This window comes from Colossoma macropomum, unplaced genomic scaffold, assembly GCF_904425465.1.
Source record: "Colossoma macropomum unplaced genomic scaffold, Colossoma_macropomum, whole genome shotgun sequence".
Classification (NCBI taxonomy): Eukaryota; Metazoa; Chordata; class Actinopteri; order Characiformes; family Serrasalmidae; genus Colossoma; species Colossoma macropomum.
The window spans coordinates 23,542,204-23,686,382 of NW_023494794.1; the positions used below are offsets into that span (position 1 = coordinate 23,542,204).

At 38.4% G+C, this 144,179-nt stretch overlaps 1 protein-coding gene across 2 annotated transcripts; it reads left to right on the forward strand.

Annotated features, from left to right (window-relative positions):
* The first annotated feature begins 7,021 nt into the window (after positions 1-7,021).
* eng (endoglin) lies at positions 7,022-84,215 on the forward strand. 2 transcript variants are annotated; one of them, XR_005007764.1, is made up of 15 exons: positions 7,022-7,116; positions 9,490-9,711; positions 36,231-36,376; positions 57,251-57,373; positions 66,339-66,501; positions 66,906-67,065; positions 67,379-67,478; positions 68,340-68,526; positions 69,386-69,519; positions 70,860-71,096; positions 74,033-74,099; positions 80,801-80,908; positions 81,029-81,112; positions 82,345-82,392; positions 83,696-83,779. XR_005007764.1 is itself a non-coding variant. In XM_036580660.1 (14 exons), exons 2-14 carry the CDS (start codon positions 9,654-9,656, stop codon positions 83,815-83,817), a joined length of 1,653 nt encoding a protein of 550 aa, XP_036436553.1. In that variant the 5' UTR covers positions 7,022-7,116; positions 9,490-9,653; the 3' UTR covers positions 83,818-84,215. The 2 variants fall into 2 exon arrangements, 1 of the variants encoding a protein (XP_036436553.1); XM_036580660.1 differs by lacking the exon at positions 81,029-81,112 and having other exon boundaries at positions 83,696-84,215.
* Positions 84,216-144,179: the final 59,964 nt, after the last annotated feature.

The window sequence follows — 144,179 nt, forward strand, 5'->3', positions numbered from 1 at the left end:
TCCATACACTCTTAGAAAAAAGGTACTAAACTGTCACTGGGGTGGTTCCCTCAAGGGTACATCTCAGTACCTTTAGTCAGGGAACATAATTGTACCATATTTTATTGCGATTATAGATTTGTAAGTTGTGTTGACTCCACACTCCCCGTCGTGTCTTTAAGCTTTTTATTTTATTGTTCTGTTTTTAAACATTAGGTCATGAAAAGGTACAAATACAAAAAAAGAAACCATTGTTGTGCCTTTGTGGGAGACGCGCTTCTGTGTGAAAAAAAAAAAAAGCATAAAATATGGCCTGTGCGAAAGTTTACGTTTTGTGATTTATTTCTCTGTGTCAATAGAACCAGACATCAAACATTTTTTCCAGTTAATTTTTGGCTGTTTCTTTTGGTCCATTCATCATCAAATATATATATATATATATATATATGCATATACGCACACATGCTACACATACACCTACGCCTTTTTCCACTTGCAGTAAACATTTTTATGTACTATGTTAATTAATATATTTATGCTTGAAAAATAATTATTACCACATTTTTGTCTCTTATATGCAGTATCAAGTGTTGTGGAGCCACTCTTTTCATGACTCATCTCAACAGTTAATAGGTTGGACAAGCTTTACATAACGCTGGATGCTGGTAAAAAATCCCAGTCAACCTAATGAGAAACTGTAGCGCACTCTGTTTTGTCAAAATGCATACTTTTAAAATCTGTTATTAATTTCCCATCATATTTAGTAAAAAGTTCACCCTGTTCCATAATGACTGCGCTGTAGTTGTCTAATGCGAATAAAGTAATGATTAGATAGACAGTTGTGTGCTATCATATAGGTCAAATGGGGATTTACCACATTCCGCAAAGCTTGTCCAAACGGCCAATAGTTGCTATGTTAGAACGGATCTGCAGATGAACCACAGACAGGTGACTTGTGGAAATTTCAAAAAGGAGCTCAACCTGAATGGACAGTCTTTTCCATGTTCCCATGAGATACAAGGTACGTGTTTCTGATAAAATGGCCATGTACAGGAAGTACAAGGTAGGTGTTTCTAATAAAGTGGCCAGTAAGTGGAAGTACAAGGTAGGTGTTTCTAATTAATTGGACTGTGAGTGGAGGTGCAAAGTAGGTGTTTCTAATAAAGTGGCCAGTGTGTAGAAGTAGAAGGTAGATGTTTCTAATAAAGTGGCCAGTGAGTGGAAGTGCATAGTAGACGTTTCTAATAAAGTGGCCAGTGAGTGGAAACACAGGGTATGATGTATGTACCATAAAATTCTGGAGTTTTCCTGCAGAAGTATTAAAATGACATTTTCAGAGCATCACAACTGCAGATGTATAAAGGCTCATAATGTCGTATTGCAGTGTGCAAATCTTTTGAATGTGCTTCAATGAAATCATATTATACAGTATATCATCTGAATGGGATAGATTACGCTTTGCTTGTTGCGCTTTATTGTGGTTTTGTGTCAAGAAGCCATCCTTATAGCTGCGAAAGTGATATTGCTCACATTTTGCATTCTCTATAGACCTCTGTTTCCCCTGCAGCGTCGTCTCTCTCCAAGATGATTTAAAATCACATTGATTTTTATCCCACCACCACTACCTGCCCCACTGACAATACACTTTCATTTCTCTCAGTACAAGTGACAAGAAATGAAGAACAAGAAGAACCACTTTTGGTTCCATTAAGGACCTAACAGTGGACGTTTATTTGAAAAATTATTTTTCTAATTAAGATGTATGAGCATGAAGAGCCTCCACATAATGTAAAGGTTCTGCTAATTAAAGGTTTTACAAGATAAAAGAGCCCAAGACAAGAACCACTTAGAAACCTTTATTTTTAAAAGTTTTCCGTAAGAAGGGAGATTCTGTTCCATTCAACATTAGGGCTGTTATGATTGGTTATTTTCATTCTTGAATAATCTACACAGACAGGAAAAAAGGCACTGTGCACATACATTTTTTGTTAATCAAGATCTAAACGATGTAAATGTAGTTAATTTGTGTTAATTTGTTTCCACTCAGAAAATCAACACAAATGTGGAATTTGGGTGGGGTGCCCAAACTTTTGCACACAACTGCAGAAATTCAATATATAATATTACTAAATTAAAGTTAACATCAAACAGTTGCCATGCTCAAATGCATATGTTTCCACATTTACACAAAATACAACCCCTTTTCCAAAAAAGTTGGGACGCTGTGCAAATGTAAATAAAAATAGGATGCAATGATATGCAAATCATATAAACCATATGTTTTAAAGAAAAAAAATGCAAAGACAACGTATCAAATGTTGCAACTGAGAATTTTTTTTTTTTATTATATGTCCATTTTGAATTTGATGCCAACAACATGTTCCAAAAAAAGTTGGGACGGGGGCTTGTTTACCGCTGTGTTTCATCACCTCTTCCTTTAACAACACCCTGTAAGAGTTTAGGGAACTGAGGATACCAATTGCTGTAGTTACCGCAGAACACTTTTCCACCTCCCCTCAGTCCATTTTAAATGAGCTCAGGCCCAGAGAAGATGGCAGTGTTTCTGGATCCTGGTTATATATGGTTTCTTCTTTGCATTTTAGAGTTTTAATTAGCATTTGTGGATACAGCGATGAACTGTTTTCAAAGACAGTGGTTTTCAGAAGTGCCAGCAAATACTGGTTTTTGGCCTTGTCCCTTACATACAGAGATTTCTTCAGATTCACTGAATCTTTTGATGTGATTATGTACTGTAGATGATGAAAAGCAAAAGTTCTTTGCTATTTTATGTTGAGAAATGTTATTCTTGATTTGCACTATTTGCACGTGCAGCCTTTCGCAGAGTGGTGAACCCCTCCTCATCTTTACTTCTGGAGGACTCAGCCTCTCTGGGATGCTTACCCAATACCCAATTCATACCCAGTCATGTTACTGACCCATTGCCAATTAAACACCAGGTGGTTTTTTAGCATTACACAACTTTACCAGCCTTTTGTTGCTCCCGTCCCAACTTGTTTGGAACGTGTTGTTGTCATCAAATTCAAAATGGGCAAATATTTTTTCAAAAAACAATAAAGTTTCTCAGTTTCAACATTTGATATGTTGTCTTTATACTATTTTCAATGAAATATAGGGTTTAAATGATTTGCACATTGCATTTTGTTTTTATTTACATTTTGCACAGCGTCCCGACTAATTGAATATATGTCATTAATTGGCAGTTTTTTTAATTCAACACTGACGTTTTGTTGTTTTGTCCGTTATTGACTGGGTTCATGAGTCAAGTCAATTCATTCATCATGAACCACACATGATATAGTCTGCATAGAGTGAATTCCTCTGTCCATAAAATCCTTCAATCCTGTCCAAAGCCTGTGCAGAAACAAATATCATAGCTGAATGTATGAGTCATCGCTCTGAGCAGAACAGTTGCAGGAAAAAAGCCAAACCGTCCAGCACAGTAGCAGCACGTGGCTCAAAGCGCCGACCAAACATACCAACCCAAACCTCCTTCACCTGTGTTTCAATGTGTTGAAGGCAGCGATCCATGGACACCCGCACAGAGGATCGCTTCCTGTTATTGACCCCTGCTGGGGTCCTGGGGGTGTAGTTGGGGGGCCACAATCCCCACTGCAGTGCAGGCTACGTGCACACTTCCTCACACGCTCCGGCCTGCGTGATGTTTGTCCATCTGCAACATGAACCTCTTGAAGAAATGCCAAACATATATATTTTTGTCCTTTTAAAGCGCAAGCTGACCCTCCTTACTTCTCTTTTATGATTCATATAGTGAATAGCGAATGCACTCCCTGCACTACTGCCCACTTGTCTTTGGCCTCTTAACATAAAGAGGAAAAAAGACCCCACTAAAAATAGCGCTCTTAGTGGGACTTAAAAGCAGTTTGTTAGATGTTCAGTGTGAAAGAACCACCACAAACACCATCACCTCATGAAATTATAACAATTAGCCTACATTATTCTCCCTTGACTAAGTTTCCCAGCCGCCAGACAACAATGAAACGAGCTAAGAGCTAAAACTTATTTTTAGTCCACAGCAAAGAGCAAGGAAATGAATTTCACTCTTGTGGAGCCGCTGTTTTTTTCCTCCTCTGTTTTCTAACGGACGTTTGTCTGTGCCGCCCTTTCAACACCATGTTATTTTTTTTCCCAACAAAATTAAGGCAAAACCCGCCCCTCCTCTGCTAGGATTAGCCAGTAGCCCATAGTTCTGGAATATGATTGGTTGGTAGTTCATTGTTCTAGAATGCAGTTGGCTGGTAGGTAATTGTTCTAGAATGCAGTTGGTTGATAGTTTATTATTCTAGAATGTGGTTGGCTGGTAGTTTACTACAATGTGGTTGTCTGGGAGTTAAATGATCTAGAATGCGATTGGTCAATAATTAATTGTTCTAGAATGCAGTTGGTTGATAGTTTATTATTCTGGAATGCGGTTGGCTGGTAGTTCACTGGAATGTGGTTGTCTGATAGTTAATTGATCTTGATTGTGGTTGGTTAATAACTAATTGTTCTAGAATGCAGGTGGTTGATAGTTTATTCTAATGTGGTTGTCTGGTAGTTAATTGTTCTAGAATGTGGTTGTCTGGTAGTTAATTGTTCTAGAATGTGGTTGGTTAGTAGTTCTTTTTTCTAGAGTGTGGTTGGCTAGCAGTTAGTTGTTCTAGAATATGGTTGGTTAGGAATTAATTGTTCTACAGTGTGATTGGCTGGTATGTAATCTATCTAGAATGCAGTTGGCTTGTAGTTAATTGTTCTAGAATGTGGTTGTCTGGTAGTTAATTGTTCTAGAATATGATTGGTTAATAGTTCATTTTTCTAGAATGTGGCTATCTAGCAGATAATTGTTCTAGAATATGATTTGTTAGTAGTTAATTGTTCTATTATGTGGTTGGGTGGTATGTAATCGAACTAGAATGCAGTTGGCTGGCGGTTAATTGTTCTTAAATGCTAGTAGTTTATAATTTTAGAAGGCATTTCTAGAACTATGAAGTACTAGCCAAATTGCTTCTACAAACACTATCTATTAAGTTAGCATGCCATCTAAAAGCATTTTGGTCAGCATGCTTGTTCAAAGTTACAGTCTGTGACCAGCTAGTTCATTGTTCACAAGGCACCTCGCTAGTGGTGCAGAATACTAGAAGGCAGTTCATAGAAGTATTTTGGTAAATACTTTATAATTCTAGAAGGTGAGTGGCTAGTAGTTCATAGAAGCATGTTGGGTAGTACTTTATAGTTCTGGAAGGTGAATGGTTAGTGTTTGTAGAAGAAGGGTGAATGGCTGGGAGTTCACAGAAGCATTTTGGCTAGTACTTCATAGTTCTAGAAGGCAAATGGTCAGTGTTTATAAAAGCACTTTGGCTAGTATTTCATAGTTCTAGAAGGCAAATGGTCAGTGTTTATAAAAGCACTTTGGCTAGTACTTCATAGTTCTAGAAGGCAAATGGTCAGTGTTTATAAAAGCATTTTGGCTAGTATTTCATAGTTCTAGAAGGCAAATGGTCAGTGTTTATAAAAGCACTTTGGCTAGTACTTCATAGTTCTAGAAGGCAAATGGTCAGTGTTTATAAAAGCATTTTGGCTAGTACTTCATAGTTCTAGAAGGCAAATGGTCAGTGTTTATAAAAGCATTTTGGCTAATATTTCATGGTTCTAGAAGACAAATGGTCAGTGTTTATAAAAGCATTTTGGCTAATATTTCATGGTTCTAGAAGGCAAATGGTCAGTGTTTATAAAAGCACTTTGGCTAGTATTTCATGGTTCTAGAAGGCGAATGGTTAGTGTTTATAAAAGCACTTTGGCTAGTATTTCATGGTTCTAGAAGGCGAATGGTCAGTGTTTATAAAAGCATTTTGGCTAGTGTTTCATGGTTCTAGAAGGCAAATGGTCAGTGTTTATAAAAGCATTTTGGCTAATATTTCATGGTTCTAGAAGGCAAATGGTCAGTGTTTATAAAAGCACTTTGGCTAGTATTTCATGGTTCTAGAAGGCGAATGGTTAGTGTTTATAAAAGCACTTTGGCTAGTATTTCATGGTTCTAGAAGGCAAATGGTCAGTGTTTATAAAAGCATTTTGGCTAGTACTTCATAGTTCTAGAAGGCAAATGGTCAGTGTTTATAAAAGCATTTTGGCTAATATTTCATGGTTCTAGAAGGCAAATGGTCAGTGTTTATAAAAGCACTTTGGCTAGTATTTCATGGTTCTAGAAGGCGAATGGTTAGTGTTTATAAAAGCACTTTGGCTAGTATTTCATGGTTCTAGAAGGCAAATGGTCAGTGTTTATAAAAGCACTTTGGCTAGTACTTCATAGTTCTAGAAGGCAAATGGTCAGTGTTTATAAAAGCATTTTGGCTAGTACTTCATAGTTCTAGAAGGCAAATGGTCAGTGTTTATAAAAGCATTTTGGCTAATATTTCATGGTTCTAGAAGACAAATGGTCAGTGTTTATAAAAGCATTTTGGCTAATATTTCATGGTTCTAGAAGGCAAATGGTCAGTGTTTATAAAAGCACTTTGGCTAGTATTTCATGGTTCTAGAAGGCGAATGGTTAGTGTTTATAAAAGCACTTTGGCTAGTATTTCATGGTTCTAGAAGGCGAATGGTCAGTGTTTATAAAAGCATTTTGGCTAGTGTTTCATGGTTCTAGAAGGCGAATGGTCAGTGTTTATAAAAGCATTTTGGCTAGTGTTTCATGGTTCTAGAAGGCAAATGGTCAGTGTTTATAAAAGCATTTTGAGTACTACTTCATAGTTCCAGAAGGAGAATTGTGGCCAGTACTTTATAGCTCTAGATGGCGAATAGCTCAAAATACAGAATTTCATCAGGAAACGTCATTTTAAAATATAGATAATCACATCACTGTGAAAATGACTGGTGTTTTACAAGATTACATGTATTTAATTATTTCAAAAATAAAACTGTGAATATAATTATTTATCGATCTATATCGTGTATATATTTGTTTATTGCGCTACATTGCTTCTGATGATGAACTTCTAGCCAATCGCAGCGCAGGAGGGCGGGGCCTGTCGTAATACGGGTGGGAAAAGAGTAGCGCGAGCAGACGGCGCGGCTCGTGGTGGGAAACTAAAGTAGAGGGAAAGAGCTTCACAGCGTAAAAAGGTGAGTTTATACTTCTTTAATAAAACGAGCGGAGTTACAGTGAAGAGCCGCTCACTGCGCTAACAGCAGGGTCTTTGGTCGAGATCTGCTTTCACTTTGTTCTCATATGAGCGCCTCTCTGACCCGGCTGGACAGCTGGACTTCAGTTCTCAGAGTGGACACTGTGATATCGTTGTGTTACGGGCAGTTTTCAGACCTTTTATGGATGTTTTTATAACTGTACGCGTTTATCATGTAATCTGTAAGCGAAGCAGAGAGAAGTGAGCAACGTTTGCTTGCAGCTTTACTGAACTGACCACACTAATCAATGTCATGTGTTGAGCTCGTTGTTTCTGATGAATTAGAAAGTTTGGGCATTTTTCAACTGCCGCTTAAAGGGGAATTCCACCAATTTTTCAAAATTTCTCAGTAATATGTAGTGTTTCAGATGTAAACAGAGTCATTCAGAGCGGTTTGGTGTGAAATGGTTCAGATGTCTTTACAGTGGTGGTGATAGGAACCAAGGGTCGCCATGACTACAACATAAAAATAGACATTTTATTTACCATCCAAAACCACCAGTGAACCTACACGAGTCTTCTGGGTTTTATATGGAATGTTGATGATGGTAAAATAGTGGAAAATCTGGAATAAAAAGTTTTCTTTGGGCACTATTTTGCCCCACAACACTCTGCATGGATTCCTCCACCATGAGTGGATTTGAAAAATACATGTTCAATTTAAAGCTTCTCAAAATTGTAGTAAACAGTGTCTCAGTCATCAGGCAGTGTATAAGTAAGCATTTCATGTAAAAACATTCTGAGAAGGAGCTTTTAGAGGTCTGGTTCCTATCACCACCACTGTGAACAGTTCTGACTCGGTAAGGTTCTCTAGAACAGAGTATTTCACACCAAACCACTCTGAAAGACTCTGTTTACATCTTAACCATTTAATTATGTACAATTTTTGAAAAATCGATTGAGGTTCCCTTTAAATCTGTCCGTCTGTGAGGGACGAGTGTAGAGAAACCCCAGCAGTCAGTATGAAAGGACAGCTTCTTATCTGGTCGTTATGTTTGGGATGTGTCCCTTCCAGATAAAGACAGTCAGGAGTTTTCACTTTCTGAATAAGCCAAATAACATGTTTGTCATATTAATATTTAAGCCCAGCTACTGCATGAATAGAAAGTAAAAGCTGATGGATAAAGGTTTAACTCCATGTCCACTCCATGACCACTGGATTAATAGCTGACCATACAAAGAAAAAAAGAAGAAGAATTAAAATCAGGTTAAAAAAGGAGAAATATATGAAAGCCCGTTCCTGTCGGAGATAACAAAATAATTTCACTTAATTTCTTAAAATAATAGCTTATTGTGTTTAATATTTGACTTATTAACTCAAATCAATGACTTACTATGTCAAAATGATGTAGTGCTTCTAAATAATGACTATGTTAAAATAATGACATACTATGTTTAAATCATGACTAAATAACTCAAAACAATGACTTATTTTGTGTACATAATGACAGTATTTTGAAAAAGGGACTTAGTATGTCGAAATAATGATGTACTATGTCTAAATAATGACTTAAAAACTTAAAATAATGACTTACTATGTGTAGATAATGATGGTATTTTAAAGAAAGGGACTTGCCATGTCAAAATAATGACATGCTATGTCTAAATAATCACTTAGTAACTCAAAATAATGACTTACTATGTGTAGATAATGACAGTATTTACATAGTAAGTGGACTTACTATGTCAAAATTATGACTTGTTTTTTTTAGATTTTGACTTAATACTTTAAAATAATATCTTGAAATTGTGACATAGTATCCCCAAATATCTTACGACTTAAAATGATGACTTCTTTAATTACATAGTTTTGACTTCGTATCTGGAAATACTAGTTACTATGTTGAAATAACTTGAAATAACTCAATAAACCATTATTTCAACCTAATAATCAACAATAATCAACATCAACAAGTCGTTATTCTTAGTTACTAATTCAAAAATTTGATATACTGAGCAAAAAAAGCATATCTTTATATCAGTTTATATAACAACCATGTATCAGAGTGAATCCATTAGTACAACATCATCACTCTCAAAGCAGAACATTATTGTTATAGCATAAAACAAGCCATAAAGCTATTCTTGTTTATCAGTAAACACTTGAACTCTGTAATGAAAGAATAGCCAAAGTCATGAACTGGGGTCCCCTCAGCCTTTCTCTAGCCAGCAGCAGTCAGCAGGAATGTCCACCAATCAGTCATTCCAAAGAGTTTTTTCAGAAGCGTAATGGTCCAAAAAGAGGCAACTTCCATGGTCTTTAGTCGAAACGAGCCCCACGAGAGTTTACTGCTAACGCCCGCCTCCTTTTCAGCACCGCCAGGAAGTGTCAAGGCTGGACTGGAGCGCTCAGCCCAGCTGAAATACAAGCACACACACACGCACTGCCCCATCCTGCCACTGCACCAGAGCCCACGCTGTCCACAAGTGCCGGCTACCGAGGAGAGACCTTCACCGCAGAGGGATACGCTGCAGAAAATGGAGAGCATCACTGCGTTTCTGGCTTTACTGATGTGCCTCAGCGCCGCAGCCTCAGGTAACAACATCACCTTTAGCGTTTGAGTTTCAGACACAATCTAAAGGAGTTTTTCTTGATGTTCTGGGTAGTACAGTAAAGGTGCCAGACAGGCTTCTTTGTATCTTCCGTAACTTCAAACAGCTCAGTTCCTTAGGGAACCAAAAAGAAAAAGAAATAATAAGAGGTTATTTTACTGCCTCTTTCTAAAGAACATAAGACACTGATTCAAAAGTGGACACACGATTTAAATAATCGACAGAGTTATCAACTTTCAGTTTGACTCCGTTTTGGTGCCAGTATAATATTACTGTATTTGCTCATTCATGTAAATTCAGTTCAGCACTACTTTCTACTTGTCTTTTTTAGTGCCAACACACTTTATAGCTATATTCTTTGTAAAGAACATAAAGTGCTGATTCAAATGTGGACACATGAATCAAATAATCGATATAGTTCTCGTCTTTCAGTTTGACTCACGTTTAGTGCTATTTGTGCCAAAATGATACCACTTTATTCGCTCATTCATGTAAATTCAGTGCATGATTCCTTCCTTCTTGTTTTAAGTGCTAACACACTTTTTTGCTGATGTGGGATGAAAATTTGCAGTAAGACATTTTAGAACTGCAATATCAGAGCTCAGCACTAACTTATTTTAGATGACATATGAACTGACCTGATGTGCTGCGCTCTGTTTTCTCTTCCTTTATACTGAGCGTGCATGTCAGTGTAATAACGTGAGAGCTGTCACACAGTGCCAGACTGGACATTTGTCCAGCACAAAGAAAGACAAAAAAGAATGACATAGATGCAGTGGTATGCAGAGGTTTGAACAATCAGACGATGTTTTGTTGATTGTCTAAGTGAAAACAAGTGAACACGTCCTCTACTTGAATATGCCGAATTTAGCGCACAATTTCTATTTGTTTGTTTAATGTAATTAATGCATTGGTTGGGGATGCCAAAACTTTTGCACACCACCGTATGTAAGGTTGGTGCGTGAGGATAAACTGTCCATGCTGTCAAAACGTGCGCTAACACATTTCCATGTGTTAGACGAGGACTTAAGAAGGCTGCCGGTGTGTTTATAGCCGTGTGCAAAAGTTTTGGCGCCCCGGTAAAATGACGTTTTGCTGAATTTTCGGAGTGAAAACAAGTGAACACGTTGCAAATGTTCATGCACGGTTTCTGTTTCTGTGCTGAATTTAGTATATTGGGAAAAAATAAAACTTACAATAGAGAATTGCTCGAACTTTTGCAAGTGTGTTCTCTGCAGAGGAGACTTTTGAATTTGCATAAAACAACAAAACTTGTACATACATTAGAGATAATACAGATATATGTAATTAGATTTTTTATATTTTCATTAACTTTTGATGAATGCTAAAGCTAGATTAAACAAACAAATCAATACAGAATATCTGTTAACTTAGTCTTATAGTTTTACACTCAAAAATCTGCTGAATAGAGATTCTTTGCAAAAGTGCTGGAAGCTTCTTCTTTTTGTGTGTGCTGTGCTCTCTGATGGGTCATTATAGGCTTATATAGAGGCTTACTGTAAAAGCATGCCTATACACATTAACACAGCCTTGAAAAACAGTATGAGTTGCACTGTCTGGAATTTTGCAAACATTATATGGTGCAAATACATGTTTGTGATTAAAACGTGAGTCTCTCTCTGTTCACATATGTTAATCATTTGGCATTTTGAATGCGCTGCACATTGTTGTCCTATAGACTGTTATCCTGCCAAGGTATTGGGACACATGTAGATCAGCGCAAACGTGCTCTTATTGGAGGAGGTAACAGATCCACCTTTGGCCCAAATACATGCTAAAATGCTTTATGGAAGGCCGATGATGTAAGAGTGGAATAGCTATCCACTGCAGTTAAACGTAATGATTTGTGTATTAATGCAGATTAATGCAGATTTTCCTTTTCTTTGACACATTTGCTGCACATATACTGATATCCATATTACATAGCACCCTACAATTGCCCTCTTTACAAAAAGACTTGTACCATGTTACCCTATAGAAACGTTTAAAACTAAAAAATGAACTCACCAAAGGCTTTAAAAGCAAAACTGATTAATGGGGTGGCAATATAGCAGAAATATGATATTACGATACACAGTTTGTATCAGGATATTTCACTTTTTCTGAGGTTTAATATGTTGGAACTGCACAACTAATAGAAGTGTCACATTTACAAACTACTGTAAAAACTACATTGGACTAAAAAGGACTAATGATGGTCCGTTTGTAATGAAGCGTGCTGTTGTTTAGTGTCCTTAACAGAGAATTCCACTGATTTTCAACATTCCTGTTTAATTCAGTGGTTGAGGTGTAAACAGAGTCAATCAGAGTGGTTTGGTGTGAATTGGTTCAGATTTTTTTATAGTGATGGTGATAGGAACCAGGGGTCGTCATGACTACAACACAAATATAGACATTTTATTTACCATCCAAAACCACCAGTGAACCTACACGAGTCTTCTGAGTTTATATATGGAATGTTGATGATGGGAAAATAGTGGAAAATCTGAAAAAGTAAGCTTTCTTTGGGACTACTTCGCCTCACAACACTCTGCATTTACCCCTCCTCCATTAATAGAGTAAAATAAATGGACTAAAATACATTTTAAGCCAAAAATGTATCACAAACTATCATAAAGTAATGTTTTAAGACATCAGGCAGTGTATTAATAACCATTTCATGTAATAACTTTTTATGAGGGAGCTTTTAGAGGTGGATGTCTGGTTCCTATCACCACCACTGTGAACAGTTCTGACTTCTGTAGAACAGAGCATTTCACACCAAACCACTCTGAATGACTCTGTTTACATCTTAACCATTTAATCAAGCATGAATTTTGATGAATCAGTGGAATTTCCTACTACATTTAACGACTGACAATGTCCATGATATGTTCGGAAAACAGTTCTGTGAGCTTGATAACAAAAATATATCAGCATGTATATCACTGCTACTCATTGATACGCTTTTCAGGAAAGGCAAAAAAAAGTTGATCGACTCACTTTCTGGAAGTTTTAATAGGTTGGTACAGTTACAGTTATAGTTCTTAGTCATGAACCAATTTTGCACTCTAAAAAGATGAAAAATCCAGTTCTCTTATAAGCCGTTGGGCAAACATTTGACCAGTTGTGACCAGTCTTGTTTGTTAAATGCAAATGCATTTATTTAATGGACGTACATCAAATGACTCAAATGGGTCATTCTACAGAGACGCCCATTTTTGTGTCCCTAGCGTTTACACTATATTACACTTGAAAACCATGTTAGGGTTACAGTTTATTTATATTTATTATATATATAATAAAACAGTATGTTATTTTAACCATTACACCTCCTTGATCCATCAATTTATCAATATTGGTTTTAAATCAATTATCTAGAATTCCAGGCACCACAGAAGAGCTCGTCCCCACAGTCATGTGTGAAGGCTGAGGCCATATTTTGTCACTGGTGTTACCTTTCTTATGTGTAACACCAGTGACAATCAGTAACACCAGTGACTCCTATGGACAGATAAAGTGATAACGTTTCAGATAAGTGAACGTTTCTGTAGAATGACCCAAACAGGAACTAATTTTATAGACAATATTACAGACATTGAAGAAAATCTGTCTGTTTTCTTCTTTTTATTACTTATTATCATCACTAGCATCATACATTTTGACAGACACGCCTTTGATGCATGCTTAATGATATTTGCGTGTGAGTTTTGTCCTCGCGAGAAGGAATATAACATAAGGAAATTGTGCTCAATATGAGGAAACCGATGTTGTTATTAATACCTCTCCTGGCTGAAAGAACAGTCCATTCTTTCAACAGTGGGTGTGCATCATGCTGTATTTATGTGGAATTCTTGACCGCGGGCCAAATTGGAACATTGTATGTTGCGACTCTTTTTTTTTGCGTAGGTGAAACAGCCACTTGGGAACCAGCCACTTATTGAGATGTATGATTTTCATGTTTGTAGCTGCAGTGCTAGTTGGTGACTGGTATGATTGCTCTGATTAAAGTGGAGCTGTTCAGGTGCTGCAGGTGTTTGATTCGGGTTGGAGTGGCAGTTGGTGTGAATCAGTCTCTGAGGCTGATAGTAAAATTAGGCATCTGGGGCTGAATTCAAGAAAAATCTTCTCAATTCTATGTTTTTTTCTTAACTACATTCAAATTGTTATTCTTGAAATAAGTTATTAAGAATGATCTCATTTTCTTTTCTTAACTATTTTCTTAAGAATGATTTTAAGAACAAGTGTTATTCTTTAGGATATTTTGTTCTTAAATGTTTTCTCAACCTTATGACAGCCTCACACTCATCTTAGGCTGTAACTTGACGAGGTGAGCATCTAAATTGATCACATATGCTGCCTCTGCTGCTCCTCATCCTCATCCATCACCCCACAGTTATCATATTTTCCAAAGAGGATGTTTTCCTCCATTTTTCTACTCTGAGTGGATTCAACTAAGAACCAGAAATGACGGTTCATACAAATTTAAAATGTATCTCGCATCATTTATGGTACATGGTAAAATGAAACTCTTAAGAAAATAGTTAAGATTATTTTAAGAGAATTTTTGAGAACTTATGTTTTTTTCGAGAATTGCAGTCAAGAACATTCTTATGAACTTCTTAAGAACCTTCGCAAGGTTTCTGAGTCCAGCCCCGGCTCTTTACCACTGCGGGGTATATGTAGCGCTAATGCAGCAGAATGGTGGGTTTAATGGTCAGGGAATGCAATTCTTCTGTTGGGCAGCAAGTAGTTATGATGATATGTCATCATTATTGTTACAAAATACTCTTTTATGAGTATATGATGAGTATGATCAGTACATCTTGGGTGGGAACTCGGTGTCACATCAACTTAATATATTAATTTACATTTTTGGCAATTATTTTTTTCTCTTGTTCTTTATTTATTATTATCACATTGAGAATTAAAAATATATAACGTTTTTGTAGCCGTACTAAAATGTGGTGCTACTGTTTTGCTGGTGCATTTTCTCCATTTCATTGTGTTCGCAAACCTAAAAAATAAGTAAATGTAACTATTCATATTGCATATGATGACATTTTTTTTAAGTATCTTTATATTGTTGCTGTATTGTGCTGCATGGACTTTTTTAGCCTCTTGAAACCCAATATTATTCTTCACTTATAATCTTATGAAGATTTTATATAGTAATTACTATGAAATGCTCAGTAACCCATATGAATTATTGAGGTAATCTGATTTAAAATACTCAGTGCTATGAATTATTCAGTATTTGCTAATAATTACTGACTAACTAACATGAATTACCAGTAGGTACTATAATTTATCCTGTAATCACTATAAAATATTCAATAACTACTAGTTTACTACTAAATTATTCATGGTCTACTATGAAATATTGAATAACTAATATCAATTACTCTGTTTCTAATGTGAAATATTTAGTATCTACTATGTATTATTAAGTATTATGAAGTATTATGTAACAAATATGTCAGTTCTGTGTTTTTGAGAGTGAAGAACCAAAGTGTGGATCCAGAGTTTAGAGTTTACAGGGTTAAAATAGTGATGCGCTCTTCAGTGTGAACATTATTGAGCTTCTGTGTTTAAGCCGCAGAGTAGGGGAGAATGCTGGCGGAGCCGCCTGACCGCAATTTGAACCCGCAGCCCTCCAGATCCTGGAGTGAAGGCCATATCCAGTAAGCCTCTAACACTCCATGAGGCTCTGCCACATAGCTGTCTGCAGTAGCTTTTATTTACCTAATCATTTTAATGAAAAATAAGAGAGAGAATGTAAGTTACTGCTGAAAAGTTACTGTACAGTATGTGTAAGTCAGTTTGATAGACAGTAAGAGTATATATACAGTATTCTATATATACAGTATAATAAGATGCAGTACTGTGCAAAAGTCCGAGACCACCCTTCATTTATTAAATCCTGTCAAAACCCTCGTTAAGTACAAGTTATTCATTCAGCATTTTTTGCATCAGGAAAAAAAAATATATTTAACATAAAATTACACAGAAGCATCAACCGCTAAATCTAATATCAGCTGTTTGAGTGTTCAGTGTGTCACTCTTTACCTTTATTACAGCCTCCATTCTTATCAGGGGACTCACTTTCAGTTTCTCACAGACATCTACAGACACACCAAAAGTTCAGTCTTAGAAGCTGGTTGATCATTTTCTGAAGTAATCAAACACATTCAGTGGTGTTGAGGTCTGGACTCTGGGGTGGTCAGTCCATTGTTCAGCTTCTTTGTTTGATGTGTCCGTCTCCTTTTCTCAGTGAGGTTCTTCTTGACAGCTACACATCCTTTCAGACCCACAGCGCTGAGTCGTCTTCTCACAGTGGAAGGATGGACAGAAACACCTGTGGATGTTTTCAGATCTGAAGCAGCTTGATTTTCTCCTCTCTCTCAAAGATGAAAGCTTTAAGTGCTGTTTATCTGATGGGGGGCAGTTTTGGTGTCAAGAAGTGTGGTTGTTAGGAGTCCATATTCTCTGTTTTTAAACTCCAGTTTTGGAAACTCACTTATTTTCCTTTGACTTCCTCGTCCTCACACAAGAGGATTATTTTATATCGAATCTTCTCAGAAATATCTCCTGAAAAATTATTTACTGGAAATTAAATAAATATAGGGTCTCTGACTTTTGCACAGTACTGTAGATGATACTTTTAATTTTTCTAAGGTGTGTGAACAAGTTGGAAGAGACAAAATGCACCGGCAACAGAGCAGCGCCACATTTAAAAGGGGCTGATGAGTATAAATACAATGATTTAAATGATTTAGGACAGAACAGGAGGAAAAAAAAGTCAAAAATCTGGTAAAAATGAATGAATAAAATAAGATGATCTCATAACGAGCTGCCGTCCAATCAGTTACACTGGCTGTTGTTGTTTACAGACTCTCTGTAATTGGTCTAAATCTGTATTTTTATGACCCATGCAGTTGCTTAGTGTTCTGATCGCCCCCATCATATACTCGGAAAAGAATACCGTGCCATAATTTATCACAATAATAACAATGTATCATCACATCGGCCACCCTGAGCGAGAAAGGCAGCCAGAGAGATGCAGAGAGTGAGTCTATGTGAGTGAGTGAGATAGATAGAGAGAGACGGAGGTAAAGCTAGCAGTCGGGGGCCTGTAGCTGAGCCTGGAGGGAAACCACAGGGACTGATATCCTGAGGAAAAGGCCGAGAGGGGGGCTATTACATAACGACTGAAACCCACCAGCCCGGCTATGGCACCAGCTTACCGCTCTGAAGGAGCCCTGCCAAGAGAGAAGGAGCGATAGAGTGGAAATAGAGAGGGAAATAAAGACCCTGAGGGAAATAAAGAGCCTGAGGGATGACGGACATTTCTTCAGATAGGGAAAAAAAGAGGGAAAAAAAAGAGAAAAAACAAAAAGCAGCGGCTGGAAGAGGGAAAAAAATCCCCCCTGTGTTAAATATGGCGTGTAGAGGACAAATAAGGCACTTCCCCGCAATGAAATGAGCCAGACAGGGTGGCAGGGAGACCCAGTGACGCGACTGGAGACCGATTTCTATCTCAAAATCGCAATTAACAATCCCTCTCCCCCCCCAGCCCGCCGCCTCCTCCACCGCCATTCTCTTTTTTCCTCCTCCTTTCTGCTTTCTGAGCCGTTCAGCTGACTCTGTTTATGCATTATTTCCTCCTGGTCCTCAGTGCCACTTTGCAGTGTTTTTCTCGCTAGCAGGCTGAGAAGTTTCTGTGCAGGTTGACGGAATATTTTCTGCTGTAGGTGCAGATGTGATTAACCCTTTAAAGGACCCAAATCATGGAAAGCTGAATTTGCCTCACTGAGAGAGGGATTAGAGTTTGAAATGGGATGTCAACATTGTTGAAACACAAATTATACGCATTAATACATACAATATATATATATATATAAACGAAGCTGCTTTGAATTCAGTGTCTTTGTGGTATCATATTTACCTACATTTGCAAGTTCATTCTAGAGAAGCTTAGCTCCGCCCACTCGCATTGACATTATAAAGGGCATTTTGAATGAGGAACCTTACAGGGCAGCCAATCAGAACATGTATGTTAGTCTTGGGGCACAGGATCATTACTTATTATAAAATTCATTATAAAAATGATTAAGATCACATAAGCATCATACGTGAACCACTATCAATTATTCAGTAACTACTATGAATTATTTATGAATTTTGATGTATTGTTCAGTAACTTTGATGAATTATTCAGTGTTCACTATGGATTATTCAACATCCACTATGAATTATTTAGTATTCACCATGAATTATTCAGTACCCACTATGAATTATTAAGTAATTATGATGAATTATGCAGTATCTATGATGAATTATACAGTAACTACTATGAATTATTCAGTAATTAGAATGAAGTAATCAGTATCCACTATGGATTATTCAGTAACTATGATGAATTGTTCAGTATCCACTATGAATTATTCAGTAACTATGATGAATTGTTCAGTATCCACTATGAATTATTCAGTAATTATGATGAATTATTCAGTAATTATGATGAATTAATTAGTGTCCACTATGACTTCCACATTGTAAATTATTTTATAACTACTTTGACTTTTTCAGTATCCACTATGAATTATTCAGCATCTATTATGAGTTATTCATTATCTACTATTTACAGTCCCACAATATGGAGTTAAAAGAATGTATCATTCTACAAATATGAAAGTGGGAGGAATTAATGCTCCATTCTTTGTTCGCATTGCTACTTGGAGGAATTTTCCACTTGAGTGTAATTTCCCCTGATGTAACGTGTTAACAAGACACTCGTACTTAAGCGGAGAGAGAAAGATCAAAGGAGCCGCTCGCAGACACTCGCGCTTTAATTCTCTCTCTACTTTACCCCTAATCATAAACACTGTCTTATTTTAATTAGGACTCTTATTATAGGCCCTCTGTCTTAAACTGCCTCGGCTTGAGAATGTTTTCTTCCACTAAACTCACATTAGCATACAACATCTGCCGTGTTTTTAATCCAGGTGTTTGGAGAGAGCTGTTTTGCAAGAATTCTACATCGATGCAGAATCAGATCAGTAGAAAACTCCTTATTTACCTTCATGAAACGTCAGATATGACAGGCATTATATCAGTCTGACCACAGATAAGTGGTGTGAATTCTCAGTGTAAATTCCATTCTCATGAAAAAGATCACTATCTCATCCTCTTATCAAACGCATGACCCTTCAAACTACGGGGATAAATAAACACATGGAAACAAACAACGTCATGGCAGAAAGTTGCTCTTGCAGAAGATGTTTTCAAATTGTTTTGGAGATGTAAAAGAACTGCAGAGAGCAATTTAAATGACCAACATGCCTCCCTTATCTCCCTTATCAGGCAACAGCCTCACCTACCTAATAGCTAACAAAAAGACAAAGAGAAAGATTTAAGATGAACATTGATAATTTGGAGACGACCAGACTTATTTGCATTTATAATCACTCCAGCTGGTTTCCTGATACGTTTAATCTGCAGTGAGAAACTGTCAAACAATAAAAACTCAGCTGAAGTCAGCTTCTTGTTCATATTTTCCGGTCCTACCTTAAATGGTGCAGCGGTTACATTTTTGCGCCTCAGGAATCATTTAAGGTGGAACGGGAAAATTCGAACAAGAAGCTGGTGAATGAGAAGCGACTACAGCCTCATAAAATGCCAACGTTGAGCGAATTTTCAAGAAACTGTACTACTTTTGTGGAAAAGTTTCCTGCTGGAGATGTGAGAAAAGCGGCTATAGCTGAACTAAAGCTTAAAGCAGAGCAAAGTACATACATACTGAGACGTATTAATAGCCAAGATGGTGAAATGGTCATAAAATGTTGTGGCTCTCAAAAGGGTTTGATTTTTATTGCAAGGACAAAACAGCCAAATGACAAAATGACCCTTGATCTAGTGAAACGTGGTTTGTCGGTTCAACCTAAAACATTTTGTCGCTGTCCAAAGAAAACCATGTATCTCCATTTTTGTTGATTTTTATTTATGTCATTTCAACACACCAACTTTACATTGTGTGAACATTTCATGATGAATGGACCAATGGAAATGCTCAAAAATCACTTGGAATAAAATCTCTTTACATTAACTTACATTGAAAGATAAGAGGGTTTTTTCCCTCTCCTGCAAAGTTACTTATCAACAGTGGCTTACAAAAGTGCTTTGCTGTCCACCCTGCTAAAAAAACATGAGAGAGTCCTTTACACTGTGAGACCAACCCATTGGGAAAACACAGAATACCATTACTGACTATTAGACACCATCAGGAACCAGCAGACACTTTTAATGTTTTTTTCAGGAGGGAAGACACTGACAGAAACAAGAGCCACTGCTGATATCTATAGAGAAATATAGAAGTAAGACATAGCATAGATGCAAAGCAAGACGTTTCAACAAGTGCTTGAAAATACTTTAAATATAACATTATAAAGCAAAATTGTTGTTTAGATGAACAAAACAATATTTTACAGACATTCAAACCAGAAAAACACTATTTAGCTGTAATATCTGGCTTGCTAGGTAGCTAGCCAAGCTACTTAGATCCACAAAGTGAGCTAATGCTGTCTTCAGGTCCTCCTCAGAAGTTCTAAGTACGACATATGCATTCATCTGGTAAATCCGACATTTCAGACAGGACTTTAAAGCAGCATAAGTTAGCTAATCTGTAGTTAGAACAGCAAAACTGGTGCCAAGATATTAGCAAGGTAGCTAACATTACCTCCTGAACATATGATTGTGGAATTTCCTACTTATGACCTTCGAAGTCGTATTGATTTGTGTTCAAGTGGTTTGGGTTGGAAATAAGATACACTGGAAATAATGTTTTTGGTTGGCTTTTGTCATTAATAAGAGTCACTATATTTTGCGTTACTGCAACAAACCGAAGAGCAGAAGATGCGAATAAGCAGAGTAATTTTTGTCATTATATGTATCACGTAATGTGCTTATATCTGTATTTCCAGGTGTGGATGGTTTTAGCCCACAGTGTTAAGGTTGTGGCTGATGAAAAACTGAAATACAGCCAGTTTATCAGCAGCTATCATTGCTATTTTGTTGACACGCCCCAGACTCGGAAACTCAGGGCTCATCGAAAAATCTAAGTTTCCCACTGGTAAATATGACATTCATCTGGTAAATCTGACATTTCAGAGAGGACTTGAAGGCAGCAGTTAGCTAATCTTTAGCTAGAACAGCAAAACTGGTGCCTAGATATTAGCAAGGTAGATAACATTACCTCCTGAACATATGATTGTGGCCAGTCTATGCCCAGTTTATGCTAATATCAAGGGGAAAAGGCAAAAGTCTTTAAAAACCACATGACAGTGTACTTTACTGCTAAATATTTTACTAATTTCATTACTGCTCTGCTAATGATCTCAGCAGGAGAGTCTCTTCAGCATTTGCTTTATTAAATCTATGTAATTAGTGTGAAAGCTTGAAGATCATATTCACCTTAACAATGGGCTGTGTGGGGGGCGCGCTGGGGGAGCCGTCTGGCCGCCATCTGAACCAGTTCCTGGAAAAAAAATAAACATGTGAAAAAGAATGACGTGAAAGCTTTGGGCCGAGGCTGGCTGTATTGCTTATTTCTCTTTCTCTCTCTCTCTCTCTTTCTCTCTTTTTCTCCCTGGGGTAGTGTCTCCAGACCCCCCGGCCAGCCGGCAGTTGCTTGAGCCTGAATGGCTCATTAGCGGCCGGCCGCGATAACTCTCCAATCCGCTGTCACCAGCCCACAGCTCGTACTGACCGTGCCAGCGGCCGCCGCCTGCGCTGATAAGGCCTGGCATGAGGCTGCCTTATCGCTGACCGGCTGAGCTCAATCTGGGCCCCGTGGTCATTATCCACTCTCCACATCATGGAGATGAACGCTGCCTGTCAAAAGTTTGGGGACACCCAGCTTTTTTTTTTTTCCAAACCAGTGCTTTTCGTTTTTCCAATGAACATTTTCTGAAAGTAGTTGACATATTTATGACTTAGCTGGTTAATTTAGAGGAAAACCGTATCATTTTTAGGAGTGTTTGTGACCACCTTTGGTTCAGTATGCGCTTTTCTCGTTCCTCAACATGGACATGTATGTTTGTGTGCCATAACAAGCTTGAAAAAGCTATGGAATCAGATAAAATGAACTAAAATTGACTCATATAAAGGTACAGACAGAATCCAGGCTTTGCGATGGCTGCTGTTAGCTATGCTAATGTACTTTTTTGTCTATATTCATAGATAACAATGTGCTATACAGTGTCAGAAACCACATAAGCAAGTACATTTCAGATTACTGAACAACGCCACATGGTTTGCACCATGCTAATTCATCTATAGAAAATCCCATTTCTTGTTAGCTACATTAGCCTCGTAGCTGCAGTGCTAAATAAGAAAATTCAGACGCCAGACAGGTCTTAGCTTATCAGATACGCCTGAGGTAAGGAAGACAAACTGTAAAAAATGAGATTTTTAGCCAAACTAACACTTTAAAACTACTTGGACAAGAGCTTTCAGGCTAAACTGTGTTAGCATAACTCTGCATTTTATAAAACCCACCACAAATCGCACACATCATTTCTCGCTGGAATCATTCTGGGCTCGCATACGCATAAATCTTGCTGTAAGTCAGAGTCATTGGCGGTCTGGCGGTATGGCAGTGGTAGACTGTGTTGATTCTGTATGAAACATATGTTGCGTGAAGGTACATCAGATTTGAATGATTGGGAGTGGCCGGCGAGCGCAGAGACTCAGGCTGTTTCCATCTGCTTGGCGGACTGGGCTAACAGCCCCTGCTAAATGAATCTTTTCCTCCGTGAGCTGTGGTGCTAATTAATGCAGGGAAGATAGATGGGCTCTCTGCGCCTCACGTCAGGAACAGCTCATCACTCGCTAATTCATTTGTAAATAGCTGGAGTTCTGTTCGCGCTGTTGTTCCACAGCTTCTGCTGATCTGTCATCATTTTAAAAAGCTCGCCGCACGCTAGAAGGACGAGAACGACGTGCGCAGAAATACAAAACTCGGCCTTATTCTTAACTTTATTTCTATAGGATTGTTTGTATTTTAAAGTAAACACATTTACACATCATTATAATAATGAAAATAATGATGATATACTTTATTTATATAGTACATTTTAGCACAAATTGCTTTACAAAGGTATTAAAACAAGACAATATATAAACACAATACATTAAATAATAGAAATAATAAATATGCCATTAATAAAAACAATAGAAAACAGTACATAAACATTAAATGAACTCACTGTAACAATGTAAACTCTATAAATATGCCTTCAGTTAGATTTGGGCCATATATGTCAAAACTGTATGACAATGCTAATTTCTGTTAGCACCCCTATAGAATTATAGTAGTATGTTAGCGCCAAGCTAACAGTGATTCACATCATGAACATTTTATAGCCCTTCCAGCTTAAATGCAGACATTTGAAGCTTGTTAAAGACATTCAGTAAAGAGTGCTGGTGTAGAGCTGCAGCCTCTGTTTTCCATTCCTAACAACCAACCGAAACACTGCTTAGACTATGGCTCATGTTCATAGACAGTGATGTATCTAGAACTTCAAGATGGACTAGAGTGAGGATTAGTCCCAAAACATGACTACTTGATTCTTCTGCCACTTTCTAGTTATTATGGTAGTTTATATAACCTGTAAGGCCTTCAGTTCAGCTCCTGAAGTCCTAACCAATGGGAGAGCTTGCTTGGCTGTATCTACCTTGGTTCCACAGAGAAAACAATCCTGATTGGATAATCTTCTGTTGGATGGTTCAAGAATGTAACCCTTTTGTTTTCAACCAAAACTAAACAATCAAATAAATGAATTACTACAGTTTTTGCAGAGTTTAACATGTATAAAATAAAATATAGTGTAATGAAATAAAATATTACATAAAAAAATGAAATAAATGCAAACTACAAGCAATGCAGGAATTATGACTTCATGAAACTATGCCTTAATTACAAGGTAGTCTTAATATTTAGAGAATTTAACTTTAATTGTGTATGTTTTGTTACTTTTAAACATATATAAGGCCAGTTTCCCAGACCTGGATTATGCTAAGTCTAGATGAAAGATGTTTTTTAATAGTAAAACACTGCAATTTACCCTGAAATCAGGTCTAATCCATCTCTCTGAAGGTATATTTACCTACTCTTTAGTCATGAAACAGAAAAAAAGGGGAAAAAACAAAAGTATTAAGCTGTCCCAGCAGACGCAGCATGTGTTTTGTGCAGGAAATGTCACTTTAGCTTCAATGCCGATTTACAAAAAAAAAGTCCAACTGAACAGCAGCATGCTCTGCTTTCTCAGCACAAACACGGATGGTGATGTCATTGGTGTGAAAAAACAGAAATCAGCATGGCCTTGAGGAGCACCTGGACACTGGAAATCCGACAAACTGATCTTGCTCTGATTTAATGAGGGCCCCAGTGTGTGATTATATAGATATATAGTTTGTCTATATATCCAGATCACTGTGCTGGAGTCAGAGACTACAAAATGGCCATTAGGCACAAGTTATAAATATTTCTGAGAAGATTAGATATAAAATAATCCACTTGAATAAAGAAGGAGAAAGTCAAAGGAAAATAAGTGAGTTTCCAAAACTGGAGTTCAAAAAATGATTAAAAGCTACAGAGAAAATGGGGCTCCTAACAACCACCTGGAAGACCTGGTAGACATCAAAACTGCCCCTGTCAGATAAACAGCACTTAAAGCTTTCATCTTTGAGAGAGAGGAGAAAATTATGATGGCGTTTTAGGGCCACTGGTGAAAAAAAAATAGACTCTTTTCGAAATTTTGGCGAGTTTATTCTTGTAACTTCACAACTTTTTTCTTGAAATATTACAACTTGTTTCTCAAAATATTACGATTCTATTCTCAAAATATTACAACTTTACTATCGAAATATTATGATTTTATCTTCTAAATACTGTGACTTTTTAAATCAAAATATTATGATTTTTGTCTGAAAAATATGACTTTATTCTCAGAATATTGTAACTTTATTCTCGAAGTCTATAATTTTTATATTTTTTTAACAGTGGCCCTAAAACGCTCCTGTTGAAAATCAGGCTGCTTCAGATCTGAAAACATTCACAGGTGTTTCTGTTCCTCCTTCCGCCATGAGAAGACAACTCAGCGCTGTGGGTCTGAAAGGATGAAGCATTAGTTCCAAGATCGATCTTGAATGTGTGAAAAAACATTCCTGTATGTTTCTTTAAAAACTGAAATCAAAGAAGGGAAAAGAATGGAAGCTATAATAAAGGTAAACAGTGGAATAGCCCAGACTTTATTTCTGTTAAATATAAGTTTGCTTTTTTTTTCTGAGGCTCCGAAATAAGTAACTCAAACTCAGTGGCTGTTTTGACTGAAAATTAAATACATGAAAGGTGGTGTCTGACTTTTACACAGGTCTGTATGTCAACAATTTTTTTTCGGTATGTGTTGGACTGTATGCGCGTGTGTGTGTGTGTGTGTAGAGTGTTTTGGAGTGGAGCCGTCGCGCTGTTTATTTCCGCTGTGTGTCGGCGGCGAGTCGGCTCCCGGAGGTTTAAACAGACGCTTTGAGACCCGGCCTGTCTCCAGCCGTCTGGACTGAACCATCAGACTGCTTTGGTTGGGGTGGTGGGGTGGGGGGAGTGGTCTGGAGAAAACTGACGTGGTTTAATCTGTATTTAAACTGACCGTTTCTCTGATCAGGACATAGATCAGAGGATCTCCTGACCCTACAGTATTTTTCCTGCTCTAACACACCCACTTCAGCTCAGGAAGGGCCGATTAACCCCTTAAACTCTGAGGGTCTGTATGTGGATCCACATTTGAGTACCTCACACTCATAACTACAGAACCTCCACATTAGTTTCATAGTAGATGCTGAATAATTTACAGTAGTTGTTGAAAAATTCAAAGTTGCTATTAAATAATTCATGATAGATACTGAATAGTTCATAGTAGGTACTGAATTCATAGTAGATACTAAATAAATCATAGTAGTTATTCATTAATGTATACGAGTTACAGAGGAGTGTAGTTGTATGTAGTTGTGATGTAGTGTAGTTCAGTAGTTATTCAGTAATTCATGGTAGGTACTGAATAATTCATAGTATGTACTAAATAATTCATAGTAGGTACTGAATAATTCATAGTAGGTACTGAATAATTCATAGTTGACACTGAATAATTAATAGTAGATATTAAATAATGTATACTAGTTTTAGGAGAATGTTGTTGTAATGTAATGTAGTTCAGTAGTTATTGAATAATTCATAGTAGTTACTGAATAATTTGTAGTACTTCTAGTCTCTGACCTCACAATGATTCAATTTGATTATGATTCTTAAGGAAATGAATCAATGCATGATAAAATTTCATAAAACCATTTAATTCAATTATACCATTTCAGCTTCAAGTACATTTACTTTGGAATGAGGATGTAAATCTCTGACCTCAGAGTGATTCTATTTCAGTTCTTACACAATTCTGAACAATAAGCACTGAAAGAATCAAAATTCCATATTTCACCATGAACTGAATCTTTGATTTTTGATTCTTTCAGTACAAATTGGTATTTAAAATGATAATAATTGTGCTGATTTGACTGGAGGAACTATTTGCACACTACTGGAATCTACACATTGAAAAACATTACACATTATTTCAGATCAGATGGCTAAGATGTTTTACTTTAGTTAAAAATTAGTGAATACATAATGTAAACAACTACTGAATTTTATTTGACCTGCTTGTAATAAAGTGTGGTTAACAGTAGGTCAGGCTAAAGTGACTATTATTACTTCTTAGCAATGGAATGATACATTAATGGTGAAAGTAATGTGCTGACCGGTTCTTAAATCTGATTGGCTGAGCCACGTTCAAAGGTGATACAAGCATATGACCTCACATGTCAGTTACGAATTATGTATGGCTACTCTATTGTGTTGTTCAGGGTGATTATTATTACTAATAAATTTAATTGGTTTATTTTTTATAAAAGCAATAATCCACTCAAAGCTGTTATAGTAGTTTTACTCACATTAGGTAAAATCACTATAACACACAGCCTCAAATGGCTCATTGCTTTACTAACATTCCAAAATCAATGCAGATGAATCACCACCTTAGGATTTATATGTTCTTACACTCTTACTGTCTAGTCTTAAAACATGACATAGACGATCTTAGGTGCTGCAGACGTTTTTGATCAGGCGGTGTAGAGGCAGCAGTAGAGGTTAGAGGCCAGGGGACAGCGCAGGCCTCTGCAGGCCGCTGATAAGAACTTGTTTGTCTTCCTGTGGATGGTTAGGCCTCAGTCGGCAGCCACGGAAGCTTTGGGACAATAGGTGTGTGTGGAGCTCAGGCCGGCCTCCTTCACTCACCCCTACTCCCTCCTCCCACTGACCCCCCTAACGCCTTGAAACGTAACTCTGTCAGGAACATTAAAGGGGAATTCCAATTATTTCTGCAGATTTCAGTGGTTGAGGTGTAAACAGAGTGATTCAGAGTGGTTTGGTGTGAAATGGTTCAGACTTCTTTACAGTGGTGGTGATAGGAACCAGGGGTCGCCATGACTACAACACAAATATAGACATTTTTTTTACTATCAAAACCACCAGTGAACCTACACATATATATATTATATATATATATATAATAAATTTATATTTATATTTTAGGTCAAAATCTCCTCAAAATTGTCCTTAAACAATGTAAGTTTCTCTAGAACAGAGCATTTTACCCCAAACCACTCTGAATGACTTTGTTTACATCATAACCATTTAACCATATAGAAATTGTAAAAATTGGTGGAGTTCACTTTTAACCATTTGGAGTCTAATCAGTTATTGATGTAATTATGCAGTCATTCAATGAATTATTTAATGAATGAAAATTCCAAACATCCTTAGTAGTAAACACGTCCGTTTTTGTTACAACTGATATATGTAAATAAGCTCCATTCTGATTGGCTGCCCTGTATCGTCATTTAAACAGCAAGCCAAGCTGAAACACTCCTTATAACTTCACTGCAAGTGGGCGGGGGCAAACTACTGTTGGCTGAATAGTCGGATACATGTAAATGTGTTGGTTTTTTGTGACGTCACAAAGACAATGAATTCATAATGGCCTTTTTGGTTTCTATCTATGGACTGTATGAACTGAACTATATGTTTTGAAACTTTGACAGTACACAAATTGTCTATATTTGTGTTGTAGTCATGGCGACCCCTGGTATCACCACCACTGTAAAGGCATCTGAGTCTCTACAGTCAACCATTTCACACCAAACCACTCTGAATGACTAGGTTTACATCTCAGCCACTGAATTATGCTGTAATTTTGTAAAATCAGTGGAATTGTATGTATGTAAAAGCATACAAATTACAGGGGGGGGATGAGCAGAGTTAAAGGAAGATGGAGTGAAAGAAAGAGAAAAGAAGTGCAGTGGGGTTAGCGAACATTCATTCCTAGACCAGCTCACATAATTTACTCATCACTCCAGCCTGATGATGCATAACTAATGAGGCTTATCTTTAATAAACCAGAACGTTGCGCATGACTTATGGACGCAAGCTATGCTATGCAAATTGATGAATGTACCAAATAGATAGTTTGGAAACTTCCCTGCATGTGTTTGTAATATTTTATGTATAGGTCTATCATGGGAAGGGAAAACAATGTGCTTTCTAAAATTTCTTGCTGTAAATCTAAAGAAAATGGCTCAAGGTCTAGCACTGTTAGCACTTTTAGCATATTTTCAGTGGATTGCTGAACTCATCCTGCTGAAAAAACCCATAGAAAACATTAAGCATTTCTTTTGGTTCTTCATGGTTTTGTAATTGTTTTGGCTTTTTAATGGGTTGAAATCACAATGTAAAGTGATTTACCTAGTGGTTTAACAGCTGACCAGTAGGTTTCAATACTAATGGCTTCTTATGGTCCTTTTTCAGCAGGGCATAGTTTGTATTCATTTGCAGAAGATGATGAACTAAACATGATAATGTGGCTAAAATTGTGTTAGCTATTTGCATTCATGTGCATCAGGTTGATGATGAACGCATATCCGGTTAACCACGGCCTAGGCAAAAAAGTATGTTGGTGGAAATTAACGTAAAGCCAGAGGCTCATTCTTTTAGGTGAGATCACTGGTTAAGAGACTTTAAAAAATATTAGCGTACCAATTTAGCGGCAAGAAAAAAGAATATATTTGAACATATACAGCTACTTGGTACACAGATGACACAGTGGCGCAGTAGGTCATACTGTCACCTCACAGCAAGAAGAGGCTGGGTTCGATTACCCGGCTGGATGACCAGGGTCCTTTCTGTGTGGAGTTTGTATGTTTTCCCCATGTCCCTTCTGCCCAGGGACCGCTGGGATAGCCCCTCAAATTGTTAGCTTGTTTTCTCTGTCGTTCTCTGATGAAAAGTACCCAGTAAAAAGTGACACTTTAAGTTTTCAGCCGAAAGTGAAAAAAGTTGGCTGAAAAAAGCCAAAGATTAAACAGGTCTCTTATCAGCATGAACTGATTTAATTAAATTCTTTAAAGGGAATTACATAAATATTTCTGAGTAACTCAACATCTTAAGTAAAGGAAAAGGTAAAAAAGTTCACTTAAACAAAGAGCGTCGGTGTGGGTTCGTGATTGTTGTTAGATCCTGCTGGTGTGGGTTTATGGCTGTTGTTAGATCCTGCTGGTGTGGGTTCGATGCTGTTGTTAGATCCTGCTGGTATGAGTTCGATGCTGTTGTTAGATCCTGCTGGTGTGGGTTTGTGGCTGTTGTTAGATCCTGCTGGTGTGGGTTCGATGCTGTTGTTAGATCCTGCTGGTATGAGTTCGATGCTGTTGTTAGATCCTGCTGGTGTGGGTTTGTGGCTGTTGTTAGATCCTGCTGGTGTGCACATTAGAGTGACTTTCATGCTAATAGTGCACCGTACTGGAGTAACTTCAAATTGGAGTTCTAAAAGCCCCACCCACATACTTTACATATTCCAAAAAAAAAAAGTTGTGGTTATAGTGGAATTAAGCTTTAAATGCTTTTGAGAAATTATGAAATATTATATTTTCTAATTTTACAACTTTTAATACTTAACTTTATTTAGCAAGCTGTTAAATTAGTCCTCTGGTTCTGACAGTCGTCTTTCCCTACACAGTCATTATTGCCTCGCATTATTAAATTATTACAAAAGCTTAAAAAATTGTGAAATTAAATGTAACAGAACCTTTTCTGTTGTTATTGAGTGCGTACTGAAGTTCAGTTTCGGTCCCACTTTATATTAAGTGTCTCTAATAACTGTGTAGTTACACATGAATAACCTATGCAACAACACTGTAATCACTGATGATTTAGCCAGTGTTACAGATGGATTAAAGAAGCAGCCCATGTAATTACACATGCATATCAACTTCAGTTTTGCTTCATGAAATTACACAAGTTTATTTTTTGACCGTGTGATTACAAATGTAATTACATGTATGTTATTACCCTTGTGTAATTACATAAGAACATAAGAGAGAAAAGGCTGTTACAACTATTAAGATACACATATGTAATTATGTGTTTATATGTGTAATTACAAGTTTATATATGTGTAATTACATAAGATGTACTGCTGTAATCCATCTGTAACAGTGACTAAATCATTAGTAGCTACATTGTTGTTGCATATGTGGTTCACATGTAACTACTCAGTTATTAGAGACACTTAATATAAGTATAACCTCAGTTTCGGTAATCAATAGATTTTAGATTTGTTTACTGGCACTTCAAGCAGTTCACCAAGTATTCATGCACTTCCCTAAACTCAGTGTAAGATAGTAGTACCCAAAAAGGATGATGTCACTAGCACAATGCTAACTGCTGTCTATATGGTTTCATTCATTTTTAGCAACATTAGTGTAACCAAACCGCTCTTTAAAGACGATTGCTGTGAACCTGTGTGACTTCGCTAAGCCTTTTATCAGTGTGCCGCCAATAGCGTTATTCATGAAGAGGAAACAATAGCTGACCAGCTTGGGCAGCCGTTCAGCTTAAGGAGTGGTCAGCAACCTCGGACTTTCTGAGGAGACTCAATAAAGGAAGTCACCGCTTCCAGGATGTAGTCCTTTGCTGCCAGTTCAGGACACTTTTGTGAAAACATTACCTTGTAACTGGAAGTTCTTTGAGATTCAGATGGGCTTAGTAATTTTTTCCTTCTTTTATGCTGACCTCTGCAATGTCCTGACGACACTCTCAAAACAAGAAGTGATTCTGTGTAACAAAGTTTTTCGTTCAAAGCGTTTCTGTTTTAGGCTGTAGGATGTGTGACTACAGAGCAGCGTATTCGTCTACAGTGTCACAGCGTGCCTCACAGTTTCACCATATGTGCTCCGATCTCTGTCTGGCGAGCGTGAAATTATTAATATGGTGCCGCCTTAAAGCCCTAATCAGGAGCTGCCATGGCTGCCCCAGGAGAGTGGACTAACAGGATGGTCAACATACTCAGAGCGTTGATGTCAGTGGAACTGCTAATGTAGCACTTTTTTTTCCAAAAAAGCATCTGCCACACGCAGCTGACAGGTGCTTTAATCATGATTAGCATTGCAAAAAACGAGGGACTCTTTAAAGGGCCAGCACCATGAAAACAAAGAGTGAATTTATTATTTATTATTAATAAGAATTTGTTGAACTGAGTCAACATATAAATGTTTCAGTTCACTCCCCAGTCCATACAGTCCATGTATGGAAAGTAAGCCCATTATGAATTCCTCATGGTCTATATATATATATATATATATATATATATATATATATGTATATATATATATCGATCAGGCATAACATTATGACCACCTCCTTGTTTCTACGCTCATTGTCCATTTTATCAGCTCCACTTACTATATAGGTGCACTTTGTAGTTCTACAGTTACAGACTGTAGTCCATCTGTTTCTCTGCATACTTTGTTAGCCCTCTTTTACCCTGTTCTTCAGTGGTCAGCACCCCCATGGACCCTCACAGAGCAGGTACTATTTGAGTAGTGGATCATTCTCAGCACTGCTGCTGGAGTTTTTAAACACTGTGTCCCTCACTGTCCACTCTATTAGACACTCCTACCTTGTCAGTCCACCTTGTAGATGTAAAGTCTTGTGTTACCTTTCTTATGTGTAACACCAATGACGATCAGTAACACCAGTGACTCGTATGGAAAGATAAAAAAGTGGACGTTTCTGTAGAATGACCCATAATTAGTAGGCGTAGTGATATTAATTTGGCTGTGATATCGTGATTGTCCCACTTTTAGACAATATTGTCATATTAAAGTCCATTTATATCACCCACCCCTCAGCTCCGACAGACTTATCTCACCCTGTGGAGGAATTTCACAGAGATTTCGGCTCTGTCGCATCTATCAGTCACCGCAATCAGCCACTGAGGACTTCAGTTGTGTTTGCGCTGACCGGTGAAGCCGACCCAGGAAATGCCGATGTCACTAAACGCTCTCACTAAACGGTTCTGTGTTAAATGAGCTATAAGCCCTGCTAGCTGCGCTCTATCTACTTTATCAGTAGCCTCAACGATTCTTTCCCATGCAAAGAGCCGCTGACCGCTTCCACTCGGTCTCGGACGCACTGCTCTATTTTTCACTGTCAGAGGAGAGATAAAAACATAGCTGTCTCCATACATCATACACACATTACAGGGCCTTTTTCGCCGGCCTGCTTTTTTTTTCGGAACGTGTGCGCGTGTGCGTGAGTGTGTCTCATTTTCCTGTTTGACCCCAAGACCTTCATCCGAGCCAAAACACACACTCATAAGGGAGTCTCTATTGCGGCCAAAGGGGTGAACAAAGTGAGTGAGTCATGAAGGGATCGCTAAACGCTGAACGAGTACACCCACGCAAACGTACAGTGTGGTCAGTTCCATTCCACTGCTGTGAAATGGAGAGTTGAAATTACTGCATTCCATTGTAATAAAACAGGTTACAGTCAAATAATAAAAATAAAAGGTCCACTTATAACATTTGTGTGGTTTGATGTGTGAATAATTCATATTTAGTTTTATATGGCCATTTTTCACCCTTTCTATATCCTTTCTTGAATTAATCAGGCTATAGTAAAGGACTTTTTTAGTTAACCCCAATAATATGTTTTTTTGAGGACTATTTTGGCTCACAGTGCCCTGTGTGCACCCCTCCACTGTTAAAAGGGTTAAAAATGTGTTTGAGGCCAAAACTTTATCTCAAATCTATCATTAACCAATGTCTCAGGCATTAGGCAGCGTATTCATAACCATTTCATGTAGTGAGGGAGCTTTTAGGGGGTGGACGTCTGGTTCCTATCACCACCACTGTGAACAATTCTGACATTAAACCACTCTGAATGACTTGCCTGGCTCATTTTGTGTTGAGAGTGACGCCATAGGGCTCCTCTTTTCAGCAAACCTCCCACTGCTACCTGGAGACCTTTACAGGGGAACTAAAGCTCACTTCTGAGTTTGTGAGCATTGCGGCTTGACGTGAAAGCTGTTTCCTGTCTTCAGGATACGAGCTGATTTTATAAGGACATATAAAGCGCTCAGCTGGGGATAAATCACAGTTAGTGTGCCGCCCGCGGAGCGAGCGAGTGCGTCATGGCCGAGCTACTGCCAGGACCACCGCCATCATCAGGCCGTCCTTCTAAACATAGCGTTTCCTGTTGTCCGTTCAAACACGGCTGCTTCCTGTTGCCTCATCCTTCTCTGCTCTGCTTGTGGAAGCTGGGGAGAGAGTGAACTTCTGCCAGAGCTCGCAAACTTCTGACTTAGAGCTTAGCGTGACTTTTGCGCTTAATTAGTCCATGACTCGTGGAAGTGATTCAGCACGCGTTTGCTTCTCGACTGACTTCTTACCTACAAGATATATTTGAAAAAAGCATGTCGCTCTGGATAAATGCCATAAATGGAAATGGAAATGTAAAAAGTGTCTGTAGCCGTGTTTCAGGAAACAGCGCGGTATGCAAGCATTCGTCCCAAGCTACTGCATGGCTAGCAGCCTCCTACATCCTGCTTATTCACTCCCAAGAGCTTGCATGGGAGTTTTGATGTACACATTACTTTATCTTAGATTACTCAAATAGCATTAGCAGGATATGTAGATCTATTTCCTCCTTATGTGCTGCTTATTACCCAGAGATATGCACTGGTAAACCATAATCACTAGAGGTATTTTTGCTATGAGATTTCTTATAGTATGTTAGCACTAAGCTAACAATGGTTCACATGCAATTTCTGGCTGTTCTAGATTAAACACAAACAATTAAAGCTTGTAAAATACATTCTATATGTTTTAATTCAAAGCTTAAAACAGTCTTTAACACATATTTGTGCTTTTTAACGTATTCTTAATTGTTTAATCAGGGACAGTGACCATTAATAAACAGTAGTAACAGATCTGTAAATGAGCCAGGGTTAGCCAAATAGGCTAATTTTCATCTGTCCCAGGCCAGATTTTAAAAGGAGCCTTTATTCATCAGTTTGAGTAAGGAGTCCTGGCGTAGAGCTGCTGCCACTGTTTCCCATTCCTAGCAACTAACCGAAAATTGGTTAAACTGTAGCTCATATTCACAGTCAATGACCTATCTAGAACTTTCATGAAGTTGGACCTATTGTACATCAGAATATAACAATTATTCATTGGGCATTTCAAGAAGTGACCCCTTTTGTTTCTAACCAAAAGCTAACAAAGAAAGAGTATTATTACAATACTTGCAGAGATTAAATACAGCAAGCATGATGATTCAATTAAATAAAAATGAGCTAAAATTTTTAGGCCTTCCCTGAAGGCTCAGAAACCCTCTGGAGAACTTCCTCTCTGGAGAATTGGACAGCATGAGCACAGTGTAACAAGTTCTTTTATTTAAGTGTTCACCAATTATTATCACTATAATGCTACTCATATGGCAAAGACAAGGCAGAAAAAGAAGAAGAGGTCTAAACATTGGGGCTTGTAAAACCTTAAAAACACATAGGAGGGTAGAGAGTTGAGAGAGAGGAAGAACTTAAGACCTGAAAACACAATGCTCAAAGGAAACCCGACTAACTATAAAGCAAAAGAACAAACAGAAGCAAAGGACATATATATACACAAAGTAAACAGGATGAGGTTGGAAACCATGACGACGTGGCGGGGCTACAAAACAAGACACAGATGTAGCCTATGAATAAAGTTAGGCTGCAGATTTCTCTGGTTTAAGCAGGCTTGAGCCCCCACTTTGCCCTCAGATTGCCCTCTCAGTGTCTGTGTATAATAACTTCATTTTGTATTGCGTCCTCCATTCTTCAAGATGAGGCCCAGTATCGTCCCTATAATAGAGCTTATGGGTCAGCTTGGGTTCTAAGAGGGTTTTGGGCACCTCCTCTTTTGCAGTACTGACCGTCTTGTTCTCCAACCTGTCACCAGTTCCCACAGTGCTGGAAATCCCACCAAGAAGGCATCACATTCCATGATGTGGTTTATTTTATCCCATTATTTGTGGCTTTATAATTTTCTACACCCAATTTTCATTGTTCATTATAGAAATAGACAATTGATATTTATTGTAAATTGCAATTATTCAGCTAAAATCAGCTAAAATGTCATGATCTTGGCAGGATTGGGACATAACCTTTATAGTGAAGAAGTTAGGAGAGTTTTGACTATCTATAGACAGACAGAAAGAAAAATAAGATAAATCAGTGTCTGGGAGACAAACAGTCTGAGCATCAGTCTGAGGCTGGCCAGCAGCAGGTCCAGGCCAAGACCAAGAACAATGACACCGCCTGCCCGCTGGTGCCATGGGTTAGGGATAACTAGCCAATCAAATCCTCCATCTTTCAACCAGCCACCAGTCGGCCAGGGCCAAGAACTGAGCCCAACTGCTGATTGGCTAGGAAATGACACCTGACCCATGTTTTCCTGAGGAAGGACGTGGTTTACTTCTGAGTAATATTTATCGGCCACTGGCAGGGATAGTTCACTGGGGGCACCGAATAAAGACACAGATAAAGAAAATAAATGATTTTGACGACTCTCGGATTTCAAAACAATGCGAGGCGCTTGCGTCTTAACAGTCTGAGGGCTGTATTTATTGGAGATTATTTATTAGACACTTTTCCTGGGTTTCTATTAAATCAGCAGACCTCGTGTCTACTCTCTGTTTCTGAGAGTGGACTGCTGTTAATGACCTGTTTACCTCTTGCCTCATGTGGACTTTGCTCAGCATCTGACACTTCCAACCTTGGGAAAGTACGGAATTCCTCATTTTTTTTCCATTTCTGTTCATAGGCTACATCTGTTTCTTTTCCATTTCTGTTAAGTAATCACAAACATACTTGTATGTGTAGTTTCTGACATGCTGTTTTCTATTAAAGTGGCTAAAAATGCATTAGCATAGCTAAAAACAGTAATAGCAGCCAGCTAAAAGCCTAAATTCTGTCTGTTTTTGTCCATCTTTGTGAAATATTACATAGTCCTTCTTTTTCCTTTCAGATACCCATTCAATATGTGAACTAGATGGCATTTATGGGGCCCAAAATGCGATCACTGTGGAGGCCTTAATGGAAGGGTGCTGGACAAGCTTTTCCACAAAGGACAACAGAGAAGTGCATATTATCAACCTGCAGTACACGCAACCTGTAAGTCTGTCTGTGTTTCCCATATAAATAGAATAATTGGAATAAATAGGATGTGTTGAAATTAGGGCTGTCAAAGTGAACAAAGTTAGTGCACTAAATGCATTAATGTAATAAACTAGTGCATTTTCCTAGTTTGACGCTTCAAACCACCTGTCTGTCAGTCAAATTCAGCTTTTAAACTGCTTTTGAAGCGATACCTTCAGCACCTTCGGTAGACTACACTGGGCAATGCGGAAGGCCATAATAGCAAGTGGAAAGTAATAGTAATAGTATTACCACTACTACTACTATTACTAATAATAATGATAGCTAGTCACACAGTTTGGCCACTTTAGTCTTGTTCTTCAGTAGTTGCATGCAATGAACACAATAAAATGAATTTATCAATTGCAGTCATTTATATGGCAATTCATCCTCAGCTAAAATTTCACAATTGTGACAGACTTGGCCTCTCATGACCATTAGAGTGAAAAAACAAAGACAAATTAGTGCATCTTCTTAGCTTGACCCTTTGAAATATCCGTTGTAATGCAGGCTGAAGCTGTATGTCTCTCATTGACATACAGCTTTTAAAGTAACACTTTCAGCACCTACAGTGGACGGTGCTGGCAGTAGACCTGTGGATAAAAAAATGAGCAGCAAACTGACAAAAGCAACAGTTTGGTGGAGTTCCAGTTTCCCTCAAGAGCCTCCATTGTAACAAGAAACTATGATTGTATTATCGAGAGTGAGAGGCTACAATCATGGAACACCTGAACCATTAACTGTACACACACACACACACACACACACATATATATATATATATATATATATATATATATATATATACACTCATTGGTTGGAATATGCAGACACTGTTGTTCTCACTGAATGTCAGTGATGTAAATTGGAAAATGCTTTTTGATGATGTTCATGTTCAGATTCAGTGTTCAGCTGTTGAAAGAAATAAGTACAGTCTGATGAATGTAGCACGCCGAGCTCGACTTTTTGGTCTGTTGCTCACTTCAGTGTTTTCCCAACATCTGGCTCAAATCATCAGCTAATTGCTCAGCCCTTCATGAGATGAACTGAGTGCGTAACAACAGGGAAAGCATGCAGGATTACTCCAGAACTGGAGTTGCGAAACAGTGCGCTATGCCAGCCTCAGTAAACACTGGTACTGTTAACATTAAGGGATTCAGTCATGCCGTAAGTCACGCCAACTTAAAACAAGTGCAGTCTGTTCTGTTCTGATGCCGCATCCACTATTACAACTACAGAGGACAATGGAAACACAGCTAATGAGAAGACCAAATAGTTTATTGGCAAACTTCTATTATGAATTTTATTTCTTGTGGTAATTTGGGTTTTATCATGCTCACATATGCAACAAATATGATCTTCTATAAGACTAATATGGATGTCTCTGATCTGCAAAGGTTTGGGTGCCCCTTGTCCTAATTCCTATGAGTTTTGCATCAATAATACTTGTGAATCATAAAAAGTTCTGGACCTTTGGGTACTGGATGGAACTCCACAGCCCAATACTGGGGGTCTTTATACTAATCTAGCTGATGCTTGAGTGACCTCAGGATGTCCCATTTATTGGCCAGTGCTTTAATCACAGGTTAACATTAGTTTGATTAGAAAATCTATTCTGGCTGTTTGTTTAAGCTTAAGTATGTTTGTCCAAAAGTATCCAGACAGTGCTTCTAATTAGTGAAATGAGCTACTCTATGGACACAGGCATTCAACTGTACACACAGTTTGTATCATCTCGATTAAAAAGGCACCGACCAATAGAATGGGATGAGCTGGAGCAGCTGGACATGAGCCCATGCCTGATGCCAAGCATGGTCTGGAGGGGAACTGCTTTCTCTGGAGGGATGGAGCTTCATCCAATACCTTTGGGATGAGCTGAAGTGATCCAAAACTGACCTGATCAGTACCTGACCTCACTAAAGCTCAGTCAGATGCTCACAGCAATGTTCCAAGATCTAGTGTAAAGCCTTCCCAGAAGAGTAGAGGCTGTTACTGCAGTAAAGAGGGGGAAAACACACTATTAATACTCTTCATTTTGGAAAAAAATGGTGTCTACACACTTTTGGAGAAATATTTGTAAGTTCTTACTATCCCCCTACACAGAAACGCTCCTAGGAAGGGTGTATATGTTCATTTATATGCCAGTTTCTTAATTAAATGTATATATTAATACTTCAAAATTCCACAAAGAATTTCTCTATAAAACTACATAACTTAAGTCATAACTGAGACCTATCCAATAATAACAGGGTTGTCCTTTGGCTTCAAAATTTCTGCATAATTAAATGGTTAAGATGTAAACAGAGTCATTCAGAGTGGTTTGGTGTGAAATGCTCCGTTCTAGAGGAACTCAGAGGAGTCAGAATAGTTCACAGCTGGTGATAATAGGAACCAGACGTCTCCTCTAAAAGCTCCCTCACAGAAAGTTATTACATGAAATGGTTATGAGTTCACTGCCTGATGTCTGACACATTGTTTTTATACAATATTTTTAAGACTTCTTACAACTCCTTTTAAAAAAAATCATGATGAAGGGATGCATGCAGGGCAAACTTGCAAAGAAAACTTACTTTTTCAGATTTTGCACTACATTACTGTCATCAAACATTCCATATAAAAGCTCAGAAGACACATGTACGTTCACTGGTGGTTTTGGGTAGTAAATAAAGATGGCTATATTTATACTGTAGACAGATATTTGTGTCCAATCTCCACCACTGTAAAGAAATCTGAGGCCCTATAATGAACCATTTCGCATTAAACCACTCTGAATGACTCTGTTTACATCTCAGTCACTGAATTATGCAGCAACTTTGAAAAATCTGTGTAGATCTGTTTAGCTAGGAAAATACTGCTTTGTGAAATACGTCAGCACAGAACATTCTTTGGAGCGTAACTGTGTTTTGCATTTCTGAGCCGTTTTATCACAACTCTTCACGAAATTCCCAAAACTAATACCCACGATCCGAGTGTCTAAACAAACTGTCTCTGCGAATGTTTGCTTAGACTGCGCCATTCCTGAGGGGCAGACTTTGTTTTCTCAAAGCTCTCTGGAGTTAAGATTGATACCAGATGACCAGCAGTGTTGGCTGTCCCATGTGGCCCAATGCAAACACTCGGGACATCTCGACTGACCGGCCCTGCAAGCCCCAGCGCCTGCCGGACGTAGCTGAGCGAGAAACGGCTCCCTGAGGTGATTCAGGTTACCGTGGGCGGGTGAGAAAGAGAAAGCGCATCTCTGTGGGGAGCCACAGCACTATTCCCAAAGCATGCCAGCAGGCATTGCTGGTGTCTGTTACTGATGACAAACACAGAAAGTGGTTAGAAGCAGCTGCTATAACCCTGAAAAGGAGTGGACCGACACTCCTCACAGAGTATTATATGTGTGATTTCATGAAATGAATACATTTGCTTTTAAAAAGGCTTGCAAGGCAACTAAATCACATTTTCTGCTCAATTAAAGGGCCCATATATACATTTATTCTGTACACTTATGATGTTTATGTGGTTTTATAGGAAAAAATGAATTTCACATAACTCTCTTAGCATTAAACACGCTGTTTTAGTTACTGAGCCTTTAAGATATATGCAAATAGACTCTTCTCTGATTGGCTGTCCTGTGGACACTGGAACATGTCTTAAGACTTCATCGTAAATGGGTGGTGCTAAACTGCTATGGACTAAATAGGCAGACGTATGTAAATGTGTTGTTTTTGTGACATCACAAAATTCAAAATGGACTGGGACATGTTATAATGTTTACATATAACTTCAGCCTCCTTTATTTGGAAAAAAGCAACACAAATTAGGTTTTCCATGATATGGGCCCTTTAAAATGAGGCAGTAGGTGGATGTTAGGATCTTAATCTATCTGTTTATTATAAATTATGGCACTTTATGTATATATAATGTAATATAAGAAAAAAAAAACATACTTTACTTTGAATGTAAGCATTAACTTCTATGAGTTTTGCATCAATAATAAGTTGAGATTCATAAAAAGTTGTGGACCTTTGGGTATTGGATGGAGCTCCATCACTCCAGAGCTGTTCCACTGCAACACAAATTTGGTTTTCCATGATATGGGCCCTTTAAAAAGAGGCTGTAGGTGGACTTTAGGATCTTAATTTATCTGTAGATGCTCATCTTCACCCTGATCGATTGAGAAAGTGGTGTGAGATGCTGGCGTAGGTCAGAATTCATCAGAAGAAACCCAGAGGAACACTGTTTTTTCCCACTCTGGCTCTTTCTCCAGCGGGCCAGAAGGAAATGAAAGCTGCCTGAAATGGCATTAAGAGAAAAAGGCTGGCAGCGGACGCCGCGTACCAGATAAAAAACACGAAAACGCCGCGGGAGCACAAAAGAGTTTGGCTCGTGAGGAGAAAAAAAGAAGCTGTGGGCATTCCAGAGTGCATGCGTATCCTGTTCCCCAGTGACTGTGGCAGTGTTTGTGGATGGCTGGAGAACGGTCAGGACGTTCAAGTACACAGCGAGGCCTCCTGTATTGTGTCAGTTGACGTGTAGAACAGAGGGAGCAGCTGTTCTTGAGTACGGCCTCATGTTTGTGTGGAGGAGATAAAGGAAAGGAAAGGTTTTTTTTTCTTCCTAGTTTAGGGACACTCTGACATTCAAGAATACAAATCGGAGTGATAGTAAACTTTAATGTTTCAGTCGGCCTGGTCATGCTCCGCCCACAAATGCATTGTTTCATAGCAACTGTTGCTAGATAGGACAAGCTTCCCAGAGCACTGGCAAAAAATTAATTCAACATGAATTTAGTGATATAGTGATTTAGTGGTAATGAGTTTTAAGGTCGATGCTGCACGGTATTCAATGAATATGTCACTTGTGCAATGTTTCACCATAAGTAACAATATTAATAATAACTAGAAGGGTCAAATTTGACTGACATTGCTTTACTATACAGGATTGTTGCTAAAGTGTTGTTAGGCCTTTATTATGTTATCCTAAGTGATTACCAAGGTATTGCTAGGCTGTTGCTATGCTATCTCAGGTGGTTGCTAAGGAGTTGCTAGGCTGTTCCTATTCTATCCCAGGTGGTTGCTAAGGTGTTGCTAAGCCATTGCTATCGTATCCCAGGTGGCTGCTAAGGTAATGCTAGGTCATTTCTATGGTATCCCAGGTGGCTGCTAAGGTGCTGCTAGGCCATTGCTGTGTTATCCTGGGTGTTTGCTAATGTGTTGCTAAGCCATTGCTATGGTATCCCAGGTGGTTGCCAAGGTGTTGCTAGGCCATTGCTGTGTTATCCTAGCTGGTTGCTAATGTGTTGCTAAGCCATTGCTGTGGCATCCCAGATAGTTTCTAAGATGTAACTAAGATGTTGCTGTGGTATTCCAGGTGGTTGCTAAGCTGTTGCTAAGCTGTTGCTGTGGTATTCCAGGTGGTTGCAAAGGTGCTGCTAGGCCATTGTTTTGGTATCCCAGGTGGTTGCTAAAGTGTCGCTAGGCCTTTACTGCGTTATCCTAAGTAATTGCCAAGGTGTTGCTAGACTGTTCCTATAGTATCCCAGGTGGTTGCTAATGTATAGCTAAGCCATTGCTATGGCACCAGGTGGTTTCTAAGATGCCACTAAGCTGTTGCTATGGTATTCATCATAGTTGCTAAGGTGTTGCTAGGCCATTACAGTGCTATCCCAGGTGGCTGCTAATGTACTGCTAAGCCATTGCTACGGCACCAGGTGGTTTCTAAGATGTCATCGTGGTTGCTAAGGTGTCGCTAGGTCATTGCTATGGTATTCCAAGTGGTTGCTAAGGTGTTGCTTGGTCATTGCTAGGGTATTCCAGGTGGTTGCTAATGTGGGCCTAAGATAGTTATATGATGGTGATATAAGAGGAGTGTCCAAAAATATTTGTCTACAGAGTGCATATTGAGTAAGATGGGATAAGAGGCAGAACTATAAGCGCTGTATATTATATAAGTGGAATTACTGATTGTATTACACTGATGTAAACAACTCACATTGTGATGACAACAAAAATAAGACTAATTGTGCCGCCCTGATGGAGTTTCCAGACCAAAATGCTGTGCTTCCGAGTTGGACTGTGTTTGTGTAGCTAATTGAAACTAGGGAGGCTGGACATGACAAGGAATCGTTCTCCATGCTTACATTAGCTGAATTATCACATGACGGAGTTGCCACTTATGTGGACAGTTGAAACTCACGTTCACGTCCCAGGCTGTTTCGGTAACCATGCTTTTAACACATATGTAAATGAGCTCTGTTCTGATTGGCTGCCCTGCATTGCACCTCATTCAAAAAGCAATTCAGGCTGAAACACTTCTTTAAACTTCAACGTGATCTGGCAGAGCCAAACCGCTTAAGACTAAATAGGCAGGTAGGTGTAAATGTCTTGTTTTCTATTATATGAGCCCTGAAAGGTTTGAGTGTTGACATCACAACAAGGGGACACATTGAGTGGCCACTGGCTTTCCTCTCAAGCTAGCACTGTCGCTAATTCTGTCAGTAATATACATGTGATTTTTACATTGTTCTACAGCAAAAAAACACCTGATTCGTCTGTCGTATGCAGTACGCTAATTTGTAATTATCATGTGTCTCCGAACTGACTGGCAGCATAAACTACTAAACACGAGCCCTAAATAAAAACTGATGGAGTATGTTTGGCGCGCAGGGGAGGAAGCCACCGCATTGTTTTGTGCGGGGAGAGAAAGAGAGCGAGCGTGAGAGAGCGAGAGAAAGTTAGCTGCTGCTTGTGTACGTTGTTTGGTTGCTAAGGGCCAGAGAGGAAGAGGCCTAAGGCTAGACTGGGCTCAAAGGGCGGCGCTTCCAGCCTTCATTGATGTCACTCTCTGGCAGCTTTTTCGGCCCCCTGGCAGCGAGCCTAGACTGGAACAGTGGAGCCGACCTGGGTTAGAGGAGGGAGAACCAAAGAATAACGGGAAACCGTTATGCATCAGCAAAACCTTGAAAAAAAAAAAAAGAAGTGCACTCGAAAAAAAAATGCGCAAAAGGAAAACAATTGTATCTTGAAAGCACAGGAACAAAAATAGCAAGGGCGAATGCTCAGGCGCTAGGAGGTGCATTGTTCGAGCCGAGTGGAGTGAGGTAGAGTCGGGCTGGGCCAGGTAGGCCGCGCGGTTTTCTGTAAACAACACCAAGGCCTCGCTCGATTTTTGTCCTTTCCGTTTTGGCCGTTTCCGTCCACTTCAGATTGTCCTTTTAAATTTGGAATTAAATATAGATGCAGGAACCTGACTGCTTCATTAATCATCACAATAACGCAGCACACCTCCAACGTTATTTTTCAGCATGACTGTATATCTTCCTGGAATAGTTTTGGCAGAAAAATCTCATTTAAAAATCTAATCTAATTTTTCCAGCTTACCGCTTAGTGTAGGCCATCAGCCAAGGCGTGTGTGGTGTCTGAAGATTGCTTCTTTAGTTAAGCACTGGAGCTATGAAGCTAATGTAGCTAATAGAGTAATGGAAGCTTAAACAGTGGCTATTAGCATCATGCTAACTACATGCTGAAATCACCACACTGTCGCCTCAAAACCAGGTTTATGCCGCCCATCAGTTTGGAGACAATACAAATTAGCATTTGTCAGTTTGCAGTAACTTTACAGATTACAGACAAACCAGGTTTATTTTGGAAAAAACAATGTAGAACATATAAATTTTACATTAATATTATAAATATTACATATGTTACAGTTAGAGTGACAGTTTGGGAATAAAGCTAAAGGCCACTATAGGTGACATCACTGTTGTAGTGGCATGCAGAGGAATACCTCTTAAAACATGTTTTGTTATTAAAAAATAGCAGAAAGAAATTAGTTTGTTCTGAGTAACAGCAGAGGCTGCCTCTTCAGATGAGCTACTTACTCGCACAGGCAAGAACAGGTGAACTTGGCACAAGTTACATTCCTGATAAAGCATAAAATCAGCGTCTCACTGATTTGTTTGCCTTAATGTTCCCTAAACAGTGATCTAAGTATTCAAATATTAGCACCTTGAGAGGTTAACCAGCCAAATTCCAAAAGAAAAACTAATAAATCACAGCAAATTCCTTTCTGTCATTTGTGGAAATTGCTAACAGCTAACTTTTTACTAGCTAACAGCAAACAGTTACCAGCTTACCGAAACTTCTCCTGACTACTCACTCAGGTGTTGCCTCAAAACATGAGGTTTCTGATGCTGTTTAACATAATGTTATATTAAAAATGGACACAAATCGAAGTAAAGAATATTGTTTTTAGCCATGCAGTTTATTTTTGTCCTTGTTTATACATTATAGTAATTTCACGTTATAAAGTGTCTGAAAGCACATAAATAAGACTGTTAGAGATTACTTAACAACACAACATGGTTTGAGAGAAGTCTAAGGCTACGTTCACATTAAAAGCCTCATTGCTCAAATCAGATTTTTTGCTCAAATCCGATCTCTCTGACATGATGGTTCAAATCTGCCATTAATGTGAACGAACCGGTGTCCTGAAATGACCCTCATGCGCACATCCTACTCAGTAACGTCACGTGAATGAATCACGAGCATCATCAGCACAAACTAACGAGCAGAACGAGCTTCGCTGAGAAGATAATTAACTCTGATCAGCTCTCAGCTCCATTTTTAGAGCGAGACGATGGAGAAAAAGTTGAGATGAGCTGCTTTTCCACCGTTTACAGGCTTTAACTTCTGTTCAGCGCTGTTGCCATGGTAACGCTGAATGATGGTGCACGCGCAGTGAAAAAAAAACACATGAATTCCAATCTGAGGGTCACATTAAGGTTGCATGGCCACAAATCGGATACGTATCTGATCTAGGACCACATATGAAAGTGGATCAGGTCGGATTTGAAAAGATCAGATTTGTGTGTCCACACAGCCCTGAAAACATCAGATCTGAGTCACATTAGGGCAGAAAATCGAATTTGTGCCACTTCAGCCTGGTAATGTGAACGTAGCCTGATTAGATATGTAGTTTGTACACTGCTAATTGCAATACGTTTTAGCTACATTAGTCTTGTGCAAAACTAAAGAAGTAGACTTCAGACACCAAACCTGTCTTGGCTCTGCTTTTGGGGTAAAGATGAAAGTTTTACATAACATTACATTCGTGAATTTGTACATTTTTGACCAAACTGTTCCTTCAGTGGTCCCGTTGGCTTATGATAATAGGCCTGTTATTAATGTTAGTGAGAGACAATTTCCCAATAGTAAGTCATGACGTTTGGAGCTTTTCAAATCCAGCATCATCCTTACTAGCCCTCATTAAAGTCTCCTTAGCTGTAGCAAATATAGTCCTTCTAATTAGCAGCATTTTCACACTGACACAGTTCACGATTCTGCTGTAATAGCGGAGTAACTCGCTGAAGGCTGAACGGACTTGTCTTCCATTACCTCAAGCTGTACTTCTAATATTCTCTTTGTGCTCTTCTTTATGCACAAGTCTATGCTTCCTGATTAAATGGGCAAAGTAAAAGCTGTCTCTAAGAAGTATGTGGTTTTTATTTATATATTTATATTTTTATATTTCGGGCTTTGTACTTGTGGGCATGTCTGACAGCCCGCCTCCTACGAGACTAATTAAATGTAAGCCGGCCTCCAGTTTGGAGATAACGGTGAGTGCTCACAGACGAACAGTTGGAAATAAAAAATGCCGGCTATCAAAAACGGGGGGGACCTTTGGGACCGTTTGACCAGACATCAAACCGAGCAGCCGTCATGTACTATCCAACACAGATCAGACGGCCTGTGCGATTCCAAATGTTGCCTTTGCTGAATGTTGGTGCGCAAAAATCTCCATTATTATAAGCACATGCTGGTAGTAAACAGTAGCAGTCAAATGTATGGACTCATATGACTGAATGTATGTCTGTCGTAACCTTAAAATATGGGGAACACACTTAAATATGGCATTTTTCTACTGATTTTAGTGTACAAGCTCTATTTATTTACACATTAAGGTTAACACATTGGGAAAAGTAAAACATAAAACTATAAATCATAAAATGTGCCATAACTTTTGCACAAGCTACATTTTGTTTTAATGAACAGTCACTGGATGTGTTCACTTATTTTCACTTTCAGCTTTTCAAAGAAATCTGCAGGGATATTTTCCACACCTCCAAAGTTCAGTCTTAGAAACTGGTTTAGCATTTTCTGCTTCTCACCATCCTGAACGCATTCAGAGATACCATAGCAACCACCTAGCAAGACCATATTAACTACTAGAGATACCATAGCAACCACATGGAATACTATAGTAACTCTAGCAACCACTTTGGGTACCATAGCATCCACCTAGCAACAACCTTAAAAATCACCAGAGATACCATAGCAAGCACTAAAAAACACCTGGAATACCACAGCAACCATCTACAAACAGCCTAACAGCCACTTGGGATACCATAGCAACCTTCTAGCAACACCCTAGCAATCACCTGTAACACTCTTGCAACCATCTAGCAACACCCTAGCAATTACCTGGAACAACCTAGCAACCACCTAGCAAGCACAAGAGGTACCATGGCAACCATTTAAAAACATCTTAGCAGCCACCTGGGACACCGTAACAACCATGTATGAACTACGAGAGATGCCATATTAACCTCCTAGCAACACCCTAAGAACCAGTTTGGGGACCATAGCAACCACCTAGCAACAACCTTAAAAATCACCAATGATACCATAGCAACCCTTAGAAACCACCTGGAACACCACAGCAACCACCTACAAATGTCCTAACAACACCTTATTAATCACCTGCAACACCCTTGCAACCATCTAGCAGCACCCTTGCAATTACCTGGAACAACTTAGCAACCACCTAGCAAACACCAGAGACACCATGGCAACTGTTAAAAAACATATTAGCAGCCACCTGGACCACCTCCTAGCAACACCCTAGCAATCACCTGTTACACCCTTGCAACCATGTAGCAACATCCTAGCAATTAGATAGATAGATAGATAGATTCTGGTCAGAGCATACCGGTTAATTAGGATTGCATCATATGTGTGTATTTCAGTTGTCTATATGCCCAAATTCTCCTGCAGCATCTGCTGCTCTTATCTCCCACATGCTGCCACAGCAAGCGTTTCTAATGACCTGTTGATGGCAAACCGCTGCTGCCCCAGTTGTTGCTGTGTATGTGCGGAGTGTGGAGGGAGAGCATGTGTGGAGCGTGCGGCGCTGTGGGGCTGACTGTGGCGAGGCTTTATTAGCTCAGTGGTGGGCTCCAGCATGCACCAGCCAGCAGCAGTGCGATCAATGTAATATAAAAGGCCTGAAAAAAAGGAAAGTCTTCCCCTCCACTCTCCGCCAGTCTGCTCCTCCTCAGACGAAACAGTGAGGAGAGAAAGCTAACAGGACAGAAGGGAGGATTATCAGTCAGAAAAAAGGGAAAAAAAATCGCTTTGAACTCCTCTCTGTCTGTCGTAATTAGATTTTAAATGAGTACATTTTGCTTATTAAGTGTTCAAAGCCCAGTAAAGTGGAGCAGGAGGCCATTGTAAGAAATAGGAGGGAAAAAAGTTTTGCTTTGGTAATGACAGCTTGAAAACATGTTACTTATTTATTTATTGTTTATATTTTTGAAGCTTCATATGCATTCATTTATATATTGACTCATCATTTATGTATGTGTTTGTTTACCGTTCATGAGTTTTTATTAATAATAAAAACAGTATGTTTAAATTTGCTTATTTATTCAGTATTATTTCTTTTTTTCTACCTACAGTCGCCACTAGTTCCTTTTCCACACCTGAGGCGTACATCATTAGCACACACAGCACTCGGTTTCATTATAACTAATGCATATTTCATCCGATATTAATTTAATTTTACTCCTAGCGCGAGTAATTTGTTCACTACCCGAGGCTGACAAATATTTGGAGGGGGATGCACGCAAAATCCTGCCCTGGCTGGGGTCCTGAAAGATTACATAGGAGTCTTCCAGGTGGGAGTGTTTACATTGTGGTTAGCGGAGATTAGGAGTGGATTTGGCAGGATGAAGTCTCACCAGCACCCCCCCCACAACCCGCCCGTAGTCTCTGATGCTGGAATGGCCTTCATTTGATTCAGTCCAGATGGACACACTGGCACAAGCTTACATCTCAGCCACCTTCATAATGAATTAGTGCTGTAGACCTTCCTAACGGCCCCTGTACTGCAGCCACTGGCCACTTTATTAGAAATACCCACCTTACACTCACTGGCCACTTTACTAGAAACACTGACCTTCTACTTTTACTCGCTGGCCACTTTATTAGAAACACTAACCTTCTACTTTTACTTACTGGCCATTTTATTGGAAATATCTACCTTCTGCTTCCACTCACTGGTCACTTTATTAGAAACACCTACCCTCTACTTCCACTTACTGGCCATTTTATTAGAAATATCTACCTTCTACTTCCACCCTCTGATCACTTTATTGGAAACACCCACCGTTTGTCCATTTACTGGCTATTTTATTACAAACAGCTACCTTTTACTTCCATTCACTCTCCACTTTGTTGGAAACACCTCCCTTGTACTTCCACTTGCTGACCACCTTATTGGAAACACCCACCTTGTACCAGCAGGTGGAGCCACAAGGGAGGTGTTTCCATTAAAGTGGCCAGAGAGCGTGTAGTAGGCCTACAGTATCCCACAGCTTCGTCGGCCACATTTATAAAAGAACTTGTCCAGATAAGAGTCTGAAGTCACTAAGTTCAGTCAAACAGAAAAGATCCACCTTCTGTCTCTATAAAACTGGCCCAAGCCTCAGTGGAGTCAGAAACAATATTATAATGCCTAAGACCCCCCCCAAACAACCCCCCAGTCCTCTCATCCCATCTCATCTCACCTTCTCCAAGTGCTGTAAAGGGACACAGAATGAACTGAAGCTGTGGTTATTCTTCCATGAAAAATTCATACCTCTCCCTCTCCCATTGTGCTGATGTGCTGTTATATAAGAGAATATGGACGCGCTTGGCTCTTGTCAATAGGTTCGCCACAGGAGAGTGACACCAAAGCCCCCTTCGCTCTTGTTGTTGGGCTGCGGGATTATCTAGCGAGTGTTCTCGAAGAAATTGAGTTGTTAGATTGGATTGTTGGATGCGGAATGGCTCACTGTGTTACGGCTCTGACAGTCATCATTGCAGCAGTGGCTGTGTATCTGAAGCTGCTTGTTCAGTGCTGGGCGCTGCATCAGGGCAGCTTTACCGGCAGCTGCCGTTCACGGCTTTTACTTCTGTTTGCTGTTATACAGTCTGAATGCAGCTGGGGAGGTTCTGTGCTTTGTGGAAGAGAGCTGTTTGGCATGTGCAGTACTGTACAAGAGTCAGAGACCACCCATTAGATATGAAATTTCCCGTCAGCCATTATGTACAAGCTATTAATTTTCAGGAGACATTTTTGAGGAGATTAGATAAAAGATAATCTACTTGCATAAGAAAGGGGGGTATCAAAGGAAAGTAAGTGAAAAACAACTGCGCAAGACCTGGAAGACCACCAAAACTGTCCCCATCAGATAAGCAGTACTTTTCATCTTGAGAGAGAGGAGAAAATCAAGCTGCTTCACATCTGAAAAGATCCACAGGTGTTTCTGTCCATCCTTCCACTGTGAGAAGACGACTCAGCGCTGTGGGTCTGAAAGGATGTGTAGCTGATCAAGAAGAACCTCACTGAGAAAAGGAGACGGACACATCAAACAAAGAAGCTGAACGATGGACTGACCACCCCAGAGTCCAGACCTCAACATCACTGAATGGGTTTGATTACTTCAGAAAATGATCAACCAGCTTCTAAGACTGAACTTTGGAGGTGTGTCTGCAGATTTCTTAGAGAAACTGAAAGTGAGTCTCCTGAAAAGAATGGAAGCTGGAATAAAAAATATGATATTATTTGTAGTTGTGGAAGCTTAACATTACACATAATGTACTTAATATGCATTTTGACTGGAAATTAAACAAATGAAGGGTGGTCTCTGACTGTATGTTTGACCCACAAATGCCCTCTCTCATAGCTACTGTGGCCAGGTTGAATAGCTTTACAGAATGTTGACATTCTCATACAGAATAAATAAAATTTGAATTCAATAATCCACTCTAAATGTAAGTAATCTGACAAATAGTTTGTGTGATACAGTTTCTCAGAGAACACTTATTAAAAACGGGTTTCCATAATCAGAACTGCCAACAGGTGCTATAAAGATCTGTTAGAGTTCTCAATTAGCATATTACAGCCTTCTGTGATGTGTGGTGATGGTGATAACATATTGCTGCAGCCTGAGGTGTTGCTATAACAATTAGCACCATACACTGAAATTATCTCTGTGCAGAAGATGTGTTTATATTATTTTATTTCCTTATCTTCTCCTCTAGAGTTGTTGTGGTTGTTTTGGTGTACTATTCCAACTGAATAATTATGTAATAATAAGTGACGCACTTGTGTATTTCGACTAACTGAGTTACAGTGGTACGGTTTCTCATTAGGTTGAATGAGAACAGCCAAGCATACCATAGCAACAGCTTAGTAACATCATAGAAATGCCTGGGATGTCATAGCAATGGCCTAGCAATACATTAGCAACCACCTAGGATAGCACAGCAACAGCCTTGCAATATCTTAGCAACCACCCGGGATACCATAGCAGCAGCCTAGCAACACCTTGGTAATCAATTTATATAACACAGTAAAGGCCTAGCAACACCTTAGTAACCTCCTGGGATACCATAGCAGCAGCCTAGCAACACCTTGGCAATCAATTAGGATAACACAGTAAAGGCATAGCAATACCTTGATGACCACCTGGGATACCATAGCAACAGCCTAGCAACACTTTGGCAGTCACTTAGGATAACATAGTAAGGGCCTATGGCAAGACCTTACCAACCACCTGGGATTCCATAGCAATGGCCTAGCAACACCTTAGCAACCACTGTGGATGCCACTGAAGCTGCTTAGGCAGACCTTAGCATTCACCTCGGATATCATAGCAAGTGCCTAGCAACACTTTAGTAACCGTCTGCAAGTCCATAGCAATAACCTATCAACACCCTAGTAACCACTGTCATAGCAACAGCCTAGCAACACTTAACAACCACCTATGATACCGTAGCAACAGCCTTAAGCAACCACCCGGGGTAACATAGCAAACACCTAACAACACCTTAGCAACCACCTGATATACCATAGCAATGGCCTAGCAACACTTCAGCAACCACCTGGAAAACCATTGCAATGGCCTAGCAACACCCTAGTAACCACTGTAGATACCATAGTAAGAACCTAGCAACACTTAGCAACCACCTGATAAACCATAGCAATTGCATAGCAGCACCTTAGCAACCACCTGGAAAATGGCTATGTGAAGATAACTTAAAGTGTGTTCATGAACTTTCTCCTTTCAGTTTTCTTGACATTTTAGTTTTGTAAATTTGCATATTTATAATGATTGGTTTAAATATCTATGATGTTTTTATTTTTATCAATTTATTTTTTAAAGGCCGTCAATGACCCCCTTGCAGTACCATCACGGCCCACGGGGCCCTCCGGCCATTATGGTTGAAAACCACTGCATTAGATCATGTGACTGCCTTCTTTCATCAACACACTCAGACGAAACTAGCTGAAAAGTCAGGATACTCACAGCACCTGCTAAAAAAGGAACTGTTAGAGTTCTCAATTAGCATATTACAGCCTTCTGCGATATAAAACAGTGATAATGATGACATATCGCCGAAGCCCGAGGTGCTGCTATAACAATTAGCACCACATTCTCAAATCACCTCTGTGCAGATCATCACTCTGGATCACTTGTCTTCGCTTTACTGTTTACTTGTGGGAATATGGTCTGGCTTTGTTATGATGTCAGAAGTGACAAAAGGATGGAAAACATGGCCAAATATCTCCTCTTTTACTTACAGACACAAATCTGATTTTAATACAACTCCTTGAGACCACCGGTGGTTCCAAAACGCACTTCGTCATATTCTTCATAACTTTCATATTTCATAAGCTACATTCAAAAGGTGGGGGTCGTATGAGAGCTGTAACTGTCTTCTTTCCAGTCAAATAGATGGGTAATGTAATTTTAAACCCTTATAATAGAAGAAGCTGAAAAGAAGCAGAAGATGACCCATTTTTCCACAAATCTGGGCTATAAACTATAAACAGATGGCGTCTCTTCAGTGATCTACTGTATTGTATTATTTTTTATAAAATAATACAAAGAGCATCTAAGATTTTTGGCTTTCAGCAGTAAATTGTAAGCATATAGCAACATGTGTGATCATAAAACACATTTGAGGGGAGCTTTTACAAAAAAATAAATAAATAAAATAAAAATGTACCTTTATTTCATGCAGTTACTGAATAATTTGCCTTATATGTAAATTCAGATGGAAAAACCAAAATATACCCTGGAGAATAAGAGGTTAATGGAAACTGTAGAATGTGCACATTTTCAGTTTCTCTGGTCGTTTCAATGAGCTACGATTTAGCGGAATTCATATAAAAGTGCAGCATGTTTTACTTCTAAAGCTAAACTCCTAAGATTACGTCCAGAGGCGATGGGAGCAGTGTGAACAATCACACCTGAGCGATGATGGTGATGGTGGTTGAAGGTTGATGTGACATTCTAACTAGCTGCCTCCTGGCTTTCCTGTGGAAGCTGCTTCCAGAGGGACAGTGGAGCTCTGTAAATGACTCCTCGGTGGCATTTTGCCATTAGAGCCACTCTCCTGTTCTTTCGGATTGCACTGTAGTGTGGGGACCATTAGCAGTGTCCTCACAGCACTGCAGCACTTATGAATGAATCTGAGATTACACAAACTGGCCACTTTATCAGAAACCTCCAGCTACAACCAAGGGGTTTCTGATAAAGTGGCCAGTTTGTGTAATCTCAGAGGTGGTCGACCACTCCTCACCTACACTCTAAAAAGGTTCTTCAAAGGTAATGTAAAGAAAGAAAATGTTTCTGTTTAGAACCATGAATACTCAGAACCTTTAACATGAATAAAAGGTTCTTTTATGGTGAAATATATTTAGACTGATGGAGAGTGCGTTGATTCTATATAGCACCAGAAAGGGCTCTGCTATTGTTACAATGTAGAACCATGAACACACAAAGAAACTTTTGCATGATTAAAGGGTTCTTTGGATCATGAAAGGGAGAATGTGCTGTGGATGGTCCTCTATAGCAACCAAAAGGGTTCTCTACTGTTACATTGTCAAGCTTGTAACAACAGAAGAACGCCTTTGGGTGCTATATAGAACTCTTTTCAGAAAGGTTCTATACGGAACCGTCTATAGCACATTCATGCACATTATCCAATTCAAAGTAGATTATAGTAGATTCACAGTAAATGCTGAATAATTTATAATAGGTGCTAAATAATTCATAGTAGATGCTAAATAATTCATAGTAGATGCTGAATAATTTATAGTAGATATTGCATAATTCACAGAATATACACAGTAACTCGAATAGTTACTGAACAACTCACAGCAGATACTGAATTATTTATAGAGGATATTGAATAATTTATAGTCAAGCTGGATAATTTATAGCAGATACTGGATAATGCGTAGTAGTTACTGAATAATTCATAGTGGATATTGAATAATTCATACAAGATACTGAATACTTCTTGGTGGTTACTGAATATATTGTTGTAGTTACTGAATAATTTATAGCAGATAATGAATAATTTATGAATAATTTATAGTAGATACCGAATAATTTATAGTGGATAATGAATAATTCATCGTAGATGCTAAATCATTTATAGTAGGTACTTAATAACTCATAGATGATGCTGAATAACTTATAGTGGATAATAAATAATTTCTAGAAGATTCTGAATAATTTTAATAGATAATGAATAATTCGTAATAGATGCTGAATAATTTCATAGTACATAATGAATAATTCATAGTAAATACTTAATAATTCCTTACAGACATTGAATAACTTGAATAGTTGCTGAATAATTCATAGCAGAAACTCAAATAATATATTTGCAATTTACTAATAGGTACAAATTACAACGTTGCCTGTAGAAAGCTGAACAGAACAGGGCTACCTCTGGCCAGGTCAGTCTACTCTAGTGAAAGCAGCTAATAATTGATTCTAAAGAGAGCCAGCAGATAACTGTGTCCAGCTGTCAGATTCTTCATCTGCATTTGGCACATTTTGACAATAACAACTGCACTGAGAAAATAAGTAAGGACGTATTTTAGCACTAGTTGTGTGGTCTTGTGTTCATAGCGTGATCATTTTGTACATTTTGTGGTAATAATTGGCTTAGTGCGCTATAGCACAGCGTAACCAGGGTAGAAGGACGACGGGACATGTCTAATTTGCATAATCATGCATATTCATAGATTTCAGCAATCTACATGTGGCTGAAGGTGTGGAGATGCCATTTTTAGTGGTTTCTTGGGTATAAAAAGCAATTTGTTATTCAGTGTAGATTGTTTAAAGGGTTTAAATGACACCTTCAGGGGAACTTTCAGTCCCGTATGGACTCTTAACCTTGGTGCGTTTGCTGTGTACCTCCCTGGCAGAAGCACATTAGCATGGAGGTCTTGCTGGCCACCCACTGTGCTGCTAATGGGAAATGCTGCACATGCTGAAGCGACAGCATGCTTTTTAGTGCGGCTCCGTCTGAGGTAAGACGTACCGCACGGTAAAGCCGGAGTGAAGCGGAGCGGCTTAGTCCGCGTGTGTGTGGAGATTAAGTTTGCTGCACGCTACAGCGCGTCTGCCAGTCTGCCCGGCTAGCCTGCAAAACAACAACACGGTCGCAGGAGGACCCTGACTGTTTATGGTGGCTGATTTTCTTTTCTTCCTAATCGCAGGAAAAGGGCCTGTGGGAATTTTTTTGCCGGCTGGCCTCAGACTTCAGCTGGTTACTGCGGCAAATGCTCTGCTGCTGCCTGGGCTGAGATGTAAACATAATGCAAAAGGCCTGTTCTGATGTTTATCTGCTCCACAACAGTCCGGCACATCTCTCGGACTCCTTTGTTTTCTCAGTCGGGTTGTTGCATTTCATTGTGTGATCCATGAGAAATAAAAACAAAGCTGTCCTGCTTTGCTGGCCTCAGTTTTAACTACTGTCCGCACTGCTCATTCATTTGTTTATGGGACAGTTATTTGGGTTCTGCATCAATACATGATTTGAATACTGCAGTTGTCTTTGAGATTGTATTAGTATTGCCCTAGGCTTCAAGGTTTAGGCTATATATTAGTGTTGTAATTCTAGAGTCCGGTCACGATCTCAAGACCGGTCTAAAGACCACAATCTAGCGGTCTCGGCCTTGGGTAAGGTTCTCGAGACCAGCCGAGTGCAATATCTCCATCTGAGGTAACTGGAAACTGAGTCGTTATTAATTATCAATAAGATCAGAATACACAAAATAAAACAGTCCTTTCTCTGTATCTGGGGTTTCCAAACTTTTGCAACTCGTGACTCACACAAATGACCTCAAGAGCTCTCTCTCTCTCTCTCTCTCTCTCTCTCTATATATATATATATATATATATATACATATCTGTATATATCTCTATATATCTGTTGATGGAAGAAAACCTCGTATTTTGTCATTTGTCAGTTTTTGACATAATTTGAAAATGCCTGTTGCCCTTTACATTCTGTGTAAATGTCATGACGAATGGACCAAAACAAATGGCCTAAAATTACTTGTAAAAAATTTTGGTTCCATTGACTTACATTAAAAGTAAAATATGTTTTTTCCCTCTCCTGTAAAGTTACCATTTTGGAGATATGAGTTTTTGTTCCGACAACAGTGATACATACATACGTGCGCTTATTTTTATTAAAAAATCTTAATCCAATCTTGACTCTGCTTCAACTACTAAGTCTCGGCCTTCACATGGACTCGGCTCTAGCAGTTCTGACAACAACACTACTGTCGATATATGATGCTGCAAAATGTCATATGTCTGAAACGGTAACCTTAGAATGGACGTTAATGGAGCAAGTCATTTTGGAGTATTTCTACTTATCAACCACGAAATTTTAACACAGTGTAAAATGTGTTAAATGGTAAATTCTGTAACATTTAACATATATAGGTGCATCATGGACCACTTTCAGTACTTTTTTCATGACATACATTGATGGGACAGTTGTCTATAAACGTGTAGACAAAATTTGCTAATGACTAAAGTAAAATTTCCTACCCTATAAAGGGTAAAACTGTACATTTTTGCCTTTTTATTGGCTATAAGCTTCCATTACTTGTTAGCCTCAGAACTCTACTGCAGAATTAAGAAGCAAACTTTCAACATCATTTTTATGGAAGCCCAAAAACCAAAGCCTGTGGTCTCTTTTTCTGGCAGCTGTATCTAAAACTTTGACTTAATATCTCAAAATAAAGGCCGATTCTCTTAAAAGTTAGAATTATTATCTTAAAATAATTTATATTATATATATATATTATATTATTATATATTATATATAATTTATATATATATATTATATTATTATATATTATATATAATTTATATTATATATATTTATAACTTATTTTCTCAAAAATTTGGCTTACTGTCTCAAAATAAAGACTTCTCAGATCTTTCACTTTGCATTGTGATGCAAAGACTTATTTTCTTGAAATAATGAAATTTTACAAAATTACAACTAAATAACTAAAACTAAATTGTTGTACTAAATGTCTCAATCATTATTTTGAGATAATAAGTCATTATTTTGAGATAGTAGGTCTATATACACTTACAACTGCCAGAAAATGAGAAAGAGAAAAAAAGTGCATTTTTTCCTCTGCTACCTGGAAGGAACCCCGACTTTAAAAGATTATATGCTAACATGTACTTTCTTTTTTTTACAGACTGATGGACACATAATAATGAGTATAGTTTCAGAAGTTCCAGCCATCTTGATCTTCACCAGCACAGTGTCACCGAATATCTACGCAAACGTCAAGCAACCAGCACACGATCTAAACATTTATGTAAGTATCAAACACTTTCACTATATCCACCAAAAAAGAAAGACAAAAGAAAAACACCATTCAGTGGATGGTTGTTTAGAACAGTGGTTCTCAAACCACACCTCAGGGGCACCTAGATGGTCCACATTCTTGCTCCAACCCGGCTCATAACCCACCATGAGGACGGGTTTGAGGAGCCTGTTTTTTGTAAATGAGATGTATAAATATAAAGAAACTTTTTCAAGAGTAAAGAACCTCCACATAATGTAAAGGTTCTGGGGCAGGGGTGGGCAACTCAAACGTTAAAAAGAGCCATTTTGTCCTTTCAACAAAATCAATCCACCTTGAGAGCCACAACATTTTATGCCCATTACAGTTTACCATCCTTGCTGTAAATATGTCTCAGTATGTGCTGATATACAAGTATAGGCTAAAAAAATAATATAAATGAATATGCAAACTTACTTTGCTCTGCTTTAAGCTTTAGCTCAGCTATAGCCGAGCTAAATTTTCTCAGCTATATTTTCTCGCATCTCCGGCGGGAAACTTTTCCTCAAAAGTAGAATATTTTCTTGTAAAATGTCTCTCAACGTTCAACTTTTTACAAGACTGAAGTCAGATTCTCATTCGCCAGCTTCTTGTTTGAATTACCTTAAATGGTGCAGCAGTTACATTCTGGCACCTCACCATTTAAGGTGGAACGGCAAAATTCAAACCAAAAGCTGGCGAATGAGAAACTGACATCAGCCTCACGACTTTTTAGTGTTTGACAGTTTCTTGTTGCAGATTAAACGTTTCAAGAAACCAGCTGGAGTGATTATAAACGCAAATAAGTCCATTCGTCTCCAAAGTTTCAATGTTCATTTTAAATATTTCTCTTTGCCTTTCAGTTAGCTACTAGCTAGGTGAGACATCGTTGTCTGTGTTGCTATGGTGACCAGCAGTCCGCGCGCCAATCTTCAGGGTTAAAGGGTGAATTAGCAGTTCTACATTAACGCCAGCGTTTAAGACCATTTATTGTTAAAACTTTGTTTGAATGATCAGCAGAGCTTTATTTCACTGCAAAGGAGGATAATTTTATTTTTACCTAAATATCTGTTTCTGCCATGGAGCCGCAACATGGCAGTAAAAAAGCCGCAAGTGGCTCCAGAGCCGCATGTTGCCACCCGTGTTCAAGGAAAACTTGGTTTCAACCATTCAAGGGTTCTTCACACTCACAAATCTCTTTTTCAAACAGGGCTGTAGGAGCCAAAGTGGCTTAAAAGTGGTTGTTCTATGGCAGTGGTTCTCAGGGACCTCCAGCCAGTATACATTTTTACATTGGGGACAAGTTTGAGAGCTTCTGTTCTATACCTTCACTCAGAGAACCAGCTTTATTAGAGTGTAAACTGAATGGGGTTTACGTGAACAGTCTGTAAAACCTGTTCAGCAGTTGCTGTGAAAGAATGGATTCATGAGTGGAGCATAAACAGCTCAATCAGGGAAGATGACCAGAGAACTGCATTCACATGCTTTGCTGTTCCAGTGACTGACGCAGGGACAGGCTTGATCTGTACTTTTTTTGGGAAGACAGAGACAAGTGTCCAGATGTGAGCTGCTGCCAGCTGTTTGACAAATCTTACCCCACTCCAGCTGTGCAACCCCTGGGGCCTGTTTGGAGAACCAATTAACCTTGTTTGTACGGCCTCAGGCCCCAGCGAGCATTACGAGGGTGAACATATTTAAATGGTGGCGAATACCCATATGTGAGAATGCTGGGAAGTAAACAACCACCCAAAACAATAACACGTAAAACAATAACACATGTCTGATGTTAGTGGCAAAGTTTTGTCTTAGGAATTAAGTCAATCGAGTAGTTTAGCAAAAAATCTCATTTGCAGTTTCCCCATTTAACCTAAATGTACACTCTTATAAACATAATGCTTCAAGGGTTCTTTAGTAAAGTAAAGGGTTCTATATTGAGCCATAAACACTCAAAAACCCTTTGCATCATAAAAGGGTTGTTCAGCTTGATGGAGAATGTGTCATAGATGGTTCTATATAGAACCTTTTTGGAGGTGGTTCTATATAGAACCATCTATAGCACAATCATGTGCATTTTGCATCAGTCCAAAGAACTCCTTCATGATGCAAAGAACCCTTTTATCATGTAAAGAGTTGTTTGAGTGTTCATGATCCTATATAGAACTGTTTTCTTTACCAAAGAACCTTTGAAACACCACTATTTGAACACATAGTTTAGCTTTAAATATAACATTATATTTATATGCACCAATCAGGCATAACATTAGGACCACCTCCTTGTTCCTACACTCATTGTCCATTTTATCAGCTCCACTTACTATATAGGTGCACTTTGGATCAGACACAGCAGTGCTGCTGGAGTTTTTAAACACTGTGTCCACTCACTGTCCACTCTATTAGACACTCCTACCTTGTTAGTCCACCTTGTAGATGTAAAGTCAGAGACGATAGCTCATCTGTTGCTGCACAGTTTGTGTCGGTCATCCTCTAGTCCTTTATCAGTGGTCACAGGACGCTGCCCAAAGGATGCTGTTGGCTGGATAGGTTTGGTTGGTGGACTATTTTCAGTCCAGCAGTGACACTGAGGTGTTTAAAAACTCCAGCAGCACTGCTGTGTCTGATCCACTCAGACCAGCGCAACATACACTAACACACCACCACCACGTCAGTGTTACTGCAGTGCTGAGAATGACCCACCACCCAAATAGTACCTGCTCTGTGAGGGTCCATGGGGGTCCTGACCACTGAAGAACAGGGTAAAAGGGGGCTAACAAAGTATGCAGAGAAACAGATGGACTACAGTCTGTAACTGTAGAACTACAAAGTGCACCTATATAGTAAGTGGAGCTGATAAAATGGACAATGAGCGTAGAAACAAGGAGGTGGTTATAATGTTATGCCTGATCGGTATATATATGTATATCAGGTGTTCCTTTGAAAAGCTTGGTGCCCCTGAACCTTTAACAGGCAGTGCAGTTATAAAGGGCTTGATGAGTTCAGTCTGAGGTGTAGAATCAGGGTAAACACTAAACTGCACTGAGTTATGACCTTTCAAGCCTGAACTTGTGCAACCTCATACAAAGCCTTGGCCATCCGTTACTGCAGACAAGATCCAATCCGAAGCAAGCCAGAACACCAGCTTGATTCCATCTGAGTCCACTCCAAATGGAATGTCTGTTCGCTCTCTTTTCACAGCATCCCAGCAGGGAACATACACTGACACAGCAAGAGATATTTCAACACTGAGAGCCTTAAGAATCGCTAGTTGCTTAAGGGCATTTTTTCCAAACGGTGAAAAGGTTCTAGAGTATATCATTCAATATAGAGAAGAAAAAGCCAGTGGGTGTCCTTGACTCATCCTGACTGATGGGATAGAAGCCCCTGTTTATTCTTAATGGTACCAACCAATGTGTTGTATATGGTTCCACCAAAAATGGGATCCACTATTATTACAAGCCAAAGAACTCTTTTTTTGGTCCTATATGGAACCCTTTTTAGTAAGAGTGTATATATACTGTACATCTGATACATGGATCATACGTATATGTCTGATACAAACAACAAAAGATTTTTAAACGCAAAAATGAAATGCACCAGAAACATACATTCAATATATAACCTTATATTATGTAACATGAAGCTAGTATACATGAGTAATATATGCCATCCATATATGAATGTTTTCTATAATATATTTTCTAATTGTTACACAAATATGTTTGTATATGTTAATGAATAGATTAAATATATGCTTGATATTTGAAAATGGCCAATTTCAAATAAATTGGCATACATGTCACATATATGGCCTTATGCGACTAATACAAATCAGACATAAGGGAAATCAATATGTGCTAATATATGTCATATATTTGAAATCCATTATTGCCACATATCAGATTTCTATATGCATATTGTGCCCATCTAATGAGTTATCAGCAATATCAGTTATCAGTTTCCAGTAAAACTAGGTCCCTAAGTTTGGGGGGGTTGAGAATCGTTGGGCTGAGATTTCCTGAATTAAAGAGTAGAACAATCCCCTTCTGATGATGCATCCTGAAAGTGGAAGTCAGTTTTGAAAGACTACGAGTGGTTTGGAGTGGATCTGTTTGGGGTGTTTGAATGTATTTATGGCTGAATTATTGCTTTAACAATAGGAAAAGATCATGAGCAATTAAGGTTAGTGCTGTATAACGAATGCTACACTTTTAGCAAAAAGGGTTCTATTAATACCAAAAATAGGTTCTTTGGCTTGCAACAGCAGTTGTTGCTATATAGAACCCTTTTCACAAAGGTTCCCATTACTGCCTAGTCTCCATCAATGTGAAGAACACTTTCACGATGCAAAGAACCCTTTAATCGTGCAAAGGGTTCACTGAGTGTTCGTGTCATATAGAACCATTTTCTTCACTAAAGAACCCTTGAAGAAGAGCGTGTAGTGAGCAGGTTTATTAGGGTTATTTTACAGAAACGTCCACTTCTTTATCTCTCCATAGGAGTCACTGGTGTTACTGATCATCATTGGTGTTACACATAAGAGACAGTAACACCAGAGACATTTTTAATGAAAAATACATTTTACAAAATAACTGCTACAGAGCATCAAATCATGTTGTCAGTCATGAAAAATCCACCAAAATACGACATTTAATCCATTTGTGTTCTATGTTTTCACAGTTATCTAAGAATAAAGTCGGTCACACCAGTGACTTCAACTAAAAGCTTCATATGAAATCATGAGCTAAATGAGAAAATCTCTGATAACTGAAAGACACAGTGGACTCACCATGTGCTTTTCTTCATCGATCCTCAGAAAATAGGTAAAAGGAAGTCAAGTGATGTCATCAGTGTGACTTTTATTTCAAAATAAGAGATTTTTTGTTATGCAGTAACGCCAGTGACACGACTCCTGGGGAACACAACTTTCATTATATATTTTATAATATTTATCTGGCATTTGTTTTCTTTATGTCATTTAATTCATGTATTTTATAGTCATGTATAGATTATAGTATTCTGTGGTGCTTGGAATTCTATATAATTGATTTAAAAACCAATATTGCTAAATCTATGGCTCAAGAAGGTGTAATTGTTAAACCAGCGTATTGTTTTATTTTAATATATTCATAAATTGTACCCCTAACATGTTTTTTAAGTGTAATATATCTATAAACGCTAGGGGCACAAAAATTGACACTTCCATAGAATGACTCATTTATTAGCATCTAGCTCAGTGGCTTCTAGGGAATCCCAGTGGTTGTGAGGCATGCTGGGTACTGTATTGAGAGAACATTGATGGGCAAGAACCTGAAAATGATACAAAATCTTCAAATCTGAGGCTGAGTGATACGATGCTGTACTGCGTAATCTAACAAATAACATATTAAATGCTAGTTTTAGGCCAGAATGCCTAACTAGCTGCTTTAGGAAGCTGCTTTGGCCACAAATCAAAATGAGCTGGTCCCCAGCTTTTATTGTCAGTTTCCATTGACTTTTTTTAAAAAAAATGAGGGCTTGACCTGTGCTTTATGCCTTCCAGGATGCAGGGCACGCAGGATGTTCAGACAGCCGACTGGAGTGGCGGTCCAAGAAGCCTGACCCTTCGTTTAATCAGGGCTTGCTTCGCTGTCTAAGCATCCTTTGCTCAGTGCTGTCACTTTAATCAGGTTTCTTCCCTTTGCAGGGTGATAATAGAGGGATGATGGAGTCTTCAGCTGGTCTGGGAGATGTTAGGGCTGAAAGGTCTAGACCAGGTTAATGGCAGCGCTGTGCTGAAAGGCTAAAGTTGGCTAGCGTCTCCTCACTGAGTCACGCAGCAGGGAAGGAAGTCTAATCGGAATGGGTTTGGGATCGGGCCACCTCGGGCCGGGACGCTTCCTGCCGTTCGTTTTGATATCTGCAGAGACAAACGCCTGTCAGACAGGCTCCTCCGTTCTCCCCATCCCTCCATCACCCCCTTCACTCCTCCCTGCACCCCCCTACTCGCGTTTCATTGTGATTTGTGTCAGTGCTTGTCCACACGCCTTCCTGTCTTTCTTTCTCGATCCACCAAATACCACATGAAAAGAACACATCAATCAAAGATGACCACTTCGCTCTCAGTGAAAACCTTTATTATCTGACTGTATTGGCAGAAAACTTCACTTCATACATGCAAAATTATCTGCCAGTATTGTGAAATAATTGACTTAAGCAAAATCTTAAAACCACCTTACAGCAACATTTCTCAACATGAGAAATATATGATATATAGACTAAATTTAAGATAATGTCACTTGCCAGTGTATTTATTTGTAAGTTGAACTTCTTACTCCATGTTAGGGCTGAGTTAGATTTTTCAAGTAGTCAAAAAAGTTTGAAAAATCAAATAGTGAATTGTGATTTTTGAAGCAATTTAGCCTCTCTGTAATCTCATACATTCTCATATTGAAGAACTCTGGGCCTCAAACTGTGGGGTTTTTCTTGAAGAGTAACTACAACCTAAGATTTTTTTTTTTCATTAATAGCTGAAATGCATGGCTCCGTAAGAAATATACACCAAACATGCTTGAAATGTGATCACATCTTTCCAAACTGTAAAAATATCATTTTATCGTTGTCAGTTCCGCTTTTGCAGCGCCCCTCTGGTTCAACTCTGCTATAGACGTGGATGACGTGTCTTTGTAACCAAAGTACCATGACACGTCATAGTATGCAAATCAGCCAACTAACGATCCCAGTCCCTCATGATGCCCTACTCGTGCCCACCGTTTTGGATCATTTTCCATACATATCATCTAATTGCATGTGTTATTAAGTGTTCTTATTATTGGTAACTCTTAGTTGGATGACCAGTGAGGCAGTGTATGACCAACCTGGTCACATCTGTGAACAACCTGTTTGGTACGATACAGTCTTCCTGTTATAACTCTCTGCTTGGAATCAAACAGGCAGTATGCAAAAAGCTAGGTTGTAATGCTGGTAATGCTAGAGAATGGCTAGTTTGAGCTAACTATCCTAGGCTACATAGGTTGGGTTAGCTTTAGCTTCATTGTCTAAAAGGCCACTGAAGGGTGAAGTATGTTCCTATTCATGTGTTCTCAAAATAGCAGCTTGTGACACAAAAATATCGCTGTTGTCGGAAGAAAACCTCGTATCTCCAAAATGGGAACTTTACAGGAGAAGAAAAAACCTACTTTAATTTTAATGTAAGTCAATGGAACCAGAGTTTTTTCCAAGTAATTTTTGGCTGTTTCTTTTGGTCCAATTGTCATGAAATTTACACACAGTATAAAGAGCAACAGGCATTTTCAAATTACGTCAAAAACTGAAAAACGACAAAAATGGAGATACAAGGTTTTCTTCAAAATCTACAAAATTTCAGCTTTGTAAGACCAAATTCTTCATGTCAGAATGAATGCAGTGGCTGAGAAGTCACCTCATTAAAGGAGAAGTGCGGATTAAGGAGCAGAAATAGCCGCTTTTTGCATTGCCATTGGTTTTCCTGGTTATACTCAGCTTCAGTGCAGCATGACATAATCTCTGGAATTCTTTATCTCTTGTCTATTTTTCTGTCTGCGGTGGTCAGGCTAGTGTAGACAGTGTATGTATATATTTATCCCCGCATGGAGTCAGATTCCAGCCGCTTGAACTGACGCACGCAGTTAAAAAGGTCCCATTTCCCGTCCCCAGTCAGGAAGTGAAGGAAAGACCGCGGCACCAGAGGGGTTGGGCAACCAGCGCGTGGACACTGGACCATAATAAACTTTCATTTTCAAATGGCCACATTCGCAGACAGACAGAGACAGAAATAAATGAAAGAGAGGGGCTGGCCAGTGCAGCGGGCAAATGTGAGGCAAATCTCTTTATATAAGATTTTTTTTTTCTTTACAGTAAATGAGACACCTTCTGGGCAGCACAGAGGAAGTTTGGTCATTATGTAGTCCTCGAAGCATGAATGAATAGAATCATGAATGTACCATCAGAGGTCAGCATGTTCCAAGAACAATCACAATGGATGTGAATCATTAGAGTGACCAGACATTAACCGTTTTTTACTTTTATTACGATTACCACTTAATTGTCCTTTTTTGCCCTTTTATCCCTGCTGAAAATTCCAAAGCTTTTGCTGGAAGCTGGTTTCAGATGGTCTAAGCTGGTCACAATAGTTGACAAGCTGGACATCTAGCTGGACTAGGCAAAAAGCAGTGCGCTAAGTTTGTTAAGCTTGTAAATCATCATAGGGTATTTTTTCACTGGAGTTGGAGGGTTTAGCTGGTCAACCTGCAAGATCAGCGTAAGCAAGCATGACCAGCATGACCAAACTAGTTAATCAGCATTACCAAGCTGGTCATCCAGCATGATCATCATGACCAAATTGGTTAACCAGCATAATCAGCGTGACTGAGCAGGTCAATGGCCATGACCAAGATGGTCAACCAGCATGACCAAGTTGGTCAACAAGAGTAACCAAGCAGATCAATGAGGAAGGTTTAGCTGGTCAACCTGCATTATCAGCATAAGCAAGAATGACCAGTATGACCAAGCTGGTTAATCAGCATCGCTAAGCTGGTCAACCAGCATGATCATCATGACCAAATTGGTTAACCAGCATAATTTCCATGACCAAGCTGGTCAACAAGAGTAACCAGGCAGGTCAATAAGGATGACCAAGCTGGTCATGAGAATGATCAAACTGGTCAACAAGCATGATGGTCATGCTGATTATGATGGCTGACCAGCTCGGTCATGATGACTGACCAAACATGTATAAATAGATGGATAGATGGTTGGATGGATAGATTTGCTTTAATATTCTTGTGATTTTATATATGTTATCTATTTTGTATTTTACCCCTTATTAAGCACATTATTATTATTATTATTGTTATTATTATTATTATTATTGTTATTATTATTATTATTATTATTATTGTATTTTTTTTAAGTCTTTAATATAAAAAAACCCTCATCTAATTTGCAGGTGACAAATGAGACCCATATAACCTTCTTTGGGGTAACTATGCAGACAGCACCAAATTTAAAGGGAAGTGAACTGCTCGACTGGGCAATACAAACGTTTGGAGGGGTCACATCATTCACCAAACTTCAAGATGCAGTGAACCTCACAGTGACCAAAAACAAAGGTAAAGGCCCACCTGTATTGTACAACATTTCCCACCTCTCTTTATCCCTCAGCATTTAAAAAGGCTGTTCTTGTTACTATCCCTTTAAGGTTAATGTATGCAAATGATCTCTGTACTGATTGGTCTGTACTGTGTTGCGCCTCGATCAAAAAGCAGGGTTGAAACACTTCATATAACTTCAGCATGAATGGGCGTGCCAAACTGCTGTAGGCTGAATGGGCATATGTATTGGTTTTTTTTTTTGGCAACAGGCTGCTTTGTTTCCATATGTAGACTTTACAGACAGTGGAGTGAACAGTACAATTAGAAATGTATTTAAAAAAATAGATAATTATATTTCACATTTCCCATGATTTGGGCCCAAAGTTTGTAATATGAGCTAAACCCCACGCTCTCTTTTTCAGCGGTGGCAGTGTCCCCTGCTTGCCAGCTAAATCTGGAATCCCTAAAGCAGAAGACCGTTTTCAAAGTGGAATCTAAAAAGGATGCAGTTCAATCTTGCTTTTTCGACAGTTCTCCGGACGAGCTGCATATCATCAATATTCCCGACAGTGTTACCATTGGGTGAGTCAACTAGAAAAAGCTGACCCTTTATGACTATGATCATTCAGTACATATTTACCACAGCAAGGGTTTAAGAAATATGAATATATATATGCTCATATTTAAGCAGTAGAAGACCACCCAAGGTTATTACTGATACTGGACAACACTTCTTTTATTTAATTTCCAGTCAGAATGGCCAAATCAGTGAAAAGCAGTCAACACATGTAACAAAACATTACACAGACACCTCAACAACCAAAAGTTTCTGTTAGTCTATGAAACGTTCACACAGTATAATGGACCTTTTGTGGCGACTGGGTTTGTTTTTCAGTAATGTAACAGTGGATGTTGACCCTTCTAAAGTTAAACTGGTTCTGAGGGGCCCCATTGGAACCACGTGGCAAGTCACAGCGAAGGATGCCGTTTTGCTGGTGAGTGAAGAAGGACTTTTCATGGCTGGGTCACTCTGCCTTAAACTGACACTGAATGGTAGAGTAGAGTTCTACTTTGGATGGATGTATGGATGGATGGATGCCTGGAAGAGTAAAGGCCCTGATATAAATTGATGGATGGATGGATAGAATGGATGACATAGTAGAGGCTCTACTATGGAAGGATGGATGAACAGACTTTACCAACTCAGACATTCACATTAAGTGGTGTTGGGGGGGATGTTGGGCATTTATTAAAATATATATATGTATATATATATATATATATATATATATATATATATATATATATATATATGTTTCCTCCCACAGTCCAAAAACATGCAGTCAGGCTGATTGGACGTGCTAAAATTGCCCCTAGGTATGAGTGTGTGACTGTGTATGGCTCTCTGCCCTGCGATGGACTGGCGACCTGTCCAGGGTGTATCCTGCCTTCCGCCCAATGACAGCTGGGATAGGCTCCAGCACCCCACCGTGACCCAGAAGGATAAGCAGTTTAGATGATGTATGTATGTATGTGTATCGCTGCTGTCTGAACAAAACCTTGCATCTTCATTTTTGTCATTTTTCAGTTTTTTATCATAATTTGAAAATGACTCTTTCCCTTTACATTGTGTGCAAATTTCATGATAAATAGACCAAAAGAAATGACCCAAAATGACATGGAAAAAATGTCTGGTTCCATTGACTTACATTAAAAGTAAAGTAACTTTTTCCTTCTCCTGTAAAGTTACCATGTGGGAGATTTTGGAGGATTTGTTCCGACAACAGCAATATACTACGTTACTCTTATTACTGTTACTGATGACAGTTATGTTTTCTAAATTTCCTTTTGTCCAGTCCAACAACCTTGTACTGATCAACAATATGAAGGCAGGACCAATGAGGAACATCTCAGACGATGCCAGTGAGATCAAGCAACACGCATTCACTTATTACAATGGCACATCCATCAGCAGCTACACAGAGATTCGCTTCAACAGCCCAACAATCAAAGTGAAGATTGGCCTGAGAGAGCACCCTGCAGGTAATACACCATTGATTCCCTTCTCTTTTGAAATACAGCAAGCTAAAACAGAAGTGATAGCTTTGTGTGAGGTGATAGACCTCAACAAGTTCCTCTAAATTGACACTGAGGCACTATACATCCAAAAGTCCGTAGGGTAGGGTAGTGAAACGAAGGGTATTAATAGGGAGTTTGTCCCCCTTTGGCTGCAGTAACAGCCTCTACTCTACTGCCAAGGCTTTACTAGATGTCGGAACATTGCTGTGAGGATTTGATTGAGCATTAGTGAGGTCAGGTACTGATGTTGGATGATCAGTTCTGGATCACTCCAATTCATCCCAAAGATATTGGATGGAGCTCCATCACTCCAGAGAATGCAGTTCCACTGCTCCACAGCCCAGTGCTGGGGTGTTTTATACCCCTCTAGAACACACATAGCATTGGGCATGGTGACCTCAGGCTCATGTGTGTCCCATTCTATTGGTCAGTGCTTTTTTCTAGAGGTTATACAAGCTGGTCTGTTGGAAGTTCTTTATATCTGGACTGTGGAATATATTGAGTTCATTTAAGGATCCAGCACTGCAGTTTCTATCGCCACTCTTTAACAGTAGACTGAAAAAAATGTGACACATTGAATTTGCATAGTTCAAAAATAATTGTATGGCCAAATTCCATGTTTCTAAGTGTAAATAAGACACAGTTGTGCTGATATAATATGTTAAATTCATGTAATGATGTTCACATTTGCATCAAGTTAATTCATCACTTTTCAGAATATGAAAATATTCCGGAAGCACTGGGAAAGAAAAGACAACATGATTTTTGATTTTAAGTGTTCGATATCACATTTTTAATGACATTGTTTTACCACTCTCTCCAGTTACAGACAGCCCTCCAATGAAAAGCACGACACAGTCTTCTGGAATGTACATGGAGCTGTTCAACTCTTCAGACTATGCATCGCCAATGGACCCCAGCACCCAAGTACAGGCCAACAAGAAGATCTATGCTCAGGTAAAGCAGTTTTAAGGGACTGATTTTTAAAAAAAATTCGGCATTTAATAATTCAGAGTGATCAGAAATAGTTCGGTGTAGATTGTTTACAGTGGTGGTGATAGGAACCAGAGGTCACCATATCTCCAAAATAGGCATTTTATTTTACTATCCAAAACTGCCAGCGAACCTGCATTTGTCTTCTGAGTTTTTGCATGGAATGTTGATGATGGTAAAATAGTGGTAAGTTTTCTCGGGAGACTGCATGTATCCCTCCACCATGAATGTGATTAAAAAAAGGATAGGTTTTAGGCCAAAAATCTTCTCTAAACTATTGAAAACAATGTGTCAGACATCAGACAGCATATTCATATTCATTACCATTTCATGTAATAACTTTCTATGAACAATTCTGACTACGTTTTTCTAGAACAGGGCATTTCACACCACTTACTTCTGGAGTAGCTCTTTTTATAACCCAAGGTGCCAGTATTCAACTTAAAACATAAAATTAAAAGCTCCTATTTTACATTCAGCTGCTAGAGTAGTATATGCTAGTCCAATATGATTTTGCAGTTTCATTTTTACAGATTCTTTACAGTTTGGAATTAAAGAAAGCCTTTTTTTTTATTATTCTAAATAAATGTCCCTGTCCTGATCTTATTCAATAGATAGGTGTAAGTATACTTTTTACCAATTTGTTTTTTATTTTCAAGATTTTATTCCTTAAAAGTCAAGAGTTTTTACTGTTTATTATTCTATTCGGTCCCACTTTACATTACGTGTATCTAATAACTGTGTAGTTACATGTGAACAACATATGCAACAACAATGTAACCACTAATGATTTAGTCACTATTACAGATGGATTACAGGAGGACACCTTATGTAATTACACACATGTATCAACTTCAGTTTTGCCTCATGTAATTACCCTAGTGTATTTTCAGATAGATTTAGTTACAGATTTCATTGCATTGTTAGCTATAATGTATTATGTATACATTCAACTGTGAGTCTGCCTTTCTGACCTTTTAACAGATTTTTATGTATAAAAATAAAAAGCAAAAAAAGAAGTATGAGCAAAAACAAAACCATGGGTTTTCCAGACACGGCCTACCGGGATGAGACCCCGGGGTCATCCTGAAGGCAATTTATCTCCAAGTTGGCCTGGGAGTGGCTTGGGGTCCAATGAGCTGGAGGAAGTTGTGGGGGGGCAGGGTCATCTGGGATTCTTTGCTCTCCCAGCTGTTACCACAGCCCTATCTGGACTAAGCGGTTAATGATGATGATGATGATGATGATGAATTGATGATGATGAATTATATTAATCACTTTCTCTGCTCTTTTAACTGTGACAGATCTCCAGTCATGTCCACGGAACTCTGAACATGATGATCGAAGTGCAGGAGTGTTTGGTGCGCTCTAAAGGCCTGCAGGCGGTGGAGTGGAGAATTCCCTTTAAGCACGAGCCCTGCAGCCCTAATGGCTGCAGCAACAGCGCCAGGTTCAGCTTCTCCTTCGACGTGTTCCAGCATCTGCCCTCCAACAGTTGGGATCTAGAGTGCAGGATCAGGCACTGCCTTACAAACTCCATTGTAAGTTGCTTTTGACACCATGTAAAATGAACAACTGTAGGCTGTTTTGGTAGATCCAGAACGAGCTCCTGGCCTAAGCATGAGTCTAAAGGTCAAGAAAAGCAAGAGGAACTTAAGTGTCAGTGTCACCAAGTACAGCGTTTAGTGGAACAAGCCTAAGACACACTAGACAACATCTAGTCGTCTGCACACTAGATACCTCCTACAGTGGTGCCACAATAGTCCTGAGAGTGAGATTTTCCAGTTAAAGAACTGCTGATCATGCATCTTGAAGTGGATGCATCTTTTTGATGATGCATTCCGAACTTTTGAAAAACTATTCTTGCGTTTCGCGTGACATCACACTGTATAGTTACCGCCGTTTTGAGGAACGAATCAGGGAGTGACTGTGTGGCGTAATGCCTTCAATAGTTTAGCATTTCTCTCTGCTGTTCACACCTCGTTCAGCTCAAGTAGGGATTAATTAGCTAATAATATCAGGTATTTTAACCAGGACACCATGATCATGCAGTGCAGGGGTTGCAGGACTGGAGCTGCACCCTCCTATGATGACAGAGCTTTTCTCCTCTTTATGCAACACCATGGGATCCTTTACCCACCCTGACGTGAAGAGCCGGTGGGCTTCTGTGCTTTTAAATGCTTTGAAAGACTCTCCAGAATAGGAGAGGGGCCGAGTATGAGATAAATATAAATGTCAGGAAGTTTTACGCCAGTTTAAGTGGGACCAGGAGTTTGGGAGGGAAACTGTATACGGATCGCAGCCTATTTTATTGACTTTGTCGAGGTCACGTTTTTACTCTTCTAAAGTAAGGAGAGTAATTTTAGTCATCTTTCACCTCTAGTTACGTTTGTACTGAGCAGGAATGCCAGAAATTTGGTCCCAAATATGGCGGCCACAACAGAAAAATCATGTAACTGAAACCCTTTGGGACAGATACATGAGGGCAGGTTGTTAGAATTTTTTTCTTCTGCTAGCTGGCTAATGTAGAAGGATTAGCCTCTAAACACAACAGGGCATTTCTTTATGGCTGTGGGCAATGAAATATTTATGCAGTGCATGCTGGGTATTGTAGTCAAAGGACACTGATGGGTGAAAAATTCAAAAAGCATATAAAATCATCAATTCTGTCAAAGTGAGAGGCTGCAGGGTCCAATGCTTATGCAACATAACATAATAAAGAGCATTACATTTTAGGTTTAGGCACTTTAACTGATTAAAATCTGCCCCAGAGTAGTCAGTGAGTGTCCAATTTGGTCAGTAAAATAAATGATGCCTTTAATGCTGGATGTAATGAGCGAGCATGTGTACACATTCAGAGTGCATTTCATATTGCTATGGAAATGTTTATCATTGATTATTGACTTTCATCAAGATAACAAAAAAGACCAATAGAAGAAAAAAATAAGTGTGCATTATGTTATGATTTTTGCTTTGTTAAAGACAAAAGACAAAAATCTATGAATGTAACTAATTATTAACCATTTAACGCACTCAACTTTTTTAAAACATTAGAACAAAGGGACTGCCCTTATAAAGGGTGTATGCATGCTTATTAGTTATTTGAAGTCATGATCCTAATAAACTAATTACATTAATAATTCAAATTTAAACTATTTGCCTTGCTTATTGGTATGTGGTACCAAAAAATCAATCATAAGAAACATTTTTCATGAGTTACTGGGGCAAACAACATTAGAGAAAAGAAAAACAGACATGCAAACACAACAAACAAGGCCGAAGTTCACTGTTAAAAATAAGCTCAACTCAACATAATATAGTAACTGAGTTCATGGCTTTTCTTGAGTTCACACAACTCAAACTTCTCACTCAAAAGTTCTATTAATTGTTTGGTTCTACATCCCAGTTTGGTAAATAAAATGAACTTGTTTTTTATACTCAGCTTTCCCACTAGCCAGGACTCTTTCACACAATCCTGCTAGACATTTTTCCTCTTGGGTACACACTTATGGATGGCTATGGCATCGCTGGGACTCAAACTCACAACCTCCTGTTGGGGTGATGGCTTAGTCAACTGCACCACTCAGGAACACATGAAGCAACTCAGATTTGTGTCTTTGTTATTTTAATTTTAAAGTATGGTGCAGTCTCATGTGGTGCAGCTGTCTAATAATTCATTCCAACATCAGGAGGTTGTGAGTTTGAATCCCAGCAATACCAAAGCTGTCTACATCCAGAAGCCCAAGAGGAAAAAATACCAGATGGGACAGTGTGATAGAAGGTGTACCAGCTAGTGGGGAGATTGAGTGAAAAAATACAGATTCAGTTTATCTAACCGAGATACAGACCTAGAAACAGTAGCTGGGAGAGTTTTTGACTCAACTAAGAAGTTTGAGTTGGGTGAACTCTAGTGTCCTGAAGTCGGGTCAACTCGAGAAAAGCCATGTAATCAGTTACTGTATCATTTGAAGTTGAGCAGACTTCTCATTTTCCCAGTGTTGAGATGACCTCTGTACGAAATGGAGTCCTGACTGTTTTTGCAGCGCTTTATCTGCACCTGCTTTCAGCCACATCATCACATTATCTAGAAAGAGCACTCTGACTTTTTGTAGAGCAAAAATTTCTTTCTAAACAACTTTTTCCGCAGCACTCTGAATTTCCAAATGGCCCGAGCGTGCTCGGGGCCTCCAAGAGCAAATTTACTAATGCGCACGTCATTAACAAACCAGCAGCCATTAATCAGTGGCCATTATACAAGAATTATGGCCGCCCACTGACCAGTCAGGGGCAAACATTTGTCTCTGCAGAGTGGAATAATGAAAAATTAAGACTAATCACGTCGGCTGTTTGGCCTGATAAAACTGAATTAAGAGACATTCATTTATTCCCATTCAGGACACACATCCTCATAGAAACTAATGTATGTTTTTAGCTAATTATTCACCACCATTCATTTATTCATCTGTTTGTTTTTCAGCATTGCACACCGCCTATGCTGGTAAGGACGAACGTGCAAGTCACCCAGACGTACCTTCCACCAAAGAGTGAGTACATTTCTACAGTTCTTAATCTTCCATAGAGTACTTTTGCTTGGTCTGCATATTTTGTTAGCCTCTTTTCACCCAGTTCTTCAAAGGTCAGGACCCCCTACAGGGCAGGTATTATTTGGGTGGTGGATCATTTTCAGCAGTAGTTAGTGAGTGTTGTGTTGGTGCGAGTGGATCAGACACAGCAGTGCTGCTGGAGTTTGTAAACACTGTGTCCACTCACTGTCCACTCTATTAGACACTCTTACCTTGTTGGTCCACCTTGTAGATGTAAAGTCAGAGACAGTAGCTCATCTGCTGCTGCACAGTCTGTGTCGGTCATCCTCTAGTCTTTCATCAGTGGTCACAGGACGCTGCCACAGGATGTTTTGGTTGGTGGACTATTCTCAGTCCAGCAGTGACACTGGTGTTTAAACACTCTAATCATCTAATCATTTATTTTAATAAAATAAACATAAGTAAGGTTTGGGGGGCAATGGAAGGAAAAGGATTTTAGTCAAATTCAGTTCAGCAAGTGTGTTTAGAACTCTTAGGACTTTGAGCCAACTTGGCAGAATCTTCCATATAACAGTTCTAAATTATGAGATTATGCCACCTATTTCTATATATTCTTACTTATATAAAGTGATCTTATCCAGTAAAATGATTGTACTGCACTGGCAGATGTCCTTACTTGCCTTAAGGATTCCTGGGAGATCACTGAACTGGACAGAATCATGTAAAATAAGTCATAATCTCTACAAACGGCTTGAATAGTCATACAACTCTCCATATTCTAAGAAAAGTTAGTTATATAAAGTACATTTAAGACACTCTCACTTGCTAAGATACCATTATTGTGTAGTGCATTTATGCAGCGAAGTGCTACAGAAAGTAATGTGTATATAGTCGTATGCAAAAGTTTGAATGCCCTCAGTCAAATTATGTATTACTTGTTTTATTATCATATTTATATTATATTTATATAGATTGCTGTTGTCGGAAGAAAACCTTGTATCTCCAAAATGGTCACTTTACAGGAGAAGGAAAAAACCTAATCTTCTAATCTAAATACTTTGGTTATTAAAAGTGATTCTAATTTAAAATTCAAGGGACATCTCAGAATAATAAGCCACTGCTCACCTTCAAAAATTGGTTTATTTAAGCACCTAAAATGGTTTTATTTGTGGGAATCTATGTATTATGATATATACGGGCACCAGAAATATGAATAATGATATTAAATTTCAACCATACCTCCCGCCACTAGTGCCAGAAACCACATAAGCAAGTCTATTTGAGATTCCTTAACAACTTGACACAGTTTGAGATGAGTAACTGATGAAGAAATGTGGTTAGCATGCTATCCCCCATGCTAATTGGTGGAGTATTAGCTTCCATTACTTAGCTACATTAGCCTTGTAGCTCCTGTGCAAAACTAATGAAGGAAACTTCAGACACCAAACGTTTAGGGAGGCTTTTGCAGATAAGCTGTACGACACCATGACAATAAAATGAGATCACGAAAAAGAACAACTGCACTCGTTGCGACCCCAAACAACAGGATGACACCTCATTGTCCTGGACCTCGAACGGCTCAACTCTCCAGACTGAAGTATTCCATGCAGGTCCGGCCGAGGCTCGTGCTTGCTGTAGCTACTGACGTAAACAGTGGTCATGGAGATGAGGTCAGGATGTGGGGGGGGGGCAGAGGGGGGAAGGTTCATAGGAAGGCCTGTTAACTGACCTTGTGGCCGCAATCAGAAATAATGAGCCAGTGGGGGATTTATTGTGTCCAAGGTCCGGCGCGCGTGGCCGTCCAAACACGGGGCAATGGCCGCTATTGTCCGCCACGCACAAAGAGGGGAAGGTGTTGGTCTTCAAAGGGGGAAGAGAGTCCCCGGGCAGATGAGTCAGGAATGAGCCACGCATTCCTCGGCCAGGAGGGAAGCCCATTATATTTCACTTTGCGCTATAAAAAAAAAAAGAAATGCAAAGGAAGAGAAGCCTGACACGGGGTCGTGTTTTTGCTACGCTCACAAAAACTCTCGTCTTGGCCCGAGGCTTATTTTTTCCTGCTACATTCTCAATTTTAGCCTCGCAGGAGGATGTGGCTTCATCGCTTCGGCGCTACGTTTGAATCGCGAATGGACGAGACTCTCCGCGCCTTTTGTTTTTCACTTTCTGACAATTCAGGACGTCAATAAATCAATCAATCAGTCAATCAGTCAGTCAATCAATCAATCAATCAATCAATCAATCTTCATTTAAACTCAGAGTACATTGGGGAGGACCCTCATTTACAATGTAGCTGAACCAATACAGAAGTCAGGGTTACAGAAACATAACAAATGCTAAAAGTAATAATAATCATAGTAGTAAATAAAAAAATAAATCAATAAACCATTAAAATGGCAACAATATAGTGAATAAGATAAAATAGGGATGAATAAAAATATATTACCGAACTAAAGAAAGTACTAAAAGACTAAAACAGTAGCTTGGAAATATTAAAATGAATAAAAACAGAATTATAAAAATGAAACAATAACTAAAACATACCAATAATCTCTTTAAAAGTTAACTTAATCCAGAGTAAAATGGTTGCAGGTGCTTAGAGACTAAAAGTTTAAAATTTTCATGTGACACCAGAGAGCGAAGCTTCAGAGTTTCCTGTAATAAGTTCCAGCTCACTGGTGCTGTAGTTAACAGTAGATTTACCCAGTTCAGTAAAAGCTCTCAGGATCTGAAGGGTGATCCAATCACTGGAAGGAGTCTGATAAAATGCATTATTTACATTGAGCATTTCTGCGATTTACCTAATGTACATAACTGGAAGCTCTTTGGCCGCTGCTCTCTTGTTCAATCCTTTTATAATGAGAGCCTGAACTCTTCAGTCAGAAAAATGAGCATGATAAGTTGGTGAAAAGTAAAGTTTACACGGTTGTCCTTATCAGTAGTTTATAGACTCAAGTTAACGTCAGTTTTCGCTATTAAATATTCACTGTTGTTGGAACAAAACCTTGTATCTCTAAAATGGTAACTTTACAGGAAAAGGAAAAAACCTACTTTACTTTTAATGTAAGTCAATGGACTTTTTTTCAAGTCATTTTGGGCCGTATTTTCAAATTATGTCAAAAACTGAAAAAGTTAAAAAATGGAGATACAAGGTTTTCTTCCAAAAACAGTGAAATATTGCTAGTGCTCATTTATTTTGCTGTAGAATACTTTATATGGTTTCTGCACTATTACTTATTAGGATATCACAGGACATATGAAGCACCAAAGAATGAAAAAAAGTCTGCTCATTTATCTTTAAAGGTGCAGTGTGTAAGATTTAGGGGGCTCTATTAGCAAAAATGGAATATAGTGGATACAAATCAGTGTTTTCATTAGAGGATAATCACCTGTAACTATGACTTATTGTGTTTTCATTAGTTCAGAGGGAGAACTTCATATCTACATGGGGAGGAGGTCCTCTTCCAACATGTTGTGTTTCTACGGTGGTGGTGCTGTAGCTCCGGTTGGAAGACGTAGAAAGAGGAAGGATCAGTGGTTGCTGGTCGTGCTGGTTAACCGTTTTGTATTGTGAGAACGTTGAGAAACCAAATTTTGACAGATGGAGGGTATTTAGCACAAGAAAAAGTGAATCCTCATGAAACAAGTGAAAACATGAAGAAGCAAAACGGAATCAGGAAAGGTGATGGCAGAAAACATGACAGCCACCGTAGGTTCCACCACACGCTTGGAAAGGAAGGGGTGTTTAGTTGTTTGCAATCTACAGTTCTCACCGCTTGATGCCACACGCTGCACCTTTAAGCATATCCCTGTTGTTGGAAGAAAACCTTGTATCTCCAAGATGAGAACTTTAGAGGAAAATGAAAAAACATACTTTACTTTTAATGTAAGTCAATGAAACCAGATGTTTTTCCGAGTCATTTGGGCCGGTTCTTTTGGGCCATGAAATTTACAAACAATGTAAAGGGCAACAGGCATTTTCAAATTGTAAAAACTGAAAAATGTCAAAAAATGGAGATATGAGGTTTTCTTCTGACAGCAGCTCTTTTAAGCATAGTTTTAGTCTTAGTCTCGAAGCCATAGTTCAGCTAAAATTGAATGAAATAAGCCAAAACAACCCAAATGTATTCGGCCAAGACGTGTTTGGCATGTTAAGTTTACTTCTTTGGCTTTGCAATGTTTTTCCACAAGGCTAGTGTAGCTAAGAAGTAAAAGAAGCTAATAATTAGCCAGTTAGCATTGTGCTAACTGCATGCATAAACCATTACACACTCGCCTCAAACTGTGTGGAGTTGTCCAGTAATGTCAAACAGACTTACTTGTCTGTTTTCTGACACTATATGACATACTGTTATTTATAAACAAGTAGTTAGCATGGCTAAAACATGCTAATCTAATAGAAGCATTGCAAAGCCTGAAATTTCTCCATATTTGTCATCATTTTTATAGATAACACTGTGCCATACAGTTTATTTACAGCCATACAGTTTGAATAATGATAACTAATGGGCTTTGAAAGCCTGTTGGCTACATTAGCCTCATAGTTCCAATGAAGCGAACATATTTTGGCTGGTTTACTATGTTTGACTACATCTATTGTGAAAAGGTAAAGTGTTGAATGATGTGCTTTTGTGGAGGGGTGGCGATGGTGTGTGTGTGTGTGTGTGTGTCAGGCAGGAAGCGCCTTCCCCAGGGCTGTCCATCCTGTTTGGAGGGGCTGCTGGGACTTGGAGTTCATCTCCCCCCGAACACCTGCTCCAGCGCTTCCTGCCTCTGTTTGCTCAGCTTTGAGTTTTCGAAGCGCAAATAACCGCGATGTCTTATGAAGGCACTTTCGCCGTGTTGAGGGGGAACAAAAGGAAAGAAAGGACTGTTGGGGTTGGGGGGGGGTGGGGGTGGGGGGGAGGTTGTAAAATAAAACAGACCTGATACAAGGCACGGAAAGCAAACTCTTCTCTAAGCCCCTGGGAGCCATTCTCCAGTGTACGAGACGTGTTTTTGGTAAACATTTGGATCTTCATTGTTCTGGAGAAGGTTTGAGTCGATGTGCACGTAGTCACTCTATCATAGTGAGGCAGATGCAACTGCAGCAATGAGAAAAAAAAACACTATCAGCCATCACCTTCCTGCTCGGTGTGTCTTCTGCCGAGTGCAAAAAGGAAAGCGATCAGTCAGGAGAACAAGTAGAGAGGACTGTTGTCCCAAGTGTCCTGTATGACTGTCCTCTCGGCACAGAGGTGACCCTGTAGGGATGGGCAGTATCGTTGATTTTCTTTTCAGTCCTATATCAAGTTTGCTAACGTTGCAATGCTAATATTCATATCAACATAAATGTCAATACTGGGTCACTAAAGTTTACTTTTACCCTTAATCTCTATGTATTAACCAGCCAAGGTTAAATGCAAAAGTTTGAACACTCCTGGTCAAATAACAAGTTTTGTTGATGGTCTAAAAAGTAAAAAGAAGTTAACACAGATGACAAACTTAAATATGACATTTTTATTATTAACATATTTGGAAAAAGAAAAAAAAACATGAAATATAAAATGTGCCAAAACTTTTGCACAGGCTGCATTTTGTGTTTTTTTTTCCCCCAATATGTTAAATTCAGCAAATAAACAATAACTCAGCATTAAAATGTGCAGAAGTGTGTTCTCTGTAGAGGTTGTGTTAACTTACTTTCACTCAGAAAATCATGCTATTTACCAGGGGCATATGTTTGTATAAGCAAAGTTAAATGAATTGCAAAATGTGCAGTGCAAAATTTTAAAAATGCATATTTGAGATCTGATAAAAAAAATTCTGGTAAAATCTTTTTTTAAATGTATAGTAAATTACTGGCTGCTGAGTTGCATTACCTTTACAGTTGTTATGTAAAAATACAGGAGATGTTCTGTATTTTAATTACAGTTTATTACTATAAGTATATAGCAGAATAACAGCTAAATCATAGTAGTCTTGTGGTGCAGGTGACTGGAATCACAGTCTACAACTGTTATTTACTGTTAATATGGTTCAGTAAATAACTGTGAAAGTAATGCAACTAACAGACTTTTTTTTTACTGTATCCCCTATTTTGAACTTTAAAACTGTTAAAAATAATAAGTAGAAGTCTACTTATTCACCCTGTGGTGTTGTTGTTATACATGGTCCAATGGCAGAATGAATAACTAGGAGGGATGTTTTTAAAAATTGAGAAATTGAGAGTAGACTAGTTGGTTACTATGGTTATTTGTTTAATGTATTTATGTTACCATGAATCAAATATATTGGACTATTCATTTATGTATAGTTGGCAAACTTGACTGCATTTGAATGTATGCATTGCACTGAATATTGAATAATGAGCATTAAACTTTTAATGTTTGTCATTTTTAATGTGTAGCATATCATAGACTTGGCTAAAACACAAAGAAAAAATATGATGCTTTTATTATATGTATATTTTATTATATTTAATATTTTATATATATATATATATATATATATATAATATTTTTTTGCTGGAATTTGTTAAAATGGGATGAAATGGTACATGGATGTAGTTAAAAAGAGATGAAATGCACTGAAATGGCCATTAAAATGATTGGCGGAGGGGCCATGTGTAGAAACACAGATAAAATACAGATATTAAAAACATGCTGACATATCAATAATAAATCTGAAATAAATAATTCACCCCATTGATGTTTGTGTTCCAGATTCATGCTTGGAGTTTGGCCTCCCGTCCGTCCTGGGCGTCGCTTTTGGAGGGTTTCTCATCGGAGTCCTGCTCATCGGCGCCCTGTGGTTCATCAAAATCCGAACAGGTAACGTCCCACGTTTGATCAGTAGCTGACGCCAGTGCAGCATGTTTAATAGTAACGGATATGTGATAAAAAGCCGTGTTTGGTAGAGTGTTTGAGCAGGCGTCATCTCTGCTCCTTTAGCTTATGAGGGAAGAGGCCTAAAGTGCGGCGAGGGCGACCTAAACAAGCCTCGAGATGATTTTCCACTAGAAATAAGATGAAACAGTTAAGTAAAAGTAAACATTTTTAAATGAATGATGGCCTGTTCTATTTTTTATTTGTTCAAAGATAGACTGTGTAGACAGAAACTGCTTCTGTCATTGTTTTTCTCCTTTTATCCCTTTAAACTGAAAAATCCATTTTTTGCTCCCATTAAAAGATCTAAGAGCAGCAAACATCAAACATGTACATCATGTCCACATGAATAGCATATATTACATCAACATATATTGCATTATTCCCAAACGTGCACTAGCATTCAAAGGTTTTCACTGTTTTTGTGAAAATCAGAACAAAATGCTGCAGATAAAGGTGTGTGCCAATGTTTGGGCCTGGTCAAATTACAGACTGTTAAATTGCCTTATTTACGTGTTTAATACATTGGGGAAGAAGAAATGGCACATTTTATATATACATTTTTTTCCCCGATATGTTAAATTATATGCAGAAATTGTACATTTAAATTTACAAATAAATTCCATATTTTAATGAGTCCTCTGTAGAGGATGTGTCACATAGAAAATCAACACAATATGTCATTTAACTGGGGGTGTTGAAAGATTTGAATAAGACTATTTATGTAATGATTCTACTCTTTAACACAGATTTCAAATAATTCATAGGATATGAAGTTGTGAAAAAAGAAAAACGTGTCTAGAACGATGAACAGAGCTGTAGACAAATTCATAGTTACAATAAAATTAACATGTAGAAAGCCTCTGAAACATGGTTATTAAATCTCAGGCAGTAAATAGATAATTCAATTATAGTATTTAGCATTTAATAACTTTTTGACCCCCCCCCCAAAGAAAAAAAAATCATCTTGAAATATTGAATAAAACATGTAAAAATACCTTCTGTCATCCAGCTGGCATTTGTTAAAGTTAGCGTTGAACAAAATAACAGCAGTTGTTATTGTGACCAGTGATTCCAGACTTGGAAAACTGGAAAAATGATGTTGATGTAATATAAAGTATTTTATTCTGTTGAGATGATGTTTATATCTAAGTTCAATTCATTACATTACATTTTCAGTGCAGAATTGTATATAAATTGTAATTGGAATTTTATGACAAAATTATATAATGATGGTCTTTATTTAATTATCAGGCAGTGCTGAACCCTGCTGGTTATTCTCTATAAAAGACTATTTTTAAAACTAAAAAGACAAGTAAGTGAGAGTGTAATTGTAAGCATTATATTTGTGTAATTATAACTTGTGCGTTTGCGTGTTTCAGGATATCCTGCTGCTGTGGGTATAGGCTCTACAGGGACCCTTCTCTCAGGTACAGAATGACTCAGGGCAGGATGGACCATGACCGTAGCAGTTAACACCACATATACAGGTTTTTTCCATACTCAGAGAGAACGATAGCATCTGCTTTGTGAGGAAACTGTATAGCATATGTTTTCTTGTTTTGTGCTCTGCCACTCTGCTGCCTCCTCTCAGGCTTGCATGGCCTGCAGAGCTATTCATTTTCAGGTCTTTTTGTATTTTTATAGTAAAAAAACACAGATGTCAATCACCAAGTTTGTATTTGGTTTTATAACTGCCGATGCCTAAACTCCTAGCATTACACTATACTGAGCTCATTACCTATGCTGTAAAAAATGGGAACAATACTATGGCAACAGTTGGTCTTGTTTTATTCAACTCAAATAAATACTTCAAAATAAACAAGGCAAAGCAAAATAGTACTGTAGATAAATAAAGACAATTTTACATCAGTTAAAACACTGACATTTTTTTACAGTGCTCTGTGTTCACCTATAAAATAAATCAAGCAAAATAAATTTACCTTAAATGACTGAATTTAACAAAATGTTCCTGACTCACTTTGTCCAATTTGCTTAATATTTTCATGAAATAATGTCATTGTACCTATTACATCGTAAGCAAAATGTTAGGCTTGTATCTTCTTTAGTTTCTAAGATATAAATGCTTTAAGTGTCTGTTGCCTTAATTTTTGCCTACAGAAAAAGATGACAACTTTGAGGAGTCATAACTTTTTAAATACTGATGTTAAATGCATGAAATTGTCAGGGATTATTCTTTGTTGTGTGTTGACCTGCAAAACCTCTGCAAGTTTGATTTTGTTTGAGTTGGTGAAATTATGGGAAATTATACAATTAATTAACATTACGTAATAACTTTTTTGGCTCAATGACCATTTTATGACATTTAGATTTCTCTTGCACACCAAAGCCAAATTTTCATGTCTCTGTATTTTGTTAAAAACAAGATAAACCAAAGAACATTTCTTAAAAAAATCCGGGATCTATCACCAACATCACAAAAGTTATGACCTTTTAAAAATTGTGACTTTTGCACTGTTTAAGGTAAAAATTTACACTTTTTAAAGCCTTGATATCTCAGAAACGAATGATGATACAAGCCTAAAATTGTGCATGCTGCCTATTAGGCACAGTGGCATTATTTCCTAAAAATATCAAGCAAATTTGAGATGGTCAGTTTAGAGGCCTTTAGTGATGCATGAAACGTGCTGTACAAATAAAACTGAAGCAAATAGAATTCATTTGTTTCATCTTCTCTCTCCTTCCCTCCCTTTCTTTCTCTCTCTGTCTCAGGATGTCCGTGTTTTCTGACCAAGCGTCGGCCGGTGCCAACTAACCCCTCTCCCTCTGAGAACAGCAGCGCCAATGGCAGCATGGGCAGCACCCAGAGTACACCCACCAGCAGCATGGCCTGAACTGAGCCCACCAACTCATCTGATCTACTGCCCCATCCATCCATCCATTCGTCAATCCATCCAGAGAGGGACACAAACATCCTCCTCCTCTCTCTCTACCAAACACTGTAGCAACCCAGGGGTGGGGGTTCTGGGGTGGGGGGCAGCAGGGCTAAACCTGAACTAGGACCTTTAACTCCCACCTCTCCAGCCACCCAGCGACAGGAAGTCAGCAGGAAAAAAAGAGAAAAAGGAAAAAAACCTTGGCTCCCCGAGACAGGAAAAACAAAGCATATCCCCCAAGAACTAACAGGAAATTCGTCGCATTCTTTTCAACAGATTGCGCCTCTTGGATGGAGGCACAATAAGATTCCACGAAAAGAAAAAAAAAAGAACTTTGAGGTCGACTCAGGGGAGCCTTAAAAGACGGACCGTTTTGCCCCTCTGTCACCGCTAATTACGGCACTAGAAAAAAAAGCCAACATGTCTAAGGTCGCACATGCAGGGGGCAGCTTACTCCGTTCCACACCTACATTCAAGTAGCAGATCAGAAAGGGTTACAAATCAACCAAAAATATCCTAACACACCTAAAGTTGTCTGGTTCTGGTGCATTGTTTTTGTAAAATTGACCACGAAGGCTGCCTCTCACACTTAAGAAAAACTTTGGGAAAAGGCTACCTCTTAATTTATGTAGATTGTTACATGTCTGCTCGACAGTGGGTTGATCTAGTGAAATAAAAAAAAAAAAAAGTAGCTTCGATTAGTTTTTCCTTTTCTTACTGTTCTCTGTGAAATGTTTTGCTACAGGAGTTGTGCCACTGTGTTGCAATAGATATGCTACTGTAAATCACTGTAAAGTTTGACTTTGCTTAGTACCAAAGAACAAGATATGCATCTGTAAAACCTTGATTGCAAGAATATTCCAGCGTTTTTCAACCTAATCTCCCTCAGGCTCATCCGTATTGCACGGTCAGTTACCATGGACATTTGCTTACTAACATAATCCATAAACTGTTCATTGGTTTACATTATAATTCTATTTTAAGCTGTGCTTTTCCAGCTACCGGGAAACATGTCAGACTTATTATTCATGGTAACTTGCCAAACACTACACATGCAGCTGAAACAGTACTGTACAAAAGTAAGAGTCCACCGTTCATTTAATTTCCAGTCAAAATGGCTATTAAATACAAGTTATTCATATTTTTTCTTCAGAAAAAAAAAGCAAAAACATGTACAGGTAATTACACAGAAGCCTCACCAAGTAAATATTTCTCAAAGAAATCTGCAGACACAACACATTCAGTGATGTTGAGGTCTGGACTCTGGGGTGGTCAGTCCATTGTTCAGCTTCTTTGTTTGATGTGTCTCCTTTTCTCAGTGAGGTTCTTCTTGATCAGCTACACATCCTTTCAGACCCACAGCGCTGAGTCGTCTTCTCACAGTGGAAGGATGGACAGAAACACCTGTGGATGTTTTCAGATCTGAAGCAGCTTGATTTTCTCCTCTCTCTCAGAGATGAAAGCTTTAAGTGCTGTTTATCTGATGGGGACAGTTTTAGTGTCTAGAAGGTCTTCCGGGTGGTTGTTAGGAGCCCCATTTTCTCTGTAGCTTGTTGATTATCTTACACCTAATTTCTTTAGAAACATCTCCTGAAAAATGAATAACTTGTACTTAATGGTCGTCTTGACTGAAAAAAACGCTGAACTATTCCTTGAAGGTTTCTGGAACCAAAAATCTAAGACCAATGAATAAGATTTGATTTTTTTTTTTTTTATTAGAAGATTTGAAACAGTCTTCTTGGTTACTGTTAAACTATCCTGGTTATTGTTATGATGTTATGTTTCTTCATTAGTATTGTCATAACCCTCCTGATTACGTTCATATTAATAAAAACAATGTTGTGTTTGTAAGCCGGACTTCGCAATGTAAATGACGTAGAGGTTTGTAAGCGGTTGTACCGCATCGGTGAACCTGTTTTAAACTGTATGTATAAATGTAAGATTTGTTCTTTTTTTATTGGGCCTTTCTTTGGCACCTTTTTAAGACTTTTTGCTCTCTAAAAAGTAATAAACCATACACACTAGCTCAATATTCAATTAGAAACTGGCCTCCCCATGTCGCTGTTTTAAAAAATTGTCAGGAATGGTAACTTCACAAATTTGTTAATGTAACTTAAAAAATTTTCATGTGTCTTACAAAGTTTGAATTTGTCCATTCCTGCTGAAATGTAAATATAAATGGCAGCTGGCATTTCTAAATTATGACATTAAAAATTTACAAAGTTTTCTCAAGACAGCGACGATATGAAGAATATTTGTGATTGAGTTTGTTATTTTTCCCATTTTGATTAAGGCTTCATAAAGATGTGCATTAAGAGATCAGGTCAGTTAACACCAGCTAACCTGAACCAAGTATCTTCTCTTTATGTAGCATGTTTTGCAGCAGTTAAGGAAACAGTTTCATGTGAATTTTTGTTGATGTATTTGAAAAATACTGTTTGTTTGATGTGTATATGTGATTATGTGAGTGTATGAACTTGTGAAAGAGGCAGAATGGTCAAAAAAGGGTTTTTATCATGATTTAAGGAGAGCCAGAATGAAGGAAAATGCCACTTGAGCATTTGTGCAATACTCTGAGGCCTCATTTACACAAATCCAGATATTTAACAAAACATATTTTTTTTTCCTACATTAAAACAGCATTTTTGAAAATCCCTCCATCCACACATGCAACAAAGAATGCAAAACTGACTCAAATACACTCAGATGATCATTCCAGCCCAGTAGACGTTGAAAATACCCATAAAATTTGAAGCCAAATGCCTCAAGTAGAATACTTTGAGCATGCATATTGGACAAAATACAGAGTGCGCCGTGATGCCAAAGCCGATATTTACTAAAAAAATGATGGCTTTGACTTGCAGGCCATCAAACCTCTATAATTCAATATTTTACACAGATTCCTGCCGGAAAATAAAAGCTTTAAAGTGAGAGGAAGCCTAGCACATGTCGCCATGAGGTGTTTATGTTGCTGTGGCTGTCAATTGCAGTTTCTTTTCACTCACTTTGAACTGTAGAGTTAATTTTTTTTTTTTTAAATCTGAATCTGGTTAATGATCATCAAATTATATGTCTTTAGAATCACTGAGATTTTTTGAATGTTTGCAATTGATTTGATGCCCCTTTTAAAAACTGAATGAAGCCAAAGATGTAAAGCCAAGTAAAGCCAAAGAAACATCACCAAATCACCCCAAATTGCTGAGCACACAGAAACAACCTCACCATCAGCCACATATTAAGATTTCTAAATGTTCAATAAGTGAAAACAGCATCATGTGTAAATTAACACTGTGATTTTTAAAAAGCTGTATTTTGTCCATCCAGAGTCGAACTGAGCTTTCAAAAATCTCAGTGACTGAAAGTGCTGTTTTCCTGTGGACAAGAGGTCAAAACTCAGAGAAAAAAAGTATGTTTTCCACAATATCTGGTTACGTGTGGACATGACCTCAGTGTTTCTGTTTATTGTGTTCACAAAAATCTGATGTGTATCTCTTTTTGTATTATATTAGCTGTCTTTTGTATCAACTCAGATTCTGTATTGTATATCCCAATTCTCATCATTTCTTTGGAGCATTCCAAGTAAAATCACCAGTGTTGAATTTACACCTGTAGAATTCAAAATAAAAGTTTTTACTCCAAAACTCTTAATCTCACAGCAGGAGTTTATTTGACACTAGTGACTTTACTCTGCAAACTCTGACCACTTTTACTAAATACCATATCTGTCCTGTGTTTTTGGGTGTCTTCAAAGAATGTTTATGTTTTAAAACTTTCATTAAAATTAAAGAGCAAAAAGGGACTTTAAGGTATTTTATTGACTTAATCAAAGATAACGTTTAAAATATACTATGAAATGAAGCCTCTGTTGGCTAAAGTTACTTTCATATAGAAATAAAGGAGAGAGAACAGATGTATTAATATTTTTTAATTCACCCTGTATATTCACACTAGAACTTTCATTACAGTGAAATTATTAAATTTCTAAAGCAATAACATATAATATTCATGATTTTTCTTTATTTCAACATTTTATGGTAAAGAATTAATGCTGATGCAGGAACATGTATCAATGAATGATATAAAAATGAAAAAAAAAATCACAGAAAACTCAACATCAGCCTGGGGAAAAAATGTGGATCCTAACAAATCAACAAAAAAAATCCAGTAAAAATACATAAAAATACTACTTATACTGTGATTAATGCACCACTTTTCCATGTACAGTCAGCATGAGGATGAAAGTCACAAGGAACCTCAACAAGAGATAAAATCATGGCAAATTTTATTTGCATAATATAATATAATATAATATATGTTTTCTCATTTATGATTTTTTTTAATAGACTGGAGTATAAGCATAAAAAATGAAAAAGAATTGTCTGATGGCAGATTTTGATGTCAGTTTGCAGTGTTTCACACCAAAGATGAGCATTTGATAACACACCTTTTTCTCAATTAGTTAGAAACGAACGAAAAATAAAAATTAGAAAAAAAACTTTTCACATCATTATTACATTTTCACATATTGCTCATATATCTGTCATGAATTAATTGATACCTTTGGAAAGAGCACGTTACAATTAACACGTTCATTAAAAGACCATCAGAGTTAATTAGTCTCAGTATTGTTTTAAAAACGTGTGACTTTGATTAACAATTGAAATCAGTCATTAAAAACATATTAATGGTAAATTATTCACTCAAACCAACAGCAAAAGCATAATTTGCAAGGAGGTGACTTTAACAACATTAACGAGGTTGACTAGCGTTACTTTTGATTGGCTTTTGGTCTCTGGTTGCTTATGGGCTTTGTTTTCATCGCTAATACAAAAATACATTCGAAGTACACTTTAAGTCCACAAAATGCATTCAAGCGTCTTTAAAGCCTGTTCTGGTGATTAAGTGAGAATTCTGGGTCTCAATCCAAAAATAACAGCTTCCAGGCCTTGTATTTTGATTATACTTTAATTGGATGAATCTATTAATACATAGACCAGATGTTTCCAGCGACAACGCTGTATGTTATTATATTAAAAGAACTGCAGTTATTTTTCTTTTGCCAGCATCTGCCTGATGACTTTTCTCATAACAATTTCGAGTCAAAAGGTTTTCTGTCCTTGTAAAACTGGGAAATGCATTGAAATTATTATCCATTGTTTTCAATGGATGATACACTTGAAGAAAGTTAAAAGATGTTGAAAACAGCCAAAATATTTCTTCCATTTTTTTCAATTTTAGTCTACCATAGATGCTTTGCAGATATATAGTCTGTTTTTAAAATTGATTTAACTAAATATCTTTTAAACACAACTGAGTGTAAAGTTGAATGCAATAGTCTCTGTTAAATCTAACCCTAAACCTAACCCTCCCTTTCTTAAAGGTGCCATAGAAGGCACTAATTCAGAATTTTAAATTGTTCTACATGTCTACATAGAAGATATGTGACTTTGGTCAGGGCAAAAATGCCCATATACAGTTTTGCACCCCAATTTACATCCTTATAATTTAGCCCTAGAGTGAAACAAGCTGTTCTCCCATTTTCGTGGGGGGCTCATGAATAATCTGCTGATCTCTGTGTTGAAATAAACACAGGCAGGAAAATAAAATGTACCTCCATGTAAATAAGCTGGGTCGTCATACTATTTAGTTAGCAATGCTAGTTGAAGCTTGCTTGTAACTAACATGACCTATACTAGCTACTTGCTTTCGATCTCGACTACAACATAAAGTAAATTACAGTTGTTAGCTCACTATGAAACTTTCAGTTTAAGATGATCTAGATTCAACATCAAAAAGGGGATAAAATCACGCAGCATGGCGGCTACTTAACGCCTTGAAATCCCAGGGTTTGTACATACTAAGCCTTATTATTCAGTAACTACATGGACTTCAGTGCAGCCTGGTTGAGCTATTCTTAATTTATAGAAATGTAAATAAATTTTGGTGGGCCCTGGCCATTTAAGGGGTTAAAGGTTGTGGTTGTAGTTATGATGCTAATAAAGGTCGAACTGCCCCTCTGTGTCTTAAGTGTTAAATGCTGAGCAAAGCTGCTCGATATTGTCCAAGGTTTGGGAAACCATCTGGAGTGAAATGTGCAGAGCAAACCAACAACTTTGAATCAAAGTTGTCTGGGATCCTGTTAAAGATGTGGGAGCTGAAGTTGGCTTCCTATTTGCCAGCTTGTCTTGTGAATTTTCTGTTCCACCTTAAATGGTGTTGCAGTTACATTCTGGTGCCTGTACAAGATGTAGCATTTAAAGTGATGAATAGGAAGGTGAACATCAGCCTTCCTGTTGACAGTCCAGTTCTATGGGAAGGGAATGAAAAGTGGTACATTTCTGCACATAGTCCGGCATTTTCATTGCTGCTGCTCTGTTGTCCTGCTACAATACCTGCTGGGCTAGAATGTCGGGTAAATTTGAATATGAAGGCATGATGATTAATAAGTCAAGATTGTTATGTAACAGTTTAGGATTTTGAAGCTGGCCTGTTTTACTGCCCTGTTTTGCAAACTTGGGATTTGCATTTGAAGGTGGAGCACACCGTATTCACGGTAAGTCAGTTACAAGTATCAAATTCTTCTTATTCAACTGTTTTACTAGTTTTTAATTATATAACATCTTTAACCTCAACACAAAACCTTAACCTACACCTAAAGGCCACCACACACCGGATACGACGGAGCACTGTGTCACACAGCATCCAAAAGTGCAAAAACACTTTTTTCATTGGAGGTACACACGCCTGTGCCAACACAACACATCAATGTGTGCCAGCATTCCATGAGTCCGAGCACTGTTTAATTTCTAAGAGCATCACACTGAACTACCCAGCATTGTGCCATTACTACATTAAGTTAAAGCATTATTGAGACCACAGAAAGCCACAGTAGTTTGCATGTGACTTGAAATTCACACATCGGAAGGCAATTATACTTTTAGATAAACAGACAAATGCTAATGCTAAGTCACCTCGGCTAACAGTACTTTGCTAGACTTTTTCATCTTGTATCTTTTAGCTCAAAAACAGCCATTCTGTGAAAAGGAAGTAAACTGAGACCAAGCATGGTAATTAATGCTGAGCACTTCATTCAATTTATATCACTGTTGTCAGAAGAAAACCTTCTGCAAAATGATAACTTTACAGGAGAAGGAAAAAACCTACTTTACTTTTAATGTAAGTCAATGAAACCAGACTTATTTCCAAGTCATTTTGGCTCATTTCTTTTAATCCATTCATCATGAAATTTACATACAATGTAAAGGACAACAGGTACCAGAGTATCACCAGAGAGTTTGTTAATAATTTAAATATATTGCTGTTGTCAGAACAAAACCGCACATCTCCAAAATGGTAACTTTACAGGAAAAGGAAAAAACCTACTTTACTTTCAATGTAAGTCAATGGAACTAGAATTTTTTCTAAGTCATTTTGGGCCGTTTCTTTTGGCCCACTAATCATGAAATGTACACACAATGTAAAGAGCAACAGGCATTTTGAAATTATGTCAAAAACTGAAAAACGACAAAAAATGGAGATATGAGGTTTTGTTCTGACAGCAGCGATATGTAGATCATCTATAGGAGACCATTAAAAAACAATGTTACCAATTTCAATCTTCCAGTGATATCGCCACCTACCAAAAGCGTGTGGTGTTTACCCCACCAATTTCCGAGTCGCTTCTACAGCCCTTCACTTTTTGCCTGTAAGTTGCCCTTCAGTCATAAATGAGCTGGTGTTCTGCCAGACAGTGCAGTTGTTCCCCCAACACATCACCAGAGCTGCTGGAAAGTACATCTTGTCAGTTTGAAGGCATCTGGCCTGTGATTACAATGAGGAGGTGGGAGCATGACCTTAAATCCTAGATAGTCATTGACAGCATTGCTCAGAGCGCTGTAGGAGGATGCCTAGTATATAACAACTAAATAACCACCTAAATAAATAAAGAAAGTTGGATGGCCTGTCACTTAATCTGCTCATTATCGCTGTGAAATTTCCACCGACTGCAGCTTAAGGTTTCCTCCAGAGGCGAAAAGACAGAAATCAGAGGTCCCAGTACAGCCGTGAGTGGCAGAACACATCTTTCACACGCAGATAGAGTGTCAGAAAGGCCGGGGCACGTAGGCCTATAGCCAAACGCAGATAGAGGGGCTAGAGGCTATCATTTTGTGATATTTGTTTTAGACACTGTTGGGTCATTCTACAAACCTCAGTTTCGAAGAAGTTGGGACAGTATGTGAAATGCTGAGAAACATACAAAGCAGTGATTAGTACTTTCTGTTTGACAAGATATTTGATGTTTTTATCTCATGAAATGTATTATTTTTATTGTTATTATATGGTCATTCCTAATTTGATGCTTTCGAAATATTCCAAAACAGGACAGGAGCATGTTTACCACTGTGTTGCATCACCTTTCCTTTTACCAACACCAACTGAAGACACTCATTCATCCAGTTTTGAAAGTCTTCAGTTATGCAACTGTACATCATTGTCACATTTTGAGCTTCCAATGCAGAATGTTTCTTGTCATCGTCATGTTGAAATAAGCATGGACATCCCTGACATCGTCTAGAAGGCAGCTTATGTTGCTCCAAAATGTGTTTATATCTTTCAGTGTTAATGGTGCATCCGCAGATGTGTGCACATCCCCCACACCATGACAGACCATGGATTTTGAACTTTATGTTGGTAACAATCTGGATGGTCTCTTTCTTCCTTGGCCCAGAGAACATTATGTCCTTTTTTGAATGTTGAATCTTCACATTATGCAAAGAAAAAAGAAAATTGTAAACAATGGAGATATCAGGTTTTATTCTGGCAGTGATGGTATATTTAGAAAATGAAGCTGATGAGGTAAAACATTCAATAACTTTTCATGATACTGTTTTTGTCAAAGTTGATTTACTAATCACTGTTTTATGTGCATTGTTCAAACTTTCGGAAATGAGGTTTGTGTTAAAAGAACAATTTGCAGCACTTGCATTTGGGCAACAGTCAAAACTGCATATTTGTACAAACAGTAACTTTCTTCCTAAATGATGTAACTAAATCGCTAACTCATCCCCAAATTTTCAAGATATCAACATTGTTCCAACTCTGGAATGCTCGGCCTGATTGGAGAATGGTGTGCTTCTATACAGCTTTTTATCTGATGTACAGTTCTTGAACAATCTTTGTTAATATAAGAATGTTTTTCCCGTAGAAATGAATGGGGCTGTACTACTGCTCAATTGAAAAGCTTTGTTTTGCATATACTATCTCGGGGCATGCCCCCCTGTACAAATTCAATGTTGTTCTGACCCACACTCATCTGTTTGTCTTTTTTTTCTCATCACTTGTTTCTCCCATAGACTCCCATTCATGTTTGCCCACACAAAAGCCCAATGATTTCTTTGCCCACCAGCCACCGAACTGCATGTACTCACTCAGGTCAGGTCCTCAAACTCTACTGCACAGCCATACTGCAAAGCTCTGATCTTTCTTTTTCCAGGCAGCCACCAGAGCACATGTACACACTCAGGGCAGGTCCCCAACCTTTAATTCACAGCCATACTGACTTTCACCCTTCTATGTGACATTTTCATCCCTCGTTCCTTCTATAGAGTCCTATTTATTTTCACCCACACCCGAGCACTATTAGTTCTTTTGCCTGACTGCCACCAGGCAGCATGTTCTCACTAAGGGATGGTCTTCAAGCTCAAACCAGCAGCAATACTGACCCACACTCCTCTATTTGTTGTTTTTTTTTATTTCTCTTTCCTCCCATAGACTCCTATACATTTTTAAGACCTAGCAACCACTTGGCAACCCCCTACCAACCACTCAATAAACACCTATGCACCATCGCAAACTTTCAGCAACATTTTAGCAACCAAGCCTTTTACCATAGCAACCATCTTTCAACACCTTAGCAATGGTGCAATCTGCATTTTCTTCAGAAAATGCACTATTCCAGTTGTTTGTTATCAATTTATCCCCCTGGTCAATTTATGCAACTTCTGATGGACGCTTTATAGGATAATACAGCTCCTAAGCAGATTGGATTTTTCATATTTAACAACAGTATATGGCGCAGTGGGTAGCGCTGTCGCCTCACAGCAAGAAGGGCCTGGGTTCGATTCCCGGCCGGGCGACCAGGGTCCTTTCTGTGTGGAGTTTGCCTGTTCTCCCCGTGTCTGCGTGGGTTTCCTCCGGGTACTCCGGTTTCCTCCCACAGTCCAAAAACATGCAGTCAGGCTGATTGAATGTGCTGAATTGCCCCTAGGTGTGAATGTGTATGTCTGTCTGCTCTGCAATGGACTGGCGACCTGTCCAGGGTGTATCCTGCCTTCCACCAAATGACAGCTGGGATAGGCTCCAGCACCCCACCGCGACACAGAAGGATAAGCGGTTTAGATGATGGATGGATGGAACAACAGTATAAGAGAAACTTATGTAGACATCTATAAAGGCTCCATCATAACTATTGCTGAGGTTAAAAGACATCAAAATTGACAAAAGCCACCTATATGTCAGTTGTCATGCAAGGCTTATGCTAGTGCACTGTAACGACCAACAACACATATTTTACTGAATATTACTATGATAAATTATACATAATCCTAATATTGCAAAATCCATGAAGCTGAATTCACCACATATTAAAATCTAAACACATTACAAAGTATTTACATTTTTCAGTAACACTGCCTCTCACTGTTTCAACAGCATGTGTTTCTCCCTTATCTTAGCAGTTCCTGAAGCAAAGCTAGTTATAATAACTGTTTCTACCAGACAGTACAGCCTGTACTTTTATTTTGTCATTGCGACTGTGCGAGACAATCGTTCCCTATGACTTCAGATCACTCTGCTGATTGTGAGCTCAGGGTCTACTAAATCAGGCCCATATTTATGAATCCATTCAATTTCCATTTATTTTACTTGTATTATAATATATTTGTGTTCCTCTCTTTTACAATAGACATTCAAACAAAGCCACTTCACAGAAACCACACCGTTGATGAGGAGGGGTGACAGTATCAGGGAAAAAGTCCCAAAGATAGCGAAAGGAATAAACCTTGACAGGAGCCAAGACTCAGAAAAAGAAGCCACCCTCCACCGGGCGGCGCCGGATAGTGGAACTATAATCATAAATGAAATTTACAAAAGTAGGAATTAAAACAGAGACAGCTGGATGATGAAAGTCTGTCTGCTGATTGTGCTGGACATATACAGGATGTAGATATGCCAAAGCGGCTAGAGTTGCCTAAACCCATACGCCAGTTAAAGCATTGTCCATCATTGGAATAATAAGTAGAAATGAACATGACTGAACAAGCTACTAAATGGGTACAAGGTACCTGGTAAAAATAAATGAATAAGTAAAAAAAAAAAGACAAACCAGAATGAAAGAAGGTTACCCTAGAACCTTTTAGACCATTCAGCATCTGTCAGCATCAGAACAAATAAAATGCTAAAACTCCCAAGTGAGAAGAGTGACCAGTCATTAGGTAGTGCTAATGCTGAACCAACAGGGTGGGTTCAGTTTCACTGCCAAACCCAGGCATGATTACTGCCAGATCTGTTGAATCTAAACATCACCTAAATAGAACCTGTCTGGCAATGTGAAGCAGCTAGAAGGTCTCAAAAAGCAGTGCATGATGCCACGTTCTAAAGAGATTCAAATACAGGTGCAAAACAAAGTCAAAAAGTCATGACGACTCATCCAGGAGGTCACAGAAGAACCCAGGAGGTCACAGAAGAACTTCTAAAAAACTGCAGGTCAGTTAAGGTCAGTGTACATGATTCCACATTAGGAAAGACACAGGGCAAAAATGGCATCCAAGGGAGAGTCACCAGGCGCAGACCACTGCTGACCAAATTATAAAAACCGGCCTGTGGCACTGCTGACAATGTTCATCTATGGAGCATTTGTGTGCTTGATTTTATACACCTGCTAGCAATGGGTGTGGCGGAAAGACTAGAACTCAATAATTAGGTAGGCTGTCCAGATACTTTTGGCCATGCATCATGTCTAATATTTGTCAGTATTTGTCATATATGTTTTGTGTCTTATTCTACTGGTAGATAATAGTATTTGAAACAATGATTACACTAGATTCACCACAGATAAAGTGACTTAAAACAAGTACAAATTAATAGAAATAGTTTAAATAATTGTATAATTTTTACACAGTATTCTCATCATGAGAAATGTATATACATTCACTAGATTTAAGATGTTTTCACTTGCATGGATGTGATATTTTGCAGTGTAGGAACTAAAGATGACACAACGTATTGGTATTAGATGATACTCAAGTATTTATGAACCAAATGCAGGTGAAACTGAAAAAAATAGAATATTTTCCTTATAAATATACAAAACAGTTAAAGCATAATTTGAAAATTCTCAGAAAAATAAAGTTAACATAATTTCTGAATCAATGTAGGTAATGCATCTAATACTTTCTCATTATGAGACTGTTGTAAGAATATTTTATGGTTATTAATTTAATCTATTTTTAGACATTTTCAGTTCTGTTAAATGATTTTATCCAGTGAAATAATCTGAATTCAATCTGAATTGTTTTAAGAAATAATGTTTAATGTAAGTAAAAACATGTTTGTCACAAATTATCTCAATATCAACGTCTTAATCTAAGTATAATATACTTAGAATAAGAAATATTAGATATATTACCTGCATTTAAGAAGCTTTGCCAAGATATTTTGCAGTGACCACCTACTCTGTAGACATGAGTCATGTTTGGAGCTTGAAGAAGCACTTCTGGAGGTCATGTGGTTTCAGGCTTGTGTCCTTGTTTGCAAAACAGCCTTGGTCAGGACAAAAAGTAGAAAAGGTATGACTGTAGATCAGCACTCCTGTGGAAAAATCCTTTGCAATGCACGAGTGATTTTTTGTGCCCCCGTGTGGTGAGCAAATAAATTGCAGTTTCCTCTGTGCATTCACTTTTTAATGGCACATGTAATTCAGAACACTACAAAATGAAGGTAAAGGTGGTTTGAATTGAATACAGTCCTTTGTTTGCAGATGTACCTGACAGCGAACATGATGTTGAAGCCTTGTGAGCACGGCTGTGCTGTGAAGCTGCTTATCCAGTATCTAATTGCTGCTACCTAATTAGTACATTTTCCACATTAATGCATGTACAGATCTAAGCTTATTAGTGGAATTATGACTTGTTTTTTTTGCTGCTCTTTGAAATGTTGCTGCATTCATTCTTTACATTAACCCTCAGGATATTTCTGTCAATACAGGATTATGATTTTATGCTGCAACCACATGGCCATCCATCAGCATTCCTTGCAATAGCATATTGTGCCACAAATTGCTCATTAATAAAATCAATGATTAATCACTGTTTGCAGACATCATTGATAAGACCACCCTGGCATTCATTTATATGGAGTGGAAAGTCATACATAATCTGTTTTCTCCTGTGAAGGGCTTTCCACATCAGTGCCTGCCTTGGAGCACACACTTAGGACCCTCAGGGGCTTCTAGGCCTCCAGAGAGGACTATTGATTTCTGTGAAATAAAAAAATACTGTATCTGTAATTGAATCATCGTCCTTCTTGTATTTAATTAATAATTAGGAACTGACCGAGGAATCAACCGCTCACGTTTTAATTTACAATGTGTACAATTCCAATTCTGTGAGTAGGCCTTCTGGACGTTCTAGATACGTCAATGACTGTGAATACAAGCCTTAGGCTATCTAAGCAGGTGAACACCTCTTATATCTGTTCAATATGTCTTATATTTCTCATTATGAAGCTGTTGTAAGAATATAACAAGATTATTTAACATTTTGTTTACAATTTGTATTCATGTTTAGCTTTTTAAATAAATTGAAATAAATTTTACAGAATCCTTGATCGTGTCTCGGTCTATTATAATTTCACTTGTTTCAAATATTATTTCTTAAAAGCAGAATTATCTGAATTATTTCTTAAAACAATTCCAATGATCTGCCAATAGAAAACAATTTTGCAAGATAAAATTAAAGTAAAAATGTCTAGAAACAAGTTAAATCATCTCATGATAGGTTTACATCAATCGCGCTATGGGAAATATTAGATATATTGACTAGATATAAAATGTTTTCACTTGCTCAGATATCGTTTTTTGTCCTGTCCTGTCTTGCATTTGCCAAAAACATCTAGATGACCCCCAAGAGTTTTGGGATAATATTCTTTGAACCGATGAGTCAAAGGTGGAACTTTTTGAAGACATGGATCCCATCACATCTGGAGTAAAGCTAACACTGCACTCCATCATAAGAACATCATACCAACAGTGAAACATGGCGGTGGTAGTGTGATGTACTGGGGCTGCTTTGCATCTTCAGGACCTGGACGACTTGTTACAACTGATGGAACCATGAATTCTGGTCTCTATCAGAAAATCCTGAAGGAGAATGTCCACCTGTCAGTTTGTGACCTAAAGCTCAAGTTCTTTTAGGTTATGCAGCAGGACAATGATCTGAAACACACAAACAAGTCCACCTCTTAAAGGCTCAAAATAAACAAAATTAAGGTTTTGGAGCAGCCGAGTCAAAGTCCTGACTTGAATCCCATTGAGATGCTGTGACAAAACCTTAAACAGGCAGTTTATGCTCAAAAACCCTCCAACTTAGCCAAATTAGAACAATTCTGCAAAGAAGAGTGGGGCAGAATTCCTCTACAGTGATGTAAAAGACTCATCACAAGTTATCGCAGGCGTTTGATTGCAGTTGTTACTGCCAAGGATGCCACAATCAGTTTAGGCTTAGGGGGCAATTACTTTTTCACATGGGTGATATTGGTTTCGACTAAATCTTTACCTTCAGTAAATGGAATGATCATTTAAAAGCTGCATTCTGTGTTTACCTGTGTTGTCTTTATCCTATATTATAATTAGTTGGATGAACTGAAACACTTAAATGTGACAATTTAGCAAAAATAGAAGAAACTGAGAAGAGAAATACTTTTTTCACTGCACTGTATTGTTGATCCTCTAAGTGAAAATATGTTAACACATCCTGTAAAAGGAACAGACATAAAAAGGACACCTTTCTGCAAATTATAGTGCACAATTTAGAGTTTTATATATTGGAAAAATAAAACATAGAAGAAAATGTGCGACACTTTTGCACAGGCCACACTTTATGTTTTATTTTTCCCCCAGTATGTTAAATTCAGCAGATAAACAGTGAAAAAATGTAAAATGTGCAGAAGTGTGTTCTTTGTATAGGATGTGTTATTATTTTCAAACAATTAACCAAACATAGAATTTGACCAAAACCTTTGCATATGACTGTTAATGTCTGTTACAAGCCTCAACATATGGATCTTAGAATTTCTTTAATAAGCTTCATATGTCAAACAAACAGCCAAAAAATGTTCTTGTGTAGCTCAGTGCTAACACACTACCAGAATACCAGACAAGAGCAATCAGACATTGGCAAAAACGGTCACACTTTATTTGGATGGTCCCCTATAGATGCTTTACAGACACTTAAATCATTAACAAACTTTCCGGTGATGTTCAGTTGATTATCAACAACATTGTGGTTAGGATTAGGGCTAGGAGTAGGTGCAAGTTTAGCCTTGAGGTTAGGGTTAGGGTTAGGTTTAGGAGTAGGGATAGATTTAATAAACTCTTTCACACTGAACTTGTAAATCAGTTGCATTTAATAGATATTTAGTTTAATGTTGCTTATAAACAGACTGAGCATTTACAAAGCATCTACAGTGGATTCTCCAAATAACACTCTACTTAAAGTTCAGTTGCATTTAACAGATATTTAGTTGAATTTTACTTAACGATATACTGAGCATTTACAAAGCGTCTACAGTGGACCATCCAAATAAAGTGTTACTGCAAAAACATTATCATGTAAGTTTGACTATCATGGCCCAGTTTTAACAGTCACAGTTCACCACTGAGCATGTCAAACCATGTTGCACTCGCGTATGACCTGAAAATAATGAAGCCTGCCACAAACTACAATTGTTGAGCGTTCTCCTCAGCGCTGCTGTCTTTCCAGATGGCTGCTGGTGGCGCAGTGTGCGTTTGTAGTTGTGTTTGCTTCTCTCCCCGTCGTGGAGAGTGTGTTTTGTCTGCTGTGTCGGCGCAGATGTTTGCCCGTGTGTGTGTGGGCCCAGAGGAAAGCTCAAATGATATCATGAGTTCTCCTGAGATTGTGCTCGAAGGCCTGCTTGACTGCACCCTGCTGAGACGCTAGCTGCCGCTAAAGCGCTATAGCGCTACCTGCCTCCTTGGGCGCTGCACTCAGGAGTGTGCGTCACCACTGGCTTCACACTGACACGGAAAATCTAATTTATGCAACTGTCGCCCTTAGCCTGAATGCAGTGAATCAGCCAAGTCGCAAAGTTTTCCTCTTTAGTGTTGCACTGGAGCTACGAGGCTAATGTGGCTAGTTTGGATAACTAGCTGCTAGGATAGCACTAGCATGGTGTAAACTGTGCATACTCACCTCAAACCGTGTAAAGTTTTTGGTAATCTCTACTTCACTTGATTATGTGGTTTTCTGACACTGTATGATGCACTTTTATCTGTAAACATGGAGAAACAGTGTGTTAGCATAGCTAAAAACAGTAGCATCTTAAAGCTGGACTTTTGTTTATACTTTTCTCCATGTTTATAGATAGCAGTGTGGTTTTGCTGGTGACCAGCCATGCTGGTCTATAGTGTTTTTTCTAGTAGGGAAGACATCAGATATGTTTTGGCTGACCACTTGGGGTAAGGGGCTGTATGTTAATTGATTCCATATCATGGAAAATCAAAGTTTTGTCACTTTTTTTAAATAAAACAATTTGATGTGGTATATAAACATTTTAATTGTTTCAAATCACACCGTTCACTCCCCAAGTCCACATATGAAAATGAACCTGCAAAAAGCCCATTAGAAAATTACTGTTTCTGTGATGTCACAAAAAACAAGACTTTTACATGCAGTCATGTGCAAAAGTTTGGGCACCCCTAACATGTTTTGTTGACCTTCTAAGTGTAAATAAGTGAACACACCCTCTATAGAGAACACATTCTGAACACATTGGCTGAAATATATTGGGAGGAAAAAACAATAAACAATGTTAAATGTGGCCTATGCAAAAGTTATGGGACTATTTCAATATGGTATATATATATGTATATATACATATATATATATATATATATATATATATATATATATATATATATATATATATATATATATATGATACTGCTGCTGCACCGACTCAGACAAGCTGCTTGTAACAACACTATATAAATAAACTTTGACTTGACTTGACTTTGACTATGAACATATCAATATGTTGAACTCAGTTAAACTGTAATTGTGTATTAAAATGTGCAGAAGGGAGAACTATGAAGAGCATGTGTGAACCTATTTTCACAATCAACAAAAACATGTAAATTGATATTCAAAATATTGCATATAAATGTATATCCACCAATTCAGTCTATAGCATTTTAGCTCCACCCAATCACACTAAAGTTATAAGGAATGTTTCAGCCACTTCAGGTCAGCCAGTCTTAAGTGAACAGTATCAAAACACCTTGTTTTAATTCTAAGGGATAAAGAGAGGTCAGATAAAATGAATTATGACACAAACATCATAACCGAACATCAGGGAAAAATAATAAAATATTAGGACAGTGTAGAATATGGGCTGCTTCCAAAGTGTAACTACAGAAGAGAGAGAAACAGAATGAAACTGATGGAATTAAACACGACAAAAAGAATGTTGATTTGGCAGACCACAGGACACTCCTTCACTTCCCCTCAGTCCATTTTAAATGAGATTGGGCCCAGAGAAGGTGGCAGTGTTTCCGGATCCTGGTTATGTACGGTTTCTTTCAGAGTTTTAACTTGCATTTGTGGATGCAGTGACAAGCTGTTTTCACAGAAAGTTGTTTTCGGGATTGTTCCTGAACCCATGCAGTGATTTCCACTACAGAATCATATCTGTTTTTAATGCAGTGGTGCCTGAGGGCCCAAAGATCACAGCCAGCAAATACTGGTTTTTGTTTTTGTCCCTTGCATACAAAGATTTCTCCAGATTCTCAGAATCTTTTAATGATATTATGTACTGTAGTTGCTGAGAAGCAAAAGTTTTTTGCTATTTTATCAGCCAGTCAGCTAGTCAGAACAGATAAAGGGATAAAGAGAGGTCAGATAAAATCAATTATGACATAAACATCATAACCGAACACCAGGGAAAAAACATAAAATATTAGTATAGTGTAGGATATGGGCTGCTTCCAAACTGTAACTACAGACGAGAGAGAAACAGAATGAAACTGATGGAATTAAAAATGACAAAACATTTCCCACTGACTGTAAATCATGTCACGTCTTTGTATGCATTATACTCTCCATGGACTAATGTCATGAATAGTTGATGCTCCACGGTGCAGGTATAGCAGTCTTTGTCGGTGACTGCGTTAAGCAGCTGGGGGAAATTTTTAATGACAGCGTTGTCCTTGGCCCTGCTGAATGAACAGCTACAGCTAAACTGTTAATGCTTCTGCTGATGGAAAATCACTAAAAGCAACACGTCCCCAAAGTGTGCTGTACAGCAAAGAAAATGTGTCTCCAAAGCTGATCTTTATTGGAGATGTATGCATGATGTCCCACATGGTTTTACATCATGTATGGATGGCAAATGAGAAACTGACGGAAAAACGAGGGGAGTGATGTTATCTTCTACTGAGCCGTGATGAAAATGTCTGAGTGCATCAAACTGAGTCAGAGCTGCAGACAAAGTGTTACCTCATTTGGTGAGCATGAGAATTTCTTTCCATTTTCAGGCCTGACTGTACGAAACCAGAGAACAAACATGCTTTATAAACAGATTTCAGCTCATGCTACTTTTTTTGTTTTTAAAAATGTAAGCAAAACCAATTAATTTCAGCATTTCGGTTCCTGAGGTTAAGATTAGGGTTAGATTTATAAGACCATACAGAAGCCTAGAAACAGATCATACAACCCCATTTCCAAAAAAAGCTTGGAAGGTGTGCAAAATGTAAATATAAATAGAGTACATCCATCCATCATCTAAACCGCTTATCCTTCTGGGTCGTGGCGGGGTGCCGGAGCCCATCCCAGCTGCCACCGGGCGGATAAATAGATTTGTAAATCATGTGAATCATAATTTTAAACAAAAATACTGCAAAGACAACATATCAAATGTTGAAACTCAGAAATGTTATTGTTTTTTGAAAAATATATGCCCATTTTGAATTTGATGCCACCAACATGTTCCAAAAAAGTTGGGACGGGGGCCACTGTGTTTCATTACCTCTTCTTTTAACAACACTGTAAGCATTTGGGAACTGAGGAGGACCAGTTACTGTAGTTTTGAAAGTGAAATGTTTTCCTGTTCTTGTTTGATACAGGATTTCAGCTGCTCAACAGTTCGGAGGTTCATTTGTCATATTTTTTATTTCATAATGCGTCAAATGTTCTCAGTGGTGACAGGTCCGGACTGCAGGCAGGCCAGTTTAGCACTGGACCTTTTAATACATACTGTTGTAATACATGCAGAATGTGGTTTGACATTGTCTTGCTGAAATATGCAATGTCTTCCCTGAAAAAGAAGCACTTCAGGATGAAACACTTCTTGTAACTTCAGCTGGAATGGGCAGGGCTAAGCTGCTGTAGGATGAACTGGAGGGCAAATGTAAATGAGTTGATTATTATGACATTTGAGTTTGAGAAAAGAGTAATAAATCACTCTTTCCACCAAACATTTGGGAAATTGGGTGAGTTTTCAGGTTTATTTTCAGTGACCCCTGCACAATTTGATTTTGTGACGTTTAGGGGGTCCAAGAGGTTAGCTAGAGGGTCCTGCCCCTTCCAAAACCCCCTGTGTTTTGGACCTTAAAGCACAACATACTCAATCAGACAGAATGTAGAGGAGTTGGAACGGTGTCCATATCTTGAAAACTTGAGGCTGAAAAATAAGAACAACAAGAAGAAGAATGTATCGCTGTTGTCGGAAGAAAACCTCATATCTCCAAAATGGTAACTTTACAGGAGAAGGAAAAAAAACTACTTTACTTTCAATGTAAGTCAATGGAACCAGACTTATTTCCAAGTCATTTTGGGCCGTTTCTTTTGGTCCGTTCATCATGAAATTTACACACAATATAAAGGGCAACAGATATTTTCAAATTATGTCAAAAACTCAAAAACGACAAAAATGGAGTAACAAGGTTTTCTTCCAACAACAGCAATAGATTGGATAACAGTAGTGTTATTATAAATGATTATAATATGATTATATACTATGAATTATGTCCCACAATTTCACCATTTTTCTCTCTCTGTCTTATTTTTACCACTAGTTTCCAAAAAAAGGCTCCTCTTGTGTCGAGTGCTTATTCCAGATGTTTCTGAGCAAAAAATCATCCAGTATGAAATTAATAAGCTTAGCAATGCTAGAACAAGAAATCTGCTCTGTTCCAAACTGAACATGCTGTACTTGACTCGCAAAGGCGGCTCAGAGACGCCCTCTCTCACCCGCACTTCAGACGTTCGCAGAGGAAACGGCATCCCAAACTTTGGAGATACCCCGCTAATGAATCTTAATCCGCAGCTTGATATAGATATGCAGTGTAAGTGAGCGAGAAGCGTGCTGAACGCAGACGCTTTCACAGCGGCCTCGCGCAGCGGGGTGTGTGTTTGTCTAAGCCGGTGGGAGACTGACTTCAGAGACGAGGAACATCAGAGGAACTCTGAAGGAAAAAAGCTTCTGCGCACAATCCCCAACACCAGCTACTGTAAAACCGCCTGGCTTCGCGACGAGACGGACAGACAGACGAGCAGACGCGCAGACTTTACAGCTTTCTACCACTGATACACAGTGTGCAGCGGCAAACTCCAGCAGAAACAGCATGTACTTCCAAGGAAACTCACTCAAGCAGGAGCAAAGGAGAAACTTCTGCTCTAAGAGTTGGAAAATGAAGCAGTCGGCTGTAAAATACACACAGAAAGTAGCTCTGCATTACATTTCTGATTCTTCCTCACTGTTTCTTTTTTAACAAGTCACATTCCAACAATCCAATGAAGAGGAGTCTGAATTTGTTCACTGAACAATCAAGCAGCAATAGAACAGCATGCTATGGTGTAAAAATGTGATATTTTAGCAAGTGAAAGCATCTTAATCACTTAAATAAAAAAGTCTTACCACGTGCTTAGGCTGAGGCTTATTATTCAGTAACTACAATGCACACTGCCTGAGGTGGCTTTAAAGGGTTTGTGTACAATATCCAGCACATATCCATATTTTATTGTTTTATTTGAGGTTCTTTTATTTTAGTTTTGGATGTGCGGTCATTTGAACATATTGGAGAAAAAAAAAATCATGTTCTATTTTGCACACAGGTCACATTTTATGCTTAATTTTTTCCCTCAACATGTTAAATTCAGCAAATTAACAGTAATCATGAATTTATATCCTGAAGATTATGTGTACTTATTTTCAAAATCAGCAAAACATCTGACCAAGCGTGCCCAAACTTTTGCACACAGCTCCATTTACACACCAAAAACAGTCATAGTTCATTTCTGACCCTTTTCCAATCCCCCTTCATCCCTTAGAATTATACAGGTTGTTTTTGTAACTGTGCCTCCAAGAACTGGTATATGCAAATGAGCTCTGTTCTGATTGGCTGCCCTGTATTGTGCCTCATTCAGAAAGCATTTCAGGGTGAAACACTTCTTATAACTTCAGCTGGAGTGGGTGGGGTGGGGCTAAGCTGCTGTAGGCTGGATTGGAGGGCAAATGTAAATGAGTTGTTTTTTATGACATCACAAAAACAATGAATTTGACAAAGATTGTTTTTGCAGCTTATTTCCCATATATGGAATGCATGGAGTTTTTAAAGAGTGAATATGTTTATAAACCACATCAACCTATTATTTAAAAATGACTTAAAAATGACTTTAAAAATGATTATTTCCATTATATGGGCCCTTTAAAGTAATAGAAGTGATGAAAAGTATCGCTGGACCTGCCAGCATCTCCTGGGAATTTTAAGAGGTTAAATGGCAGTAATATATCTAATATTTCTCATTATGAGATTGTTATGAGAATATTAGAAGATTATTCAAAGTATTTCTAGACATTTGACTTCTTTTAAGCAATTTTATCCAGTAAAATCAACATATAGCACTGGTAGATAGTTTTGCTTCACTATATAGGCTAAGAAATATACTTAAGTACCAAAACCTAAAATTAATGTCAGTCGCTACAGTTTTTACATTGTATTATTATAATAAGCAAGTTATATTTAGTAGAACTGATGCCTGAAAAAACAGAATTAAAGGGGAATTCCACCAATGCTTTCAAAATTTATGCACAATTAAATGGTTAAGAGTAGACAGCGTCATTCAGAGCGGTTTGGTGTGAAATGCTCTGTTCTAGAGAAACTTAGCAATCAGAATTGTTCACAGTGGTGGTGACAGGAACCGGACGTCCACCTCAGAAACCTCCCTCAGAGAAAGTTACTACATGAAATGGTTCTGAATTTGACCTGGAACAATCAGTCACGTGCAGTAGTTTGGCCATTCCTGGACAAATGATGATTTTGTTGATTTTCTAAGGGACAACCATAACCAGGGAAATATCTACAGTAATGCTAATGTCTGGTAGCTTCCCTGTGGGATTCTGGTAGTATGTTAGCGCCGAGCTAACGGTGACTCACAAAAACATTTTTCAGCCATTTGTTCTTTAAACACAGACATATGAAGCTTTTGATAGACAGTAATGTGTACATATATATATATGTGTGTGTGTGTGTGTGTGTGTGTGTGTGTGTGTGTGTGTGTGTTTCATATATGTACTTGTGAAATGTGGCCTGTGCAAATTTATGGCTCAGAAATTTACTCAATGAATCAAAATAGTCCTGAAAGAAAGCATAATCTTTACAGATTTAGCACTATTTTATCATCAACATTCCATACACTTTTAGAAATAAAGGTTCTGTGCAGGTACAACTTTAATTCATCAAGGTACAAACAATGTAAATGTTCCTTCAAAGAACAACAGTAGTTTTAAGGTCCAATTGTGTACCTTAAATAAGTTTTTCCATCTGAAAAGTTCATATTTATACCTTTTCATAACCAAATGTTTTAAAACAGAACAATAAAATAAAAAGCCTGGAGATGAGACGGGGTGTGTGGAGTCAATACAACTTAGAAAATATCATTTCAGTGGATTATGGTACAGTTATGTTCCCTGACTAAAGGTACTGAGATGTACCCTTGAGGGGACCACCCCAGTGCCAAGAGGGGAACGGCCCTGGTGAGAGTTTTACTACCTTTGTGTTTTATTGTAAAGCACTTTGGTTTTAAATGCACTATATAAATAAAATTTACCTACTTACCTTTTTTCTAAGAGTGTATAAACCTCAGAAAACACATGCAAGATCACTGCTGTTTCTGGATAGTAAATAAAATGGCTATTTGCATTGTAGTCATGGCAACCCCTGGTTCCTATCACCACCACTGTGAAGAAATCAGTCCCATTTCACACCAAACCACTCTGAATAACTCTGTTTACATCTCAACCACTGAATAATATGGAGAAATTTTGAGAAATCAGTGAAATTCTTTAAAAACATACAATAATATTGACACATAAGCAATACAGATGTAGGGTATTACTACATTCAGCTAAGTATATAAAAGTCATAATTTAGACGTTATTCTTGGAGGTAATTCCAAGGGGTTCCACTAAATCTTCCTCACAACCATCCTGAAATAAACCAATTACCATGGCTGAAGTGCTTTCTAGAACTTGTATCAGTCATGCATAAATGATGTAACCACACCTAACAGCCATGGAGTCAAACTGAAAGCCATGCAGAGGCTTTAACACAAGATTGACACCAGCTGCTTGATGGCTTTATGCAGCTGAGAAGGTGCTGAGTGGAGTGAATGCATGAACACTGTGAATAACTCTATTTCAGTCAGAACCCAAATGACAGAGAACCACTCAGTCAGCTCATGTTAGCCACTCATTACACCGAGCTGTGTGACTGTGTGGGTTAGTTTATAAGAAAGAGCACAAATCTTTCTGTCAGTATCAAAGGAAATGTTCTCCACACCTTATGAATATTATTAATAATATGCTTTGTACAGCTTCATCACACACAGTATTCACTCACTATGTAAATAATTTACTCACATCCCATTAACAAACCCATTTGTTATGCTTTGATTCCATGTGGAGCCCAGCTTTTAAATTAGCGCTGCATGTCTTAGAGCTTAATCATTAAGTAGAGTAAGGCAAGTACATCAAGTAGATTTGGCTGCTGTCATGCTTTGGTATTCAAAGTTTTAGTTTTAACTCTTTAGTGGTAACAGTCTGTATTGGTTACAGGGTTTTGAGGGATTTTCACTTAATACTTGTGTTACTTCATACATAATAACTGAGCACTGAGATATTTAATAAATAAAAGCTGCTGTTATTATGTACGACATACCCCAGTACCATGTTTACCTTTTATTTAGTACTTTAGTACAAGTATTTAAGGTATTAAATATCACAGGACCTTAGTAAATTTGTATTAATTACTTCCGTACTTGAGGTACTGAAGTACAGAATAGCTGAAATACTGAGGTATTTACTGCATAATAACTCGGTTCTAATGTATTTATTACAAAATAATTAGGTTCTGAGGTACATAATACAGAATAACTGTAACAATGAGGTATTTATTACTTAATAACTGGCGTACTGAGGTATTTATTGCACAATAATTGAGTTCTGATATATTTATTACCGAATAATTGGAGTATTGAGGTATTTATTACAGAACAACTGGAGTAATAACATATTTATTACCGAATAACTGGAGTAGTGAGGTATTTATTATGTAATATCTTGGTGCTGTTGTATTTATTACAGAATACCTGGTGTACTAAGGTATTAATTACAAAATAATTGGGTTCTGAGGTACATAATACAGAATAACTGTAGTGCTGAGGTATTTATTACTTACTAACTGGAGTACCGAGGTGTTTATTGCACAATAATTGAGATCTGATATATTTTTTACTGAATAATTGGAGTATTGAGGTATTTATTACTTAATAACTGGGTCCTGTGGTACTTATTACAGATTACTGATGTATTTAATACAGAAAACCTGGAGTACAGGTATTTAATGCTGGAGTACTGAGATATTTATTACAGAATAACTAGAGTACTGTAGTATATAAGACATAGTAACTGAGGCACTGGAGTATTAATACATAATAACTATAGTATAAAGGTATTTAATTCATAATTGCTGAAATATTGAGGAATTTGTTAAATAATAACTGGTGTACCAGGGATTTTTGGAAATAATTACTGAGGCACTGCGTTACTTAATAATTTGAGTACTGATGTACTTAATATCTTATAACTGGGGTACTGAAGTATTTAATGCACTATAACTGGGCTATTAGGCTACTTGATACATTATAGTTACATTTATTTAACCTACAAATACAGATTATGGTTGGTTTATGATCAAAACATTAACCTGAGCAGAGGGTTTTGTAATTTTATTCTGGTCAGCCTTGAGTGTGGACACTGTGTAAGCTTGTTTAACCCCCTAAAGGGGCCGAGACGGCACTCATACCAATGACAAAATCAAAACAAGTCACAGAAGAAAGAAGTGATAATGCTAATGTTACACAGAAGTTAGTGAAAGATCTTTTTGTGTAATGCCATTCACTCCTGCAGTGCTGGATCCTGAAACTGCGCTCATTTATTCCTCTCAAACTTCTAAAACTTATTGCTTGAGTCCAAAGTCAGCAGCCCAGCAAGCCTCCGCTGCGCTCAGACCTCTGCCCAACAAACAGTGCTGTTAAATGGCCTTATTGTGTAGCGCTAATGAACAACACTGCCGTTCACACAGATGAGTGCCAGCTCCTCTCAGCAGTATTTGGAAGGGACTTTAAATGTTGATTCGGCAAAGCATTCTTGCTTAAGCGGGTGGTTTTGGTCCCTGGAAATCTGCCACTGCATCAAAAAGGATCAGTTATATAGATGCAGATTATTCTGACCACAGTTTTCTCCATTTCTCTCTCCTTTTTGATCAGTCAGGAGAGGCGAAACGTTCCCTTCAATCAATGACTCATTATTTATAGCAAAGCCCTGACCAGCCTACTGCTGACATCCCTCTCTCTCTCTGTCTCTCTCTCTCTGTGTCTCTCTCTATTTCTCTCTCTCTGTCTCTTTCTCTCTCTCTTTCTCCACCACTCTCTTCCACTTTATCCCTCTCTCTCTGTCCCTCTCTTTCTGTCTCTCTCTGTCTGTCTCTCTCTCTCTCTCTGTCTCTCTCTCTCTCTGTCGCTCTGTCTCTCTCTCTATGTCTCTCTCTCTGTCTCTTTCTCTCTCTCTTTCTCCACCACTCTCTCCCACTTTCTCTTTCTCTACCTCTCCCTCTCTCTCTCTCTCTCTCTCTCTCTGTCTCTCTCTCACACTGTCTCTCTGTCTGTCTGTCTCTCTCACACTCTCTCTCTACCACACTCTCTCTTTTTCTCTACCACTTGTTCCCTCTATCTCTCTCTTCCCTTCTCTCTCTCTTTCTCTACCACTCTCTCTCACTCTGTCTCTTTCTCTCTGTCTCTCTCTTGTCTCTATCTTTCTGTGCCTCTCTCTCTTTCCTCCCTCCTTTTTTCTCTCTCCTTATCTCTTGCTCTCCCGTTTCTTGCTCTTTCTTTCTCTCTCTCTATCTTCCTTTTTTTCTCTCTCACTCTTTCTCACTCACTAGCACTTTCAGTTACGTTTCTCTCTCTCTCTCTCTCTCTCTCTCTCTCTCTCTCTCTCTTACTCTCTCTCAATCTCTTTCTCTTTCTTTCTCTCTCTTTTTCTTAGTAAGTGTCTCTGTATCTCTTTAACTCTCTCTCTCTCTCTCTCTCTCTCTCTCTCTCTCTCTCTCTCTCCAGCATTCAGTATATCTGTTCTGAACAGGATATATATGTATATATATTTCATATGCCCTTCAGCCAAAGACCAAACAAACAAGGCTGTAAAGTCTTCAGCTCAACTGACAATTATTCATAGAGCACCTACATGGTGTTAATATGGACCACATCCCTCCAACTTCCTCTTGTCATAATGGCTTCTGAGGTTTTCTCCTGAAATAACTTACTTTATTCTGATTACATTTTCATTTGATATTTAATTTAATGTTTAATTTCTTCTCATTTGAATCTATTATTTTAATCAAGATTTGATTGTGTTTTTAATTTCTGTTCTATTACATCTTTTAAAACCATAGTTATCTTGAGTCATCTTTGTATTTTCTCATTTGTACAGCACTCTGAGTGACCACAGTGTGTGGCTCAATCCCATTTCACCCCTCACTCTACCATATAGCCCTAACCCTCCATTTTGCAGGGGAAGGTGATGTTCACATCTAGGGGTAGGGTGTTCTGATTGTTGTTGAGATAGAGGGGTAGGGTGAAATTTTAGGCCTACATGGCCCTTCAAACAGAGGTCTTTTAGAGAACAAGTTGTAGCACACTACAAATGGAGTGTTATGAGAAAAAATAGAAAAACCAGCAAGATGGCTGCGCAAGAGACCAAAGAAACCCACAAATGTGAGAATTTTCTCAGCTAAAAAATTACAATAATCACTGTATTATCTTAGTTTAATGTTGTTTCAGTGTATTATGGTCCATTTCTTCATAACCAGCTTAAAAAAATCTCTAATAGTATGCCAATGTCTCAGTAGCTAGCTAGCTAAATTTCCTGTTCCACCTTAAATGGTGTAACTGCTGCACCATTTAAGGCGGAACGAGAAAATCCGAACGAGAAGCTGGCGAATATCTGACTTCAGCTTCATATCACTGAAGAATTAAAGGTGGACAATAATAAATAATAGTCCCGTCCCTCTTTGAAGGCATATGATGCCCTATATTTAACTAACTAAAGGCCAGCAGTGAGGTTTCTGAACTTTACCCTCCTCTGCTATCACTGGAGGCTGGCAGGGTCGCCTACAGAGCAGAGCTAGTAGTCTGTTAATGAAATAATGCTCTTTATTTGAGGGTCCCATTTCATAGGGGAAGATTTCAACCACTACCCCTTTGTAACTCAGTTCCAACGGGCAAGGTGACATTCAAAAACAAGGGGTAGGGGTAAAAATAAGAAATAGTATTGGGCCTATAAAAGGTGCTACATATCTAAACTGGCCTTGCGTTACAACAGCAGAGCTTCATCCTCAATGAGGTTGAACTGAAAAGGTTCATTTAATGGAAAACCAAGTCTTCCTCACCTTTTTGAAAAAAATAGGTTGCAAAAACAGCATTTCATGAATCCATTATGGTTGTGATGTCACAACCATGCACACATATACATAGGGCCGCCCACACAGCAGCCTAAAGACGTCCCTGAGGACTTTTCAGCCTGGACTGCTTTAAAATAAGGCACAATACAGAACAGCCACTCAAAACAGAGCTCATTTACATATATCAGTCTTACAGTAACAGTGAACAAAATATCCTACATTTTGACATGCACTGAATGCATAATCTGTGTAATCTCTTTCTTCTACGTCCCGTCATCCAATCCCAGCCCTTTTCCTTCCATCAACCACATGCATCCCTCCACTCCTCCTCTAAGCATTAACTCAGATTATCTTCTTTCTCCACCCTTTCCATTTCTTAATCAGCAAACCTTGTTAGGCTAGAGTGGGAAAACATGATTGATTTAACCAAACCCCCCTCTCTTTACCCCTCCCCCTCCTTTATTTCCCCCTAGCAGCTGCAAATATGGAAATAACAAGGCGAAAAACATAAATGCAAATTAGCCGGGAGTAGCTTTAGGTGAACCGCAGCTTGTGTGTGCAAAGACGACTGGCTTTGCTGGCGGAATGCTAAGCAGCCTTCAGCCTTGGAAGAAACAAGCCTGCTTCTATTCAATTTCAATGGCTGTAATTAGAATGAATGAGAGGCTAGCGTTGTGCGTGTGGGGGGGATGCGAGTGCGTGTCGGAAGGAGGGAAGGGAGGACAGATAGGCACATGGACAGAGAGATAAAGTTGCGTTCGAGGCCTTCCGAAAACCAGTTTCCTGGCTTGGTTTCAACCCAGTGGTCGGAGTGGCTGCCATAATGAATCTAGGTACAAAGTACGTGATGATGAGGGCGGCCAATGAAATAGTGTCTCTGGTTCTTTTTTTTGTTTTTTGATGAACTTTCCATGGATGGAGTGCATTTGCACCTCCAGCACTCTGTGATTGAGTTGCAGCTGTTCCTCCACTCTCTCCGTGCTGGTTAAAGGCATTGTTTGGGAATTCATGTTAGGAATAAACTCGATTAGACCATGTCATCCAATCCGGCTGCATTATGCGCCACTTATCTGGAATAGGCCCCACACACAACATGCAAATGCCCTGTCAGTTAAAGCAGAAAGAAGGAAAAAACACAGCTGTGAACTCACTGCACTGTTAACTAGTGCAGAGTTAAACTATTTATTTAAATGAACACTGAAATGTAGCACAGGTCACTCTTAATAACCCTTCGCTACATTATAGAGGTATTATTCAATCATTTATCTTAATTTTAGGAATTATTCTGTAACCACTGTGAATTATTCAGTATCTACTATGAATTATGTTCAGTAACCATATTAAGTTCAGTGAATTTTTCAATACGTACTATGAACTGTTTGGTAATACTCTATCAGGTACAATTTATTAAGTGACCACTATGAATTACTCAGTATCTGCTATGAATTATTCAGTAACCACTAAAAATATTCAGTATCTACTATGAATTATTCAGTATATTCTGTGATATGTTCACTAACCACTGTGAATTATGCAGTACGTACTGTGATATATTCAGTAACTACTACTAATTATTCAGTAACTACTACTAATTATTCAGTAACTACTTTAATTTATTCAGTATCCATTTTGAATTATTCAGTATCTACTATGAACTATTCAGTAACCACTTTGAATTATTCAGTACGTACTGTGATATATTCAGTAACTACTACTAATTATTCAGTAACTACTTTAATTTATTCAGTATCCATTTTGAATTATTCAGTATCTACTATGAATTATTGAGCAACTACTATTATATATTCAGTATCCACTTTGAATTATTCATTATCCACTATGAATTATTCAGTATCCACTATAAGTTATTCAGTAACTATTATGAATTATCAGTAACTACTATAATATATTCATTATCTACTATGACTTATTTAATAACTACTATAATATATTCAGTTTTTAACTATGAATTATTTAGTAGCAACTATAAATTATTCAGTAACTATTATGAATTATTCAGTGACTACTACAACATATTCAGTATCCACTCTGAATTATTCAGTATCTACTATGAACTATTCAATAACTACTATAATATATTCAGTATCCACTTTGAATGATTTAGTATCCACTATAAAGTATTCAGTTACTATTATGAAGTATTCAGTAACTACTATAATATATTCAGTAACCACTACAATTTATTCAGTATCTACCATGAGTTTTCAGAAATTACTGTCTATAAACAACCATTAAGTACAAAGAATTATTCACTATCTACTATAAATTGTTTGGTAACGCTACACTATAAATATCCTACAATTTATTCAATAACCAATATGAATATTTCACTATCTATGAATAATTTTATATGTATATACATATATATATGTGTGTGGCTTTGGTATTTATAGTATTTATATACTATGTATCATTCAGTAATCACTATGAAGGAACAAGATGGATGGAGACAATCAGTGATGTCATTCACAAGCCATAAAGAAGCCTGAGGACTCAAACAGAGGACAAGATAATCTAGAGAAACACTCTCCACATGATTGTCAGTGAGAGTCAACTTGATGGCACTCAAAAATAATCACTTAAAGAATCAATGAATTCATAGTTAATATACTATATAGAAAATATACAGAATATTAGAAAACAATATAAATCACTGTTTCTTTTTTCTAACATACCTACCAAGCCTAAATAATAAACTGTTTTAAAGCCAATTCCTTGAAGGCTGAACACCTTTGAGACTCCTTTTTGGAATTGGTGATAATTAATGCCCCCTTGTGGTCCTCAGAGGCATGTTTTCAGGCCTGGGTAACTCAGCATTGGCCGCTGACAGGGTGCACAATGGCTCAAACTCTTTAGACTTGAGTTGCACAAGTAGACCATTGTGTGCTTTTGCGAGTCACATATAAGCTAAAGTTTAAGACTACAGCAAAAAAATAAATGCTTGATGAAGTTGGATGCAATTAATTTTGCACTAAGTTAATTGGGAAAAGCCCCCCCTCCCTCCCAACAGTGTCTTGAGCATGGAGGCCATTTAAGTGTTTAAGAGACTCATTAGTTAAAATCCTCATTTATATCCGGCGGCAGTGTTCTAAAATAGCATGCAGTTATGATTATGCCACCACACGTTATAAATTGAAGTGGGAGTACTTTGTTTTCAGCTTTATAATGGTATAAACTCGCCCATATTAATCAGGGAAAGGAGAACAGGCCCAAAGAGGGAGAGAGTTTGAGAGGAGGTAAAAGGCAGTGAAATATTGGCTTTATACGAGCCACACCGTGCCGTGTCCTTAAGGAACATAATAACTAAGACAATGAAGAGCCAGTTTATTAGGTGCACCTGTTCTGTGATGAGCTGACATTTCTTTCACAGTAATTCTCACAGTTTTAGTTGGGCAAATACATTGATAGACAGACAGTTAATAGGGATGTAACAGTGCAGTATTTTGTTTTATATTGTTTAAGACAAGGCTTTCGATTTGACACTCACACAACTGAACATTCTACTACATTCAAAACTGGAGAAAGTGTGAAGCAGCCTGAGGTTAGGATATTAGACTGGGGCTGGTGTGCTATTTTGTGTCTAGTGTAACGTATTAGTTTGCATTTAGCATTTTAGCTCAGGGCTAGGACATTAGCTCATGGTCCACGCGTTAGCTCAGGGCTTGTGCATTAGTTTGTGGTTAGTGTGTTAGCTTGGGGCTAGAGTGTAAGTTTGCGGTTAACTTGGGGGAACACATTAATTTATGGTTAGTGTATTAGCTTCAGCATTAGTTCAGGATTAGTGTACTAGCTTGGGGGTTTGGCATTAGTTCAGGATTAATGTGCTAGCTTGTTGCTTTGGCATTAGTTCTGGGTTAGGGTACAAGCTTGGGGCTTTGGCGTTAGATTCAGGGTTAGTGTTTTAGCTGGGGGCTCACCATTAGTTCTGGTTTAGTGTACTAGCTTAGGGCTACCATGTTTGTTCATGGCTGGTGTATGAGCTCGGGGCTTTGGTGTTAGTTGTGGTTTAGTGTACTAGTTTAGGGCTATCATGTTCATTTGTGGTTAGTGTATTAGCTTGGGGCTTTGGCATTAGTTCTGGTTTAACGTACTAGCTTGGGGCATCAGCGTTAGTTCTGGGTTAATGTACAAGCTTGGGGCTTTGGGCTTAGTTCAAGGTTAGTGTACTAGCTTGTGGCCTCAGGATGTGTTTAGGGTTAGTGCACTAGCTAGGGGCTTTGGCATTAGTTCATGGTTAGTGTACTAGCTTGAAGCTTTGGCATTAGATCTGGTTTAATGTACTAGCTTGGGGCGTCGGCGTTAGTTCTGGGTTAATGTATTATCTTAGGGCTACTGTGTTAATTTGTCGTTAGTGTACTAGTTTGTGGCTTCAGCATTAGTTCAGGGTTAGTGTACTAGATTGGGGCTTTGGCATTAGTTCATGGTTAGTGTACTAGCTTGTGGCTTCAGCATTAATTCAGGTTGTGGATTCAGGATTAATTCAGGGTTGGTGTACTAGCTTGGGACTTTGGCGTTAGTTTAGGGTTAGTGTACTAGCTTGGGGCTTTGCCGTTAGTTCAGAGTTAGTGTACTAGCTTGGGACTTTGGCGTTAGTTTAGGGTTAGTGTACTAGCTTGGGGCTTTGGCATTAGTTCAGGGTTAGTGTACTAGCTTATGGCTTCAGGATTAGTTCATGGTTAGTGTACTAGCTTGGGACTTTGGCGTTAGTTTAGGGTTAGTGTACTAGCTTGAGGCTTTGGCATTATTTCAGGGTTAGTGTACTAGCTTGGGACTTTGGCGTTAGTTTAGGGTTAGTGTACTAGCTTGAGGCTTTGGCATTAGTTCAGAGTTAGTGTACTAGCTTGGGACTTTGGCGTTAGTTTAGGGTTAGTGTACTAGCTTGGGGCTTTGGCATTAGTTCAGGGTTAGTGTACTAGCTTATGGCTTCAGGATTAGTTCAGGGTTAGTGTACTAGCTTGAGGCTTTGGCATTATTTCAGGGTTAGTGTAGTAGCTTGGGACTTTGGCGTTAGTTCAGGGTTAGTGTAGTAGCTTGGGGCTTTGGTGTTAGTTCAGGGTTAGTGTAGTAGCTTGGGGCTTTGGTGTTAGTTCAGGGTTAGTGTACTAGCTTGGGGCTTTGGCCGTAGTTCAGGGTTAGTGTACTAGCTTGGGGCTTTGGTGTTAGTTCTGGGTTAGTGGGGCTATGGTGTTGATTTGTGGTTAGTGCTTTTGCTCATTAGGTCTATTTGCTTAGATTGGTAGTTGGTGTATTAGTTCATAGTTAACGAATTAGCTCAGGGTTATTGTGTTATTGTTGGTTAGTGTATTAACTCAGGACTATTGTGTTAGTTTGTGGACGTCTGGTTTCTGTCACCACCACTGTGAACAATTCTGACTCGGTAAGTTTCTCTAGAACAGAGCATTTCCACTCTCAATGACTTTGTTTACATCTTAAATCTTTAATTATACAGAAATTCTGAAAAATCAACAGAATCATCCTTCAAAGCTGAGAAGACATTTCAGGTGCACATTTTAAAAATCTCACTCTCAGTGTGCAAATTGTATAAAAAGGTGTTAACAACAATATGAGTTTACAAATACATGGTTAAATTGCAGTGAATATTTATTTAATTAATCAATTGCAGTGAATCATTAATGAGGTTTCAAGTGAATATTACATACATGCATGCACTGTGTCTTATGCGGTTATGGGCAGAATTACTGTAACTGTGTTTAAGTAGAGAAATAGTAAGATTACTGAATAATACTATTAGACTTCTGTTAATGAAATAGCCTTCCTTGGTCTGTCCATAGGGCACATTAGCTGGATGCTTTAGTTTCATCGATGTATTTGTATATACTGCTTATACAAATGTTTACAAATGCAAAGGCATAAACACAGCGGGTCCTTTATTAGGTCTATTAAGTTTACATGGAGATCTGTTTAGTCAGTGATGCCCCAGAGACCAGGCTTTCTAAGTGGTAGACTTGCGCCGGAGGGTTGAAGTGTATGAGCAATTCAAGAAGAGAGTATGAGTTTATTTATTTCATAACAACACAGATTTCATTTCCATCTGCTTTAGGTTAATCCTCTTATTATACACAAAACAAACCAAAGTCAAGCTCTAGCTTTTTACTGTACATACAATGGTGTGCAGAAGTTTGGGCACCCCTGGTCTAATGAGATGTTTTGCTCATAGATATACATACCTAGATGTCCTGTTGGGTCCAGCCAGGCACGTCAATGGCACAGCCATTTAGGGGCAGTCAGCGTCACTGCTGGACTGCATTCAGTACCATTACAGAGCGGCAGTTTAAGAAAGATACTGTCCAGAATTATACTATTATAAGAATATTGCACTCAGAAAGTGGGATCGGATTATATGACAGTGAGAACGCAGCAATCAACACTCATGTTTGTGTGATGGGTATTGTTTGTGTGATGTTTGTGTAGATATGGTCGTGTGGTTGGTGAAGCACAGAGAACCTGTTGATGTGATTGTTTTTCCTCTGGTTTTATATTAAGCTTATTTCATTCAACAGTCTATTCAGCGGATCTTAACTTTATGTAGTTATTTATTTACAATGATGGTTGAAGCTTTGTAGCTAAGTAAGTTATAGCTCTCTTTAATCCGTGTAGAGATTCATAATAGATTAACGTTATCACCTTCTTACATAAAGCTGAAGCTAGCTTCTTATTTATTTGCCAGGTTCTTGTTTAAATTTTCCCGTTCCACCTTAAACAGTGTATCAGCTAAGAAGGACGAAGCTAAAGTTTTCCTATTCACCAGCTTCTTGTCTGAATTTTCCTGTTGCACCTTAAATGGTGCAGCACTCACTGTCTGGTGCATGAAGCTGCACCATTTAAGGTGGAACATTCGAACAAGAAGCTGGTGAATAGAAAAACTTCAGCTTTGTCCTTCTTAGTGTGTTTTGGGGGGTTTCTTGTATTTTTATGTGTATTAAGATTAGAAGTGATTCACACATTGATGGATTTGTTGATGTGAGACTGTGTTTCCACCGGAGCTCATGGCAAACTCGGTTTTTACTGTCAGGTCCAGACTGAATACTTTTCTGCTGGTCTAGACGGCTAATTAGCATGATCGGTTTTTAAAGTAATAAAAGCTACCGAGAGCAGTCCGTGCAGCCTAGATTAATCTGTGTCTGAGGATTATAAGAAAACAAATTTGGTGAAAATCGGTTAAGTAATAAGGAAGTTGTGGCCAGTTTAATCCTGAGACTCTTCATCTCTCAATACAAGTGAATCTGTCCACAAGCGGATCTTGACCACTCCAACATGACGGACATGCAGATGTATCGCCTCTGATAGAGAACAACAGGCAATGCGGCATCCTCTACAGTGAACGCTGTACGGCATATTTATTTATTGAATTAACATGCTGGAAAAAATGAAAACATAAACTCAACCAAGTAAGAAAAATAAATGAACAGAATTTTACCGAGAGCATTCAAACTTTTGCAGTTGACTGTACATCTTTGTAAAAAATTGTGCAAAATGACAGACCACCCTCCTTTTGTAGATTTTCCCTGGGTTTCTGTGTGACCTCGCGGACTATTACACGTCTTGCTCTTTGTGTGGTATTTGTAGGTTGACCATTCCTGGGGAGCGTAACAGTGATCTTGAATTTCTTCCATTTGTACACAATCTGTGACTGTGATTGGTGGAGTCCAAACTCTTTAGAGATGGTTTTGTAAACTTTTCCAGCCTGATGAGCATCAACAACTCTTCTTCTCAGATCCTGAGAAATCACTTTTGTTCGCACTGTGATACACTTCCACAAACATGTGTTGTGAAGATCAGTGATAGATCCCTGTTCCTTAAATAAAACAGGTTGGTCACTCATACCTGATTGCCCTACCATTGATTGAAAACACCTGACTCTGATTTCACCTTCAAATTATCTGCTAATCCTAAATTTCACATACTTTTGCCAATCACATATATTTAAAATCACAACATAAACTTAGCAAGTACATAGAAATTGTACTCTAAAATTTGCAGAAAAATGCCATATTGAAGTTTATTCTCTGTAGCAGATTTGTTAACTATTTTCACTGGGAATGTCAACTATATGCCTTGTCAAACACAGTGCAAAAGTAAGAGACCACCGTCCATTTATTTAGTTTCCAATGTAAAATATTCATCAGCATCAAACATGCATTTAACAGAAAATTACACAGAAGCCAACTACAACAACTAAATGTAATATTAATAATATTAATAATATTATAAATTAAAACAACTTTAATGGCCATTTGGACTGGAAATGAAACAGGTGAAGGGTCTAGAACCATGAGTTCTAAATAAAACCATTTCATGCTTAAATGGTTCTTTGTATGGTAAAATGATTGATGGAGAATGTGCTGTATATGGTCCTATACAGAACCTTGTCACAAATGTTTCTATGTAGCACCAGAAATGGTTCTGCTATTCCTACAGTATCAAGCTTTAACAATAGAAGAGCCCTTTTTGGTGCTGCATAGAATCATTTTCATACAGGTTCTATATAGGATCATATACAACACATTCTCCATTCATCTGAAGAACCATTTCACCATGCAAAGAACCGATTAATGAAAAAAATGGTCTTATATATATATATATATATATATATATATATATATATATATATATATAATCATGGTCCTAAACAGAACCATTTCCTTTACTAAAGAACCTTTGAAAAACCTTCTTTTTAAGAGTGTAGCACATAGACACTCTCAGAAAGACCTCATATCTCTGAAATGGTAAAATTACATTACATCATATTAACGTTAATGTGAAGGTAATTTTTCACGATTTTGACCAATTTTAATTCTTCCATTCCCCAAGAAATGTTCTCACAAGAGTTTTAAGGGTTTGATGGTTTGAAAGGCTTTTGTTGTTTATATAAAGGTGCTGTGCATTATTTTTCACTTTATGAGGCCATCCATAAACATTTGTAAATATTTGTCAAATGTAAATATAATTCATTATGTAATTAGCTATGTAATTAATATGTAATTACATAACAAGATTCTAATAGACAATGATAATAACTCCAGATGTCTAAGGGTTAATCCAGTATATCTAACGATTCTGAAGGAATCCTCAGACACCATCCTGGCTATAATCCTCCTTAAGCACTTGACACGGGCACGGCCTTCACTCAAAGTCACCGACTAAGGGACGGGGTCACCGGTCCCCTGCGTTCAAACACCGCTGCGTCTTCCCTATTGACTTTGTGTCAGGCTGCCACTTGCCCTTTTGTTTTTCAGCGGACAGCTCACCATCACGCTCAGAGACAGAGAAGAGAGGCTCTCTCTCTTAGAGGGAGGCATCACGAGAAAGGTCAGCATGAATAAGGGCCTTTTCTGACGCCGACCGCCTAAACACACACACAGGGAATATCAAAGTCACCTCTAGCCGCCCACAAAGGTGAGGAAAAGTCAACCATCCCCCTCTTATACCCCCCCTCCACCTTCCTCTGCTCTGCCATTGTAATGCTTGACTGCTCAAGGTGGAGAGACCTTCAGAAGTTGGAGGGATGTATAAGGTTGTGGGCTTAAGAGTGGGCCACACTTTTATGGTCCAAGATTGTCGCTATGGGCTTGTGACTGCAGGTGGACGGAAGTTCAAGAGTAGCTGAAGATGAAGTAGCAAACAAAGCCCAAGGTTAAAGAGAAAGTCCAACTTTTTGTCTACATTTTTGTTTAAATCAACTCTATCAAGTATGGAGATGAAGTCATTCACAGTGGTTTGGGGTGAAATGGTTCAGATTTCTTTACAGTGGTGGTGATAGGAACCAGGGGTCGCCATGACTACAACACAAATTATAGACATTTTATTTACCATCCAAAACCACCAGTGAACCTACACAGGTCTTCTGAGTTTTATTTGGAATCCTCTGGGAGATCATGTGACTGGCACACCTCACTCCTCTGTGGGCTCAATCCCCCAGGGACACTATCATTTGACAGCACCAGTCAGCGCCAACCAATCACCATTCTTCCTCACCTGAATACTGATGTGTAGCACCTGTGTCTGATCATTGTTACCTGTTCAGTTAGTATATAAGCCAGGGCTTTTAGCTTAGTTCTTTATGAGGCATTGCATCTTTGAATAGAGCCACTGAGCATTATTTCTTGTTTTGTTTAGTCAGTTTGCTGAACCTGTTTCCAGTGAACTCTGCTGAAGTTTTTGGGATTTTTGGATTGTTTACTTGGATTATCTCTCTTATGTTTTTTCTGTTTTTTTACCTTGGCCTGTTTTTCGACTATGCCTCTCTTGGACCCAAGAAAAGTCTATTTTAACTGCATTTTTCTGATCAGACTGTTCGTGTTACACTCAGTAAGTTTCTCCAGAGCAGAGCATTTTACACCAAACCACTCTGAAGGACTTGCTTTATATCTTAACTTTAATTATGAATAAATTTTGAACAATTGGTGGAATTCCTCTTAAACCGCCAGCCATCACATAGGTTTGGTTTTAGAAGAGCGAAGAAACATGAAGGCGAGCCAACCTCGCTCATTTTTTTCTAGTAGGGTTATCTGTTAATGCAGAGCCAGAAAACTGTAATGTTTTTGAATTTTGTGCCGATAGATTGGATTAACCTCTTATTACATGACTTATATCTTGTTTTTTCCTTTTCTACTCGATAGTTGAATTAATTGAATTTCAAACCAACATAATAGCATAGTAATGCTAGCAATGCAGAGCAAAGCTAGTAATGATGAGTATCTTCTTGGAACTTGTTTCTCTTTGCGTAGCCACGTAAATAGGGGTAGTGAAATGGTTGAAGCCCACTGGTCCATATATCAATGGTGTAGTTCTACTTCAGATGAATTTTTATCACCTTGACCACGTTAGATTCTATTTCTAACATCTGGTTTACAACAGGTCACAACTGTAGACCTTCATTATTTAGCAACTTCTCCTGCGACCTCTTAATTAAGGTGACTTACTCACTGAAAACAACACACATGACTGTCAGATCTAAGTTTACTTTCTGCCAGTAGGAAGAAAATTAACACGGTGTCTTGTCTGTACTTATTTTTGCAGTGATTGACGGGCTGTAGGTCTGAGTCGGCAGTTGATCTGTTCGTACACTGATCTATCGCTCAGTTATTGAAGGTTTCATCTCAAAGAAGCCCAAATCAAAGGCCTTGCAGGGGCAGTATAGCTTCTTCTGAATGGCACTGTAGCATAAATAAAATAGATTGCTTGAGTACTGATCTGCTGTTACAGTGAGAAAATGCTGTGGTCTTGTGGTAATTTTAACTTCTTACACAAGCTTATTGCTTTTCTCGTATTACATATTTCAGAAAATAAGAAAAAAATCAAAAATGACGGGATGATGCCTCCAAGTATCCTAAAAACATGAGCATTCATGTTCAGTCTCCAACACTGTTATTGCAGCATTGAAAATGGATTATTCATGCCTAGAGGTCAGTGGGTTTTCTGCAAATGATTGTTTGGGTCTATGTACAAGTAGAAAACAAGCAAAAAGCTGCTTGAAGCATGCTTGTGGTCCCACTCCAAAAAATTTTTCACTTGACGCAAGACCAAACACATTACTGTTGAGGGCTGGAGCTTCAAATATTGGTCGAAAACCATCAAGGCCTGACATCATCCCTGTAATGTGTATCAGGCTTGAAGATTTCAGTTTCTTATTGTCCGTCTTCTAGTTTTAACACATTTTGACCTCTGATTTAATTTTACTCCCTGCTTTATTCCTTCTCTCTACGTTCATTAGCTTGAACAATGTTTTATCTGACATGCTGGAGTCAAAGGTCCAATGAACAAGCAGGAAAATGTGTTCTCTGAAGTTTATCCCAGCCAAAATCATTGATGTGTTGTTCAATTTATGGTTAATTTTTGTTCAGTTGGAATTTATTATTTATTTTTTCAATAACTGATAATTAGGCCATTCATTTCTTTTATTTTCTTTATCCATAATCGATAATAATGATGACAGCTATCGTTGTTGCTACAAGATAACCAAAAGGATTGGGAAGCTTTCTTCAGTCTCTTGTGATGGTGGTTGTTTCAGACAAAATTTTATTAGACTACAGTCAGGTTTAGACAGAATTTTGTTGGGCTAAATTCAGACTCACATAGAATTTTGTAGGGCCAAATTTGGGTTCAAAAATACATTTTTGGGCTAAATGTAGGTTCCAACAGAATTTTGTGTTAAAAGATTTGGGTGCAGACATAATTTTGGGCAAACTTTGGGTTCAATTAATTGTTTTGGGTGAAATTTGTGTTCAGACCAAATTTTGTTGGGCTACATTTGGGCTCAGAAAGAATTCTGTTGCACTAAATTCAGGTTCAGATATATTTTTGTTGGGCAGAATTTGGGTTCTGATAGAATTTTGTTGGGGGAAATTTCTGTTCAGACAGAATTTTGTTTGGCTATATTTGGGCTCAGAAAAAAAAAAATATATTGTGGGGCAAAGTTCAGGTTCAACCATTACCAAGAATTTTGCTGCTTTAAATTTACCTTTAGATAGAATTTTGGTTAGGCTAAATTTGGATTCATAAAGAATTTTTGGGGCTAAAAATTCAGGGTAAGACAGAATTTGGGTTCACACAGAATTTTATCATGCTAAATTTTGATTCAAATTGAATATTGACTGGGCTTAAGACAGAGGGTTCAGACAGAATTTTGTTGGGCTAAATTTAAGCTCAGACAATTTTTTTGGGCTATATTTGGGTTCAGACAGAAATTTGTTGGGCTGAATTTAGGTTCACACAGACTTTTGTCAAGCTACAGTTAGCTTTAGATAGAATTTTGTTAGCTTACGTTTGGTCCGAGACAGTTTTGTCAGGCAATGGTTAGATTTGGTTGTTAATCTTAGTGCTGTAAAGTTCTTTCGACTAAATTCACTGACCTCTCTGGATAAAATACAATGTCCCATTTACCCTTCAATGCAATTAGCTCTACCTCAGGCAGCTTTCAGGCTAGAAACCCATGAGTCCTTGTGTTTTGATGCTGGAAGTGTTGACTAAGCACCTCAAAACCCGGCAGTTTACAGTTGCTCAGCTCCCTCAGGATTGGCTGGACAGTCCATTAGATGTGAAGTAGAATCATGTTTTCCACAAGGCTGGGCCCAAACATCCATCTTGTCACACTTTAACAATGCACTTTGCACAGAGTCTCTGACGCCGCCTGATTCTCCATCGCTGCAGATGGGGGCTGATCGCCGGCGTGTCAGAACGGAGCACATCCACCATCTTTTAAGGACAAGAGCGACTCCTGTTCAGCCTTCTCACCCTGTGAGGGAGTGCGGGAGGGTGGGGGTGGGGTGGGGTGCAGAAAGCATGGTGCGATACCTGTATTGTCAGTGTGAAACTTCATTTGGCGTAGGCTTGATAAAGTGTAGCTGCTGCTGGAGCCGTTGCAAGAGCAAAGCTGCGAAGAGCTTCACAGATGAAGCTGAGTGATAATTGCCACGCTGCACTTTTTTCGCTCGACTGACTGAACGGCCTGAGACGTGACCTATTTTTAGCACCTTGTGTGCATCCTCCATTCTGCATTGCTGTGTGGGCCTCTGAGGTTAGATATTGTCATGCATGCTGATGTACAGTGTTTTAAAATGGTTCTGACAGAAGTGAGCATGTTTTTTCTTTGCAGTGACTTTACATAATCTGTTCCGTGTCCAACTAAAATTAGTATAAGGACAAAAGCCAAAGAACTGTTTGATTGGTCTAAAATGATTTTGTAGAGTAATTGGTTTGAACAACCATATCTTGGATAAAACTCTAACACTACCCATTAGATTTTTTTTCTATTAAATATGATTTTTTTTTATATTTCTGTTCATGATTAAATGTGGAATTTCTGTCATTTTGCTATAAAGAGTAGTCTTATGTGACCAAAAGACTCAATTAACTAATACTTATTTTATTAGTTGTGACAGAATTAGTGACACTGTTTTTGGGCAAAAAAACAAAATTTAGCTTTCTGTTATGATTTCAGCACTCATCATCACTCAGACCTTATTGGTGTATAAAACACCTTTGGGCAAAAAGAGTTTCACTTGGTTAAAATTTGGATTCAGACAGAATTTTGTTGGGCTACATTCGGACTCAGAAAAAATACTGTTGGGTGAAATTTAAGTTCAGACATAATTTTGTTGAGCAAATTTCAGATTCACACAGAATTCTCTTGGGTTAAATTTGGGCTAAAAAATAATTTTGTCATGCTACATTAAGGTTCTGACAGAATTTTCTTAGCCTAAATTCAGGTTGAGTCAAATCTTTGTTGGGTCATATTTGGGCTCAGAAAGAATTTTGCTAGTTGAAATTCAAGTGAAATCAAAAATGTGCAAACCAAAGCTAATTTTAAATTTCAGATATCAAGCTTTAATTAATTAAAGACCTAATAGATTAATTCTGAGAAAAATATAAATTTTATTATTTGTGTTAGTATTAGTGACAATCTGTTTTTTGGAAAAAAGCCACAAAATGTATCTTTTTTTTGTGGTTTTAGCACGCAGAATCACTCTGACCTCTTTGGTGTATAAAACACCTTTGGGCAAAAAGAGTTTTAAATGGTTAAAATTTGGATTCAGACAGAATTTTGTTGGGCTATATTTGGACTCAGGAAAAAAAATGTTGGGTGAAATTTAAGTTCAGACATAATTTTGTTGGGCAAAATTTGGGTTCTGACAATTTTGTTGGGCAAAATTTAGATTCAGTTAAATTTGGGTTAAGAATGAATTTCATCATGCTAAACTTGGGTTCAGTCAGATATTTGTTGGGCTATATTTGAGCTCAGAAATAATTTTGTAGTTGAAATTCTGGTGAAATCTAGACTGAATCAAAAATTTCAGAAGATTCTGATTCCTCTTCTGAGGAAAAACGTATTAATTTTATTATTTGTGACAGTAATATTGACAGTCTGATTTTAAGGATAAAGAAATAATTTATCCTTTGGTTGAGATTTCAGCACTCATCATTGCTCAGTCATTTTCAGTGTATAAAGCAGCTTTGGGCAAAAATGGTTTTAATAACAATAATTTGGAATCATTATTTAAGAAGACACTTTCATGAACATGAAGCTGAGTGATACCCAAAGGATACTATCCGATACATATGTATGATTCTGTCAGTTACTTTCCAGTGACCAACAAATGGCTGTTGTATTTTGCCAAAAGTCTCTTTCTTTGTGAACTGGGTGGCCTTATTCCTGGTTAGTACTTACATATGCAGTACCCCCACCAATCACCAGGGTGATGGGGGTTGCCTTGCTTACACAGATTTAACAAAACTGTGTTCCCCAAGTCTCTGTGTTTGAAATGGAGAAATATACCAAGAGTAAGCTAACCACCAAGTGAAAGCTAACCTAGCAAGCATAACTGAGTTATCAAGCTAGCTCATCTGCTTGTCATCCACCTGTCTGTTTTTTTCAGCCATCTGTCCAATTATTTGTTAGCACTCTCTGGATGCACATCCATCAGTAAAGTGAATAACACATTTTTTAATTTAAGAAAAAAAAACAAAACTTGAGAACTGTAGTTTCCTTTGCAATGCAACTGTTTTGTGTGGGTGAATTTCTGGTGTTTAATCAAAGCAATAATGATTATGAGGTCTATGATAAAAATGCTTAGTCTGAATAGAGATTAATTTGCAACAGTCAACAACATTGTTGTTGGAAACATGAGTGTTTTTGTTCTTTCAGCTTGAACAAAAAAAGAGATTCTTGATATAAGGTTTAATGTTAAGCTTCTAAAAAAACACTCAAGCTTTCAACTCTTAAAAAAATTACTTTTTTAAATGCAGGAAATGCATTAGATTTAAGCATTTATTAGTTGATTATGAATATCTACGATGATTTTTAAGATACATTTCAGCTTGAGAATGCACGAGAAATAAGCATTTTAGAAAGCATGTTGGCAAAAAAAATAAGGTACCTCCTTACCATGGGGTACTGTTGTTAAGGCTATATGGCACAGCTTGCCATGACAACTGACATAACTCACATGAATGTTTATAAATGCTTATAAATAAGTGTCATCTGTCTTAAAGGCTACTTCAGCCACGTTTGATCAAAATTGGCGATTGACATCTACTGAAATAAGCATTTATAAACATTTATGAAAACATTTATACATAACCCTGTCAGTTGTCATGACAAGCTTATGTAGGTGTCATATAATGAACAGCACCCTACAGTAAAGTATTACCAAAAATAATAATAAATGAAATAACTAACTAACTAAATAAATAAATAACTAAATAAATACATAAATAAATAAGACTCCCCAGTAAAGCCTGCCCATTTTAGTCCCTGCTAACAACTAAGTGAAAGCTAGCCTTGTAAAAATAACTTAGCAATCAAGCTAGCTCATCTATCTGTCCTCGTCCACCTGTTTGTTCATTCAACGTCCCTCTGTTACTTTGTTTCTGTTAACTGGCCACACCAGCATTCCCTGGATGCACTTAAGTGAATAAGAGACTTACATTCTTTAAACTCTCTCCATATAACAGCTGTTTTACTGAGTGGACACAGCAGGATGGCCTTTAATGACCTGCAAATGTAGAGGCTGTTTCACCCATTTCTCTCTCATGTGCGCTTCAGTGCTGTAACAGGTTGGAAGTGTTGGTCAGAGAGATGTCAATCAAGCATGCTAATTAGAATATTAGGACCACGCCCAGACAGTTCTCAGAGAGGTCTGGACTGCAGCTTTAAAACTGCACATATAATAATTGTGTGGGTTCATTTTTACATGACCGTTTTCCAACCTCCCTTTATCCCTTTAGAAATAAACAAGCTGTGAAAATGAGCTCTGATCTGATTGGCTGATATATATTTTGCCTTATTTGAAGAGCAAACTGAGCTGAAACACTTCTTATAACTTCAGTGTGAGTGGGCGGAGCTAAATGGCTGTAGGCTGAATAGGCGGATACATATGAGTGCATTTTATTTTGAGGACTGGGAAATGAACAGTGTGTGTTGAAACGTTAATAATATTTACATACTAGATCAAACTCTTTATTAAAAAATAGGAACAATTGGTTTTCTATGATATGGACCCTTTCAGAAAAGCTTTATTATATTTACATTTTTTTCATTAAAGGTTTGCCGGAAAATACATTTCAGTATCATACAAACATTTTTAAAGATTTTACGCTACGTTTTCTGGACTTTCAATAAAAACTTAGTGAGAAAATTGAAATTTCAGCAGCAGACAAGGTGTCCCCAAAGCTTTGACAGGCAGGGTAAATCCCCTCTCTGTCACTAGCAGGCAGAAATAAAGCCACTAACCAGCCATCTATCAGAGAATCATTACTCCAAGTCCAGACCTTATTGTGCCCAGGCTGGCCGCTGGCTTTCTGAGATCCATTTTCAGGGTTTGGTTCTGCAGGAACTGGATCCGCTCATTAAGCTGTGGTCAATTGTTTTCAGTGGTATCAGCACAGGCAGTGCTTTAGTCCTCCCGCATTGTGTGTGTGTGTGTGTTTTTAATTAGTCTTGTCATATTATGCCAAGAGTTTGTGCAGAGCCTCTTCCCAGGGACCTAAAAAAAAACAAAAAACAAGCCTTTCCTGGAGGGCACGGTTTATTTGTCACAGATTGGACTCCACTGGGGTGCTGAGGCCAGACGGAGCACCTGATTGCCCTGCTGTCTCACCAGGCAGGAGGTAACAACATCAGATTAAAGGAATAGTTTGGAGAAAAATCAAAACTTCCAAACTTTTCCCCCTTTATCACAAATGTAGCAGATCAGACATGATATGTTTGGTGTCTGATCAGTTAGTTGCTTCATTAGTGTTAGTTGTGAGCTTGAGCCAATGTAGCTGACAATGATGTAAGCTACTAGAATTAATGAAGAACATAGTGATAACAGCATGTTTAAGTCATCACACACTTGCTTCACCAAGAGAAAGCTAACAACTAAGCGAAAGCTAACCAAGCAAGCACAGCTGAGCTCTCATGCTAGCTGAAGGGTCACAAGCCAAATGTTAAGAAGAGCCGTTTTGTGAAGTTTCAACAAAAATCGAACCACCTTGGGTGCCACAACATTTTATATCCATTTTATTGAAGTAACGTTTTACATCTTGGCTGTAAATATGTTTCAGTATGTGCTGATGTGTTAGTACAGACAAAAAATATTATATAAACAAAAATGCAGACTTACTTTCTCTGCTTTAAGCTTTTGCTCAGCTATAGCCACTTTTCTCGCGTCTCTGACAGGAAACTTTTTCTTAAAAGTAGAACAGTTTCTTGTAAAATGTCTTTCAACATTTGGATTATTACAAGTCTGAAGTCGTTTCTCATTCGCCAGCTTCTTGTTAGAATTCTCCCGTTACACCTCAAATGGTGCCTAAGGTGCTACGTAGCAGCTAACTGTTGCACCATTTAAGGTGAACTGTGAGAATTTGAACGAGAAGCTGACTTCAGCTTCATGACTTTTTAGTGTCATGCTCAAATGACACATTTTGTTTCTTTTATTGTAAATAAGTGAACATGTCCTCTACAGAGAACACACTCCTGCGCATTTTAATGCATTTTAATTACTGCTCATTTGCTGAATTTTACATAAAGGGAAAAAAATGGCACATTTTATATTGTACATTATTTTTCCCAACATGTTTAACTAAGTAATTAAAAATTGTGTACTAAAATTGAAGTGTCTACTCTGTACTCAACAGACTGTCATTCGCCCGGGAGCATTTAAAATTTTGCATATGACTATATGCTTCTTTTCTATTAAGGCTCCATCATACCCTGATAACCCACCTTAAGCTCCAAAAAGCTGGGCGACACAATCACCATCACCAGGCTAAACCACTGGACATTTGTTTGTGGACGCCCTGCCTTACACTCTCAGAAATAAAGATCTGAAACTGTCACTAGGGCAGTGCCCCTCTTGTCACTGGGGTGGTACCCTCAAGGATACATCTCAGTACCTTTAGTCAGGGAACATAACTGTACCAAAATCCATTGAAATGATATTTTCTAAGTTGTATTGACTCCACACATCCCGTCTCGTCTCCTTTTTATTTTATTGTTCTGTTTTAAAACATTTGGTTATGAAGGTATAACTATATATTTTTCACCTGGAAAAAACATATTTAAGGTTCAGAACTGGACCTTAAAACCACTGTTGTACCTTTGAGGGAACATTTACATTGTTTGTACCTTGATGAATGAAAAATGTACCTGCAAAGTACCTTTATTTCTAACAGTGTATGAGGGCTTATGGAATCTTCCTAACATCCCCATTATGACACCCTTAACTATTAACCATCTTGAAGCCTGAATTTTGTCCATACTTGACAAGTTCTGCTAAGGGAAGCGATGTGAGGTATGGAGCCTATAAATGACATTTTACAGCACCCAAAATTCCTTCCAGCTCCTCTTTTGTTTCTACTGTTTTAGCTATGCTTAACATGTTTTTTTTCCATGTTTACTGACAGCAGTGTGTCATACAGTATCAGTAAATACATAATCAAATCTACTACAGGTCAGTAAACAACTTATACAGTTTGAAACGAGTGTGCAGTTAATCAGTGCAGTATTAGCTTCCTTTATTAGCCACATCAGCCTCGTAGCTCCAGTGCAAAACTAAAGAAACAAACTTTAGACACCAAACACGTCTTTTCTCAAGTACAGTTGAAGAAAGTGCCAATTTTTTTTTTTTGGTAAACAATTAATTTAACATGAACAAAGATGCTAGCATGGCTGTTCTTTTTGGCCATTTTGGACCCCCCAAGACCACTAAAAACAGACACCCTGAAAAACTCTCGATCTGGCACGTGGGGCGGCTCATTAGGGGCACGTCCAGCCTGCTGAGCGCCAGAGCAGAGAGGCTGTTATCAGTGGGAGGCGCAGGCGGGACGTCTTCAGCTCCACACTAATGGGCCCTAATGGGTTCTGCTCCAGCCTGCCAGGCTGGGGACGAAAAGGCTCCAGCCTCCATATGTCTATCTGCACACGCAAGCAGGAGAAAGCAGGCAGGAAATAGGGATGTGCAATGATGGTTAAAGGAATATCCCACACTTTTCTACCAAATTTATACCTGTCACATCTGCAGACCATTTTAAATGACCAGGGACAATAAGTAAGTTCAATGCTTTACTGAACAGAAGATCTGTTGATGCAAAAAATCCCAAAAAAGTAATAACAGAAGTCAATGGGCAGCTACTGAATTCAGGGAACAAACGTTTGAAATACAAAATCATTCACAAGATAAGAATAACTTGTCTTACTAATAATTGTTTTTCAATGCTAACTGTTTACAATATTTTGGAGTCAATGCAAGTGGAACAAAATAGCAATTGTTATTACATAAACTGTAATTACCTATTTATAATACTGCTACTACTACTATTAATACACTTCACACAGCTTTCAGAGCTCTCAAGGACAACAAAATGTTAAAAGAAAGACATAGTTGTAAATGTTTTACAATGTTGATACGGAATTCTGACGAGAGCAGAATCTGAAGAGCACAACATACAGGCAGATCTACACAGGAAGGTGCAAATCCCTTTAAAGCCCTGTAACTGAGAAGCAGAATGTTAAAATGTGTATGATTTTTAACTGGGAGCCAATTAAGATGGAAAAGAATGGGAGTGATATAGTCCCAGGGTTTGGTACAGGCAAAATGAATGGATGTACTATTGTCTATCTATTAATTTATCTGGACATCCAAACAGGGGACCATTGCCATAATTCAAATGAGGAAAACAAATGCATGGAAAAGCATTTCAGTGCTGATGCAGTGAGTATTGGGCAGAGATGGGCACAGTTCCTAAGGTGGCAAGACACTGTTTTAGTAATAGTATTTATATGTAGTTGAAAGGGAAGAGCAGGACTAAATTAGAATAGTGCATTTCCTGAAGAAAATGCAGAGCGATTGCACAGTTGCTAAGGTGTTGAAAGGCAGTTTGTGTGGTATAAGGTTTGGTTGCTAAAGTGTTGCTAGAAGTTTGCATGGTGTATGAGGTGTTCACTTGGGGTTGCCAAGTTGTTGTATTGTTAAACCTGAATAGGAGTCTATGAGAGGAACAACATAGAGGAGTGCAGGTCAGTATGGCTGTGGTTTAGAACTTGAGGACCTTACCTTAGTGAATACATGTAGCTTGAAAGAGTAGGGCTTGCGTTAGTGTGAAAATGAATAGGAGTCTATGGAAGGAACGAGGGATGAAAAAACAAAACATAGATGAGTGTCAGTCAGTATTTTTCCTGATTACATCTTAGGGACCTGCCCTGAATGAGGAAATGCTGTTTGATGCATGTCGGGCAAAAGAAATAATGGGAATTATGTGGGTACAGAAATGAATGGGTGTCTATGGGAGGAACAGGGATGAAAAAACAACACATAGAGGAGTGCAGGTCAGTATGGCTGTGGATTATAGCCTGGGGATTTGTCCTGGCTGAGCTTGGAGGCTGTCAGGCAAAGAAAATATTTGGGCTTGTGTGGGGGGTCAAAATGAATTGGAGTCTAGGGGAGAAAAGGAACAAAGACAAAGAAAAGAAAAAAAGTGCAGGTTAGAAAAATATTAAATTTGTGCTTGAGGGCCTGTCCTGAGATTGTATGTATGAAATGGTGTATTTTGGTTGAATAGAATTACAGTAAATGGACATGCAATACGTTCCTATGGGAAAGAAACTCGGAATTTAACGAAGATTTTAGGAAAACTGTACATTGGATCGAAAAGCTCTATACAAGCACATGATTCAGACTGAATATTTCAGAGTTGGTACAGAGTCGATATTTCAAAAACTGCCGGACAAGTTAGCGGACATATATAATAATGTATATAATAATAATAATGATAGAATATAAATAAGAAATAAGAAATAAGAATAACTCTCATCCATGTTTTTGTCTCCGGGACGCAGACTGATACAGCTGGAGGTGAATGTTGGTCAGTAGGCTTGGTATGAACATAGAGTATATTACCAAACGTATGTGGACAACCCTCCTAATAATTGAGATCAGGTGTTGCAGCCAAATTCATTGCTAAAATGTATATAAAATCAAGCCTATAGCCATGTAATCTCCATAGACAAACACTGGAGGTAGAATGGGGGCTCAGTGACTTCAAACATGGCACTGTCATAGGATACCACCTTTGCCACAAGTCAGGTTGTGAAATTTCAGCCCTGCTACATCTGCCCCGGTCAAACGAAGGGCTATTATTGTGAAATGGAAGTGGCTAGCAGCAATAACAGCTCAACCACAAAGCGGTAGACCATGCAAGCTCACAGAGTGGAGCCACCAACTGCTGAAACACATAGCACAGAAAAATCACCTACACTCTGCTCCATTTTTCACAACAGCAACATTCAAACTGCCTCTGGAAGCAACATCAGCACAATAACTGCCTCAGGAGCTTCATGAAATGGGTTTCAATGGCCAAGCACAAGCCTAAGATCACTATGCGCAATGCCAAATGTTGGCTGTAGTGGTGTAAAGCATGCCGCCACTGGACTCTGCAGCTGTGGAAACACGGCTTACCAGAATGCAAAGTGACAACAGTAACGTTTGGTGGAGGTGGGATAATGAGATGGGGCTGTTTTTCAGGGGTTCGGCTCCTTAGTTCCAGTGAAGGGTGATGTTAATGCTACAACAGGCAAAGACATTTTAGGCCATAACATGCTTAAACCTTTGTGGCAGCAGTTTGTAGAAGGCTATTTACTGTTCCAGGATGGCTATGCACAAAGTGAGCTCCATTAAGACATAGTTTGACAAGTTTGGTGTGGAGGACCTCCAGTGGCCTGCACACAGCCCTGACCTCAGCCCCACTGAACACCTCTGGGATGAACTGGAACATTGATTGTGAGCCAGGCCTTCTCATCCAACATCAGTGCCTGACATGACAAATGCTTGTTGGAATGAATGGACACAAATTCCCATAGAAACACTGGGGGGGGGGCTCCACATTAATGCCCATGGTTTTAGACTGGGATGTCCAACAAGCTCATATGGGTGTGATAGGTAGGTGTACACATACTTTTGGCCATATAGTGTTGATCTAAATATCTGACCATAATCAAAATGACCATATTTACACAGTACAGTAATATCCTGTCATGCATTTGGTATTGATGGTTGTGCAAACTCAAAATAAATACTTTAAGACACAGTACTTAGAGCCTCATAGGTTTCAGCATTTAGAATTCCTTTTCTGGAGGCATGACTGTTCCACCTCTCTCTCTTTCTGTAATCATACCACTATGGCAGCATGTGACATTTCAAAGTGACAGTGATGGATGACTTTTGGTAGATGTGGACAGCAGCGAGTTTTATCAGTTTCATTCAGAAAAAAAAACAGTCACTATAACAGTTTGACTTCTGAGAACATTTTTCTGCCATCATCATCACTTTTATTTATACAGTTATGTTAGTAATGTACTTTACTGGTCCTACAAGGGCCCTAAATTTGCCCATTCTGGGAACAGCACAGCACATTTCCTATACTCAAGGATGCTTTACAATCAAAAAACATGTACACATTAAACAGGTACACAATTAATAACAAAAAGCCATTACAGGCATTACATTCAGGTACAAAAGGAAACACTGATTGCATATGTAAAAGAAGTATGTTTTACATTTAGTCTTATTATTCAAGCAATAGCACATGAGAGGGAGTGTGTTATCACGAAATATCATCACAGCTGTGATGTTATTCGCGATAACACACGACCTCCAGTGTTCTATTGCTTTTATACAACAGTTAAATTAATAAAGTAAGGAATAAATAAATTGGGCTGTGAACGCTGCATTTAATATGTTTTAATGTTCGCAGTTCCTTCCGCCAAATTATAGTTCCTTAACAAGCAGCTTGTTGCTGCTTCAGAGTAATGAACTCCGCTCACTCGCTGCACAGCCGGCAGTTAGCCTTGCCTTTTGAAGTACGGACTGTGCCATAAAACTGCCGCAATATCAAGTTTAGCTCAGTTTTGTCCATTTTTGCCAGATCAACATTAATGTTGTTTTGTTCCAGCCAGTCTGTAAAGCATCTTACAGCCCATTTAGTTTGGCGAATGGTATTCGGTTCATTTCCAGGTTAATTCCAGGTTGTTTAGGTGTTCTTCCGTCAGAGCTGCCGACTGAAAAGCTTAGTGTAGTGTAGTCTTATCTTCAGAGTCTGTTTAAATCAGCTGTCAGTCAAATGTGATCTTAAAACTGTCCATTTTCTGTTTGTGCGCAAAGTAAGAAGTAAAAACGTTTAAAAGGCTCGAGCGTCTCCTACAGCTGTCAAAGTCGTTGCTTAGCAACAGCACCTCAGCGGAGTGATACAGTGTTTGTGAAAAACCTGTGATGTTATGGCAAAATAACAGCACAGCTAGAACACTTCTCAACCAATCAGCTTGCGTGGCCGGAACTAACTGTTGTATAAATGTCTTATAACAGAGATTTAAATGAACTTAGAGAGGAGGCACCCAAAACAGACTTTGGGAGAGTTTTCCATTATTTGAGAGCTACTAAACTAAATAGCTGACCACCCATAAAGGTCAATTTAAACCTTGGAACATGAAGAAGTAGTCATTGCAGGGCAATGCTGCTTTCGCTGGAGAAATAAACAATAACAACGATGACGAGGCAGAGGATGTACAGCTTACTCAAGTCTTCGAGTTTGAAGTAAAAACAACCTTATCTCAGTTTCAGTAGTTTGTCAATTGACAAGCAGGGGAAAAATGAGTTTGTGCAATTAACAAAAAAATAAACTGTGCCCTACAGAGTAAAAGAACCTCTTGTCAGCATTTCCCTGCTACTGACCAATGTTAACGTGCAGTTCATGCTTTAAAGTTGCTGTTACAGCCACTTTCAGAGAAACAGTTTTCATTTTCTCCCTCAAAAGCTGTCGCTATCTGATGGGAGTAGATGTTCATTCACTGGAGCCAGTGTTTGTGGAAAACGCCTACAGTGGTGCTACGGATGATGATGACCTGTCACGCTCCCTGCTGGTATATGTGCATGTTTAGTGTTTTGCCTAGTAGTTTATTGTTAGCAAGCTGTTTTAACATCTCCAGCTAGTATGGCTTAACTAGCATTTTGGTTATCGTTATTTTCACCATCCATCATTTTATCACTGTGTAGATGTTAGCAGCATTTATATCCTTTATTTATTTTGGACTCCCACGTTGTTGTGTGTTAACCATTCTGAACACATCCTTGAATTCCAACCTTGGCAACTATGATAAAGACAAAGTGACGCACCTCTCTGTGGTGAGCTGAAGTGATATGAACGCCTGTATTACTGAGGTTAGTAACTGTCCGAAAGGCAACAGCGGAACTTGTTTTAACCTGTTCTGTTCTTGTGAATAGGGCCCAGAGGCAACCAGTAAAGCCTCTGAAGGATGTGATATGGTCAGTCTTCATCCAATAGGTCAATAGGTTAGGATCCCTGCAGTGTCATTCTGAACATACTGTAACCTACTGTGGGCTTTAACAGGAGGCGAGAGAGGAGAGCATTACAGTAGTATTATTGGGATGTACAAATGCATGCGCAGGTGTTTCTACATCTGCTAGGCTGAGGGCTGGCTGGAGATGAGCAATGTTACAGAGATGGAAAAATGCTGTCTTAACTACAGAACTGACATTCAAATATAAGTTTTTTTAAAAAATTTAACAGCATATACAGTATAGTGTTTACATTAAATAAATAAATAAATAAATAGATAGACATCTAGAGGCGAACATGTATAGAAAGTACAAGGTCAGTTATTACACTTTTTGACAGTTGCACTTCTCTGTATGATATGAAGTACTGAATGAATTGTGATGTTATGCAAAATGGACATTTAAGTATATTTTAGACACTATTACTCCAGGTAGCATTTAAGAGAATATTAAGGACTTTTTCCATGGGACAGTGTGTCACAGCATAGTATGCTTCCTAATCTGACCCCAGAACTATTTGCCCAGAGCTATTCTGGCTAGCTGGAGTTTTCTGTCAGTGGTGGTTATCTAACACTAGTGACAATAAATAAATAAAATAAAAAAAAGCAATAATAAAACTGAAATCTGTGGTGCTGGACAGATGGCCAATGTTTTAAATCTTCTGGTGTTAAAAGTTCTGGTGCTTTGTGCAGTGGAAAAACACCTTATGAGGTAAAGCAATTTTAAATCTATACAGTCCATGGTCTGCACTATTTTAAGACCCACCCATATGTGCCGGAATAGTACACTTGTAACCCCTGTGAGAAGGGCAAAGCTGGCAATATCCCTTAAATTAAAATTGTATTTTGAAGGAAAGTGGTGTCCTTTTGGCCAAGTCGACATGGTGGTTTGAGTTTGAACGGTATGATCTGTGCTGCTTGCTGAAAAGAACTCCTAACCAGACATTGTTAGGCCTTCCCATGACTGGGACTGGTCTACATGGTTGCACAGATTATCTTAGCTTAGTCAACTTAACAAAGTCTTTACAAAATAAAAGTTATAAAAATATCATCAAAACATCCACATGTTATTCTAGCTTAAATTATGGTGGAGTTATGCTAATATAACAATCCTTGGTGACTTCATCTTTACCTGGAAGAGTAAAGAATTCAATTATCATTTTAAGTATATGTAAGTACCATAAGTTTTAAGTACCATATGGTGCATCTACCAAAAATCATAAAATCATAAAACTGGAACCTTCAGTATTTGCACAGTCCTAGACCTCGTTTACACCTGGTCACTTTATACATCTTGAATGTCAGGATTATATCTGGATAAGGTCAAGCCACAAAAAATGAAAGTGTAAATGCACACAAGATGCTTTTTCAACAGACACCAATCCAATCACTCTCTCTCCAAGACGCATTCGACAACCAAAACACCTCCCAGTATGACCAAAACTCCTCCCACGCAGTATGTCAATGGGCACATGATCAGTGTCTGCAAGGAAGATCATCATCATGAAGGACGCACAAGGTTGGGAAATTGTAATTTTTGAGACAACAACCACCTTAGGATAGCACAGAAAGACGCTGAATGGATAAACAATTGGTAATTGGTCGCAACATAATGAGCAGATTTGCATATTCCATCCCACAAAACAATCGGCTTTCAATTCGACTAACTGGAGATGCATTTGACTACCAAGTGTGACTGCATGTGGTTAAAATCTTACCAGGATACAATCCAGATACTATGAAGTGACCTGGGGGGTATTCCACAAAGCAGGGTTTCTCAGTTAGCCAGATAACTTAAGCGCAAAGTTGAGGACTGTCCAATGGGAATGTCCCTCAGCTCTTTTCTTATTGGACAGGCTTGACTTTGGGCTTAAGTTGCCTAACTAAACTGAGAAATCCCCCCTGGAATAAACCAGATCCTAGTTTTCTGGTGCTAAAAGTTCCAGAATGCTTAGGAAGAACACCCTATGTGGTAATGAGTTATGAATAATGCATATATGCATATATATCTGGCTCTGTTTCTTACTGTAAGAGAAATCAATTCAAATATGTATGTTCATCAAGCAAATACCAACTAATAACAATTCAACAAGAGAGAAAACTAGTTTATTTAGTTTATAGTGTAACTGAGTTATTGTGGCCACCCTTATGTGTAATTAATGTGTAACTAATGAATAAATAAATCCAACATTGAGTCCTGTTTATCCACCTTAAATTATGTAAAGTATTTGAAGAGAAATTGTCTAATTGTCTAACAGCACTGAGGACGCTAAAGCTGCTAAAAAACTACAAAAAACGACTGCGCCGCTGAATCCAGGGATGCACTCACCGCTGATTACGGAAGATGAGATTACAATCTGGAAAGCTGCCTTAAGTGTGATGGACTGCACATTCCCGTTTCTCCTTCTGCGTCCAGTCGTCTAACGCTCCAGCAATCTGCTTTCAGACGAGTGTCCAAGTCAGTGCGTCTGTGCGCTAATGGAGAAATCATAATAGAAAAGCTATTCTTCCTCAAGTGCCACGCCGAGGATGAAAAAAAAAACCACGGTGAGGCCGGAAGTCGGAGGGCCGCGAAGAGGAGAAAACTATAAGTTCTGATTACCTCGCATCTCTGCTCTCCGCAGTACGCTGGAGTATGACTTATCAACCCCCCTGCCCCACCCCCCCACATACCCCCGACCAACACAGCGCACGCAAAACGCTCCAAACAAGGTGGGCACTTTCTGCTGAAAGCCATTTCTCAGCATTATTGATTCATTCCCCCTCGCACGAACTGAATTACATTCGATCCAATTTGCTTTCCCACATGCACACTCTCGCCTCCCTGCAGGAGAGTGAGAGAGAGAGAGACAGAGAGAGAGAGAGAGAGGCCCTGATTTGCATGCAGCCTGAAGAAGAGCAGGTGAAGAGAAGAAAAAATAAAACGTGTCAGTAATACCCCCCTCCATCACCACCACCCCCCATGACAACAGGGACAAAATGACAGACCAGTGATGTAATCACACCTCCCGGAAAAAAGACTGTCACTTCTGGGAATGCAAGATGGATTGTTAGGCAGGGAATTGAAACATGGAGCACATGAAGTTTGTAACAGCCTGTTTTTTTGCACTGTACGACTCTTGAGAGAACTTTCTTTCACATGCCTTACGTGCTGTACACTATTCGTAAGCCCGTAACATTGTATTAAAGGGCACGTATCATGGAAATCTGCCTCATTCTGTCATGAGTTTTCCCCCCATCCCGACCTGAGGTCCACTTATCACATTTGAGTGGGTTTATGTACCAACAAACAGTCCTAATTCATTTTTTGAGCCTTTTCCAGACTTTCCTCATCCCTAACAATCAAGCAGGCTGTTTTTGTTACTATGCCTTTAAGACTGGAGCATGTAAATGACCTCTATTATGATTGGATGCCTCATTCAAAAAGCAGTCCATTCCTTATAACTTCAGTGTGAATGGGTGGGGCTAAACTGCTATAGGTGGAATAGTATGTAAATGTGTTGGTTTCTGTGACATCACAGAGACAGTGAATTTAAAACACAGCTTGGTTTCCACACACTGACTGCGTGGTATGGTTTGAAAGTTTGACAACGTTTGGAGATACAAGGTTTTCTACCGACAGCAGCGATTTATAAATATATAATATAAAAAGGTTTGAATGTTTGAATTACTTCAGAAAATGATCAAGAAGCTTTTCTTCTAGATATCTTCTATCTGCCAGTTTTCTTGTATCTTCCAAAAAATCTATTTACTAGATAACTTCCATATTCTAGATTTCTCATATCTTCTGGATATCTTCTATTAGTCTTTTAAATTTCCTAGATATGTATCTACTAGATAACTTCCATATTTAAGATACCTAGTATCTTCTAGAAATTGTCCATTGTCTAGATTTTTCCATCTTCTAGATATTCTTTACTCTCATGGATTTTTGCATTTGTTCTATTTGTAGCTCTCTTTTATGTTATAGAAAACTTCTCTCTTCAAGATATCTTTTATCTTCTAGATTTCTTGTACCTTCTATCTACTAGATAACTCCATATTCTAGACACCTGTGTCTGTATCTTCTAGAAAACTCCTATCTTCTAGATTTCTCATATTGTCTAGATCTTGCCATCTTCTAGTCTTTTGAATTTTCTAGATATCTATCTACTAGATAACTTCCATATTTTAGATATCTTGCACCTTCTAGAAAACTTCTTTCTTCAAGATAGTATTCTAGATTCTAGTATCTTCTAGAAACTGCCTATCGTCTAGACAATTTCCTGCTTCTAGCTATTCTTTACCGTCCTAGATATGCTTTTTGTTTTTCTTCTATTTTTCTGTTTTCTGGTGAGTGAGTCTCCTGAAAAGAATTGAAGCTGTAATAAAGGTAAAGAGTGGAGACAATAAATACTGAAACATCTGATACTACAGTATCTTCTAGAAAACTTCTATCGTCTAGATAATTTCCATTTTCTAGATATTCTTTACCTTCCTGGATATGCTTTATGCTTTTCTTCTGTTCTGTAGTTTTCTTGTATCTTCTAGAAAACTTCTAGCTTCTAGATTTCTCATGTCCTCTTAGACTACCTTCTATAATCTTCACCCCCTAGATCTTTCAAAGACGCTCCCCTTTGTCTTGATGCAATTTTACACATTGTCTAATTCTCTTACACATTTTTCTCGCAGCTGTAGGGCTCATGATGGGCAAATCTGATGCTCCACTGGATGGCAATACTGTGTGAAGGGATCGGTCTGTGTGCTTATCGCTGCCAGGTTCATGTTTGTCACACAGGTTTGATTACAGTTACCAAAAAACGAACACATTCCTGATGACAACAACAATAAAGAAACTTATGTAACAGCTGAACTGTTTTAAGTTTGACAAAGACTTTCAAATTGCCTGTACTTTTTTCCACTAAGCGGTGAGGCATTACTGAAACCTGTCACTGCAGTTTATGCATCTTCTTGACATCAGCTGAAAACATGGACTTACTTCTAATTAATAAACATGTCAGAAGGCAAAACTTCATGACACTGAGTAGTCTGTCATAAACCATCCTCGCTATAATCAGTCTCTTCCCTTGCCTGCTGCGTGTCTGAGTAATGACTGATGACTTTGAGGAGTGTGTTTCAAACCATGTCATCATCCCGCACACTTCAAACTTCTCCATCAAAAGCTTGAACAGGGACAAACGACTCAGTGTGGAACATCTTATTCTTCCTTTTTTGCTCCCAACTGGCCAAACTACAGATATCTTGGTGTCTTCCTCACCCAAAGCAGGTGATTATAACGATTTCTCAGCCACGTGTCAGAATCTACGGCTGGTGTCCAGCTGTTAAATATCCCGGCTGCTGGAGCTAGAGCCTCATTAGCGATCACCCGGAGCGGGAGGAGTCTGACTCCACACCCCTCGACCTTTAGCTCTGGAGGGGAAAGTCAATCAACCTCCACTGAGCACAGCCGGCCGTGGCCCTCGTGCCCTCATCGCTTCAAACGGGTCAGCCGGATATGTGTCAGGCCCGCCCCTCCTTCCAGTACCTGCGTCAATATTGGCGCTGGCTCGCTAGAAGCGGGGGATCATTCACTAGTCGGCACATCCCAGGTCCAGATAGCAGGTCCTCAACAGGAAAAGGAGATGTTTGAGAAAAAAGGCCTGCAGAGCTCTGATTAGCTCTGTTGTTGGACTGCATTAAGCCACTTGTTTAACAACATGTTTCGCTCCCTGACTTTGGTGGAAGTTAGCTTAAGCTAGCTATTCTGAAGCTCAACAGGGCCTCTAAAGCCTTGACTAAAATTGTACATGCTCATACATGTATGGGAACGCCTGTATGCTTATTTGTAATACATAGAACCATGAGCAGACTATGACACAGCTAATGTTAGCTAACACAAAAACTGGCTCGCTAGCTATGTCACCCATGTCAGACTGAGCCCCTTTAAGCCTGGAATCTATTTTGTTAGCTTAGATAGGCAACCATCTGTAGCTAATTTTGTTAGCTAGCACAGCAGTATTAGCCAACTCTTTGTGGCTATAAGTTAGCTAACCAGCTAACCTTAATGTTGGAGATCATGGAGAAAAAAAGGCCCATGAAGCATCAATTAGTTCCAATATTTGCCCTAAAACAAAAACACTTGTTTCACAAAATGTGTTTTCACTTAGCGACATTGGTGGAAGTTAGCTTAAGCTAGCTATTCTGAAACTCAACAGAGCCTTTAAAGCCTTGCCTAAAAACTACATGCACGTACATGAGCACGCCTGTGTGCTGAGGATAACTTAGTTGTAATCCATTGTTACATACAGAACAATGACATGAGGAGACTATGAAACAGCTAGCTAGCTAATGTTAGCTAACACAAAAATTGGCTAGCTAGCTATATCATCCAGGTCAGACTGAGCCCCTTTATGCTAACTTTTTGTGGTCAACCGTAGGCTATTAACTAACTAACCAGCTAACCTTAATGTTGGAGATCATGGAGAAAAAAAGACCCGTAAGGCATCAGTTAGTTCCAATATTTGCCCTAAAGCAAAAACACTTGTTTCACAAAATGTGTTTTCACTTAGCGATGTTGGTGGAAGTTAGCTTAAGCAAGCTATTCTGAAACTCGACAGGGCCTCTAAAGCCTTTCCTAAAAACTACATGCACATACATGTT

Bases quoted from the DNA above. Each gene is read 5' to 3' on its own strand.
- eng (XM_036580660.1), top strand. From the start codon at position 9,654: ATGGAGAGCATCACTGCGTTTCTGGCTTTACTGATGTGCCTCAGCGCC. The intron at 36,377-57,250 runs GTAAGTCTGTCT...TTTTTTTTACAG, and splicing joins ACCTGCAGTACACGCAACCT to ACTGATGGACACATAATAAT. The intron at 82,393-83,695 runs GTACAGAATGAC...TCTCTGTCTCAG, and splicing joins TACAGGGACCCTTCTCTCAG to GATGTCCGTGTTTTCTGACC.